The sequence below is a fragment of the Pseudopipra pipra genome, chromosome 3, assembly GCF_036250125.1.
Source record: "Pseudopipra pipra isolate bDixPip1 chromosome 3, bDixPip1.hap1, whole genome shotgun sequence".
In the NCBI taxonomy this organism is placed as follows: Eukaryota; Metazoa; Chordata; class Aves; order Passeriformes; family Pipridae; genus Pseudopipra; species Pseudopipra pipra.
Window position 1 is genome coordinate 48,276,999 of NC_087551.1, and position 144,179 is coordinate 48,421,177.

The following is a 144,179-nucleotide window of genomic DNA, read 5'->3' on the forward strand; positions in this document are numbered from 1 at the left end:
TCCTCCAAAGCAATTTCACATTTCAAGTAGTTTAGGAACACTCAGATTTCATCTCTTTGTTTTCACACTCTTCTGCTATACTGAGGGAATATGATGAAGGTTGGTTTGCATTGAGTCAAACTCAGACAGCTGAGACAGGGATTTTTGCTGCCTCAGTAGATTTCCCCGTTTGCTGTCCTACCTATTTCTAAGAAAATGTTCTCAATGAGAGATGATATTGAGGCAATTTTTTTGCTTGGCTTTTCCGTGCTGATTTTGTGATCATTTATAACCATGCCAGATGTGTGGACTGGTAGTGTGTTTTCCCACCTTCATTTAGTATGAATTGCCACCTCAGGAGCACATCACTGATATCTGGTCCCATCACATAACTGACTTTCTGAATCTTTGTCTCTTCCTGGAGCAGAGTTGGGACTCTTGCAGTGCCCACTGCTTGGACAGTCCCAGTCCAAATGCATGTTTTAATGGATGTCACAACACAAATGCAGAAGATAAATTAAATTAAATTATCAAATGGGTCACTGCGTACTCTTTCCAATATTAGCTTTAATGCTGAATGTGGTGTGTGAAAACATGAAACAACCCCAGAGAGCAGAAACTGAAAGCTCCCTGCAGATGTACACTAATCAAAAAGCCAAATCTAAGATGCAGCTTTGCACATCCTTCTCTCTCAACTTCTGTTACAAGAATAATAATTTAAATAATAAGAGAAAGGCCTGTGGTTTCACCTGATAAACTTCATCCTTTGTCCCAGGCATTTAAAGTGGTCACAGTTTGCTTTATAGAGGGATATTCTAACAGATATTATGAAAGAGACGTTTTCCTATTCTGTTGTTTTCCCACAGAAAAGCCATTGCAAATGGGGAATAAAAAACCTGATACTTTGCACAAATAGGTGAAGAAATAAATTTAAGGGAAAGAGCTTCCTGGAGTCAAAGGGCCACAGGGCTGCTTGGCTATTCATAGATCTTCTGTTCACCCATGTGCAGAATCATCAGCTCTATCCTTGAGGGTGGCTAAAAGTGTTTACAAGCCATTTTGGTACTAGGGAACACAGTACTCTCACAGAGAAGAGGTCAGATCCCAGCATGAAAATCCTTGATAGCATACTGTGATTAAAGTAAGTATCCATATTAAAATGTACATAATTCCAAATTGTTATACATGTCAACAAATTATAGACACCCTGCTGATAATGTCTCTCTAGTATCCCTGTAACAAAATGTAATTTGTAATTTGAAAGAGCACTGTCATTTCCAATCTGATCTCATCCAAGTTTTCTTTTCATATCCAAAACATAAAACGAGAAGAATTTAAATCTGGAAAAGCTGAGAGTGTTTTGTTTTGTGTGCTTTCTTTGTCTTTGCTTTAGACACCTGAATCATAATTGCTTTGCAAATGGAGCTTTTTGCATCATTAAAATAAGTGCGACCCATAATTTAGTAAGCTAAACTGCTGTTTCTAATGTGAATGCCACAAAAAAATGAGAGGTGCTGATGAATATTCAAAGGTTCGGATGAGCTAGGCAAAACAGCAATCCTAGCAGTAAAGAACTTGACTGCTGTATCTTTGCATCCTGTAATTACAACCCTTCCCAAGGATCTTTGCACGGAAAGGACTGATGTCTGCATACTGGCTTCTTCTTTTGGGGAAGAGGCTGATGGAATTGGAGAATGTTTGCCCCACAGTCTATGGGGAAGGCTGAGCCAGGCATCTGCAGAGCAATCAATGGCAAACTTCATGCTGCAATGGCCTTACTATTTCTTTACTCAGGTCGCCTTGTTCGAGGCAAGCTTATGTATCTCCGTACTATACTGTGGTCTATTATAGAATCATCATTGAATAACAGCATAGTCTGGCTTGGAGGGGACCCAAAAGGATCACTGATTGAGTCCAGCTCCGGGCCCTGCACATGGCAGCCCCAAGAATTCCACCATTGTTCCTGAGAGCATTGTCCAAACGCTTCTTGAAAGGCTTTTTGAATTCTGGCAGGTTTGGTGCTGTGATGACATCCCTGAGGAGCCTCTTCCAATGCCCAACCACCCTCTGGGTGAAAAACTTTTCCCTAACCTCCCCTGACAGTTTCATGTCTTTCCTTTGGGTCTTATAGCTGATTACCAGAGAGAAGAGATCAGTGCCTGCCCCTCTGCTTCCCTTCGAGATGAAGCTGTAGACCACTATGAGTTCTTCCCTTAGTCTCCTCTTCTCTAGGCTAAACAAACCAAGGTATATGTAGATGTTCCCCAGGAAATATAATTTCCTGACCTAGGAGAACAAAAATGAAAGCCAGACTAAACCCCTTTTTTTTTGAAATTTGCTCCCTGGTTATATTTAGTTCTGCATTAGCTTTTCAAAAAGTCAGCTGAAGCTTCAATTACACCCCATCACCCACTCTGAAGAAAAGAAACCAAATCAGAATCTTAAACTATCATTTGAAATTTCTGCCTTCTTTAAGGGTTTGGCAGTACTAGGTCTTGCTTGTGAAATGTAACAGTCTCCCAGTCTAGTACATTCACTTGTTACTACCTTCTCCTCCAGGACTGTGGAAGGTTTAAAATGATCAGGGAAGTCCAATCAATATCAGGATTTTTTTGTTATTTTTCCAGTGTTAATTTCCTGTTCTCCTTTCAAGTGAAAAAGTACCTGGACAAAGCACAGTGCATGATTGGCCTGGTGTGCCTTACCACATTATTGCAAAATACAATCAGACCAGAAGCTATTCAGTGTGGATTAATACCAACCAAAAGTAAGTTTACTGTGGAGAGCATCCAACAGAAATTTCTATTTTCTCTGTACAATTTTATATGGAATTAAAATCATACTCATCAGCACTTTTATAAATGTTTTTCACTGACATTGCAACTGATGTTTTCTCTAACAATTTAAGCAGCTTGATCAATTACCAAGCACAATAAGGTCCCCGTAATTCCATCTGTGTTATAAGAAGGAAGGTGTTTTACTGAGGTTTGGAAATTCCTGTTTACCACAGCCATCTGTTCAACACAGCCCTCCCAACTTTTGGAGCCACAGTTGTTCATTTTCTTCTTCCCTGGCAGGATGCCTGGCCATAACTGAGGTTCTTTTCCTTGTTTCACTGTTGGTGCATGTGAGGACTGACACTGCCTGTATAGATTTGTGAAAAATCAAAGTTTGGAAAGGAATGAAAGGAGAGTGAGGCTTTGTCTAAGGCTGCAGTTCAGTTTGTGCCTGTGCATCCCTCCTGCCCCAAGCAGGTGACACACAAGGAGGCTTCCCTGCCTGGTTCATCCTCGGCAGTGTATTCTCTGCAGATCATCCCTTTAGGGTGGGCACTAGTGCGTTGCTTGTGGTGAACAAGAATTTCAGACCTGATATTGTAATGCAGGCAAAGCTCAGCACGTATCTGCTTTGCAAGGTCTGGAGACACAGTAGCCAACTTTGAATTCTGACTGGTGATTGAGTGCTCTAAAATGGAGTGAGCAGAATATACATTCCCACTGTGGAACACTGGCCCTCTTGTTATTTTTCCAGTTGAGGCACCTCTTTTGCATCAGCTCTGGCTCTCACACATCTATCCAGCATTCCTGAGGTCTTCTAGGCATTTGCACTTGCGCTCTAGTTTCTAACACTCTGTGCAAGGTCTAGTCAGCCTCACCTGACAGTTCTTTACAATGTTTGCAAAATCGACATACATGTGGTCACCACAGAGCTGTTCTGTACTTGACAGCAAAGAAAACAACTCTCAGATAAAGGGGTTTACCTCATCCAAGTCACAAGCCACACTGATCTCAGCATGCTTTGCCTTCTCCCAGGTAAAAAGTGATGTCAAAGGGTGAATGATACTATTGAGGTTCAGAATTTTCTTCGCTTACTTTGAATCTTTATCACACAGGCAACTCTTATACCAGTGACATAGTTTTAAGGATATGTTGTGGGAGGACAGATGGTGGTATTAAGTGAGGCCTCTAGGTAGTCTTAATTGTCTTCTGGACACTCTGTCAAGAGATTCCTGTCTTATTTCTGGGTCAGATCCCCAAAGTTGGATGATATGAACACCCTCTATTTCTCCCTTGTGCAAGAAACCCTTGTTCCCCTCCAGCAATATTCCTGTGTAATTCCTCTGCCAGGTGCTGTTGCCGCAGCTAAGGCCAAGCTCAAACCTGTATTTAAATTAAGCTGTGACTTTAAGACCTGACCCAGCATTTATAGCCTCACTGTATACAATCCCAGAGTGCTCTTTCTGGCATTAAGTTTCCATAAGAGCTAAATCCTAGCATGAAAGGACTTTGCAATGTAGAAGAGAAAGCATGGACAGACCTAGTAAAATGAAGTACTGGTCTTAATGAATAACAGCTTAAACAAACTTTCAGAGTAACTCTGAGACCACAGGCTCCATATACTGTACTGAATGTGTAGAAATCCACATCAAATGCCACCACACCACCTCCTAAAGCCACATCCACTGCAATTCTTGTGTGTAGTTTTGTGCTAATTAGTAACACAGTTGCCCTACTGTCTCTTCCAGACCTTGGGGAAAACTGGCTCATCTTTGTGGTTTGGATAAAACAGCAAGGAGGAGAAAATGTAGTAACTGGGATATGACTACTAAATCCTTGAGTGGTTTCTTGTTTTCTGGTATTATGTATATAAGTATGAACTCAAGCTTTTGATCAGTAGTTGTAAGCCAGAAGAATGGGAAAATGTTCAGAGATGGCAGAATCAGAGAATCATTTAGGTTGGAAAAGACATCTGCCTTCTTGTCAATTAGACCATGGCACTGAGTGCAATGTCGAGCTGTTTATTGAACACCTTCAGGGACGGTGCCTCCACCACCTCCATGGGCAGTTCATTCCAGTGTTTAACAACTCTTTCCATGAAGAAATTCCTCCTGATATCCAGTCTGAACCTACCCTGATGCAGCATGAGGATACATCCTCTTATCCCATTGCTAGTTGCTTGGGGGAAGAGACCAATCCTCATCTCACTACAACTTTCTTTCAAGTAGTTGTAGAAAGTGATAAGATCTCCCCTGAGCCTATTTTTCTCCAGGCTAAACATCTCCACTCCTGCAGCTGCTTTGTATAGGACTTACCCTCCAGACCCTTCCCCAGTTCCTTTGCCCTTCTCTGCACCCGCTTCAGCACCTCAATGTCTTTCATGAAGTGGGGGACAAAGAACTGAACACAGCACTTGAGGTGTGGCCTCACCAGTGCGGAGTACAGGGAGACATTCACTTCTCTGGTCCTGCTGGCCGCAGTATTCTTGATACAGGCCAAGGTATCTTTGGTTTTCTTGGCTACCTGGGCACAAATGTTACAAGAGCTGTCCAAAAGCAATGCAGAGATTGTCATGATTAGGTGTGGTTGTATGCAACCCAGGACTGAACAGAAACCCTCACTACTAACATAATCACCTTCTCATGAAGTGATTTTTCAGCTGCTCCTGGAGATGCTTTCCCCCTCTGTGGCATCACAGCCCTCTGTACTTTGGTCAGTTTTTCAGACAACAATTCTCATATGAAAATTAGATGTATTTTTGATCCATAAATATGAATCTTGAGAGGCATGGAGCAAACAAACAAGAATACATCATAAACATGGGAGTGTATGAGTTCAGACAGCATGGAAGCAGTCAAAGACCAGTGCAAACCAGATCTGACTCCTGGTCTGGCCTAGGGAGCTGTGCTGGATTCAGCACTTGGCATTCAAAGTGCTGTATGTCTTCAAACTAAGATACTGGACAGGGGGCCGCAAGTGCAGGTCAGATCAGTCTTGCTACAAGCTACTTCAAAACCACCATGTATTGCTATGGCCCTGTGCCCCATGCCAACATCCTGTTACCCCACAAAACTGGATTCTCCATAAAATGAAATAGGAAAGGGTTAAAAGGAGATGCATCATTTTTTGTGTCCTTCCCATTCCCATTGCTGTCCTGTCTTGATCTAAAGCTTGTCTAAACAAGGGAGCCTGCAGATCACTCTCATTTACCTGCTAGTAGACTCTCAGGCTATTCTGCAAGCTTGTACAGACACACCATAGCTCTGTATTCTCTGTCCTCAACCATGTTGCTCATTTTTTTTAACCTTGTAGAGTTTACAAGCCTGTAGCTTTGGATCTGAAGTGATGAGGAATAAGCCCTGTGTGTCTTTAGGACAGGTACTGAACTCTATTCTCTTGAACCTCTGAAAGTCAGAGGCAAAGTCTGACCCTCCTCCCTAGGTGCTTTGCTTTGTTCCCCTTTCTGCCCTGTAAAGGTGGAGGACGAGGTGGGGAGCAGCACAGAATTATGTTGTGTCTGTAAAACTGGGCTAGAGATGGCCACCTGATTCCCAGCATGCAAGGGGGCAGGATTTATCTTCCCCATTTGGAGGCAGATCCAGAGCAGAGGGTTTGTCCCTCCATTGGGCAGGGAGGGACATTTGTTGTCCCGGGTACCAGGCCACTCTGTGCTCACTGTCTGACCAAAATCCCAAGCCCTGTGCTTCAGACATAGTCAGGAGTTGTTTTTTTGATTCCCTTATTTTCTTTTTAATCCAAATACCCCAAGGTTAGCGAAGTATCGGCTTACAAAGCATACAGGGGCTGCTGCTGTAAAAATAGCTGGATGGTGCCAAATCCCTGCAGGGCTGTTGTCAAAATGTTTGATGCGACACACGAAGTGTCCCAGCAGACCAGACTGCATATTCCCTTGGGTCCAGACGGGCTGTGCCAAGCTCTGTCCTGTGCCATGCCATGCCCTGGGGAGGGATGCTGTCCCTCCTGCTGTCCTTCCTGGCATCCCTGTGCCCCTCCCCCCATTCCACCCCACAAGGCCTGTGCTATTTCCCAATCCAGACTGAAGTCCAACATGTCTGCTGTTAAGGGATGCCTATCCTTACTTTGTCCATTAGCAACTTACTATCTCTGCCATCACTGTTAAGGCATTGCTGTCACGTACCATGCCACATGCTCTGTACATCCTAGTGACCTCCTGCCCTTGCAGAAATGGATCTAAAACACCTGTGGAATCAATATGAGTGTCAGGGAATTTTGAGCCTTCTTTGAGTCTTGCATGTTTCTTGCAGTTTTTTATTGACTTACATTATGTCTCATCCAGCCACACTATCTCACCATTAACAGGCAACTCTGCTGCCTCTCTCTGGATGTTTCTGCTTGGTGTTATACATCTCTGGCAGTCTACCAGTCTCTGTATAACTGGTCTACTCTGGCCTCAAATCGGGAGGCCTGGAGACACACCATCTATAACGCAGCTGTCTCCTTTGAGAACACACGCAGGATCACTCTCGAGGAGAAAAGACAACGCAGAAAGAACCATGTCTTGCAGAATATACCGCCTAAGGAGTCTTTCTGCTGTGCCTTTTGCAATCGGATATGTCTATCTTGTATTGGCCTCGTAAGTCACCAGCGTGCTTGTAACAAACGTGGATAGAGCCTTCCTAAATCTTTGTTTGCGAAGCCTAGCCATGATAATTCTGTGGCAAAGAAGTGGCAGGAGCCACAGGGGCAATGTTTCCCAGAGAAAAAAAAGGTCTTTTGCCCTGTAGAATAAGTGCTAGTCCAAAATAACTCAGTAAGACAGACATCTATCAATCAATTCATGGACAAAAGTTCATACAGCTGCACCAGCTTCAGCACATTAGGCCCGTTTACCATGGATGAAGAAAATCAGTCCCCATGACAAACTGATCTGTGGCCCAAGGTGGATCTGGCTTTCAGACTGCCCATACGCACAGCATATAGCACATAGAGGGTCAGGTATCCCAGGAATAGATCCCAAACTGCCAGCAAGTTGAGCAAGATATCTTCCAAAGACAATACTTTAAATGTTCCATTTCCAAATCTAGACAGCCTCCTACCAGTGAGTACTGTAATAACTCCCAGATATTCCAGATCTTTTCTGTATGGGGGACCTTCGCTTTGAAAGAATGAAAAATCAAAAAAGCAAGAACAAGTGTTCTTACATGACAGACTTACCAAATAGGATGAAAAGACAGAAGCAAACGAATAAACAAAGAGTATAAACAGAGACAAATACACAGATGAAACAGGAGATCAGGGCCAAATGACAAGATCAAAGAAGAAACTCAAATATTTGTGCAAACAAAGAAAAGCATAGTAAAGAACGTCTGAGCAATAAGAAATTGAGAAAAAGAACATTTTGAAAAGCTATCAAACATACAAAATACCTCTTGATGCATCTTAGGTCTATGTATGTAACAACTATAGGTGGTGATCAGAAGCAGTGTATTCACTGCAGGAACAGTGTATTCACTGTTTTATGCAACAACATGCTAGTCCTTCCCCTGTAGAGCTTGTTTCTAAGGATCTGAAGTAGTCTGTTTGGACAGTTGCTTCTCAGTGGCCACATGGAGAGAATGTGAAAGTGCATGGCATTATTTCTACTTACCACCAGCAGCAACATGCAACTGCATGGCTTTATTTCCATTGTCCAGATGGAGGGATGGAAGCCAGGTTTGTGCTCTATCTCAGTGCATCAGGCTATATAGTTAAGGCAGACCAGTTACACTGGGCATCTCAAGGAGCAATGTGTCCAGCTGTCCTCCCATCTTCTATCTTGTGTAAGATGATACAGTTGGGTGAGGCTTCAGGGCAACTTCAGTGTGAGACAAATTTATGACAGCAGGTTTGAATGCATGCTGTGCTTCTGGCTTCCCATCACATCCTCCTGGAAGTTGAATATTTATGGGGTAAACAGTCCTATGATTTGAAAGAAAGAGATGATGAACTACAAAACTGCTGATTGCCATAAGGACCCATCCTCTTTTAGTGGACTTGAGTTTCTCCCATTTACTCACAGAAATAGGCTTTCTGGAATGGAAATGACAGCAGTCCAAGATTTCACTTGTTTGATGAAATGGCACTAAACACCTTGGAGCCAGTAGCTCTTGATGAGATTCATTCTGTCATTATTGTCCTTTCCAGCTCAGAAGGGTCAGGTATTGAGATAAAGATTGGGTGGGATTTTCTTAAATGTTTATGCTTGCTTTCCGAGTCACAAAACTTTACAAACTTGACATGCTATTCCCTAAACTTTTTCCTTTTTCTTTTTCCTTTTCCTTTTCCTTTTCCTTTTTCTTTTTCTTTTTCTTTTTCTTTTTCTTTTTCTTTTTCTTTTTCTTTTTCTTTTTCTTTTTCTTTTTCTTTTTCTTTTTCTTTTTCTTTTTCTTTTTCTTTTTCTTTTTCTTTTTCTTTTTCTTTTTCTTTTTCTTTTTCTTTTTCTTTTTCTTTTTCTTTTTCTTTTTCTTTTTCTTTTTCTTTTTCTTTTTCTCTTTCTCTTTCTTTTTCTTTTTTTCTTTTTCTTTTAGTTTTTCTTTTTCTTTTTCTTTTAGTTTTTTTTTCTTTCTCTTTTTTTCTTTTCTCTCTTTTTTTTTTTTTCCTAGTGGCAGTAAAATATTCCTTTGACTGATAGCAGAACTCAGAATCCTTCAAGATTCAGGCCATAAATTCCCTGTGGCAGCCAAAACCACTGAGCAAGGGAGCACATCTTCGAAGGATTTAGGGGAGAGCGGTTCTGGGAACTCAGATGTGGGATGTCTGGAAGGTGCTGGGAATATGATGCAACTCAGCTTAGGGCTTTCAAGATGTCATGAATTATGCTTAAGAGGAGGCAAGCTGGAGAATCATTGATTGTGATAGGCAGGTGGATAAAAGCAGTCTGAGATGCAATCCTAAAGCTAAGAAATCCTGTCCTAAGATCAGTTCAGAAAGTCTTTCATATCATTAAAGTCCATCAGGTGGCTACTTTCCTCCAAGAACCAAGAACATTTCCATGGCAGTTCCACATGGTTCTGCAGGCCGCCAGACCATTCCTTGCCAATTTTCTCTGAAATTATATAGTGTCAGGCAGTGTGAACAGAGAGCAGAGAGCAGAGAAGCCCCCATCTCTATACTGAGTGAACAGGTAGGTCATGTCTGAAAGGAACAGGATGCAACACCTGTCTTTTAAGAGCAGTTGACATAGAAGCAAAATGGATCAAAACAGGACTGTTGAAGACCATAAGTACCTCTATCTGTCGCTGCTGACACACAGCTGCTGGAAGGAAGACAAGGTCATATGGCTTTAGGACAAAACCTCACTCACACATACCTTCTGCATGGAGTGGGAGGCCACTCAGGTGGTGGCTGTGGGTCCTTTTGGGGCTGGCCTTTGTGGGAGCAACCAGCACCAGCCTGGCCACCAGAGCCATGCCATGGGCAAACCCTACCTCTAGCCATCCCCATATCTAGTGACGGAGCTGGCACTGTGCAAAGTTCTCACACCTCTGTATGGCCCAGTGCATTGGGAATAGTTGGGATATTTGGAATATTTGTACACTATGGCATCCCAAGGATTTTCTTCCTAACATTTGAAATGGCATTTTCTTTTGAAAGATTTGGTAAGTTATTTGAGAAACATTTGGAAACATTTTTAAAAGGTCAGAATGAAAATAAACATTTGGAAAATAGAGAATCCACTCAGTCTGAAATGTTCATTTCCTTTGGATATGCCACACATAATTTTTTATTTTCTTACAGGGCTTCAACATTTCTTCTTTTCTGGTCAGAAAAGAATGTCAGATCCTGAGAATCTCTGTGGGGCTGGAGGAACCTTTCCCACTTGGCCCTTCTGTGCACACATCATTCATATGAGGAACAGGCTCTTGGACCATAAAACAGTTGAACAATTTGCTTCCAAAAGGAAACCACCACCACAGTAGAAAAAGATGCTGTGAACAAAAGTTATTGTTTAATGTGATAAAGAAAATCAGTGTTGAGAACACCTTCCATTGTATCCCATTTCCTACAGCATGACTATTTCAAAAAAAAGACTCTACTCTCTCTCTCTTCCACAGGCTTGACCTAAAGCTTATCTTTCTCCCACTTATGTGTCACTTGAATTCTATCAATTTTACACTCCCTGCAGTTTCTCTGACTTTGCTTGTCAGGACCATGGGGCAGGGATACATTTGTTAGCCACTTTCCAAAGCACAGTGGGCTACTGCTTCCTGATGCAGGCACTATACTAGTACAGACAATAAACAAAGAGGAACATGCCAAGCCACACAAGAGTTAAAATTTTGAAGTTTTCTTTCTGTTTTTCTCATTGCAGTTTTTATGTAGTCATTTAGAATTCAGTATATTTCACCCTTACTGCTCACTAAATACTCTCAGATCCGCAGAGATGTAGAGCTGCCGAACACGTTCAAAGCAAGGAGAAATTGATTGCCAAACAGATGCACATTATTACTAATTTCTTGTTTTTCATCATTCCTCTCCAGTCAAGAAAAAAGATCAAATAATTGAACTCTGAAACTGGTGACAAACCTTATGGCATTTGGATTCTGAAATAAAAGAGAAAGCCTGTGTCTGCAATCATCTAGCAATTTGTCCTTCAGCCTTAATGTTTGTTGTCCTTGGCATTATTTTTAAGACATCTCAATTTCAAAAGTTATCCTCTGACAAGTGGGGATTTCTAAGGTATTGGCGGTGTCCTCTCTCTGACCCTGTGAAGGCAACAGTTTGAGATGGTTGGGATGTCTCTGGGTTTCACTTACCAGGCCATCAATAAGTACTGACATACTTACCCTACATTTATTTTCACTGTGCATCTGATATACTAAAAGTGATAAAGCCACGACAAATGCTTTGCTCCTACTATAGTGCAGGTTTCAAAATTCCCAGTGATGCTCCCTGTGTGTTAGTGGTGCTGCCAGGAAGAACTTTGGCTTCTCAGATGCCACGTGGTTCACCTTCATTTGCTTGCCTAAATATAGGTGTCTAAGGATAGGCATCCTTTGGAGCTGGCAGGTACAACGTCAGACCTATGGGTGACTCATGATAACTTTCCACAGTCATGTCTAGGGACCACACAAGATATGCTACTGCATCCTCAGGGAACTGAATCCACCTCTAGAAAGCATCCAGGCACCTACACTCAGGTGTTTGCCTAAAGCTACATCCTTCCCCCACTTCAGGATGAGCTGAGTCTTTCCATAAAACCTGTCGATTTCTCTTCTTTGACTGTACAGCTGGGCAGGTGTCAGCATCTGTGCTGCAGGTGCTGAAGACACCCTGCCTAGCAGAATGCTGTGACCACCATCACTACATCAAGTGAACATTGAGAGATTCTTCATGTTTGTGTGAAAAAATCCTTTGGAAGCACTGACTTCTTTCCAATGAAAAGTTTTAGCCATTTAAGGTGGGGAGAACAGAGGGAAATGGTTTTATTTGTTCTAAAATACATACCAGGTTGACAGATTTCTTCAACGCTGACTACAGATTTCTTTAACACTGACTAGCATGCATTTCTTTCCCATTTCAGTTTTGAAGTCAACTAAAAATTTTGTGACTGCACGTTCATTCCTCACAGTGATGCTAAAGGCAAGCAGTGCTCCACGATGAAACCTTGTCCAGCCAAAAATGATGGAAAATCTACTATGAACTTCAGTAAGGGCAAGATTTTACCCCTAATTTTTGTGGTCAAAGGATATCCATGGGCTTTAGTTCTCCAACATATGATCCTTAGCTGGAGTAGATCAGGCACAACAGGGAGAATTCAGACAAATCACTCTGAGATCTTAAAATGGGGCAGAAATACCCTCAAATGTCATGCACTTGCACAGGGATGCTACAAGGGGATTTGAAAATAGTAGAGAGATGAAAAGCTGCAGGATGCTGTCAGGAGTAGAAATGGTTCTGGAGGAGGTCAGAGGAGGGCAAGATAAGACATTTCTCTGAATGCATGAAAGTGCAGCTTGAAACTTGGTAAAAGTTCAGGGCTGTGCTGCCTTTATCCAAACCAGATTTCCTAGCTTCACTCTCTGTGGGCAGGATTATTTTTCAGCTGTTATTTCTTAGCTTTCCTGTTGCTGTATGCAATTGTTTCAAGGAATGTTCAGCTATCTTCATAACTCTGTGATTAATAACCAAGGTGGATTTTAGAGGAGGCCATGACATTGTCTGCACCAACAAGCAGTGTAGCACAGTTGGAACAGGACTGTGGAATGGGTCAATGCTAAGGACCCACCTCACACTCCTCAGCACTGTGGGGTTTTCAGCCCAGCTCCAGCCTGGTTCAGGTGCCTGTGAGGAGGCAGCACAGGCTACAAGCACTCCTCGGGACCACTCTCACCCTGGTTTCATCTGTCAGCTCAGTTTGACCTCCCTGAGGCCAGTCTGCAGTATAAATCTTTGCAGGTCATGCATGGGGAAGGCAGATACATCAAAAACATGCTCCTTGCACACTCATGCAACTGAATGCTGGTGTCAGCACAGCCCCAGTGTAGAGGCAGTAGAATAATTCCCCTCTGCCCTCATTACAGCAGATGAAATCATGGTGCTCCTTGCTATAGCAATTCTGTTCAGGAAGAGACAGTGTAGCAGCAGAAGGGAGATGAGTCTGCAAAGCTGGACGTGACTGCTTAGACATTAGGATGTTAGACATTAAGACATTAACTATAGGCAGCTCCAACTATTTTTCCTACAAGCCACAGAACACCATGCTGATCCAACCCATCCAGAGCACCTGGGAGTACAGAAATGAGTGTGTAGGAAGTGGTTAACAATTAGTGAAACACTAACTAGCACATGGTTAAGAAAGGGAGAGGGGGAAGGCTCCTTTCCAGACACTCTCCTCAATCCGTGTTAACACGCTGGGCTAAAATGCAACAGCTCAGCTTGCACTCAGGTGCTGACAGCTACCTGTTGGGATGTGAGTAACCCCTGCTGGGCTGCCTGCAGTTCATCCAGTCTGTAAAAACATAAATCACTTAATCTCTACTCTGAGCTTGAAGGGAGTCAGTAGTTCAGACTCATTTTAATTGCAACTTATATGACTATTCCTGGTTGGAGGAGCAGGCATCAAAAAGGGAAAGAACTAAAACCCTGTCCTCTCTGTGATCACTGACCCATCTCTAGTCCTTTAGGGATGACAGATGCAGTCAGTTCAGTGGAACACAGAGCTGTTCTGCAAGAACACAGTGCTGCCCAGATGCAGCACTGTCAGCTCTCAGGGACAAATTTGCCATCTTTGAGGGCAATTCTTGCAGTGCTTGGTGTTCTGCTTGCTCTCTAACTTCTGAAATCAAGGTAGCAGAACTGTAACAGAGGTATTCTATTTCTTGAGCCCAGCTTTTGCAATCTCACAGAAAACCTAATGAGAGCAAAATGCTCCAACTCAAGAATGGAAATAAAGAGAACTCTAAATTTGCAATTTAAAAAATGCTTAATCGGTATGACTATTGTTGGGATGAGTACTGTTGCACTCGGTGATTTTGTGGAAGTTGCAATATTTAAACAGCACACTCTAAGGCTAAGGCCTAGCTAAGCTCTTCTCTCTTTCCAATCTCTCTTCTAAATTATCATCTCCAATGTGCTTGTTGTCTCCTTGTCCAGGAATGGAGTCTCATTCCCTGACAAGAGTTCAAAATACTCATCTTGAATGACACAAAACCTTTCCCTGGCTCTGTAAGGACATAGCTCCTGTGTTTAAGTGGGAAATTTCTTGAATATAAGTATTTCATGATTTGATCCTGCAAAGGCCCATGAGTCAATAAATCATTGAATATGCTGAGTTGGAAGGAATCCATCAAGATCATCCAGTCCAACTCCTGGCCCTGCGTAGGACACCCCAAGAATCACACCATGGGCCTGAGAGCCTTGTCCAAATGCTTCTTGAGCTCAGACAGGATTGGTGCTGTGACCACTTCCCTAGGGAGACTGTTTCAGTCCCCAACCACTCCATGGGTGAAAAACCTTTTTTTGATATCTAACGTAAACCTCCCCTGATTCAGCTTCAAGCTGAAGTTTTCTCAAGTCCTGTCACTGGTCACCAGAGAGGGAAGAGATCAGTACTTGTCCATCTCCTTCCCCTCATGAGGATGTTGAAGATCACAATGAAGTCTCCCCCCAGCCTCCTATTCTCCAGATTGAGCAAACCAAGTGATCTCAGCCACTCCTTAAAAGGCTTCCCGTCCAGACCCTTCACCATCCTTGTAGCCCTCCTTTGGATGCTCTCTAGGAGCTTAATATCTTTCTTATACTGTGGCACCCAAAACGGCACACAATATTTCAGGTGAGGCGGCTCCAGTGCAGAGCAGAGTGGGAACAATCCCCTCCCTCAACTTGCTGATGATGCTTTGCCTGATGCCCCCCCGGACACTTTTGGCCCTCCTGGCTGCCAGGGCACTGCTGACTCATATTCAACTTGCCATCGACCAGGACCCCCAGGTCCCTTTCCACAGTGCTGCTCTCCAGCCTCCTGTTCCCTAGTCTATACATACAACAAGGGTTGCCCCATCCCAGGTGCAGAATCTGGCATTTACCCTTGTTAAACATCATATAGTTGGTGATTGTCCATCTCTCTAATTTGTGAAGGTCTCTCTGCAGGGCCTCTCTGCCCTCAAAGGGGGAGTCAACAGCTCCTACCAGTTTAGAGCCGTCAGCAAACTTACTTAGTATCCCTTCAAGCCTTGCATCCAAGTAGTTAATGAAGATGTTGAAGAGAACTGGGCAGAGGATGGAGCCCTGCAGAACCCCACTAGTGACTGGATGCCAGACCGATGTCACCCCATTTACTATAATTCTTTGGACCTGATCTGTGAGGCAGTTCTCACCCACCGTGTAACATGGGTTACACATTTTGTCCAGAAGACTACTCTGAGAGACAGTATCAGAAGCTTTGCTGAAGTCCTAAAAGAGTGTATCTGCTGGCTTTGCTTGATGAATTAGGTGGGTTACCCTGTAGTAGAAAGAAATCAAGTTCGACAAGCAGGACTTTCCTCTCATGAAGTCATGCTGGCTGTGACCAATGACTGCGTTGTCCTCCAGGTGTTGTTCAATACCTCCCAGAATAATCTTTTCCATGATTTTACCGGTCACTGAAGTGAGACTTACTGGCCTGTAGTTTCTGGGGTCCTCCTTCCTGCCCTCCTTGAAAATCGGGACAACATTCATCAGCTTCCAGTCAGTTGGGGCCTCTCTTGATTCCCAAGATAGCTAAAAAATCACCTGTGAAAGCTGTTCATGTCCGTAAGTGTTTCCGAAGTGGGTTCCCAAAAAGGATCTTTTTAGTGATGATCAGCAAAATCCTAATGGTTAGGGGTCCAGTGCAGAGATTTGGATGCTTGTTATACTTATGTAAACCTTCTGGATCGATGAGGTTGGCTAAAAATATAAGTAGTAAGAAAGTGGAAAGAATTGTAACACTTCTACTATTAGTCAGACCCCCGAAGAGCAAAGAGCATCATGGGGAAGAAAAAAACACTGGAAATGAAATTAACCAAACTTTGCTGAAATGGCAATAAAAGCTTGTTGCAGATGGAAAGAATATGATACATTACCAGAAATGGCCAACCTTTCCAGGTCCATTCCAGTCTGCGGCTTTGTAACTCGAATCTTCTTGTTTTCTGAAATGCAGCCTGGTACTGCTCCAGGCCCCTGATCAAAGTAATGCCAGCGTCAGTGTCCTGCTGGCTGGTGGTATCAGTCCTCCCAGGCCTCCAGGATGCTGTAGGCAGCTGACCTTGGGCCCATGCATGTGTTTCACCATGACCATAAGTGTAAAGTATGTGAAGAAAAAATGACAGATCTAAACAGGAGGCTCAGCTTGATGAAGGAATACCCATATTTTCCTTTGGCTCTCACTAACTTCATAAAGCCAGCATTTCACTGCATCTCTGACTTTCTTTATCAGTTTTGAGTCTTGCAGTGACTGGAGCTGGATACAGCTCCATTATAAGCAGGGGCTCTGTACAGTCATGCAGCTTGGCACATGACCCACTTGCGAGGGAGCATGGGAGCCCCACAAGGCAGAGCTTTTCAGGAACCTTCAGGGGTGGTGCAGGTCCATTAACTCCCAGAAAACTCATGGCTAATGTTTTGTGCATTAGTCTCGCGGATGTAGGAAAATGCTGGCCAGGGAGGAGGTGCCTGCCCAGCAAGGTCTTGGTGTATGGCTGGGACCTGGATTTAGCTGTGTGGATCAGATAAACAGCAGTTTCCTCTACTTTCATCCCTTGAAGTTTTAGTAGTTGTCAGTTTAAAAATTAATTGGATTTTGTGGTTCAATGTATTTTACCTATTTTTGTTTTATTTTGTTTCTGCATTCCCCTATTGCCCTCCTCCTCAGCTCAGGCTGAGGCTGAAAGCTATTTACTCTGGTCCAAATTCTGCTCTCAGGTCCACCAGGATAAAATCAGTGACTAGTTTAAGCATGAGCAAAATCAGGACTGTTCTCTTGCCCTTTCTGTGCAAATGCAGCAGAGAAGGCCAGCAGATTCCTGGGATGCATGAGCAGGAGCACAACCAGCAGATCATGGGAAATGATTGCTCCTTCTACTCAGCACTCAATAGACCATATGCACAATACTGTGTCAATTTTTTGTCCCAGTACTATGAACACATCAATAAACTGGAGAAATTTCAGCGGAGGGCCACCAGTACAGTCAGGGCTAAAGCACTTGCCTTGTGAGGAGAGGCTGAGGGCACTGGGTCTGCTCAGCCTGCAGAAGAGAGTTTCAGTGAGACCTGAGAGCAGCCCATTGTGCCTGTGGGGAGGCACCCTCCGTCAGGGATGAAGCCAAGCTCTTCACAGTGGCGTGGACTGGGAGGATAAGAGGCAATAGACATAAGCTGAAATAAAAGAGGTTCAGTTTGGATAAAGGAGAAGCTCTTTTATCCTGAGGAGAGTCTGGGACACAAACAGGATGCCCAGAGATGCTGTCCAAAGCAGGCTGAGCAGGGAGTGCATTCCACCAGTGGACCAGCAAGCCAACATATGCTGAAAGACGGGCATATTGCTAAAGGCTTGGACACAGGTGGGGTCCTTCACTCCACTCTGTACACTGAAGCAATGCCTATCTCAGGTCCAGCAGCCTTTATTAGCACTGCTTTTGTTATTACTATTGTTTGAGGGGTTGTTCTGAATTAGGCTTGACAGCTAATTAATTATCATAAAAACCCAGTTGCTTCCACTGTTCCTCTAATGATCTGGGTAAATAAGCAAGCACTATCCAGCTCTGTGTCTATACCAGTATCATGTCTGTGCAACTTCACTTAAGCTTCAATGGAAGGGGAAAATAAGGACCCATGAGCCATTTGCATTTGATCATGTGTCCGCAGTTGACATATGGCACATACATACAACACATAGATGAGTGGTTTTGCTTCTCCTTTTGCAGACATTTTTCATCTGACACTTTCATGATACTTAACTGCTCTCTCCCATGGGAGCAAAATTTCCTCACACAGACCTGAGCGAAGAGTAGCACAAGCTCTGGGCCAGCAAATATTTACAGCATAAGTAGAAGGTTGGCGTTGCCTTTGTTAAATAATAGTTTATTTCCCTATTAACTTAATGTAATTACATAGCAGAAAATACTTTATAGACTTAGCTCTCAAAATTAGCCTGGTCCATAGGATGCTGGGAAGCAGGGATAGGATTGATCACTAGGGGAGCAACTACAGCAGAGTCTTCTGGTTTAATTTGTGAAGCAGGATGTGGGTGATCAAGTTGGCCAGGGAACAGCTATTACCTGTGACATCATTCTTATGATCCCCAGCCATCTGACTCCCCTCCATGCCCATGCTATTACATTACTGGACATCATTAAGGGACCCGGCCTGCCAGAGTGCTTGGGCTTATTTGACTCTCAGCAAGGAATATGTTCCTCACCCCTGCTCTGAAGAAAACATCAAAAGTGTTCATATAGCTCAGCATTTCCTCATCAGAAGCTGCTGAATTCAGACCATGTCTTTGGTGTAGTGAGACTTTAAATAGAGATGGGTATGTTGGGGCTCTCTTAGTGGTTGCTACACTCCAAAAAGTTCTAAAGGGTTTGTTATAGCACCTCACAGTGCCAAACAGGGTATTGAACGTGGATCTGCCTTTCAATGGCATTCTAGTTTCAGCATTGTATTTATAAAGTGGAAAATGAACTACAGTTGTAGAAACTGCTTACTACAGTGAACCTATCTGTTACTTCCAGGAGGCAAGGGAGTCCTGGACCTGGAATAGGATGTCTCAATCACAAAGGAAAGTGATCTGGCTCAAAATGCACAGGGTTAGAGATGCCCCATACCACTCTGTTGTACTGGCAGCACAGAGCAGACACAAACTCACCCTGGCCAGGCATGGTCTGGATGTAACATGTAGGTACCCACCTCAGAATGTTCTGGCTCTGCTAGGGCTTTGCACTTTCCACTCTCGGCCCATTTTCCTACTTCATATATTCGAGAGGACTGTTGAAAACATGGGTAAGGGATCAGTGTTCTGGCAGTGGCATTAGCAGGAGCTGTATATTTTGGAATGCCTTTTCAGCACAGGCTAAACAGTGAAACCACTGAAACCCCAAACCAAGCTTATGACTCTTCTTTTCTTGAGGGATTTTTGTTCCTGTCCCCAATATCCTGGAAATGGCAAGGCTTAGGAATGTAACATTTTTTTTTCAGTTTCAGATATTAAGAACCTTTGCAGTGTTCTTTACAAAAAATATTCTGACACTTCACTGCTTTGAAGGCTTTATTGGTGGAGGAGAAAGAGCAAATATTGGCATACGAATAATGTGTGGATTACAAAAAGAATAAATATAAATTGGGTTAAGTATTTTTCTTATCTCCAGCTCACTGCACTTTCCAGCTCAACCGAAATTTTAGCCGGCTCAGATGTTTCCTCAGAGACCCATAAAAGCTCTACAGCCTAAAGAAAGCCCCACAAAATAACTAAAACCTCCCACTGTGAAGTTCTGCCTCCCTCCCACTCAGCAATTAACTCTTCTTCCTCCCACTTACATAGAAGTCGGCTTCTCACACAATGGATGCCAAGTTTTCTGCTATTTTTTTTTTCACATCAACCTCAAGAGAAGGTCAAGAGATTTGTAACCATCCTGTCCTTGGACTGTCCTGGGTTCTTCTCATCTCCAGATCTCTCCTGGGACAGCTGCAGTCTGCTATGGGCCTCTATCAATTTTATTGGCCATCAAAGGACTCTCAAATCTCCTTGATTTCAACCACTTCTCCTATGGAAACATGTCCTACCCATACTTTATGTCTTCATCTCTCTAACCTCTATGCTACTAACTTACTTAGAAAGAAACACTTTGGATACTGAAAGCCAAGTTCTGGTGAAGGTCTTGGCACTTGGCGACTCTTTTACTTTGTGCCAGGCACATAGAGAGGTTACAGTAAAACAGAGCCCATTGCTCTCAGGTGACTCCCACATCTCCCTGTGACACAACCCCAGCATTGTCCTAGCTCACATCCCTCCTTCTTTGTTGATGGTAGACCTGCAAAAGGTCTCTTTTAACACCTACATTCACCTTTTTAATTTGTTTTTTGCCCCTTTTATTTTCTGGAGGATGAGAAATCACTTCTCTACCCTCATTTCCTTTTCCTGCAGCTCTAGATTATAGTTACTTACTGTCTGAGCATGTTTGCTCAGAAACTCTGGAATCACGGTGCACTTTGTTTTAAAGACCATTTGTAAGAGGGAAATATCAAATGTTGGTAAGTGTACCAACATTTATTATATGGAGTTCCCTGTAGCTAGCTCATATGAAGTATTCATTGTACAACATTGCAAAAAGCATCTGACTGACTGACTGTTTACAGAAACAGTAAAGTCTGTTCTGTAGCAGGCTCCCAGCCCCTCAACAGCTGGCTAGCTTCTGCTAGTTTCATAGGGACAAACTGGATAAGCAAATACATGTGTCTGAATGAGGCCTATTTAAGCTCCACAGAAAAGCTGAAAGCTCTGCAAGACAAGTCTAAGCAAGCAAGACATGCTTAGATGTGGATGTACAATTCCCTGAGATGCTTTCTGGAATTCAAGAGGAAGTTAAGCTATCCATGTCAACACAGCCAACAACTGGACCATCTGTGGGTATTCTCACAGAGAATTTAAGAGATTAAGATCCCCATTTCCTACCTAAGTGCAAGAACTGCAATTCATCTGAGGTTTAACTGTCTTTGTCAAGCCACTTCTGCATGTTCTGGCATTTATTATATCCCATCAGATCTACTCAGATCTTGAAGGAGAACCACTTTCCAGTTCAACATCATAAAACACAAAACAACATTACAGTAGACAAACAAACATTTCTCATAAAATAGGGAAACACAGCAACAATTTGCATGTAGAGAAAGCCACATTTGCTGTGCAACTAGAACAGACACCTAAAATCACTCAGGAATGGGGGAAATGGCAAACAGGCCCTTATGTGGGACTGTTCACTATTTCTAAAATATTAATTTCTCTACAGTCACTTCCAGCCTTAAAGTAATGAGCCTCTTAGGTGAAGCACAACAGAGACATCTCTGCTGACCCACCATGTGAATTCGTGGTCACAGCTGCTCTGCCCTCCTGCGTGAGGGCAGAAACTGCAATGTGAGCCCAATCATAAGCATTTAGTTTATTGCATCTGTAAACAGTTAGTTGTCCAGTTCTATATACCAATTGAAATTCAACATCACTAGATGTTTTTCTGCAGAGGCTGAAAACTGAAGCGAAACCATAACTTGTCCCTAATCCAGTGCAGAGGCAACTACTGTTCATTAATGCCTTTTTTTTAATAAGAAATCTGTTTTCAGAAGGCAGATATTGTATTTTCAAGAAGTGGTTTTCTACTGCAATCTAAGGAAGGAGGTGGGGATTAATCAGCTTATTTGAAGCTTCCAGCTCCAGACTGTTTCCTTGCAGCTGTTGGCAGCTGGCTAACCCACATTCTGGGTACCCAAATGATGGAGGAACTTGCATTTCCAGCTCTTGAGACACTGAAAAAGGACTACAGACCCATGTGTGTGAAATATGTGGATTCTGTACCAAAGTGCCTTTTTGTAGAGTTTTTTTATGCTCAGTGACAAACAAAAGCTAGTGGAAAAGATGCAAGATTGAAAATAAGACCCCATACTGAGGGGCTTTTCCTATAACTGGGCTTCCTAAACAATAAACAAGTATTCCTGGAGCAGTGGAACTTGGAGAAACCCATGGCCAGATTTTTACCCACGCCGAGAGATCCACAAGATATCTGAGTCCAGTCCTGTGAAGCATCAGGAGTTGAGGGGGATTCCAAAAGGTCCCTTTCATACTTCTGTAATCGCATAAAACAATATTAAGACAGGGATAATATTTATCAGGGGATATTCTCGTAGAGGAAAACCCTCAGCGATGGGTCCATTGACAATTGCAATCTTCTTTTGTTATTCTTTGGCAGGGTGAGATTCAAAAGGACCAAAGCAGCATTCATTTGGTGTACTGCTATTGAATGAAATGCTAGGTGTTGAACCTAAGACCACCTCAGGTTTAGTTGCATGCAAGGGAAAAACAAGGGAGACATGGCAAAGTCAGTAAAACTCCAAAGGGCTGCTCACTATCATGCTGGTTCTTGCCTTTTTTTTTCTGTTTGGAAAACAAATGAATTATGTTTCATGTGGCTGGCAGCAGCTGAGAGACTAGAAAAGTGAACGCATATTGTGCAAAGGCACGCTCTCCCTCCATAATAATGGAGCCAACAAATAGAGCTTTGAATGGAGAAAGACAAGTTAGGCAATGTCACTTGTTTTACACAACAGCTATAAAAATCTCAACGTTCTATATGCTGCAGAAATTAACTCACACCACAATATTTTTACCTCCCAACTGACACATTACACGATTATTTCAAGAAAATGTTTTTCACAAGCCTGAAGGTCTTCTTTGGAGCTGTGACCCCTCAGATGAACAGAATGTTTGTAAAAATGAAAAGCTGCATGACAAGAATGGGAAACTGCAGTTGGGCACCAAGATGAAGATGACAGGACACTCGTCAGCATGGAGAAACTAGACACCTGTCTTCAGCATCTTGCTTTTGCTCATGAGAGAGCAAAGATCCATGAACTACGCATGTTTCCATTAGCAAACTATGGTTGAACCCTTTTTGCAAAGGAAGTCAAGGCCTGAGAATCCTAGAAGTCTGAAGGATCACAAGAAGTGCATCACATTTTGATCACAAGCTGTTTGGAGTAACTGGTAGTACCAAGGGACATTCGGCCTCTTCAGACTGCCACATAAGGTGGACCAGTGAAATATTTCCAAATAATTTCAGAATTTTCCAAGTTCTTGCAAATTATATGCAGGTTTCACATGCACTAAGTCAGTTTTCCACTGTTGATATTTAGTGCATCTTTCCCTTGTCAAAGGAGGATGTTTTTCCTCCTGCTGCTGAGATTCTAAAGCAGGTCCAATAACCTTGCAGTGTGCAGAAGTGTGGTGCAGTAGAGCTTAAGCATGACAGGAAGCCCTCACTCTGTCCTGGGAGAAAAACTCAGTCTCGATCAAAATGTATAAGCATTGGAACTCTTCCAATACCTACTTAATCCACTTGTTAGAAGCATTAGCATATTGCTAAAACTCACTAATAATTTGCTATATGTTTTTCATCTGTTATATCCTTCAGTGCCATACATTTTTCTCCTCAGATGCAACTCAAACAATCCTTATAAAGCTTTTTGTCTCTATTTCTTATATGATGGCTCTTAAAAGCAATCCTGTTTTCAGTACAGGTTTCTCAAATGTGACGTAATATACTGATTGATATATACAATATTATAAAAATGTGACGTGATATATGGATTGATATACACAATATTATAATGTACTCCATAATATGCACAAGAATTCACTAATGAAAAATTCACTGTATGAATAAATGGCATTTCAGTTACTCTAAGCAACATGTTTTTTTCTTGTTTCTGGACCTTTGAGCTTTTAAAGAAAAACAGCCCAAGCAGATTTCTCAGCACACGATTCCAGAATAATTTTCAAAAGAAAATTTCAAAAGGAAGAAACCAAAGCAGACTTTTCTTTGCAACAAAGGATCTCAAAGCATATTTCTAGTAGGGGAGCTGAAAATCCAGAAAAATATTATAACCTTAAAGTGTAAAATAAGAGCTACAGCAGCAGCAAAGGTAACGGGAAATGGCCAGTCAGCTCTGACCTAACCTAAAACATTCCTGTGCAAAAAGCCAGCAGTAAATCTGGGAATCACCAGCCTTCCTATCAGAGGAAGATTCCCATCACCTTGAAAGTCATGCCATGTTTGTCAGCAAGACCAGTTTTGAGCCTTTGCAGACTGAGGACTAGCAGAGTACCTGGCAGGAGAGCAAATGGGCTGCAGCACAATCGTGGCCACTCTGTGCAGGAGCCCAGGGCAATGCAGTACAGTGGACGAGCCTATCAGTGTGCGGTTTTGCAAGGTAAACATTCAGAGCCGGACAGTGCCCAAAAATGAACAGCAGAGGTAATAATAGCAGTACTTGAAATTAATGGATGAGTCCTCATTCTGGTTAGTTACTTCTCTGTTTTGTTTAGGTTCCACTGGCTAAAGCTGGTGTGGACAATATTATTCATTTTGTAGGTCTTGTTTTTTCTCACATTCAAGGAAAGGAAATGATAATATACTCACAGCTTGGAACTGTTTTCTCTTGTTTATTCACTGCTGATTAGCAGTATAAACTAAACAGAACCTCAGCTGACTTCTATTTACATTCTCTGCTGTTTCAGTAGAGAACATAGTGTATCTGCTCTGGGCAGCCTCTCCTCTGTATGCTCTTGCCTTTAGGTAGTTTTGTCTATATGGGTCACCATGTCACACAGGTTTGGCCTCTAACCCTGCCCTTCCCTGAGGGATAGGACTCCCAGCACCTGCCCAAGGACGTCAGCGGGATGAGGGGTGCAGATCTGCAGATGGCCTTTGCCTTTCTCAAGGCTGTCCCAACCAAAAGGCAGGGCAGCTAAAACACTCTGAGGAGCCATTTCAAGCTCCTTCCCTCTTCTCCACAGTTGATCTTTGAACACTGATATTACAATGCTGGCCAAAATGATCGTCAATCCAGTGTGATGGCACATGTAGTCTGGGAGAAGGAGGTGACTCACTAGTGACTGAGTCCCACTCATGAGCTTGCCACAAGCAAGAGCTGCCATGCCAGAATTCCTGCTCAGTAGGGACACACATGGGCAGCACAAGAAGGGCTCACATAGGAGAAGTTTTGCAGCCAGGCAGGACAGGGACCAGCATAAAAACAGAGATGCTGGTCAGCTGGACGATGATGCTACTGACCAGGGAGAAGGGGGAAATGCTGCTATTGGGTTTTTGTGAGGGACTTAAAGTTGTGGCATTCACATCTGCTATGTTTATGCAGGAGAGAAATGCGTGTGCAAGGCAGGTTAAACATCTGTTTGAAGACATTGAGTGGGACAATACAGATCATGCACATGGGTGCCAGGGAGGAACACCAACCTCTGAGTGATACACAGTGAAATATTTTTGGATATACCTTAGACCGTACATTCAAGACATAGCCAGTGCTTCACTCAGCTCCAAGAAAAAATATCCAATTACCAAAGGAAGAAGGTCAATGAAAGGGAAAAACAGAGGTTAATGGTGGAGAATCAACAAAAGCTCATGGGTATTTTATTAGCAGTTTAAATAAACACAGCCCACATTTTTAATGAAGAGGATCTGCAGCTCACATAGCAAAGACTGTCAGAAGGATGAAGTGTGGAAAGCAATAGGGCAGGCAGAAACACTATTGCTATTACATTTGAGTTTGAAAACCTCCTGGAAATAGTCTGTAATGCTTTTACTCCTATTGCAAGATAAACTGGTTCTTGTTGCCCACAGTACTCTAGGGGAAATCACAATTTTAGGAGAAGTATCTCCCGTGAAAGCCCAGCAGGAGCACATTGTGTATTCGCATCTGTTTCTAATTATAACCTTCCAAAGCTTTAGACAGAACAGCTTGCAAGTTTTGCCTTGTGAGGGACGGACTTCTTAGAGATTCTCTCTAAGACCTGAAATTGGATTTTGCTGCTCCTGAACCAAAACTGTGCTCTCATTAAAAGAATTTTCACACAGTGTGTGTGAAATGATGAGTGCACATAGAATAGAATCAAAGTATCATAGAATATACTGAGTTGGAAGGGACCCATCAGGATTGAGTCCAAGTCCTGGTCCTATGCAGGACACCCCAAGAATCACACCATGTGCCTGAGAGTGTTGTCCAAATGCTTCTTGAACTCAGGCTTGGTGCTGTGACACTTCCCTGGGGAGCCTGTTCCAGTTCTCAATCACCCTCCAGGTGAAAAACTTCTTCCATGTATCTAACCTAAATCTCCACTCCTGCCACTCATCCCCTGCAGCAGAGACCTGCTACAAGACCTGGCCAAACAATATCTCCTGCCATCTAGAGGCTTTCTGCATAACCATGAGGGAGGGTATCACCCACATTCACATGTGACCTGATCCTCAGGCTCAGCTGAGAGCTTCCACAACTCCCATCTGGAAAGCACATGCAGAACTACTCACAATGAGAAACCAAGGTCAGAAATTCTTCATGGGAGTCTAGGAGACTACATGTCTTCCCTTCTCTTGCCTTCAGAGCCTCCCTCACTTCCTCGCAAATGATCACGTTTTATTTGGGACCCAGCTTGCAACTTCCATTTAGAAAAGAAAGAGGCTTTTTTTTTTTTTTATAATTGAAGATTTTTCTTTCCAAAAAGGTCATCCTCCCCCTTTACTCAGTATTCCACACCTGGAGTCCACTGTGTTCAGTTCTGCGCTCTCCAGTACAAGAGATATGGACATAATGGAGAGAGTCTAATGAAGTGCCATGAAGGCAATGAAGGAACAGGAGCACTTCTGGCATGATGAAAGGCTGAGAGACCTGAGACTTTTCAGACTGGAGGAGAGAACACTCAATGGAATCATACCCCTGATGCAGGGAGTAATGAATATGGAGCCAGGCTCTTCTCAGTGGTGTCCAGTGACAGACAGAAGTCAGTGGGCACAAACTTAAATACAGGAAAACCCATTTAAACCAAAGAAAAATATTCTTTTATTGTGGAATGATGGTTAAACACTAACCCAGGTTGCCGAGAGAAACTGTGGAGTTTCCATCATCAGAGATTTTTAAAATGCAAGAGGACAAGGTCTTGCTGTACCTGACCCTGCTTTCAGCAGAAGCAATCTGACTAGATGATCCTCAGTGGTCCCTTCCTGCCTCAGTCATTCTGTGAGTCTATGACCATTTTTGTCCAATAAATAAATCCACTGTGGAAAATGCTGGAGATTGCACTTTGTTTTTGTAAAATTTTGGTTCTGTTTTTGTCTGGCTGTATAACGCAGTAGTTGGTATCATTCATAGACTTGTACACTTCTTCAGGTTAGAGGGAACCTTTGGAAGTCAGGACCAAGACACTTCTCAAAGCAAGGCCAACATCAAAGCTAGATCAGGTTACTCATGGTCCTCTCCAGGCCAGTTATGAGCACCCTCAGTGATGGAGTTTTCCCTGCCTCTCTAGGCAGTCCCTGTACTCGATCAGCTCGATGCTATAAACATTTTCTTAATACTTCCTTGGAATTACTCATGTTGCAGTAATTGTGTCCATTGCCCTTCAACCTTTCACTGTGTGTATCTCTCAGAAAAGTGTGGGTTCGTCTTTACAATCCCATTAGGCCACTGAAGATATCAACTAGATCCATCACTGCCAGCCAAGCCTTCCTTCCCCAAGGCTGAACAAACCCAGTGCTTGCCCTTTCCTTGTATGTCCTGTGTACCAGTACCCTAACCATTGTGGTCACCCTCTTGTTGATCCACTCGTTTGCCTCGTACAGGAGGGCAGGTGGTACTCCATGTATAGGCTCACCTGTGCTAAAGAGAGAAGTGCCTCACTGAGCCCACTGACTGTGTCATTGCTAATGCAGCTTGGCCTGTTGGTGAGCTTCATTGTCACAAGTATGTGCTTCCTTGGCATGTGCCATGTGGAGGTTCCCCAGCTCTTTTTCTGCTGATCAGGTCATGTTTGGAGTTGGGTGACACTGGCACTGAGGAGTTATGGCAACTGCTGGCACCTGAGGACCTGGTCCCTGTGAATTTTCTTGACACTGTGAGTACTGCACTCAGCTACAATCCTTGTGGTGTTCTCCTTCAGGTGCTACTTCTCACCAGGGTCATACTTTTCACTGACTGTTGTGCTGCAGTTGGCAGAGTCCTGTGGGAGTGCTTCCTGCTTTATGGGACACACAAGCATGACGAGAAAAGGAGCAGCAGTACAAGACATGGCTTTGTTTTCAAATGTTACCAGCTGAGGGCCCTCAGGCAGGCTGGCAGGGCTCCATGGGTGGGACTTTTTCAACATTCATGGATGCCAGTTTTGCCTTAGGAAGCAGAGCTGGGGTGCTGCAGCACTGACCTTATTCCCTTCTGCATTTACCTTATTCTCTTCTGCCAGAGGAAGACAGCTCTTCACATGAATAACATCTATCTGCCTGGTGAGAAAATAGGATATGGGTTTTGTGGAGAGAAAACTGTAGGGAGGAACCACAAGCATCATTTCACATTGTTCAGAGGGTTGGGTTACCTCCCACGAAGGCCTTCTATTATCTTTCCAAGTGACACCCAGTGCCTCCTTCATCACCAAAGAGCTCTTCTGTTCACATGCCGGGTCCACATGCTGGGCTTTGGCTGCCCCCAAGAACCCTTGGTATCTGTCACATGTTGGCAATTGTTCCTGATGCCTTTGAGGCAGAAATCCCAATTCTCACAAAAATATGGTACAGTGATCAGAGATTAGCATCTGGAGTTGACCAGGGCCAGACAATGCTTTGAGCAGCTTCTTTGCTTGTCTTTTCCTCCCCACCCCTTCCTCCGTTGTGTTTTTCTCCTTTTTTTTTTAAACTCTGTACAATTCCCCACCAGGCAGGGCCCTGGCATCCCTCCACCCTTGAGAGACTTGGATCAGAGGCAATGCAGGCCAAGCTGTATGAATTTTCTCTCTGTGGGGATCCTCCCTCTCCTCCATCCTGTTCCCTCAAGAATCATTTCGACAAGAAAGCAGGGGTAGTGCAACACCCCTCAGAGCCTCTGAAGGGACATGGCATTCTCTAAGCTGGCGCCAAGAGGTTGAAGACCAGATGTAGATGTGGCTTTGCCAGTAAGAGGGGCATGGGAGGAGAGCTGACAGAGGAAAAGACCCATCCCTCTCCCATTAGCACCATCTGAAGCTGTACAACATTCCCTGATACACAGGGCAGTCACAAAGCTGTACAGCTATTTCAATTGAGATGAGATTTACCTCCAAGCGGGTGTGCTGCTTCTCCTATGGTGGCAGAGCAGGACCAGTGTGTCATGGGGACAGCAGGGAAGTAGGGAAGGAAAGGGGAGGGCAGCTCACAGCTCAGGACACTGACAGGGCCTTGGAGAGAGGATGGCCTTCCTGACCCATACGGTCTTTAGACACCTCTGTAATCCCACTACCTCTTAGGTGAACATTGACCAAGACAAGTACCATCTCTTCAAGAAACTAGCTAGTATCACAATAATATGTTTACCCTACACATGGGGCAAAGGATGCAAATGTGTCAATCAGATCACCTCATATTGCACAGAGAATTTACCTAGACCTCAAAGTGAAGGGAACAGACTGCATCCCATTGCACTTCATGTGTTTCCCTGCTGTGCCCCACTGCTGACTCTGCCCCGGCTGGTTTAGTCCCATAGAAGATTTACACCGGAAGGGAAGAGTGCCCTTCCATCCCTGCCCCAGCACCCTCCAGTTCCTCCCCCCCATGAGGCTGCAGAAAAACAACTATCTCAGCTCTTCACCCATAATGACATACCTGAATGGGACTGTCCCACCCCAAGAGTATTTCCAGAAGGGAATGAAGGAGCCGTGTCTTTGCAGATGAACGAAACAAAATCTACTTACGGTCTCTGAAGGTGAAATGCAGCTCTTTTGCAAAGCTGCTCTCTGGACAGTCACTCCAGCCTGTATTGCTGCAAGGACCAACATGTGGGACTTTTCACTTTCCTTTGCTGAACTGCATCAGTTTCCTGACATCTCATTTCTCAAGTGCATAAAAGTCCCTCTGATTAGCAGCTCTGCCCTCTAGCACATAAACCACTCCCCAGCCTCAATTTAGTATCATCAGCAAGCTTGCTGATGGTGCACTCCACCTATTCACTCCATCCTATTGTCCAGGTCATTAGACTGTACTGGATCCAGCACTGGGGGCCCCGGCAGTGGCACTTGCAACCAGCGGTCATTTGGACTTTGCACTTTGAGCCTCAAAACGCAGCCAATTTCATATCCACCCTAAAGTCTAACTATCCAAGCCATATTCCACCAATTTCGCTACAGACAGTGGGAGACCATGCCAAGCACCTTACACAAGCCAAAGTCTATGACATTCACTGTTCTCCCCTCTGCACAGAGGCACTCATCTCAACAAAGAATATGATCAGGCAGGTCAGGCATGATTTTCCATTGGTAACTCCATGATAACTGCTAACCATCTTCAAAACGGAACAACACATTCACATGCTTCCAGTCCCTTAGAAAATGTTGACACTTACTCCTCTGCCAAGGAGGACTTTTCAAAAGCTAACAATTTGTCACTTTGTCAGATTACATGACACAGATGACCAGAAAGGATGAAACAGAAGTGGAACCATGTATCATAGGTTTATTAGGGAAAAAAGTTATACTTCAAGACCATATATTTTGCACTGTACTGAAGAAAAAGTATGTGAGAATAATTAAAATGCTAAAACCCAAATCACCATAAAAAAGAGAATGCTCTTTTAATCACTTTAGTACCTTTTTTGTCCCCATACAATTTAAAATAACTACAGGAAGAAACTCAAAAGCTGTTAGAACTACACTACATCTAAGCTGGAACAAGAGTGAGAGATGAACCAGAGAATGGATCAGTCCCCCAGGTATACCTTTTATTCATGTCAGCTTTTGCTTTATGGTTTGGTTGGAAGAAATTTCAGTAGTATTGCAAAGGAAGTGTATCCCAATTGTCCTTAGGCTGGACCATAGTCAAATGAGCTTCCTGCTAGTTGACTCCTGTGTTGGTGACTTGGGCTTCTTTTTGGAGGGCAAATAAGTTAAAAGCAGTTTCTAATTTGCAACTTACTCATCCTATGCCTCTGCACAGTAATGTGAAAGATACTGACAAGGAATAAATAACATACAAAATAAGATGAGAATGGATTGAAGAAAAGTTGCACTACAACTTTTAAATAGCAAAGGATAGAAAGTTTAACTGATGCTGATAAACTGCTGTGTATGTGTTTTTCCTGGACTAACAGTGCCACTCTAACATGGATAGAGGGGTAGATTCCCATTGAATGTCCAGTCCAAAGGCTGCCAAGGAAGTGAGACACACGTCTTTGATCAGTAATTCAAATGTTACATCAACAGTACTCACAAGAAGAATATAGCTCTTTCCTTGGTTAATATATTGTGCATAGCAATATCTCAAAGAATTAACAGCACCTTTTACATAAAAATTCCAAACATATTTATCTAGTGAACAAGAAAATCTCAGCATCTCTAAACAGTACTTTTGCAGATGTACAGTACTGTATTTATATAGATATAGATACACATATATCTCACAGTGAATTTACACTGTGAATGACCTGGTGATTAGTCCAGCAGTGGGTGAACCCACAGGGTAAGTCTTCAGGAGAATAAATTGCCTTTGGTGGGTGGCCAGTTACATGGCATGATTGCATAGGGGAGCCCCGCTGGGAGGAAAGGACAGTTTAGCATCCCATTAAGCAAGCACAGCATGCTTAGGTCGTTCCCGTAAGATATAAGAAACTTTCAAATTTTCATGGCTAATACAGTTCTGGTTTTCACAGGCTGCACATATTGCAAACTTCTCTCTGTGCCTTAAAGACACAGAAGGAAGGTAGGACACCAAACTTATATCCTATCCCTGCTTCCAAGCAGAAGTCAAGCAGCACCACAGATACAGGCTGGTAAAGGATGTTCATGTTTGGCTTCACGAGGGTTTCTTGAGCAGCTGGTTTTCACTGGTTTGCCTCATTTACCTTTCTTTTTTTTTTTTTCTTTTCCAAATCAGTTGCTCACAGTCCTCTGGTAGAAATAATTTGAAAAGCATGGTCTGCCTAAGACAGGAAAACAGACTGCTACCATTTTCCTGGGATGGGCACGCCACACTCATACCAGCCCACATAGTAGTAGGGTGTTGTGTATCCAATGCGTCCAAATGATACAGGTTCCTGGCGGTACTGGCGGTAGTACCCTGTCAGAAGAAAAACACCAATTTGTATTCCACAACAAAGAAACAGTAATTTAACAAGAGTAACAGATGCAGTGAGAGTCAATCTCACAACTCAAATGAAAACTTAAAAATGGTCTGATAGGCAATTATGTCAAAAGGGTATTGGCTAGCCCCGGTATTTGGTCTAGATCTTTCTTGAATGATCTAATTCTGGTCCTTCATATCTCTTGCAGCTTCGACTGGTTTTACTGTTCAAAATCTCTTTAACTATTGTGTAATGCTATGGCCTGCCAAAGAGCTTCTGCCTTTAACCCCAAAAGGTGGGCATATTTCAGTTGTGTTTATGAAGTTTCTAAGTCAGTTTAAATACATAAAGGACTCTGGGGCAAAAAAATACCATCAAATCATATTATCTCACAGGGCTTCAGGAAGTGTCAGCTTTTCAAAAAACAAAAAGGTATCATTTCATGCAGTAAATATTGAGTTAAGCCCTCCCTTCCCCTTTTTCTTCATCTGCAGAAAGAATGTGACTGCTTAAAGCATTAGAAGAGGTGCAGCATTCTTGTTCACATAGCTCGTGCATTGGAACATCTGAAATATTCATGGCTTGTGCCAATAATATAACTTTTGCGTGCTCTCTATCTCTGTCTCCTAGACCTAGTTATACACATCTGGATTAATCATCCTTCTTCTGAACTGAGAAATACACTACTTCCCAGTGATATATTATATCAGTGACTTTTTCAGTTTCTTCCTGGTAACGCCACCATCAAAAGAATATCAACAAATAATTTAACATAGAAACCATTAATGCTAACTGAATAACTTAAACCAACAGACTTACTGAAAAGATTAGCTGACTTTCATGATTGGTGACACAAGTTGTCACCTTCCTGGCTACATGAGCTGAGCAGTTTACTCAGAGGAACTCCTTCAAGGTAAGAATTTTCACTCAGAGAGAGTTATCTACCAGGCCAGAATAAAACTACTGACCTTAAGTCACTAGACATACTCATTTGTGCTTCGCATTGAGCGAACTGGTTAGAAACCATTCACAAAAGCCATATTTGCAAAGATGTTGCTGGTTCTTCCTGGCACATGGAAGAGTTTTTGTACCTCAATTCAATGAGGTAGGTCTTATCATTAAGAGAAACATTTCACGGACCTATACGATTGTTTCCTTCTGTCTTTGCATTTTGTTCCTGTAAAGTATTTGCCTTACACGCCCCTCTCTTTCTGTCTGTCTCTCTTTCTCCACCCTCAAGCTGTCTGGGACTTTTATAACCTGTTTTCACCTACTGCATCAGCTGGACTATTCAAGAGAGCTGCCAGCAGCTGTGAACAGCGCTCCACTCTGTGCTCTGTTCCTTACCCCTTAATCCTACAGATGGGATGACTGGCACCTGGCCAGCATCCCACTCCCCCATTGCTGTACCTCGGATGGTGGGCAGGGCTTCAATGTACGACTGAGGTCCTGTTCTTCCATCCAGGTGTGAATCCACAAATTGGCAGTGGTCCTCGCCCCTTCCCCAGCTATCCCCAATGCTGTAGAAGGTGTCTGAAGGGTGATACAGACAGATTACTTAACTCAGCAATACTTTTGTTTGGGATGCTCTTTGTCACCAGGAAAATAGACATGGAAGAAAGCAGGAGGAATGTTAGAGTGAAAAACACAGTATTACCAATAAGCAAACAGTGGCTGGAAAGAGAGAGAATGCTACCTTCAGAGTATTGAAGAAGAAATTATGGAAAATAAATGGATTACAGCTCCATAAGGAGTAGACCCTCTTTTGCAAGTCCATGGGCCCTGCACCATAGGTGATGGGTGGAGAGAATTTCAACTATACTAGTCATTTGAATATATCATGTGAAAGTAAATACACCCATATAAGCATTAGCATTAATTCTTCTCAAGAGAAGGACTCCCACAGAGCCGTCATGCAATTCTTTCACATATAAAATGAAGAAAGTGAGAAGACAGAGATGGCAAGTAATCATATATCAAGAAATTAATCTTGGTGCCTACCTTTCAGATCATCACTGAGGTAAATTTTATACCTTAAGGAGTTGCAAAGAACCACTCCTACAAACTTGCGGTACCAAGTTCGTTTCACATACTGCTTGCCAGTGCAGTCTGAGTAGGTGGGGTCATATTTAAAAGTGAATGGGATCCAGATAGGCTCACCGCCTTGGGGAAAATAATAAATTCCACATTAGAGACAGACTTCAGCATTTCAATCTGAGTTTTGCTGAGGTTAACATTTAATAATATGTTTTACAAGACACACTGCAGCAGATTAATGCATAACTTTTCTATATCCAGAAATACTACTTCAAGAACAAATACTGTTAAAAAAAGAGAAGAGAGGGACTTGATTAAATCCCTTCTAGGCAGTAGACAACTGTTAAATTGATTAAAAAACATGATTTCATGTACTGAACCACAGCTTTAAGTAAACAGTCTCATTCATTTTAATAAGAATTCTTCTTTTCCTAGTATTACAGTTTCTTTCCTCAACATGGCCTGATCTCAGGTCTGACAGTGACTTGCATTTTAAGACTAAGTACAAAACTTAACCCTATTACTGAAGAAGAGATGTTAAGAATTCTGTGGTAACAGCCTGAGATGTGATTCTTGCTATCTGGTTAAAAAGATCATATCACAAATGTACTTTTCTGTTTTGTTTCTCAAATTACATCAAAATAGATGAGTTTTCAACAACAAACAAGCGAGATCTTTCCTGGGGAACTCTGTTCAGAGCACTGCTGCAGAGGAGAATGCTTAATTGTATTGCAAAAGACTAAATATTCCTTCTGCCTTACCTAAATGTTTGTTTTATACTAGACAAGACAATATAATTTATTTTGAAATTGCTGTTGTAGTAATGTATACAGAATGATACAAAAAGTTTCCAATGTGATAATTGGTGTTTTTGTCTCTAGCTACAGCACAAAGCCCTGATTTTACTGTGCTATTTTGAGGTGGTTTACAAATGAGATTGAAAGTTTTTTTCTGTTAGTCATTCTTCCTCCCTCTCACTAGGCACATAGTCCAAATCCTGCAAACACTATCATGTGATCAGCAATCCTTAAAACTCCACTGGTGTGAATAGAAACGTTAACTGTACCGATTTTACTCAGCCACACAGTGAAGAGATTACAGGATTTTAGCCACAGATTTATCTTTAAAATAAAACAGTAAACTATTTCTTGAATGCAATTTTGTTGCTGTGAATAATATGCTTTTGTCCATCACTTTTGCCTACCTCCAAAAATCCTGAAGGATAAACTTAGTAAGAGCTGCACTGGATGTTCAGAATCTCTTAATTTCCACAAGTTCCCAGAGCTCTGCCATCTCTTTTTGGTCTGTCTTTACTACTGCGGCCACACAAAGTATTTTCTCTTTGTCCAGTTGGAGAAGAAACTACAAGTGCAAAAGCCATCACCTTCCAAAGCCTCCATTCTTTGAACAGACCAACAAAGTAATGGATAGCAAAAAAGCTGAAGGTGTCTGGAAAGGTCACCACTCTCAGAGGCCTCTCACACTGACTGCCAGAGACATAGCGTGCTCTGCAATACCTGTGCATCATCAGAGACTTCTGAGAGGACACAGAAAAAAAAAACCCAAGTAAAATAAAACAGAGAAGGAAGGGAAATGATGGATGCTATTTTCATAAACACTGTAGCAAAAAAGCCCCAGAACCAAGCATTTTAATTGCTTAGGAAAGCTCACAGAGTATAGTGTATAATAACTCTGAGGGTTTCTTTTCCTGCATCTCTTCTGAGAGCATGTACTGCCTGGGGTTACCCTACCAATGTTCACATCAGCAAGGTTAGTCCCCAGCACCAGGAAATCAGATCTTCTGATTAGAGGCTGAACTAGCTTCCTGCAAATTTGGAAACAGCTCAACAACCTGGAAAGCTCATCAGCTTTGTAGCATATCATTTGGGTCAGTAGCAAATCCGAGTTTTTTAGCATTTATAAGGGCATGATGATTTGTATAGATGAGCATAAGAACTAGAGAGACAAAAACCTGATGCTGCTATTCAAGCTATGCTTAGGCAACTGAAGGACACAGATACAGAAGCAATAGAGCTTAATGCTTAATACTAAGCAATTTAAGCCTTTGTACCAGGCAGAAAGATGGTCTAAAATCAAATGCTTATTCGAACATAGCTTTACAAGATTTCTTTTCAGAAGACAGAATAAGAGGTCCTAAGACAAAAAATGTTTTGTGAATTAGTCCCATGAATTACTACCTGCTTAAAACTGTAACTAAAACTGCATGTTTAAATGTTTCTAACTTCTATATTCTAACTGTTTTGCACAAATTTTATGCACTTAATGAAAGAAACAACAGAGTAAGACTTACCAGGTGGTCTGACAATGAGAAGAGGATTGTCTAGAAGAATAAAACAAATAAAAAATTTAGTATTTTTTTTCCAAATCTGGTTTTATAATATGAAACATACAGTCACTCAAGAGGATGACAGTACAGCACACATAACTACATTATGAATGTGGGACTTACATTGTCTTTTCAATTTGCAGACCTAACGTGTGTTTGTTATTCTGCTGTTTCCTCAGTTAATGAAATTTGCCACAGGATTGTTTATTTATTTTGATACTGTAAAAACTCTATTGAGATTAGTATCAAAGTCCAAAGCCAGCTTTGAAACATTTCCTCTTCTCAGAAGGTCCTCAGAGCAGGAAGACATTTTCACTGTACACTTCTGAACTAATACTGGGCCTGTCCTCCAACAGGAAATATAACCTAACTCTTGCATGCAAACCTCAATCTCAGACATCCATCGTGTTCAGCACAGTTCTTCAGTGCTATTCATAAATATGTGAAATTTATAATTTTAATCCTTTTTATCATAGTGGCAGAAATTTTTGAGGAGCTCCCTGGGCAGTGCAATGTGCAGTGTCCACTCCCTCAGGAGCTTCTTGCTTGAAATACTCTTTAAATAAAGAAAGATGGAGTAAGGATAACAAAATAACATGATCTAATGCATTAGCTTCTCTGTATTCATTACACTGCAGTTTCTATCATCTCTTACTGTACACAAAATACCCAAAGAAAAAGCATGGTCGTTGTCTACTAATGGGGAAGAAAAATTCTAGGAAGTTTTAAAAGTTTGATAAAAGAGAACAATGGGTTTCTGCTCTCTTCAATGTGTTACTAGGGGTGAGATTGAACATTTTCAATAAGCTGCTTGATCCTATGATGGCATTCTTTATTGAATATTCCCATCAGCTCAAACCTTATGGTTGCATTAGAAGAGGACTCTGAGTTAGCAATTACTTTCTCTTATGACCTATTCCATCACTGTAACTATACCACCTGGCTTTGTGTATAGCAACTCTTTTTGTACTTATGCCACCTTATGGAGAGCCACCTTTGGCTACATGACAAACAAAAGATCAGTGCTGCAAACAAAACTTTAAATTTGGTGTACTTAACATGTTAAAGCTCATTGATTTTGGATGGGAAAACTAGGCATTCAGACCCATAGACTGGTAGCCAGCTAATCAGGAAAACAATCTGCAAGATACAGCACAGAATCAAAGAATCATAGAATCATTTAGGTTTGAAAAGACCTTTAAGGATCACTGAGTCCAACTGTTAACTCAGCAGTTCCAAGTACTCCACTAAACCATATCCCTAAGTGCCATATCTACATGTCTTTTAAATACCTCCAGGGATGGGAATTTCACCACTTCCCTGGGCAGCCTGTTCTAGGTTCCAGCCTGTTGACAGCCCTTCTCTGGACATGCTTCAGCACCTCAAAGTCTTCCTTGCAGTGAGGGGCCCAGAACTGGACACAGCACTTGAGGTGCAGCCTCACCAGTGCCGAATAGGGGGGCACAATCACCTCCCTGGTCCTGCTGGCCACACTATTGCTGATACAAGCCAGGATGCCTTTGACCTTCTTGGCCACCCAGGCAATATTAAATATTATGCTTGGATTTATACTTGAGCTTCTTACTCCTTTAATGAAAATCTGAACATGTTACCCAGGACCATTTTCTTATCTTGCATTTTTGTCTCCCTTCTGTGATGACTTACTTGCACAGTTCTTAGAAAGGCTTCTGAAGTGAGCACTACAGAGTGAAGTCAAATGAGCAAAGGCAGAGACTGCAGAAGCCCCATGTCATTAAAAGGGCAAAATTTGCAAGAAACAACAGACCTTTCACTGAAGTAAAGACTGAAAAATTTGTCCTTTATTATTTAGTGAAGTCATTGGCCTCTGGCTTGATGGAAGTAGAAGAAGAAGAAATGGGCAAAAATAGCTCATTTAACATACTATTTTTAGAAGAGGGTGTTGCTCTTGAATGTACTATTAGCCCTGTGAAAGAGCAGCATGCCTAGTCAAAAAAAAAGAGCAGAGAATTTTGTCTGTCCGATGGAACTGTTGTCTTCTATATTTCTTCCACAGACAACTGCTTCCAACTGTTTAGCTGTCGACAATTAGAAAACTACTTTACTAAATGCTGGTCAATCTATCAAAGATATTAAGCTTCCTATTGCTTCTGTATTGTTGAACATTACTATTTTTGTGTATTTGAAATTCAGCCTCCTGTTCATCCAGAGTTCACTTTATTGTCATTTACATTTTAATAGTGGCATTAGGAGTGCATATTATTTTCCTGGCTTAACTGAAAACAAATAATTAAAGTAAAAAAAAATTCAAAGCAGCAAGATCAGGATAATCACCATTATTAGAATGCTGGTTTCAGTCATTGCCTTGCTACATCTCTTATTAAAAATTCAATTTTGAGATGAAAATAAAAAGCAAACCATACCAGATTCTGTGATAAATGAGACAGAAGAGCTAACAGGTCCATAACCAAAGGGATTCTTTGCCTGGACTTTAAAATAATACCTGAAACAAAAAGAGAAGGGAAATAAGATGAAAACAGATCCCAGTGCAATGGCTAAATTATAAGTAATTTAAAACAGAGTAAGAATCAAAACAGCAGAACAGCACCAAGTGTCCTTTTCATTAAATGGAGTTGGATACTGAGCCAGGGTATGAGCTGGCTGTTACAGACAAATGTCTTCTTTTTGCAATTGCTCCCATGCATATTTTTGGATCATTTATTTATATATCATCCCCCTTCCAAAAACCACATACAACTATATCCACTTTCTATGAAACAATTGGTAGCAAAAGACTAAAAGAAAAAGTTGCAAGGAAATCAAATTCTGATCTCAGGAATAGTTTTAAACCAGAGCAACTCCTAGAAAAGCAGTGACGTAAACTGCAAACTGAAACTGGATCAGATTTATATGCGATCAGAAACTAAGCTTTTGACCTTTGTCTCAAAGGTCCAGCAGCATTAAGATCACAATACTTGAGTAATACAAGGCAGCATCACATGTTGCCTTATTGATTCTCCCAAAGTTTTTAAATCACATGCTTAAGTCAAAGCACATGACTCACCACTAGAACTCCATTCTTTGCTCGACAGAAGCAAAATTATCCTCACCCTTAGAGAAGAATATGTGTAAGCACATTTTAGTTCATTTCCAAATACAATGATTTTTAGTTGATGCCTGCCCTGTCATTTTTTCCCCAGATTAATGTTTTCTTCTTTTCCTTTTATATTTGTACCAGTCCAGCAGAAACCAGTTAGAATGAAAGATTACTGTAAAAATTTCCAGCACAGCATTTTTTAAATTCCTGAGTTTAGGTTTTCCTTTCTTTCCCCCTTGCTCAAGTTCATTCTTGTAAAGAAATTAATAAAACATAAAAAATTACTGTGCCTCTGTAATATCCACATCTCATTCGGATCTTAATTTAAACTCTCACCCAAAAGCAGACATCTTCAAAAGATCTATATATGACCCACATAACAGGTCAAGTGATTACCTGCATGGATGGTTGCCACCAATGGCTGGATTACCTTACATGAAGATATCCCGAGTGGCTGGCCTGATGTACCTCAGTTTGGGAAAGGGAGCCTGCTTCATTAAATATATCAGGCTGCTCTTGGTGGGGAAGCTCTCCCCATCCTGCACAAAAAACTGCCAGTGCTGGTTCTCTTGCATTGGCCACACTGGGCTGAGACATGATGCTTATACTTTACAGTCTCCCATGCATTAGGAAGATCCAATACAATTCTGTTGCAAGAACTTTGCTGGTTTTAGTCTGCCACTCAATTTTTACGATGTGCACTTTCCTGTACCATCAGTTGTATCTTAGCCACAGAACAGAGCCTGGAGGTCACTCCTGAAAGGGCCCTCTCTGGCCTAAGCACCAGCTAAACACATAGGAAATTATTCATAACAATAAACCGGAGGTGACATGGTTGAACCAGCCCTTTGGCAAAGGTGACTGCCTTTTTTTCACAGAATCACAGAATCAACGAGGTTGGAAAAGACCTCTGAGATCATCGAGTCCAACTCATGACCTAACACCACCCTGTCAACTAGACCATGACACTGAGTGCCACATCCAGTCTCTTCTTGAATACCTCCATGGACGGTGACTCCACCACCACCCTGGGCAGCCCATTCCAATGTCTGATCACTCTCTCTGTAAAAAATTTCTTCCTAATATCCAACCTAAACCTCCCCTGGCACAGCTTAAGCCCGTGGCCTCTTGTCCTACTGCTGGTTGCCTGGGAAAAGAGACTGACCCCCATCTCACTCCAGCCTCCTTTCAGGTAGTTGTAGAGAGTGATGAGGTCTCCCCTGAGCCTCCAGGCTAAACAGCCCCAGCTCCCTCAGCCTCTCTTAATAGGGCCTGTGTTCCACTCCCTTCACCAGCCTCACTTTCCTCTGGACACTCTTCAGCACGTCAGTGCCCTTCCTAAACTGAGGGGCCCAGAACTGGACACAGTACTCAAGGTGCGGCCTAACTAGTGCTGAGTACAGGGGCAGAATCACTGCCCTGGTCCTGCTGGCCACACTATTCCTGATATCAAGTAAGGTGAACTGCTTTGTCTCAAAATCAAACTGATCTTTATGAAAAGGCTGAAAAGATGTGCAAGTAACACCCTTCTGTCTTCATCAGAAGGGTGGTAGTCACATGAACACTGAGTTTTGCCATGAAGTAAGATGGTTATCTCCAGGATATGGGCCAAAACATTTTCTTGTTTACTCCTTAAAAATTACAAGTGGCTTGTCTAGGTGAAATCAATGCAGGAATTGAAATATTCTCGACTTCATCCATGGCATCAGATTTACCTTGCACCTATGTCAGACCTGGAGCACATGCATGGTCAGACTCTCTGTGGGACAATTTCCCATGTCTGCATGGGGGACGTGTCCCCTGTCCCTACTGTGTCCTGCAGCTGATACCAGAAAACTACTCCATTTCTGCTTTCTTCAGACAGTTCTGCCTTTAATGAATGACTATATGATGTTCACAAACAACTCAGAGCTTTCTTTAAAAGAGAACGCATGATGAGGTAAAAAGAAAACAAAATAATTTAGCAGAATAAATAGCAGAATTTAGCAGTTAAATAGCAAAATTTAGTAAGGCTGTGCTTTTTGCTCATGCCTAGCACAATCCTCTTGCTGGCAGAAAAATTTCCCCCTGGTTTTAACTACTGACCTTGCTTTTTGTATAAAAGAGTGTTTAGCATGGCTGGGGAAAGAGGACAGGGAAGGCAAAAAACCTTCCATGTGCTCCCCCACTTCTGGACACCTGAGCAGAGCATGGCAGCCTGAGCTCTGCTTTAATCCAACATTGCCAGTGTTCTCATGGGGCACCTGCACCCATCCATACCTCCTTCACCCACTAGCACTTTTTCCACCCGGACTGGGACAGGAGTGAGCAGCACAAGCAAGACCACGGGAACGGGACACAGCACAGTGATTCCTCATGCTGGCTCACGAAACAGCCACAACACAGCACCAAGCTTAACTGACTTAACTCAGTACCTGCTCTAAATACTTCAGAAGAGCAGGAGAAAAATGTTTTCCAGCTTACACCTCTTCCATGATGCTTCAAAACATAGTGGAAACATCTATATGTATGTCTGATGTCCCACTGCTTCCAAAGTAGTATAATTACATACCACTTTTGCAACGCGGTGGCACCTTCTGAGCAACCCTTTCAATGCACTTAATTTATGTGTATTAATGGCAGCTTCAAACCATTCCCATCAGATATATGAGTGTGATGATCCACCTCTGAAACTGGAGAGAGAGCAGCCCAAGAACCTTGTGCTCCTATTTAAGTAGAGAAAAACATGCAGTTTTGTATCCAATGTGTAATGCAGGAACTGATTACCTATGGAGTCGGGACAACTGTGCATTCAGCTGTCCTGTTACATACAGAGAAGCCCATCTGGGACACAGAATTGTTCAAGCTCCTGCCTGACTGTCTAAAAAAAAATCGGCAATGAAGTTATGAGTACATTTTTCTTCACAAATTGGAAAATTGGTTTCTAAGCCTTTATATACACAAGAAGCCTCTAGTCGTGCCAGAAAGAGAGCCAGGTCTCATGACTTACTGACCTGTGATTTAGACATAGACATTGCTATGATTGCTGTATTAAGAACATTAATAAAATAATGCAGTCAGGATACATTTCTTTCTCAGACATGACAAATAATAAAGAAATTGCCAAAGCCTTTCTAGGTCCAGGAATCTGACATTTGCATTAGTCAGAATCCTTCAGCTGATGACTTTGCCAGGAAATCTCAAATCAGTATAACTCCACTGCTTTTCATCACATAAATACACGAACAAAATTTATAATATATAATTTGATTGAGCTTTGTTTACACTTTGCTTAGGCAGAACTGCAATTAATTGTTACCAATAGGCACAGAAGAATCACAACTGCCACAGACGGAGTACCATTTGTTGTTCATTTTCAAAACAGACCAGAAAAAAGCTTTTCCTCCTAAGAGTAAAGTTCCTTTGAGATTTTATTTACCAGTTCTACTGATATGTCAAGAAAGGACACAGTAATCTGTAACAGGGTAATGAATTTGTAATATTTTTATTCATTTAGACTATATGATTAATTGTTCACCAAACCTGTCACTTGGAGCAAAATTATTTTATGACTTAATTCAAGATGTCTCCCTTCTTTGGGAATTAAACAGTTGGCACTCACAGAACAAAGTGAGATAATCACTTAGCATGATAATTAGAGAAGCAGCTTTTAAAAAAAAAATTAGTTAGGTGTAAATTCCTTTTTCCAGAGGCATGCCTGCATGGATCGCCAGCCCTGCACTCCATCCAGCGGCAGGCTGAGATGCCAGCCAGGGATGTCAGCCAGCCATGGTGTGCACAGTGGCACTGTCCACACATGCTGCAGGTGGCAGGGCAGGAGCCATAGCACCATGACCATGTGCCAGCCACGAGGATGGTGGAATGGCTGCTGCTGGACCTCCAGCAGTGCTGGGTGATAGCCAGGGTGGATGCACAGAGGGTATGCAGGCAGAGCAGGTGGCTTCTACCTGCGTGAGGGAAACTGGTATGCCCAACCCAGTGACTGGGAGGGACAGACGTGCTGCTACCCAGGAAGGGTAGGGGACAAGCCAATGTGACAGCACCCCATAGATCCACTGTCCAGCAGGAGCAGTAGATGAGGGGAAAAAGAGGCTGGGAGGGAATGAGGAAGGACAGCTTTCTCCCCATGGCAGAGGCTAAAATCCTCCTCCTACAACTGCACCATCCCTTTCAGATGAAAGACACTTAAATCAGCTGCCTGCAGGTTCACAGGATAGTGCAAAGTGTCTCCCTACATAAAAAATGGCCCAGCATTACATCTCTCATGAATAGTTACAACAAATATTATAATAAGACAGTAGAGTCGAGGTGGAACAGGACCTTCCAACACAGCAGGTGTGAGGCATGTATGTGCCACACAGGTCTACCACTTGCACAGGACAAGGGTTTCATTGACATCTTAGCTCTTCTGTGCTGCCCTGGTGGCACACAGCAGCCAGCTGTGGTTGATGATGCTTGTTGGTTGATGAAGCTTGTGGCTTTGCTTTAACAGAGATACAGAAAGGAAACAGAAATTTCTGGTGCGTCTGGACAGAAGATCCAGGCTCTGTTTGCAGTTGTGAGCCCTGAGTAAATGCTTGAGAACCTCCTATGTACAACACCGGAACTGGTAGCAGGCACTATGGGATCAAAGTGTTCCCAGATGAAACACAACCCAAGCGGACAGGGAAAAAGATTTCATGAGACATGGAGATATGGTGGTAAAAGACAGTGTTTTAAATCATGACACTCCCATCAGGCAGTGACACAGGTTTCCTGAAAAAAGGCAGGAAAAAGTCTAAACATGCTCAAGAAGGAGACTGAAATGTTCATGGCAGGGATTATAATGTTTGTGACTGTGGATTTAGTGGTTGAGCAGATGCTGTCCAGCCCTTTGCACCATCTTCTGTGACAGCTGAGAATTAAGGTTAGGGAAGAGACATTGTCAAAACTGCTGTTTTAAAGATTTATTAAGGTTTAAAGTAATTTTAGTGTTTACAATCACACATCACAAGGAAGCAGCTCCTGTGCCCACTGAAGCTGACCAGAGTTTCACTAATGGAAAAACTTCCACTTCTCAAATGGGGTCAGACCAGTCCTCAGAAGAAAACTTATGACACGGATTAAACAGAGATTTCCGTTTTGTTTGTAAAACCTAAACACCAGGCAGATGTTTTCCAGGATAGGGTGACAGCTTCAAATCTTCTCTGGGGCTGACTTCAGCCAAGATGCCAACTTGTTTCTCATACGCTGCACATGCCACAAAATTGCACCACCCATAGGCCCTTGTGGGACGCCCAGCAGCCAATAGCATCTTACAGTAAATCTGACTGAATCTGAGATTTCTCACAAAATACACTAACAATGCAAACACAAAATTTTTAGACTAACCTCAGCTTTCATCCCATATTTTCTTAATTAGGCATGGGGTCTTTTTGCAGTGGTTAGGGAGTTATTTTTAAGATAGAAAGTATTCAATCAATTCAGTCTGTGGATTTGGAGAATGTAAATGAGATTGGCTGATACACACAATTTCTCTGTCATAAAGATCCCTCCTTCTCCACCACAGATCCCACATGAAGCCTTTATTGCCTTTCAAGAGCATGTAACAGGGACCAATGGATTATACCATTTTCAGGAAGGTGCTGGGGAAACAATATGCCTAAATAAATAGCACTTGCTTGAACCTCCCTACACTGAAACAGAACCTTAATATTCAACAGGACAGTCAATACGTTCATGGAGATGCATGAACATATAACCTTGCAGTTCCTATAAAACTCCATTCAAATACAGAAAAATTGTGAACTTCTGAAGCCTGGAGTTAATGTACATCTCATCAAATGAGTCACAGGTTGGCAGCTCAACTCCCACCAATTCCTCTACATTGAGCGTTGCCAGGAGAGAAGCTGCAGAACTCCTGTGAGCTTTCGCTGCAACCACTCCTTCTGGTGACCTGGAGCCCTTTAAGTGTTGGGTATGAGAAGCAGAGAGTTATCTCTGGCCTTCAACACTGTCCTTGGGGCATCAGGAGAGGGAGATTTGACTGAGAGTCTGAAGAGGTGAGGAACTGCAGCTGGAAAGGGGGAAATGGCACAGAAGCAAGAGATGGAGGGTCCACCAGGAGAAGCTGGGGTGTCAAAGCAATGCCTCCCTGGCCTACATGGGGGACAAGGTGAGAGTGGAGGAGTGTATACTGATGAAGGGGAAAAGGGCTGGGGATATAGAGGAGTCTGGGATGTGGAGGGAGGAACTAGCAGCAAGAGGAGAGTCGTTTAGGGAAAGGGTGTCTTCAAGTCACAAGGACATGGATGTACAAAGGCAGGAACTGCAACTGCTTCCACCACTACCTAGGAACAGTGTTTAGGAGATCTCAAACCTCTTCCATCTTGTTATAACAGGTGAAAACCACAGATAAACTGTGTCCAATACCACCTTCCATACGTTTGTAGCTACAATGTTTTGTAATGAGAGCACTAGCAGATGTAGAGCATATAACTGAAGCTCTCTACTGTGAAATAATTTTGCCTTAACACACCATGAATGACCCTAAAAGGCTTTCATTAAGCTCTAGATTATTAATCTTCAGAATAAGTGGTCTTTTTTTATCTCTTGGATATGTAAGAATAGGCCTCATGAAGCATATGACTTACAGTATGATAGACAAAACAGGAAAGGATAAGAGGGCACAGTTTTTCCTGAATTTCAGACTCAGAATTTGAAAAAAAAGTCTGAAAGACACCAAGCATCTCTCAAAAGAAGTAATTTTAATGCAGTCCCTTTGTGGCCATTTACTTCCCACCCAATTCCCATGAATTATTCCAATATCAGGCAAAGCATGAGTTCTTGTTCTGCCATTTCATTGAGATTTTTTTGCAAGATGCAGACCTAAATCTCCTGCCAAACTGACTTCTGATCAATCACCACAGCCTCACTATATACCACCAAGCCTTCTCTTCCACCACAACCCATGTGAACAAAAAGTGAAAACAGACCAGTGGGCTGCACTTCCTCACCAGTCCTCAGGTATCAAATCTTGACCACCCCAGTATGTGGGAAAGGCCACATCACATCACATCAAGATCATTTAGTATACTCTTTAGTATACATCATTTAGTATACTCTTCCCCCCCCAACATTTGATTCAGTTATGCAAAAGACTATAAAATGTATTTTAAAATAAGATTTTCTCTGTTACTGATATGTGGTTTTATACACACAAATACATATCCATGTACACACAGTCATCTGCTCCAGGGTTAATACGGTAAAGACATCATGTAAGTAGTTGTGCAGTTTATAGAGCAATTTGCTGTCAAACAGACTGATTAAAATCTAAATCACATGTAAATATTTATACTAAGACCAAGAAAAACAACTGACAATTCTCAAAATTCATTTCACTTCCTTAATAGAGCTGAAAAGGAGTGGGTCAAATCCTTACCGTGTGTTGGGCTTCAGGTTCTCAATCGGCAAATGAGTAGACCCTGCAGTCCTGGTTGACCACTTATTTTTTAAAAAATCATCATAGGATGCACTGTATACCAGATAGCCTGTAAACAGGAAAGACAAATAGTCGTGAGGATTCTAAATAAATTTTAAGTAAATGATATCTCTAGGTGTTATGGTGAATTCTATGGGTTAAAAGGAGTAGAAACATCTTTGAATATGGAAGTGATTCAATGCCTAACTCTTCTGGAAAACTCTAGGCTGTAAGAATTTCCTGTCATTAGCTAATGATGTAGCATTACATCAGAGGATGGCATCCAGGTGTGAATTCTGATTTAAAACACAATGAAGGCAAAAAGATGACAGAGGCAATCCATTCACTGCTTTAAGTGATACATGGACTGTGCAGAGACTAATATAGTTAGAAATACCAGAGGATTTTTTGGGGGAAAAAACTGAAGTTATACAAACTGTGCTCATTAAGCTACTGTCTCAACAGTCTTGAATAATGAAATACTGTGGGAAAGATACCACACAGCCCGTTCAAGTGCCATCTTCTCCCTTCCCAGTCATTATTGCTGCTTCAGTTCTGCCAGTTCTCTGCTATGATGTCAGCTGCAGAGCTGGGCGAGGATCCTCCAAAACTGGATGTTGGCACCAAAGCAGTGGCCTTTTGAAATGCTCACTTCAAATCTTTTGGGTCCACTGACAAACAGGATTAATTTCTAAAATATTTTGGTTATTTACTCTAGTGTTTTTCTAGCAACTTTTGAGATTCATTCTTGAAGTCCATTGGGATTTTCTCTGGCTCTCAGAAGGTCTAGAGACATTAAAGGAGATTTAATTTAATACATTTGTTTAATACATTCCCCATCTCTGAACTTTGTCAGACTGATATTTCAGCAAAATTCCAGCAAAACAAGCTAAGCATAGCCTGGGCCACAGATTCCAAGATAATTGACTTTTATACATTATTTTCCTAAAAAAAAAAAAAAAGCAGACTAGAAGATCAGCATGCCAGAAGCCCCTCTACAGGCAGACCATTCCTGCAGCCACACTCAGGACCCAGGCACGACCCAGACTGGGTTGTCTGCTTGAAACGGACTGAAGCTGAGTGTGAAAGATGCTCCAAAGGCAGGCTGTGGAGGTGCCTGTGGTGGAGCTGAGGCCATTACCTGGAGGAAGAAGTGCTCAGCTGAGCAAAGCACTATCAGAGCTACCATGCAGGTAGGATGTGATGCCTTTGGAACCACTGTCACAAAATCAGTGCCAAAATCAAGATATCTGGACCAACATGGGCTGGTCAGTCCGGCACTGAGGGTTGATGGAGAGACCCTTCTCTTCACGAAGTAGCTCACCTCCCTCAGAAAATTGCAGAGCAGTGAAACATCAGTCATGAGACATCGGCTCAGTTTAAAAACTGTCATTTAAGAAAACCTTTCCCCAACAGTAGGACAAGAGGGCACGGTCTTAAGCTGTGCCAGAGGAAGTTTAGGTGGGATATCAGGAAGAAATTTTTTACAGAGAGAGTAATCAGACATTGGAATGGGCTGCCCAGGGAGGTGGTGGATTCACCATCTCTGGAGGTTTTTAAGATGAGACTGGATGTGGCACTTAGTGCCACAGTTTAGTAAACACGGTGGTGTTGGATCAAGGGTTGGACCTGATGATCTCGGAGGTCTTTTCCAACATGGTCGGTTCTATAATTCTCCATTACACCACTAGGAGAGTAACCTTGGGAGAGTACCTGTTACCATGTCTCCTCGAGCAGGTTTAGCCCAGTCCACAATGACAAAGGAATGACAGCCTTCAACTGCCACAACAGTGATGTTGTGAGGGGCTTTCAGAGGATGCTGATCTTTCTCTCTGAAGTCATTAGGGATGATTTCATCAAGGCTGTCCACTTGGAAGTGCTCCAGGGCCTCTGTCAAGGAACATGGGGCTGCTGGATCTTTACTGAGATAGGTCACATAAGGAGCTGGAAAAGACAAGGAAGGGTGGCATTTAGTTAACAGTTTTAAGGTACCATAGAGTAGCACACAGGCTGTCAATTTCTTGAAAAGAAGAGAGTCAAGTTTTGTGATGCATTTTAAAATTCCTCCCCTTCCAGCCCAGAGACTGCTGCCAAAAAAGCATGGCTCAAAGTCAATTTGATTGATGAGCAGGGGGAATGGGATGCCAATATTCAGGTCTACCCCACACTCACAATTGTACAAAATTATGCAAAGACAGAAGGATTGTCTTTGCTAGAAGAAGCAGAAGAGAGCAGTCTCACTGCAGGACTCTTTACACGCTATCTCCAGCTGCTCTGGAAGGTAGGATGAAAATTTCACCCGAACTCTGCTTTTCCACATATGGGAACAGACAGGGCCTTTGATCATCTAAGACTTTACAGGTGGGTTGGTTCTTACACAAACAATTTGAAGCTGGAGTGAAACAACAAAGGCAGTATGAAGACTAATTCCAAGGTGAAGTCCAAACAGTTTAAATGTATTGTTGTTGTGGTCCCCTGGGTACTAAGGGACCAGGAGTCATGAGTCTCTGTCTTCCAGGCACATGCTCCCAACCTGTAACTTCTATTTTTAAAAGCTTTATTCTGACTGGAATTGCACTTCAGTTCAGGAAAAGATTAAATCATCTTTTTATTGCCTTGAAAGTCACCGTAACATTCAAAGTAAGGACTATAAAACTTACTTTGGAAATGTTTATTCAGTTGCAATAATACAATTCATTGAAATGGTAATATTATTTCCCTAGTGCCTTGAAATGTTCATAAACCAACGTTTCTTGGTTTATCTTATTGGATTTCATGCCCTAAAGGAATTTTTTCCAGATCTTGCAATGAAGTTAAATTTAGCCAAACGAATCAAGAAGCACTGTCAGTGAGAGAGAGGAATAGAAACATCATGAAATTGTTTGCATGGGGAAACTGAAGATGCACTGGAAAAAGTCTTGGCATATATAAAAACAAATTTTTACTGCAGCAGCAGAGTTCCACTCTAAGCTGCGTGAAGCTTGTGGATATAGGAAGGGAAGGCAATGCATGGATTAAAGATGATTCTCCATCCCCTGAACTCCCATCTGAAATGCCAGGTGAGTCAGCAGCTGATCTGACCTCAGTTCAAGTTCCAGAGGTATGTAAAGGGCTGGAGGGGGTGTCACCAGTCTAGGGTGTAGGTTGGAATGCAGTGCCTTACAATCTCCAAATCCCTCTGTTCTGGCCCCCAGCTGCTTCTCTGACACAGGAGAGCAGCTCAGAAGTCAGTCCTGCAACAACAACCTACACACTGGAATAGCTCGTGTACACAGGAGACAGCCTCATGGCTCATGTAATGTATCGAGGGTTCCTTCACCAAATTCCTTCTACGCAGCAAACATACAAATAACAAAATCAAATTCATCTCTATTGGATCTATTTTTTGGAAAGTTCACATTCAAAATGCCCTTCATTACTTGACTTTGAAGCACACCTTTGACATACGTGCTTGTGCAAGGTGGATGAAATCACTGGGGTTGCATGGGTCAGTGGAAAAGAATTAAGTCCCCCAGAGGAAAACTCACACCTACATGGAGACTTGCACTGTTTGAACTACTGGTGTGAAGTTTGATGCAGTTAAGCTAAACAAAGAGCTGGAATAGACACTCTTGCTCTCTTACTGACTTCATCTAGATTGAATATGATGCAAATCACAAAGCAGAGCATTCACACTGAAAGAGTACAAAGAGGTTTGAACAAAAGTGGTCCCCACACGTAGACATCCAAGCATAGAAGCAAGGAACAAGGTACTGCTTTTTGGGCTTCTGAAGTGGCAGTCCTTAAAAGGACCACACGCAAGTCTGATGGATGTGTTTGCACAATGGTCTCAGCTTAAGGGCTGACCTTGCTAGAACAAGAATTCTTTGCAGTACAAGTAGTAAGCTACATAAACCAAAGGGCATCCTTACCAGTGAACCGCTTCTTTCCAGCAATATCATATTCTGACACAGGGCCAGTGCCAACAACACTAGTCTCCGGATAGACAACTTCCAATTCTGTTGTCGTAGAAGCAGTGGTGGTGGTTACAGTGGTGGTGGTTGGTGGCAAAGTGCTCTCAAAAAACTCGTAGTCTTCAGAGGAAACATAAAATGAAAATGTTAGCATACTTCATCTTATTTTGGCTTAAGTATGAGAAAGGAAACAGTTCTGTCACCAGCCACAGTCTCAAAAGAGTGCAACATACACTGCTCTAGCTGCTGCACACTCCTTACGGGCCTCCAAGTGGAGGTTGGTCGCACCTCAGCCTTGCAATGGCTTCTATCAAACTAATGGATGGAGCATGAAGTCTTTGCCTTCGAACAATAGTGTTGTTGCTGATTTAGACCTCACTCACAAATTTAAATAGAATGGCAGCAAACAAATGTATTCATACAACATCCTGAATGAGCATCTGCTACCTCCCTTCACAACCCCCAAGAGAAGACAGCATAGTAACTGAATCCCTGGCCAAAACCCTCAGATGCCAAATGAAGGAGATAAGGGGGTGAAAAAATGGCTCTTTAAGAAAACTCTTAACTCTGTATTGTTATTTTAAACCACTACAGGTGGTTCATACTGCTCTGAAACCCTCCTGCAACTTGAGACATGGAGTCTGGTACTTGTCATTTGTGGTCCCACTTAGGGCCATTAAGGAAGGCTAACTGGCCCACATGAATCCTGATATTCAGTTCCATTAAATTCAGTGCTCTTTAAAAAGCTACTGTGCTACCTGATTGACACACAAAATGAAGGGAAAGTAGCATCTGGCATCCTTGCCATGACCTCATGCAGGCTGGGGGACTTGGCTCATGGCTTTGAGTATTTTGTGCTAAACTGCTAAAGCATATGTTTTCTGCAGGTGACCTGTACCTAAGAGGAAGCCTGGCAAAAGACCTGTGCACTGAGGATATTCTGCATTCATGGGGATGTAAGGAACATGCGATGTAGGTCTTGTGCAGTTTTTAATTCTTTCTCTCTTCCTCATATTCTAAATGTCGGTCTCAGTATGAAGTGATCAGAATTAAAAGCTCAAACGTCTATGATATCTTCCGCTCAGCTGCTGCACTCCCTTTTTAAGTGCTTTTCTGTTGTTGGTTTGACTTAAGATTCGGCACTACAACCACAAAGAAAAAAACTTTCATTATTCTAGAGCCATAAATACTATTAAAAGAGCTTTTTGTTTAAGTGAGGTCTGTACTTACATGCGGGTAGAAGCACAAATCTGAGGACTAAAAGGGATAGAACATTAGATAGCACTGGTGACAGAAAGTGAATGCTATTTCCAGTAATTGAGAATTTGCATTCCCTGTGCAAACTTATAATTAAATGCTGGCACTTGAGGCTTCATCTTCAGCTGAGTTTTGTGTGTCCTGGATTATAATATCAAGATGGCATGAGTATAACTGCAAAAATATTTCCTTCTTCTTCTTTCATCTAACTTCAAATCTCTTTGATTGAAATTCTACATGAATTTAGCAGATTAATTATTTTATATGTAGGTGATCTTATTCAGTATGAGCATATTTAATTGTCTAAATACAGACTACACATTAAAAAAAAAAGACAAAACAATATTCATAGTGCTGTAGAGTGCTAAAATCTCACTAAGGTATTTCAAGTTTCCAGGGCTCAGATACTATTTGGATTTTCAATTTCAGAAGAGTTCATTGACTTTGACTGGGCTAGAGTTATAAGTTGTACCAGAGGAAGTGAATTCAGGATTGAAGCAGTGTCTGTATGACCCAGCTCTGAATATAATTTATTTCCTCAACAGGTTCCTGTTAGATTGCAGGACCGATAGAAAAGGACTTTCATGTCCAGAAACAGGTGTCTTTTCACCCTTTCTCTTCACATGTGATGCAGGACTCTTCCAGCTCACCACCCCTTGCTTAAGCTCCCAATCACCAATCTGCCCCCTTGAACCCAATTCCAGAGAAAGAAGACAGAAAAACCCCCAGCCCCAAACATGCCACTTGCAATAGACTTTTACAGTCTATTTACAGTTAAACAGTACCATCATCATATATCACATATGCCTCTGGAGTTGCTGTCATATCTGAATCCAGTCCCGAGAATGTATCTACTGAAGGAGAAAGAAAAAAACGCTTTAAGAATTCAATAAAATACTTCTGGAATAAAGTTTAATATAAAAATATTTAGCCGGTTAATTTGTGAAGAAATAAGATAACTGCCTAGTTTCCAAATAACACAGTGACAGTCTGCTCTGCATATTTAGAATAACAGATGAGCAGCTAAATGCAGTAGCCAGGAGTTTTGCTGGGGGAAAATCGGTTCAAGGCTACTACTCAAAATCAAGAGTAATGCACCTGCCAGGAGCTCTGCCCCAGGCCGCAGTGGCTCTGGACCAAAGGTAGGCTGCCAACAACTATGTAACAGTCATGTCAGGATTTGAAAATATTTTATAGTCTCAAGAACAGCAAATGTGAAAACATTATATAACAAGAAAACAACCAAGCAATTAAAATACTTCTGTCTAAATATTTTTGTGGAGGTATAAAAAACAAACAACCCACAGGGCCGTGACATTTACAGACTGTGTCAATGCTTGCAATTAATGAAGCCCAAAAGAAATGAATGTGTAGAATGAAGTACTTGGTGCTGGATTTTCTGGGGTTTTACTTCGCACTAGCTCTAGTCTGATCCTGCGGAATGAAGGCCCATTACAGGTTGGGCCACATACATATAATCCTGAAGCACAGCTTCTGCTTTAGTTTAATCCAACAGCAATTCAGTTTGTGCACACAAAGATTGCTCCATGATGCAAATGAAAGCATAGCATCAATAACACACTCCTAATCCACCCCAAAAATAATGCAAATGCACAAAAAGACTTCTCAGACGCCTATTCCTTCATATTATCTCAGTATCTCTTCAGGTCATAAATCCAGCACCAGTACCTCATCTGTTGAATCCTGGAGGCCTTCCTGCACACTCTGAGAGACACATTTCTCCACATATTATTCAGGGAAGTCAAAGAATACACAAAGCTCAGAATAGTCATAAAAAGCCACGCAAACAAAGCAAAAGCACTGTGGTGGAACCCACTGCAGGCACCATCAGAAGTCTTCAATGAAATGCTGGGAGTGGCCAGTGTGTGAACAAAGACAAGTGAGAGACAGCTTTGACCTCAGGACACTTCACATAAATTGGTAATGTAACACTCAATATGAAAGTAATAGTGTTATTTTCACCAAACCAGTAATACACACAGTGAAAAATTTCAACTGCCAATGTTAAGTATTTCACAAATATAATCTGAATTACACATTTTCATTTTGCAGGTTTTTTTTTTTGTTTAGAATAAACAATAATTGTATAAGACTGGTTTTTTTCTCCTACAATAATTTTCTTTTAAATCTGTAGTGTGATTTCAATGCCAAAATAAGCTTTGAAAACACAGGAAATGGGTTAATCCTTATCAGACTTTCATATATCAGAAACTGACATTTTCTTATGGTAGACTTCTGCAGCCACTCTTCAGATGATCTCCTTGGAAGTCACTTGACTTCTCTGAGGGTAGTCAGTCACAAAGTAGTTCTGCAGATCTCATCACAATTGACCAGCATCAACCAACAGCTATAATGTATGTGCTCAGCTTTGTCTGACTAAATCCAAGTAAACAAGAGGATCAGATATGCAGAAATTTGAAATCTTTCATGGGCAGATTTCAGCTCATTCACACATATTAGCTAGTCAGTCTTTCACCTACCTACAATCCAGCAAAGCCAAATTTGATTTTCTATTTTTGTACTCAACTTCACTGTCTGTGCTTGTTTAGCATTAGCTGTGCAATGGTGACGATAGGAGTACTTCCCAAAAGACCTCTCATTTTATTATTTTCTGTACATACACCAGCTGCAGTTCTGCAGCTTGCTCCATCACCCTTCACTGAAGCTCTTGAGTGAACTCTGCCTGTAACAAACGAGGCTAAGTCTTCCTATGCCACTTGTCATAGCCTTTTGACATCTATAAGGACAGCAGACTGTGCATCCACCCCTTGATTTTATCACATGTAGCATGTGGTAAAGTTTCCATCAGTTTTTTTCTTTGTGAGTTTATGAATAAAGTTTAGCTGATTGATTTCACTGGCAAATCGTGCTTGTGTGGCCAAACTCCTCCCTGAAGTTAGAGACTGCTGAATCTAGTGAAACATTGACAATAAATTCTGCTGGGTTGAGCAGAAGAGTAAGAGAGTAAGAGCATTTGCCAAAGCTCGAATAGAATATTTGGCGGTGGGTTTTGGCACTTGCAGCCCCTGGCTGTTTGTGAGTAAAGCACTTAGCAACAAATATCAAGCTTTGGCAGAAAGAGTATTTCACTAAATGATCTGGAATAATTTCTAGACTCAGATTAAAGGGAAAGACAAGATAAAAACATAATTTGGAAACGGTCAAGTAAAAACTGCAATAATTGTTTTGATAATTCAAGTAGTAGTTGTTTATCGCTCCTGAAATATACACTTCACTTGTTAAACAAAAACAGCCATCATTAAATAAATACGACAACAATGATTTCTTTTCAAGCAAGTTCCTCTGTGGAACAGACAGGTTGTTTTGCTATGTTTATCAAATCTTGGGGCAGGTCACTAGGATTAAAAAAAAACTAAAAAGATTAGGCTCTTCGGAGAAGCTTTCAAAATTGCCAGGTAAAGACTAATACTGCTCCAACTATATACCAGGCGAGAAGCAGAAATCCAGTACCATCTTGTCCTTTTAGTCTTCCACTGTGAGGCATTTGCAGACATACTGTCAAAATGCCAGGCAGTTTATAAGTGACTTAAGGGCCATTCTCACTGAACACACAGCCTGAGTAAAAACTTAGTTTTTATTCATGCCTCTACAAAGTTCAAGGATTCAGCAAGCTCATCTGGCAGAAGGCAAAAAACCCAAGCAGAATGTTTTTAAATGTTCATAAAATCACATGAAAGTTCCCCAGACCACAGCCCACAATTCTGCTAAAAGTAATACTGCAAAGCTTTTTGTTGTTCAGCTTCTGGAGCCTACATTCAGCTTAACTCCAGCCATAATGCACGAATTCTTACTGTTCTTATAATTTGTATTCTCAGAAGAGGTCCTCCAGGTAACAGCGCAGACCAAAGAGAGGAAACATTACATGATATAATCAATATTTAAGATAAGCAAAAGGAGCTGGGGTGTGGGAGGGACTCTACCAAAAATCAAGGCTCCCTTTAGGCAAATATGAAATTATGAGAGTGACCATATATAATAATATTTGTAACACTTTTGTAAATACAATTAAGAACTATGAAAGCACCAAAGGGAAGAGCAAAAATCTTCACAGAAATATGTAACAATGATGGTCATTTTTATATACATACATCTGTGTGCTTACACATACATGCGTGTGTGCACATGCAAGTAGACTTCTGTAAATACATACTGTCAAATATGGGGCTAATGCTTACATAAATATTAACACCATAACTCATTGTAATTCCACAGGCACAAGGCATTGACATCTCTGACTCGTTACCCAGGGCAGCTGGTAAGGGAATTTTGTTTTCTGCTTCTGAGATCCTCTCCAAAGATTCCATCCTTAGACCCACTCTGAGTTGCTGAAACCACATCTTTCCATATTGCTGCACTCTTCAAAGTGATCATTCAGCTTCCTAGGCCATGGTTACAGGACCTACTTGTAAATCTACTTTGGCTTAAGAGATACAGGTATATGGGGGAAAGGTAAAGGGAGCTCACTACACATTACAACTGGCTACTGCCGTCGGCAGATGCCTGATGGTCAACATGCTATTTAAATTATGGCTGTGCTGCTGCTTCTGCCCATTAGTAGACTGAGTTGGGGATTACCTACAAACGGGAAGGGTAAGGGTATGAGGCTCCCTGATCTGGTTTTGCAAAATAAGCATCTAACTGGTTTGCAGTGCAACATTCAGGTGGAGAAATCATAAACCATAGTGGGGAACAGGCTAACACCCAAAGACTAGTGCATTTATATGTGTTTACTCTGGATTTCAGTTTGGCACCACATCCTAAGCTTGTATAACTGCAACAGGGAAAAAGTGACATGCACTGACACTGGTTTGTATTTTCATATTCTAAAGAAATTAGTGTACAACTCTCTGTCTTATCTGTGCAGAGCCAAGGTTGACTTTCACCAGCTTCATTTGTGCTGCGCTGCATTCCTGCTAGACAATCTTTATCTCCAAGGGCTGGCAAGAGAACAAGAATCTCATTTTGCAAATGCTGGTTCCACCACAGCTCAAAAGAGAGACTTTTCAGAATTCATTGTGATAAATGAACACAAAATAGACAAAATGTATGGTGCCTCCAGGTCCTTCCCTGGCCTGAAATGGACTGAGAAAACCTCATATGTGACTGCTTTGTCCACAAAACTACTGTCTACATTTGTGTTCCTGTGAGTGAATACACGCATTAGGAGTGGATCTAATACAAGGTAAGAAATCTGCTGAAAACAACATATTTCCACAGAAAAATTCAGCTTTAGGGAAAGTTGGAATTTTCCAATGAAAAAACATTTAACACCCAAACCCTTCTTTATATCCTCTAATCTCAGCTCCTACGTTATCAAATGGACCAAAGTCTTCAGAGGCAGATTCTTTCCCGTTTTACATCTGTGTAACTCCGCTGTACAAATAGCACAGACAAGGAAATTGAAACAGCACAAAAGGAAATTACCTTCTGCATTGCACTCTGGCAGGCCATTGAACCCCAACAGCAAGTTGCCTTCATCATCATACTGTCCATAGGTGCCTGGAGGACAGGTTGGGATTGGTTTCTCAGTGGGTGGGTCAGTGGTGGTTGGTTCAGGAGTGGTGGTGGTTGTTGTAGCAACAGTTGTAGTGGTTGTAGTAGTTGTTGTGGTAGTTGTCGTAGGTATTGTTGTAGTAGTAGTTGAGGGAGTGGTTGTTTTCTTAACCATTTCAAGACCAATCAGAGGCTTTCCTCCAAGGCTTATTATTGGTTTATCTTGTGCACTCGCTACAGGTTTACTGAATCTGCCATGTCCAAACAAAGGTAACCCATCAGGACTCACCATTGGGGCCCCGTTTTCATCTAGGAGAAAAGAACAAAGCTGAAAAATCTCATCATTAATCCATTTCGGTCTTATAGCAGGGTGTTTTATCACAGTAGATACCACAAGAGTACTGACAGTGTGAATACAGCTTCCTCCAAGTAAACTGACAGAGAAGAAGGGTGTTATCTAGGAAACAGCCATGGCTAAGGAAGCTGGAAAATGGTTCAGAAGAACCTCAGGTAAACCACAGTGGTGTTCACTTTTTTTCCGCTGTTTGATAAACACTCTAGGGAGGTTTCACTTCAAATCACAATGTGCAGACAGTGAATTTAATCTAAGTCACTCTCATAACTGTTGATGAAAGGTATAATGAATCCATATTCTGCTCCCTAATGTCAAACGTGCAAGGAAAAACTGGGATGAGCTGGTGAGATGCTGTCACTGCAGATAAACTTGTGTGCCAGATTCTGGATACTGCAAATATTCATGATAAGCAGTTTAAGAATAGCCACTGAATTTGTATTCAAGAGATCTATACAGATGGACTGACATGCAAAGAGCAGTGTTTTCAGAGATCACACACAGGGTGTGTGGTCAGTTTCAGAGGAAAAAATGAACTAAACACATACATATGGCTGGTACAGTGCTAGCAGTGGGAAATAATTATTTTTATATATACAAAGATATAAACAATCATCAATCCTTATTCTGGCTAAGTTCTGCATTTCTTTATAATGCTGATACAAGTAAGATGGACTCGAGAGATTCTTTCTGCCTCATACTCTGAAACCCCACAGAATGCCTCAAAGCCTTCCCAGGTCCTCCAATGTGCTGACTGTGTGATGGAGATCTGAGTACAAGCAACTGCAAATGGCTTGCATGAGACTTGAAGCAGTCAACAGTTTAAAGACTTGTACTATGGGTACAAAAACTGTAAATGTTTTTTCTGTAAGAAGGAAGTTGTAACTTACCAACAATCGTACGTCCATCTCCTCCTAATTTCACTCGGAGAGGGTTGCCTTGGGAATCTTGGAGGTATTTTCCTTCACCATTTAACACTAGCCCTCGGTCAAGATCTACAATCTAAAAGCAATAGATGGACTCAATTTTAGCTAGCACAAGAGGAGGTGAAATGAAATGTCACAGCAACAGAAATCCTGGGGAAATTTATACACTAAGTGTGATGTTCAGGAATAGCTACAACACACAGGGCCTTTTGAGGGCCTAATTGATAGCAATCACTGAAAAATCACGGCTGAAGAAAGCAAATCCCCAGAAAATCTCTGGGCTTCAGAGCTGCACAATCATATTCATATCATCTAATGTAGCTCTCATGTGCAAAAGAGCAATTCCCTTGATTTTCTTGGGCTGCATGACTCCTAAGGTGGATTCCTGTAATACTTATTTCAGTACGACCCTGAATCCTTTTGAAGATGGGATTTAAAAGTATGTCTACTAACCAAAGAAAATGGAAAAATTAAACTAGTAAATTTATATTGAAATGGAAGTGAAAACAAAGTAGCTCAGGTTTTAATTTGGTCAGCAGACTGAAGAAAAGCCTCTGTCTCATAAAACAAATGTGTCTGAGAGATTGGATTGAATTCAAGAGCTAGCTGCAGTTAAAATCCAGTCCATGTTGCTATTTCAACCCAAAAGAGCTTAATTGTATGCTATTTTAACCTGAGGTAACAGATGCTGAGCCACAAAACACAAAAATGCAAAAGGTGTTAAGTGCTGAAAGGAAAATGGGAAGAGGACATGACAAACAGTTCCAGGCTGGCAAGCCAGACTTACATCTGGTGTTGAGGAAAAGACTGCAGCAGGAAGGACATCAGATCATGAGCTCAGTCTCTGAAGCCCTCTAGGCCCTAGATTTGGCATAGATCCTCTTGCTTTACAAGGTGTTTGCCCTGCTTGCAGCAATGCCTTCCTCTCAAGAAGCATAGAGAGATGCCCCATGGCCACTCAAGGACCTTTCTTGCCCACTTTCTGGAGTCTATTTAAAGGGCTTTGGGTATGTTTTTCACAATGCCTCCTCTTGAATGTGACAAAGCTGATGCATTTTTATGTTCCTCTATGCAAACGGTGAGATTGAAGTGGCCATAAAATAAATGTCTTTATGTGTCATGCCGTGTGTGAGCAGCTCTGCTAACGCCAGGGAGGCTGACCACAGTCTCCTACTGCTCAGCATGTGGGCTAACATGCAGGAAGCACCACTTTCTTCCCTGCTGTCCTTGGTTATAAATTCATTGGAAAGGATTTTAAAAGACAAGGTCTGGGCATGTAGGCAGCTCGTGGGACTTTCCTATCAATGGCATCTGAGTTCTTCTGCAAATATCTCTGGAAAGAGGTATTTGAATGTCTGTAAGAATGGCAAAATACTTATAAGATATCTACATATGTGCATTTAAAGCATCGTGACACTTATGGAGTAACTTTAAATTTCAATACTCTTGCTCACAAGCTTCCACCTGAGGCACGAGTCTGGGAGAAGCATTGCTGAACACATCTTTCACAGTAGTTATCCTGGACAGTCCTCACTCACACTGCACAGCAGACAAGCCCTGAGTCACTGGGGAGTGTAAGTCCCACTGACTTCAAAGAAAAAACGTTTCACTAAATCAGTAAATTTATGGGAGTAATGTTATAGTTGAAAATTTGAGCCATTATGCTTTAAATCAGACATTTAAAATGTTAATATAACAAAATCCAGAATCTGTCATTAGATTTCAGTGGAACACTGGAAACTAGACCAGTAAGTATAATTTCACTTTACAGCTTCATTGACTGATGGCACTGTTCACCTGTCTTTTCTTAATGAAAATGTAAATACTATAAAAGGCCAAAGCATCTTGAATTTGGAGAGGTCACCCTACCCACTTTGTTCCTTGAGGGCCATTGATTACTTTCTGTCCACTTGGTTTTCCACTATTACCAGGGATTATTTTTCCATTTCCATTTTTCGTTGTAAGATTTGGTCTGCCATTGTAACCTGAAACATAGAAGAAAACACACTACTCTGAAGAAAGCTGTGCCACTTACAAACCGCATTTTAAATTGCAAGTAAAGGCATTTTCTGACTGACCTGAACATAAACGAGAGCAGAAAGAGCCCTCACCACACTCTGCACACCAGGCACTCCATTTCTGCTTGGAGCAACTGTTGTGACACCGTCAGATCCCTGTAGCTGACACAAGCATCTGGAATTATTTCTTCTTAAAGAGTTTAAACACCCATGGTTTGTTTCTACCATGTTTATTTGGTCTCTTTATTCCCTCTTTTCTTTTTTTTTTTAAGAAAGCAGGTCAATATTTCTCAATGACACTACAGTCATTAAAATGTTTGCGATATTTGTAAATATTTGAAGTGGGATGAGGGAAGAAATCATTATTAAATGCAAACACTTGTTCAATCCTATCCTTATACTATATCCTGTAGCGACAAGCTGAAAGGAGAGGGGATGGCAATTTTCTCTACACCTATTTTTTTAACCTGTAAAAGGAAGGACTCTCCTCTAGCTGAAAAACCACTGCTAAACAGAAGCACACTCAGGTCAGAGGTGGAGAAGCAGTGGCACTGAGCTGCAGGTCTCCCAGCTCTGAAACAGCACCAATTTTCACAGCCTAGCTCAGAGACTTGCCTCCAGAAAAATACAATGAAAATACATACATATATTGACTGGAAAAAGATGTATTAACAAATATATTAACTGAACACTTGTTGGCTATAACTCCGCAACTGCATTGCTAGTAGTAAGCTTATACAACCTCCAAATAGAAATGTGTTATTTTTTCGTGCTGTACATTTTATCTTCCTCAGCATTATTTCAGGTCTACTTCCATGTTAAAGCTCTTTAAGCTGGTGAACCTCTACACAATACTGAGTCTGATTAAAGCATATCACATACAATAGCCCAGCTGCATGGTCCTCATTGTGTAACAGTGAGGCCACATTGAACAAGACGTTGTTACTAAAACACTCAGGTCACTCAATATTACTTTAGATGTCTAAACATGGGAGGAAGAAAAACTATTTCTACTTAGCAAAGTCACTGAAACTGTCTGGGATTCTCCATATGTGACATGAGGAATCAACAGGTGACACACCTTGATGTGTAGCGAACCCTCTGTTCTACTACCCTGGGTCATCAGATATTCTGCCAGAAAGCAAGTCCCTAATTTGGGGTAAATCACAGTCATAAAGGTGTTAGATGGCCTGACTGTGATGTGCAGAGTCCTCAACAGATATGGGCAACCCTGAGCTGTCATTTAGAAAAATGAGGAAAGTGGTTTAAAAATTAATTAAAGAAAACATAGAATGCCAGGACATCATGAGGAAACACCTCACTGCATAGACATGGGCAAGGTAGTACTACAGAACTACAGAACAGGCCTTTTAGCAATCCCCATCATGAAGAACTATGCACCTGAGGGGTTGTCATTCTCTGAGTACAAATGTTCTTTCCATAAGCATTCAGTGAATTCATTGTTCAATAAGGAACACAGCCCTTTTTCCAATTTAGTACCTAACTCTGTCATCTCCTCTGTGGATCATGGGATCCTGTGCAGATCAGACCACAGGACAAAAGGTCTGGGGCACCGCATTACACCAATCAGACAATGTCCTCAAGAACTGAGCTCCCTGAGAACCATCAAAATAAAAAGCAATATGTTATACTAAATAACTGAACCTGCATTCTGATGGAGGAGTTTTCAGCTAACTGCTGACCTTAGGAAAAACACAATTAGTGAGACTAGTACAACAAAGACAAGATACCTGGTCTATAAGGAGGTCTGACAACTTGCCGTTGGGAAGGGTTCCGTAGCCTGGAGTTCAGTAGTCGCTGACGAGGAGATAAAGTGGAAGAAGAAACTGTTGGAGAAACAGTGTGTGTGGTGGTAGTTCCAGGAGAATGCGGCCAGACAAAGCTTGGTTTAGATGGGGTATGCTTGTTAGAGGACTGAGTAATATGTGACGCTATGGCAGAGCTTCCTGGTGATTCAGGAGAAGCTGCTTTTAATGTTGAAGCTTTTTCCATCTCTTCCTCTTCAGAACTTACTTTGTGAGGTAGAAGAGTGTCCATAGATTTTCTTTTATTGCTAGTAGTGTCATCGTATGTGTTTTTGTTACCTCTAGAAACAGCAGGGGACCGTTTTGCTGCCAAAGATGTGGGTTTCTCTTCCACTTCTTTCTGATCATATTCACTGTAATAATCACTCTCTTCATTAGAAACTGACTGATGAGATTTAGATGAAGAAGATGAAGGAACTTTTTGAGGAAGTTCAGTGTTGGATATTTTTGAGGGCAATAGACCATACTTTTTCTCTGTTTGGGATGCTGTTCTCATAGCAACCCTTGAGCGAGTAGGTGATGAAGGACGAGCTTGTCTCGAAGTGGATGACAACCTTGGATTATACTGGTTGTCTTTTGCTGTATCACTGGCAGAACTGGAGTCTGGCTGAATATGCTTTGGTTTGTAAGAAGGTACCTGAGAACCTGGCTGCTGCTGCTTTGATTGAGATGAACTTGAACTTCCCTGAGAGAAAGATGAAGGTAATTCCCTAGAAGAGGACACCTCTTTAGGAAACACAGAGTGGCTGCTTGCTCTGTCACTGCCCTCTGCTACATCCTCATCATCATCTTCCTGCAACTCTTCATTACTCTGGGAATAGATGTGAGATGGGAGGCGCCGGCCCCTTGAATGCAGTAACGAAGGACTGGTTTGTGCCCTCTGTGAAGACTCTGAGTGGGAGGTCTTCTCCACTGGAAGATGAGAGGAGAATATCTTTCTAGACAATGACACACTTGGTTTTGATCGAACAAGAGTTTCTTTTACCTCTCGACTGTCCTGTTCTTCAGGCTTGTGTTTGGAAAGAGAAGACTGCAAAAGAGAATGCTTTTCTGGAGCAGCTGTTCGACTTTGCTGTTCTTCTGAGTCAAAGTGGGGTGATTTTTCACCATGTGTCTCTCTGAGATGAGAATCAGAATCAACCTGAGGATTTCTTCTCTTTGAATAGCTTGCTGAAGAAGACTGTCTGGAAGAGGGTAGAGAAGGAAATAAGGGATTTTGATCTTGTGAGTCCTCCCTATGATTCTTATCAACATCTTTTCCATTGGATTTGGAATGGGTAGAGGAGTGAGAGTGAGTTGAAGTGCGATCAGAAATAGCAGATCTAGATGAGACTGCCACTGCAGCCAATTTTGAATCCTTCCGCATGCGAGAACTGGAGCCTGAGGATAGCTTTATTTGCTGTGACCTGGAACTGGGTTGTCCTGCTCTGTCCTCTGCTTCTTCACTGTCAAACTCGTTATGGCTATCACGAGTGTGGGAACTTGCTGATTTGGACAGACCTAGAGAGCCAGACCCACTGCGACGACCTAAGACAACCTCATGAGAGACAGTAGATTGCCGACTCGGTGGCAAAGCCAGGCGATTAGGCTCTGAAGTTTTAGAAGACAGTTTCACCAGCATGGGGTCTGGCTTCTCTTCCTCATTACCCACAAGATCATTATTTTTGGCAGGCAGAGGATGGGAAGAGGTTTTAGAAGGCACATTATTGTTGCTTTGCCTCTGTTGCTTTGTTTTGTTATCTGTGTATTTGGGAACAGATGAGGCAGAAGAATGTTGTGCTGAGGATGGCAACACCGCTGGTGGCTCACGTTTCTCTGTGCTCGTCTGGCGTGACACTTCTGATGCGTGGGTTCGAACAGAGGTCCTCCCTGAGGAAAGGACAGGGTGAACTGGACGACCAGGGGACAAGGGTCTAACATTCCGCCTCTGGTCCTGCAATTTTGGTGGTGATGTTGGAGCTTCTTGGGAAGAATCGTGATCATCTGTCACCTCAGTGGACTGGAGATCAGGTTCTGGCTCTCCTGTCTTTCTAGAAGGTAACTGAGATTTACTCAAGACCCCTCGAGTCAAGATTTTATTCTTATATTCAGAAAGAAGATTCTTTTTATCACTAACATTAGGTGAATGAACAGACAATTGCTTAGAAGAAGGTGATGGCTGGGCTTTTGAAGAAACAGAAGAAGACTGAGAAGATGAGCCAGCATTCCCAGTTTTTTTAGCCTCTGAATTATCTTGAATATTTGTCTTTTGCTGAGCAACTGAATCCTCATGAGCATCTAGGGGAGGAAAAAAAGTGTTTATTCACAATAGAAGATGCACAAAAAACTGACCAAGAGAAGAAACCACTCAGGAAGCAAGAACAAAACAACTTACGAGAATATGAGACAACAACTGTTTCTGTATTAACCAGGTTGTGCAGTACAGCTAAGTTAAATTCTGGATTATAGAAAGGTACCTATACAGAATTATTGTATCTTGGGTAAAACTTCTTTCAGTGAAACCAAATCTTCAGCAGAGTTTAGTCATGTTGATGGCATGGTGCTGCATTATCCCATTGGGGGATGCAGCCCCAATGGGGCTGTAGACCCCATTTTTAGTTAACCCAGAAAATGTTCTGAGTAAAACACTCTAACTGACTTTCGAGACTTTCAAGCAGGAGTTCTCAGGAATAGGGCAGCCAAAGACCCAAAGCATTGCAAAGACCCAAAGCCTTTGGATAGCAAGAGTACATACTGTTACCATGCAGGAAATGGAATATGGCATGCATTTATTTAAGATGTTAAAATGTTTATAAGATGTCCTTTTAACTGTTGCAGAGTGACAAACACTTATTTGGACAATATAGTAATAAAAAGAACTAATAGAAACAGTATTAAGGAAGTAAAATCCCACAAGTTAGATAGAGTGTAGAGGAGTTAAGTCAGTAAGAATTAATACAGCCGGGACCAAGGCAAGAATGGGTGAACACGCAACTGGTTCCTGGCTTGGTGCTCACCTGCTGGGATGGCGACACTGAAGGCTTTAGACTGAGGACCTGGTCCCCTCCTGTTTGCTGCACGAATTTTGAAAATATAGCGCTCCCCAGCCTGAAGACCATCTATTATGGCTGATGTTGTAGCTCCAGAGTAGGTGATGGACTTTGCTCCAAATGGCTTGAGAGCCGGGGCGTATGAAAGAATGTATTCTGAAATGATTTGGCAGACGGTTGGAAGGAGGAAACTGAAAACAGTCCTGTTTCCAGCGGACAGACTGTATGGGTAGGATGAATTAGAACGTGCATTACTAAAATTAATACACTAGCAATGCACGCCGAGTCAACAGCTGGAGTATAAAGACATGAGAGAGAGATATATACATATATATGTAGGTAAGTTGAACATTTGTTCATCTTAATAGACAAACCCAAATCACATCAATGACCTAATCACTGAGACAATATGTGAGCTATACCTTTGTAAAAATACATAAGCAACAATGCCCTTCGGGGTGAACTGTCATCAAGAGGAGCTGGATGACATCCGTGCGCACTTCCAGAGAAGGTGTGGGGGACATGAGAAAATTATAGCAACAACTCCTGCGCTGTTTGGTGTGCTGCACCAGGAGACCTTGTTTTTTGGTTTTGGACAAAAGTGCTCTAAATCAGAAATAGCAGAGGAAATCTATGAAGAGAAAATGCACTGGAGGCAAAAAACATGTATGAACACTGCCGTGAAAATATGCACTGTCCTACTACTTGTGGAAATCCAGTCTGAAAGACTGTGCGAACGCTAGGTAGTACAGATCGCTATGATCAGAACACCTGTTTTGTTATGGCTCACTGACTATGAGCACATTGTATACTTCCCAAAAAATAGAGAAATTTTGATCTTACTGACTAGTTACTAAGGTATTTGCAATGAATAACACATGATCCAGAGAATATTCTTCTAAAACATAACTCGCTCACAATGTGGACAACACACAACTGCATTGCTAATGGTAGCTATATTCACCACCAAATAAGAATGTTGAAATTTTTTTCTTTTCCACAGAAATTATTTGGAAGAAGAATAAAACTGTGTATTCACATAACTATCACTCAAAACATCAGTATTAAAATCAGATTACATCATTCATTGCTATTAATTACTTTCTGATCCTAATTTCCAACACAGTCTTGACACAGCTATAATTGCACTCTATTGTAAGACCCTAGTCATGCAAAAGTAGTTCTTCCAGTCCACTGTGGTGAAATTCTACCAGTTCCAAAGGCCATATACTCATTTCTCAGCAGTGCTGGAGCCTGAGGGACATCCCCATGAAAACACTGAAAAACTTACTTTAATCTTGGAAACAATATTACTGCAGTCAAATATAAATATTTCCAGTAGAGTCTTTGCTTAAAGGAGTTTTAGCTGTTACCTACAGGTAAAAGTCATGCCTGGATGATTGAGGTTCTTATTCAGAAAAGATACTTCTACCAGAAAATGACATCACTGTGGATTTATTTGCCAAATGGGAGCAATATCGTATCTGTACAACAAAGTCAAAATCCGATATACCGTGCTTAACTATAGCAAGGGCCAAACACCATGGCAGAGAGAGCAAAGCAAGGTTTTGTTGCTACTTAAGAAACTCGCCCTGCTCTCACCTTTGTTTCGGATTACTGTGATACCTGTGCCCTTTCTTAGCTTTCTGTATTAAAAGAAATTTCACCCCTATATGAATAATTGTGGGCATGAAAAGGAATCTTCCCATTATACCCCAAAAAACTGCAGGTAAGATCTCAGACATCTGCAGGCTTCATTTTCTTTTCAAATCCTCTGTAAGATGTATTGGACATAACCAGGGTTTTGATAATAAATTTCAAGGGTTGCCAGCTTGAAACACAAAAACTTCACACAAAAAACACCAACAACACATGAGCAATCACAGTACCATGAGGAAAAAACTCTGGAACATAATGGCATCTTTAAAAAGAAGAAACGTATTTTTTCTGAAAATGAGCCCATATTCCTTGTGTTAAGAAATAAGCCAGGCATAGTTCATCAAAATAAAGAAAAAAAATTCATCAGTATTTTATATGCAAATACATTTAATGCTCTCAGTTGAAAAATAAATCAATGTATTAGAAGACATGGTAAGCTTTGAATCTTTTTTCTTTTCTTCTAGGATACAGGTGTTACTTTAATTGCAGAGACACTTGTGTAGCTTCTGATAACTCTCAGATAGCTACTGAAGGACATTTTCTCCCACAATTTTAATATGTGGCATAAATATATAAGGACAGGGTTGAAAACCAAAAGACTTAAAAGACAAAAATTCCTGATTACTACGTGCCATCAAAATGACCATGAAGTGCTAATTCAGTGATTTTATTTAGCCAGTAAAAATATCTTGTCATTTATTTAGTTTAAAAATTGGGCCTTTCCTGTAACACTTCATACTCAAGAAAAACCACAATGTATTAAACATATACAAGCATTCAGCCCTTGAATATTATGTATCTTTAAAATTATTGTCTTGAATGAATCATCTAATGATTAGCAGACAAAAATGCACAAAGGCCTACAGACTGCTCAAAATTAGGAGCAGATCTCAAATTTGAGATAATGTCCCTGCATGACCCTACTTTAATAAATAATAATTCTTGGACATTATTGCAGGTCCATTGAAGTAACTGGCAAGACTTCTACTGACTTCAAAAAGGAATGAATTCCATCACCGCCTTGGAAAACACATGGAGTAGGTCTTATATGCAGACACAGTATATTTCCCTCCAGGCCAATGGTTTTTAAATCCTGAGATGCTACGGTGCTGATAAGGCACCTCCAAAAACTTGTGCAATTTGAGAACACAATCCTGTCAACCACTGAAGAACAGGAGAGGCCAAAAAATCAGCCTGTTCATGTTCAGAGGGAAACAGGAAAAAAAATCCCAGAAAGCTTTTTTTGTAATACTATGCAAAAACATAACCACTGACAAATTATCATTATGACTATGTACAATAATGCTGCAGTACACAAAATTTATGCACGATATCTGCTGAAAATACAATTTGTGCTTGCTTCTAAAGCTGAGGCTTTCCTTCCATGATAAACTAGAAATAAATCACAACATAAGCCCACACACTTTCTTGGCAACTACCCAACTTTTCCTTCTTCACCTAATTCTTACAAATCCTTCCAGAAACTTCCTTCTTGAGTTCCATTTCAACTTGTTTATTAATGGAAGAAGAGGTAAAATGTGTGTGCATGATACCCCAGAAAGCTCTCTGACATCCCAGGCACAATGGGAGGTCACAGAGTAACAATGGCTTCTCAGTGGTGCTGTGGAGACTCAGGGCTAGAAGCATGAAAATCTTACTTGGGTATAAGCCATTAACAAGTGAAAAAATCCTGGCACATCAAATGTTCCAGCTTACTGTGAGGCAGCAGTCTGGCTTTGAGAAGATCAGCTCCTTGAGGGAGTTAGAAACCAATACTGATAACTCACCTTTGACTTTTCCTTCACTCTCTGGGAGAGCATCCCAGGATGCTGCTACAGAGGTTGGTTTCCCCTTTAGTGGCCAAACATCCAAATTTTCAGGTGCACTGGTAGGAGCTGTGAAACAGCCAAACGCAGAAGAGGCAATTAAGAAAGGTAAATGAACACAGCACACATCGTTTGCTCCATCTTCCATAGCAGAGATTACTATATGGCCATTTCAAAGATAAATGTGAAGCACACACATGACTCAGGCCCATGCATGCCTCTGTTTACATCTCTCTCTCAGACTACCTTAGTGAAATTTTATTCCATATTTTTAGGAACAGGATGTCTGCACAAGACTGCTACTGTGGCTTAGCTGGAATGACACGGTAATTTGGTTGTTAGGGACCACTTCCCTGTACCAAAGGGGCCTGACAGCTTCTCCGTGGTGGACAGAGGATTTAAATTTGCTGCCCACAGAGTGGGACGGAAGACATGTTGCTCTTCCCACTGAAGGGGCTCATCCAGCTTCAGGGGTGCAAAGTGCTGACTCATTCCACAGAAATACCCCCTGTTCTTGTCATACCGCAAGAGCAGTCTGGTGTGCTCTCCAGGGCACTACTGCAGGGATTCAGGCAGCAGCACTGAGGTTTTTCCCATATTCCCAACCCTCTGCTGCCCCTGGCAACCACTTATTCTGACTTTCCCTCAAGTCAGCCCTATTCCACAGCTCAAATCCTAAGACCTGTATTACCCCACAGACCTTTTGAATACATACCCGCCTCTGGGGTCCGCTGGTAAACAGACACACTCCATTTGCCTTCCTTTTCTCCTTCCAAGATTTGAATGGCAAACTCGTACATAGTGTCTGGCACTAGATTTTCCACCAGTGCCCGGCGGTTGGACACCTGCTTGTAATCCCACCTTGCCGATTCCCCCTTTTCCCGATAGCGAACATTATATTGCCTGGGATCAGAAACACAGGAAAATAAAAATTCACCTGTGGAAACCTAGCATTAGCAGAACCACAGAGGGATGGCAATGCTTTGCCCTCAGCTAGTCCGCTGGGGCTTACTGAGGAACCTACCAAATTGCAAAAAATAAAGTACCACCACCACGAAAACCCAACATCTTTTAAATAAAAACATCTGTCTTCTTCTAACGGAGTGTGATCCCTTCCACCCCAAAGGACGGACCACTCTTTCAAGACTCTTACTCAAAATACCCTCTTCCCCCAGGAGAAGTCACAGAGGGCTCCACACCACCATCTCACGGCCGTGAGCACGGCTGGATGGCTGGGAGCCCTTTGCTCCCAGAGCAGCACCGGCTTGGTTCCCACATGTCTGCCTAGACAGCTGCTTCCACAAGGAAACAGAGAATATCTGAAATTATCAGTTTTCCTGCTGTGACCCTCAAGGTATTTCCACACCAGGTTGCACAGCTCTTTGGCGTTCCCAAGCTGAGCAACACAATCCAGTGCTTTCAGACCTTTGGCAGTTTCCAGCCCATTTCCCTGTTTGTTGTGGTCTCCATCTACTGTGGGATGCTGCTGTGAGTCAAGCTCTCTCACCCACAGGAGCCCCTGACCTGCTCAGCCTCAGCGGCATGGGCCTTCTGGAAGGTTAGAGGATGCAGGGTGCCATGATGGGTGTCTTTCCCATTGCAGTCATGTTTCCTTCTTCCACAGTATGAGTGTCTCAAAGCTGTAGTCTGTTTTGCCAATCCAACTCAAGACCTCACCTCTGTGGGCTGTGCCCTGTCCCCCACTTCTTCTTTCCCCATGGACACGCGGGGATTTGCTGACCATGGTGACATACCAGCATTTGAACTGCAAAATACCCACAGCTGGGGCTGGCAACATTTCAGCACTTACTCAGATTTCTAAATACTAACAGTGCTGGGAGGCAAGCTAAATTATTCTCATAGCCAGCAGTAATTAAATAAATGCAAAAGCATTCAGTAGTGTGTTAGCAGCAGTTCCCCTTCAGTATTCATTTAAAAAACACAGGGCTAACTACCTATTTGCTGCAACCTTCTGTTTTTCATACAGTGGGTCTGTCCAAGCAACGAGCACAGACTGAGAGGACATAACTCGAACAGTTATGTCGTGTGCCACCTCCACCTCTTCCTCCTCTGAAATGGCAAAACAGAATAGCATATCAATAACAACATTAGATTTCTCATAAAAATCAGTAAATGTCTTCAACTGACATTATAATACTCACACAGCACAGCTGAATTACAAGTACAAGTAGGAGTGGGAAACCAAGTAGATTGATTACTGATGGTATCCCACGGAAACATCATTTCTTTTGTTAGTTGTCTGCCTAAAAGACCAGAGTACTAATATATTCTACAGTCTTTCAATATTCTATCGGCGCCCAAACTATCACTTACAGCAAAAGTTTTATTAACATACTGATATTCATCATCTCTGGCAAACTCACTGCCAGAGCTGCCTGGAGAGCAGAAATTTTGACTTATGAAAAATTTCGAGATTTTAAAATTTGGTTTCATTTTGAAGAGCAATAAAACCTTCTCCAAAAAATTCTTCACAAGGGAGAATTCCTGCATCTTTTATGATTCAAACAGGTTGTTTGAATTCAACATTTAATTTTTTATGGTATACAAGGCAAAAAAAAAAAGTGAATTAAAAAATCATTACTTTATCAATCCTGCTTGAATTAAAGAAGCAATTGGAGACATCCATAAAGCTCTGTAGCACACAGAGAAAAACCTAGCAGCTCCAGCACCAAAAGACTTGCAGTCTAAAAATCACAAAGTTATCTCTTTGTATCCAATTGTCTTCATTCATGGACAGCAGATGTGAAAGAAACATACCTGTGACTTTTCTTTTAGTTAAAGATGACCTATAGACAGGTTGGCTCCGTCCCTGAGAGCTCCTTGATGGCAGCGAAACCACATGAACTGACTCAGAGGCTGTACATGCAGGGGAAAAACAGAGGCTTTCCTGTCACCCTTTTCGTTGAAAAGAAATAATGGATTTTAGAGTGGTTCCACCACATGCAAGGAGAATCTGGGATATGGCTCTTCTCTCCACCCTTTCCCTTTGCTGTTAATGAGTAACTAACACTCATGTCTCTTTAACACAGCATCAAGTTCTTCTACAATTTCTACCCTATTCTTTAGGTAATACCCTACTCTCTGTTAAAAACACATTACAGAATACAATCGTAGGGAGCATTTTCATTGATAGAAAGAAAGCTGTTTGATGGCTAGAACAACATGTGATCTGTGACTACCTAGCAGCCACAGAAGACTACAGAAGTGTGCTAGCTAAACTGGGTGCTATCAGGGAATTCTAACTCACCTAGTTTTCTTGCTTCCTGGTTTTGTCGCTCTTGCGGCACTGGAGCATAGCTCATCCTTCGGCTGCTCTCTCCATACCCACGGGGATAACCTTGGGATCTGCTGCGTGGACCTCTGAAGCCTGCTCCATAAGGTGGCTTCCACCGAAAAGGTAACTTGCTATCTGGAGACTGGGCACGCACTCTCAGAGGTCTGCTTGGCATGTCCTTCTCTTTAAAAAATAAGCAAACACACACACGAACCCCACTATAGTTATTATGAAGCACACGACACGTATAGCAGTCCATGCATGTCTGTCACAAGCACATCTATTAACATCAGAATAAAGAGCATAATTTTATAGCTTTTTATTTTCTTCTATACAACTAAATTTCAGTAACAGCAAGTTTCCAAGCTGGATATACAATACTCAGTGTCTTTTGCCAGGCCCTTCAGACAGACTCCTGCAAGACACCAAAAGTGAAAACATACCGTAACACAAGGACTCCTTCCAAAAATTTGGGATGTCTTGTAGCTTTCCTGTTTAATCTTTTCCTTTTCCTTTTTTTTAATCCCCTTTCCCTAGTTCAAGCACACCAGTAACTTATTTTTTTGGCAAACGCTAAAGTGTAAAATGAAGCACAGAACTGTTTCACTATTTTTAAACTTTCTTTTAGAAAGTAATCCACATTAAAAGCAGGTTCCTTTCCCCTAAACGCATCACTAATGGTTCTGTTCCCCAACAGACTAATATTTAAAGGTCTGTTCTGCATGTGCTTCAACTCCTGACTTCCCAAACTCTCAATATAGGATCCTTTGAGCATCCAGCACTTTAACAGGTACCTTATGCAAGTCAGGTGTTGTTTTTACATTTGCTGGCAAGTTGGCAGCATTCTTTTAAGTGACACTGATGCAAGGATTACTCAAGAATCCAGTTTGGTTCTCTGAACAGCATCTCCAGTCTTCACAGCATTCTCCATTGCATATGACCTGCACTATGTTACTGTGCAGGCTGAAAGCAGATCTGATAGCAGGAAGAAAAGGGCTGACAGCACCACCCAAGACTGAGATCTTTCATATTTGGAGCTATTTTTGCCTCTTATCTTTTACATTTTGCACTCACAGCAGGTTTTTCTGTCTTTTCTAGCAATGCTGTTCCACTAAGTACAGAGGTTACACACTGTATTCACACCCCATCACTCACTGGTTATGTCAACCATTGATAACACAGCAACGTCAAGAGAATAAGGCACTGGGGCAGAGACTGGCACCCGCCAGAGACATGGACAGACAAAGAAAGACAATGCACCAAAGAACCTGTTCAGGAGCTCATATTTATTCATTACATCACTTAAACATTTTACTTTAAGTATGTATTGATGGCTGCATGTCCCTATATATGCCAGAAGTAGGTATTTTTCCAATATTTCTGCTCAGTAACACCTTCTATAACCAAAATGCTCACTGATCTTGATCTGTTGACAAGTTTGCATCTTCTTAGACACTTCTAACACACATTCTTCTATTAAATTACCATTTGGAAAGAATCATAGCAACTCTCAGAGCTTTTTGCAGAGCTTCTCTTGAAACCCTGTGAGAAATACAAGGTTTCAGTGTTGATGAGGTGTGTAACATATGCAGGGAACCGCACAGTTGCAGGGAACTCTGCTTTTCTACTGAAATACTGGGCAGCAGCTCAGCATGGTAAACCATACCTTTTTGTTTTACCTACAAAGACATTGGATCATCAGTTTAAACACATGGACAGACTTCAGCAGCTCGTCTCTTTTGGTAGTGCTCCTCACCATCTCAGCAAAATGAAGCAGCTATACAAGCAGATTAATCAGCCAATTAAGCTGATTTTACAGACCTTTTTTTGTTGCCAGAGCAGGGTATATTAGCTGGATCACAGCAGTGGAACTGGTCCCAGGTGTTTAACAAATAATAAATGCCTTTTGTTTGACAATAAATATAGTTGCTTTCATGAGGGTCTCTGACTACTTTCCAAGGAACATTCTCAGTCATGTACTCTATTAAAAGAAAACACCTGCTCCTAAGTGGTTTCTTGTTTTGGCTTTCCTGAGTAGTTGCACAACACGGATTTCAAAAGCCCGTGAGTCAGTGATTATACAGTCACAGATCCTTCATTCACAGTACCACCACGGAGAACTGAAAGAGGGCAAAATCCAAGTTGGAATGGACATGTAGACATCTCTTCTCAACCTCCTGTTCAAAGACAAACTATCTCCAACACTGTGTGAGGCCAGACCTGGCTTTCTCTAGCTCGGTCTTCAAAATCTCTCAGGACGAATATGGCACAGCCTCCCTGTGGACCTGCTCCAGTGCTGCACCACCTGCCTATGGTGAAAGTTTTTATCATAGAATTGTTTAGGCTGAAAAACCTGTTTAGGTTAGTTCAACCTGTAATCCAGCACTGCCAAGTCCACCATTAAACCATGTTCCTAAGTGCCATATCTACATGTCTTTTAAATACCTCTGGGGGTGGTAACTCACACATTTCCCTAGGCAGTCTGTTCCACTGCTTGCCCACCCTCTCAGTGAAAAAAATTTCCTAGTATCCGATTTAAGCCTCCCCTGGCACAACTTGAGACCATTTCCTCTTGTCCTGTCACTTGCCACTTGGGAGAAGAGTCCGACCCCCACCTTGCTATAGTCTCCTTTCAGGTAGTTGCAGAAAGCAATAAGGTCTCCCCTTCTCCAGGCTAAACCATCCCACCACCCTCAGCTGCTCCTCACAAGACTTGGGCTCCAGACCCTTCACCATCTCTGTTGCTCTCCTCTTCCAGCACCTCAATGTCTTTCTTGTAGTGAGGGGGCCGAAACTGTATACAGTATTTGATGTGTGGCCTCACAAGTGCCAAGTACAGGGGCTGCCCCCTTCCCTGGTCCTGCTGGCCACACTACTTTTGATACATTTCCCTAATGTCCAACCCAAACCTCCCAAACTGCTACTTGCAGCTGCTGCCCAGCATTAGAATAATACACGGGCCCTGACACCCAGAAGAAGTGGCTCTCTTGCATCCTCCTGTTAAGTAGTGGCTGCTGAGGCATGCTGCTCTGTCCTCCTGTTTGTCAGATTACCTGCCCCACTCCCATCATCCTCTCGTTGTAGCCCATGTGCCATAGGCAGCCACCACCTCCACAGATCTCAACATCTCTCCTGAGTGTGCCAGCCTTGGCCAGAGGGAAGGAACATATCCTCTCGACCCGCCACACTTTCCCAGGTGCCTGTAGTTTTTGCTAGGCTACAGTGCAAGCACACCATGTTGGTTTCCTCTCAGCAGCCCCATAGGCTCACTGGCCCAGGGTAGCTGGAAGGAACACTGCAGCCCATCAGCTCTGCTTCCCCAGTGAAAGCTTCAGCTTTCATCTGGAACTAAAATATAGAGTTGTAAGGGACAAAGGTACAAAAGGAATCAGTCCAGCCAGGGAGCCATATGGAAAGCAGTCAATCTAAAACAAATGTGGTTTTAGGCAAAGGGAAGTTTATCGGCTCTAAAGCTGAATGCAGGGGATCAGCTGAGATTTTAAAACCAGGGCTTTCCAAGGCTTCCATTACTTTCCTCGTGGTAGCACCACACTCTACTGCTCATTTCTGTTCCCATTTCACTAGTTAGTTCCAGTTTCTGTTTATCTTTCCTTGTCACAGTTTGACCAGCAGGAATCTGAAGGCATCCAGAACGGAACTATCAGAAATGGTTTAAATGGCTTTGCTGATAACTGCTGATCCATCAAAACCAGCATTTTTGTGTGAAGTCTGTGTCAGACTTCACAAGAAAGGGATTTCTCATTAAAAATTAAGAGCTGCCACAAGACCTCGCCACAGCCATCAGTCTGGTCTGGGATAAGGGCCTGAAAGTCAGAACCTTCAGGCACACAGAGGAAGAAGATGCAGCTGGGCTCACACCTCCTCCTATGAGCATCTGCTGGGCTTCTGTCCTGCCAGGCTTAGCCATGCCAAAAAGACAGTGCTTCCCAGTCAGGACATTTCCCACTCCTTAAGTTCCCCACAGGACATAAAGTCACTGTCTTCTGCAGTCACAGCCCTCGCACATCAGCATTCTCTTGCCCTGGTCTCCTGCTCTTGTCTTGGCTCCGGGAAAGAGTCTGGATTTCCACAAAGAGGATAACCCTGGGACTGTAGAGACTAAGGAACAAAAAAAGCTCACTAAAGAGTGAGCTAAAGACCAGAGTTTGGTCCTCCTGGCCAGGCTCATTCATCTTCAAAAAAACCCAAACCAAACCAACAACAATAACAACAACAAAAAAAACCCCACCCACATACAGAGAATTGTCCTAAACAAGCTACACTCATCAAGGAAGGGATGGGAAGGGGAAGAAATAAATCCCATGCATCATTTAAGTCATTCAATTTCCAAAGTAGCCCCTTCCTGTGAGGATACTGAACTCACCAGGAACAACAGCCTTGAACAGTCTTTAAAGAATTAGAAGAGGCTGCCACCACAGGTCAAGCACTATGAGGACACATCCCATCACCTTCCTGCATCACTAGGATACCATTCACTGTACATCTAGGTGCTGGATGTGAACCTGGAGATGGCATGATCTGAACCCGCTCAAAAGACTATGCAGTGGATTTTTGTCACACTGGGTTAAAGAAAGCAAAACCTCTTGAAAAATCAAAGCATCATTTCAATCCTAGACCAAGGGAGACAAGAACAGGTCCAAGAAAAGGAAAAGCAAAATGTCATTTTACCATAACTGACAGATGGGGGAAAGAAAAATCCCATCTTTCTCATTCAGCAATCCACAGAGGAGCGGATGTTCTCCTCACCTTTACATACTCTCACTGTTAACTATTGCCATACAGCTATCTGCAAGCCACATCAGCAGAAAAGAAGAAAGAGGACAGATATAATATCACAGGAAAATACTTGCTTTCCACCCAAAAATTAATGCACTGTGTCACTTTGGCAAAGCCTTACAGGATTTTTTTTTTAAGTTGATGGTTTGATGCAAGTTCTGTTGAGAAAATGTGAACAATTCTACCAGCTTCAATGAGGATTGGACTGGGGCCATCCCAAGAAGTGTTCACTCTGCAGAGATATTTCCTGCAGTCAGTGAGCCAGCTCAAACAGTGCTGATGTGGCCCTCTGAACTGAGATGTGCTAACTGCTCTAATTCCACAAGACCCTGGACTCAATAATTTACTTCAGACCTGCCATGGCACAGAGCAGAGCACTAGCTCTAGTGGGGATCTTAACTAATATGTATAAATGCCTAAGTATATGACCAGAGAAAGTAGGACAGAAATGAGACAACAAATACACCATCAGGCTTACTGCATCAGTAGGTCCCCTAGCATTTTAAAACACACTGTTAGCCTTGTCCTTATGTGGGCTGATCAACTTTTTTAATGCCTCTAATTTATACTCTCAGTATTGTATCTCCACCTGGAAATAAGCTAATCAGTTAAAGCAGTGGAAGTGACATAAATACTTTGTTTCTTGTAGGAAAAAAAAAATCGATCGGCACATTTTCACACACTTCTGCTTGGTGCAGAAACTGGAGACTGGAACGCTTTAGTTCCTGCAAAGCACAATGGAATGTGCGCCATAATTCATCAGGCTCCAGTCAGGAGTTTTGGGCAGAGGATCAGTATCCAACGGTAATGTCTGATTCAAGGAAACCAATTCATTATACATCTGTAGAGGAGTCACCTGGCATCCGGAGGACATTCTTTAAATTGACAGCGTCAACAGAAATTTCCAGTGCTCCCTTTGAAGAATCCTCTGAATGCTAAGCACAGTGGACCAGGGCATTTTCCAAACTCAGCAATGCATTTCTGCACAATTAATACACGCATTACGACTTAAGAACAACCAACAGTGAGTTACTGAAGGCTTCACGTTCTCCCACTGATGCCCATGCACAGGTTTGCTTCTGCACTTCAACCTTTGAAGGGAGCCCTCTAAGGCTGTAGCTCAGCCTCTCTAGCACACCCACTGACTTTGGATACCTCATGTCTGGGCTTCTCCAGTGACCAAACTACTGCAGTGGCAAAAGCCCCCAGAAACACCAAAAGGGCTGTCAGAGCCCACTGCAGCCATGGCCCTGGTCTGCAAACACCCATTCAGTGTGTTGTGGAGCACCTGCCTCCTCAGAGAGTTGGAAAAAAGGCGGTATCGGACTGACAACAGCTTTGGGGGCTCCTTGTGGAGACAGAGCACGTGAAAACAGCTGGCAAAGGTATGGGGTTGCCCTGACCATTTCTGACCACCCCCAGGCTGAGCTGGGTGACTAAGAAGCACTTCTGCTATGAGAGCAGGAGGATAAAGGAGTCGTAACAAGTGTAATTCAAAACACTTTCCCATTCAGATCCCCTTCTCCTATCCTGACCCTGGACATTACCTCCATTCATTCCATACATGGCAGAGCAATCATGTTCAAAGTCATAACTAGTCTGTGTCCTCCTCTGCAAGTATCATGTCTCCATTATCAAACACATGCCCTAAACCAAGATGTTTTTCTAACAGCTCAACATCATTAAGCTTGGAGGGCAGCTCGTGGCTTGACCAGGGGTTTTACAAGGCAGAACACCCATGAGCAGTACGGGTCTGTGGGATGCCACAGCATCTGTACCAACAACAGCTTCATCCCTGCCTTTCCTGACACATCCAAATTGATATATGTACATACTTTTACTATGATAGTATCTGGTAGCAAAAAGCATTCCAAATACTATTCCAGACCATGAAAAAGAGTCTGGTAGCTGGTCCATAAATCATAACAACAATTTAACATTTACCCTCAACTGACTTTTTGCTTAACTTACCAACCATATGAACAGCCTTCCATGAGCTCTGCTCCAGAAAAAGTGTGTATTGCTCCCTCTAATGCAGGCAGAGGATTCAGCATTCCCAGTTCCTCTGGGGCATACTCCAGCACTGCCACAGGGACAAAACTGCAACTTTAATCTGGACTTTATTGATTTTCTATTGTTTAAGGCTTTTTAACACTAAAATTTGTGAAAAATGATATATATATATATAATAATAAAGATATTTTAGTAATACACATGCACATGGAGCCTTCACAACGAGAAAAAGACAAAAAACCCCAATAGTCCAGAAGAATTAAGAAAGTGATTTGTGAGTTCTCCTGGCTGCACAGCTCGGTCCTTGGGGCTCCTTGTTGCCACCCACATAACATGCATGGTCCAGGCTGCAAAACACATGGTTTACATCAAGCCACTGTTTTAGTTCCTGGAGAACTACAGCCCACTGCTCAGCTCAGCAGCTACTTCTGGGAGAGTAAAACATGAAACCCATTCCAGTAGCAGGCCTCTTGAAAGCTTCCAAGCATAAGGCAGTGAGATGTATATGGATGGATATAGCACAGACTGTAAAATCAGGTATGGTATGTAAGGCTATAACCCCTCTAAAATAAAATCTTCAGTTGCTAAGAGAAAAGGAAGCAACGTTTAATGAAGAATGTACTTTGTATGTCATAAAAACTTCAACTACTCCCCACTCCCTAATAAGCAAAAAAATGGAAAAAGTTGAACATCTGGCAGACCCAGTTCAGAAGTGTTTTTAAAACCAGCTACTCCAAAAGCAGCATTGGAAAAGTCCTTTTAGATCTGCTACTCAAACTATCCCTTTGTCTAGATACGTCTCCACCTGGCTGTCTAATACTAACTCACATTGATATTACTCTGTTTCTCTTTGGGATTCTCTTTGATGCATCTTTCAAGGTCCTGATAGTATTAGCTTGCTTACATTTGAAGTATTTGAAGTTCTTCATCTGGTGGAAATAATTTTGTTTTTGGGGGATTGTTCTCTTTGACATGGCTCAACTGTATCAGCCAGAGGTACTGTGAAAACGACTGACAACATAATGATTTTTCTTTCTATGCAGGACAGAGCCACAATTCTGACTCCAGCTGTTCCTTCAGAGTCCAGAAAACAGAGGACAAGAGCACAGCTGGATTAGGTAGTATCATCAGCAGAATAAGACTTACAGCCTTTAGGTTTTTCGTAACAAATAAAAGTCAAATCTATAATATTTGAGTAAGTTTCAAGTGTATATACAGGTAGCCTCTTAATCTTCGTTTACTGACTTCAAGCCTAACCTTTTCCAAGCTTAAAAATGGAAGGGTGTAAGGAGGGACTCGACCTCTGTGGTACTTCAATTTGACCCAAAGCTTCCTGGCTTCAGTGGGAAACTTGACTTTATCATGCCTGTCACTGGAAATTTGGTTTGCAAGAATGGGAACTTACTGATTTTACAGAAAATCAAGTTTATAGTAAAGCTCATCTATTTCTTTTACATCAACAAAGAGGCATGGTGTGAGGTGTCAATGGACCTAATAAAGCCACTGATTCCAAACAATTCTGTGCATATGCCTTCAACCCCTCATCCTCAGGATAGAGGGGATATTAGTGCTTTTCCCCTGCTGACACTGTACTACCTCACAGGACTCCTGGTTGTCTCAGCTGGTAGCTCCTGTGACACTCAGACTCTTCCTAGTGCACAAGAAACCCACATTTCTTGGCTTCAGTGGATATTCAATTGCAGAAATAGCACAAATATCAACTTACAACATCTTAAGCCCTGTTTCAGAGATAAATCAGAGCCTAAGGGTGCTTTAAGTTGTGCCCTCTGAATTTAATCTGACCGCAATCACAAACACAACAAAAATACAGGATAAAGTTAAAACCGAGATTGTTTTCCTCTACATAATCCTTGTACAGACTGCTCTCTAGCTTTAGTCAGAAGTTCAGTAAGTGGAAAGAAACCTGCCTGAGAAAATCAGAACATGAATCCACAGCAAGTAGCTCATGCCATGGCAAGACACTGTATGGAATACAACACACCCCTTCAAAGAATGTGTCTTTCCACACTGAGTTCATGACTGTAGCCATCACATCCTTTTCACCTCCAATTTGCTCTTGCATCCATATTCATGTTCTTTTTTTACTCTAAATTGAGGTAACTTTTGTCTTTCTGACAGTCTAAGATGAAGCACATATATTACCTCAAAACCACGTCAGGAAAGTAAAGAGCAAACATAGCATTGCCACAAAGCTAAGAGTCCTACAATTTTGGTTAGTCTCCTCTTTAAAGTAAGGGACACCTGACTCATACTGCTTTTTTATGTATATTTTTGCTGTCAAAACAGGTACGGAAAATACACTGTCCATTGAAGAGAAGAGGTGGACAGAACAGAAGAGAAACCTACCACATAGTTCTGAATATTTGAAAGTCACATTTTCCCTGGGACATCCCTGACTTCCACCTGCATGCATGTGCCATCCTCACACTCTCCTCACAGCCACCACTACAAAGCCTGGGGCCTTTAACAGCATTGGCCCTGGATGCACTCTTTAATCAATGTCAAATCAGCTTGTTGGTGTCACAAGAGGTAACACTCTCCCTACCGTAGAGAACTACGCTTTAAGCCCAGTTCACATTGCTTTCTCTAAGTGCAGGAGAAAGCAGGAGAAGAAATATCCCCTGAGAGATTCACAGGGCAGCAGGATCCCCCTGAGCAACTCCCTGGCTCTTCAGGGCAGACCTAAGGGCACCCATGCATCCATGAGTCACAGGTGCCCAGGGCAAACTCATGGGTTTCAACAGGCCCTTTCACTGCAAGGTCCTGGAAAGCAAGGCTCCCCTTTGCTCTCCACTACCCCAGTCTGCTTGTCCCTCAAACATTTTGAAGACTGTCAGGGGTGTGGAGATACTGTAAGTGCCCCTTGGAACCCAGGCAGGATTTTGGCTGCACGAGCCATATGGATTTTGGCTGCACAAGCCACATGAGCAGCAACAGTTTCATTCTCCTCTTAAAACTTGGCAATTTTATCTACAACAACAGCAGTCATGAAGATAATACAAAGCTTGCACCAGGATGGATATTATCCCTCTCATAAAGTACACCGACTTCCACACTGCGAGTAGACACTTCTGAGATATAATGTGTTTCTATATAATGTGTTTCTAATATACATGTGTTTCTACAAGAAAGAATTGACCCCTGGTACAAATACACATGGTAAAATCCACCATGGCAATAGGAAGAAATTACATCAGCTGCTAGCACTGCTCCATTTAACTGAAATTTCTGATGGTTTCATGAAAACGTGGAATAAGACAAAATATTTGCTCAGACTGACTTAATCTCAGTGGCTCGCTCATATACTGAGAAGCTGCCACTGAGGAAATGTTTTCTTTAGAGATTTCCACAAGAGGCATGATATGCAGAGCTTTTTTTAAGTTGAACATGAAACTAATACTTCTCCACCCACAGCTGATGTCCACACAGGTACAGCTAGGTGGGAAGAATGACCCAGCTGTACAGGATTACAGGCCTACAAATGTCCTTCTCTCCAGCACTGACACCAGCATGGAACTTGCACAATGCCACTCTGCCCAGACTGGACATGGATCCTGGTTCTGCAGCCTACCTACATTTATTCTCACCTCCATGCAGGCTTGCAGATGAGTCAGCTTATTCCCTCCTAGCTGAACTTCAAAGGATGCCCACAGGTGAAGTAGTAAAAAAAGAGTGAGTATTGTTTCTAGGCTGTCATGCATCCCCTCCACCATTGCTCCCCCCACCACAGCCTGAGTAAGCTTTGAAGTGGGTTGGCAGGGGACACAAGACAGAGCCAGAGCATGCGCTTCTGTGAGCCAACCTCTGTCCTGCTTCCCACAGGTATGGCCATAGGTCTCCAGTAAGGAAAACACACCTACTAAAATTACTGCTCGTTAGGAGGCTAACTAAACTGTGGCGGCATCTTTATTCTGCGCACCTGGATTACTTCTTGTGAACCTAAATCTTCACTCCATTGCTCGCCTTTTACATCAGTGGAATCTTATGAAAGTCAGTGGCATGTTACAGAAGCAGTCAAGTGAAGAGCGAGGTCCTGCTCACTCAAACGCTGAAGAAAATGTTGTGTATCATTTTCCTGATGGGAGATATGGTCTAAGCCTATGGAAAGTCACAGCAGGCAGCATAGTTCTCTTTCTGCACTAGCTTTCACTCTAACCTCACCGCACAGTGGTTACTCACATCCATAAGGCACAAAGCTTCACATGCTTAGTTCATATTATTCACTTTATATGAGAATTTTATTTTTAAGTAAATACTCCTATTCAAACACCCAATTTCCATCCAAACTTCTCTCAACTATTGGCTGCTGGACCTTCATCCTCAAAGCTGGAGAGAAATGATAGCTTACTCTGTATTGGTTTGTGATGGGTTGTGGGAGGAAACTGACAACTCTCAGACACCTTCACCTTTACATCCCTGCTCTGAAAAACCTGTCTTGGGTGCTTTAACAGTCAGCAAATGGATTACATCAGTCATTTGTGGACACAGCAACAAGTGATAACCAAGCCACAACTAGTAAAAAACTCACGGCTTCAACTGTTATTTAGATACCTAGGATTTTGAAAATTCAAAAAAAATGGTGATTTTCCCACACACAGACACCCAAGCAAAAAAAAAAAAAGGGGGGGGGAAAGATGATCAGTAAGGTATTTCTGAAATGAAGATTGGGTTTGAATTCAGAGTGTTGGGAGTCTGGATGTTGTGGTTCTCCTTTTAGTTCATTGTTTTATGCATATCACAGACTTCATCAAAATCATCCTCAAGCATCATACTTGCCTGAGGGGAGGTTGGTTAACACGTCTTTTTAAAACCAGCTCAATATATCTAAATTTTCTCCCTTAGCTGGTAAAGTAGCACAGATTTTTTAATCTACTGGAGATTCACATGTTTATGTAAAGTCTTTCCATTCCATCTCTAGTTGAAGTGCACGTTCAAATTTCCACTAGAAACTGCCAAAAATGCCTCAGACGCACAAAGTCAGAGAGCAGGAATTCAGGCTTCATCGTGAATTGAAGGGAAAAAAAAGTTAAAACACTTAATTTTTATTTCACATTGCAAATCTTTCATAAATCAGAAAAGTTAGTTTCCCAAGGTAAAGGTTTGCTGAGAACAAAACACAGGCTCAATATTAACCTCTGCTCTTTCATTATTAACTCTCAAAGATTAAGTTTCTTCACAGAGATGTACATTGGAAAATGTACATCCTAAAATAACAGTGTCTTTGTTTCTTCCTCTCCATGGAAAATGCAAATAAAACCACTAAGATGTTATTTATCTACCTATAATATAAAACTGTTCACAATTCATGTCTTGAAATAATACTAGTCCTGATTCTTCCAAATAACTTTATTCCACATTATTTATTGTAAAATATCTTTCAAAAAGTATATACGTAGCTTTGTACCCTAAAAGGGAAGCTGGTGGCACACACTCCAAGGCTCCTGAAGTGCAAAACTCATACATACTAGGTAAAGTGCATGCTAAGGAAATGGCCAGAATAGTACTATTGCTATTCTTAGGAGCTCTGCATTAGGTTGGGCTCAGATAGGCACAGATCTTCATTACTGATAAATGACTTTCTTTTTTCATTTCGCTTCCAAAAAGTAACCTTCTGCAGCCTTATTCAGAGCAATGTCTTCATGCAAAGCCCTGGGCTGTTTTACACATTATAGACAGTTCTTTCATAGCTGAGCAGACATGACTGAGACACATGGCAGCAGCCACTTGAATTCACCACACTGCAGTTTGTCGACTACTAGCTGAGATAGTTGGCAAAGATTTTACCCAATTAGTACCCTTGAAAAGCATCTGAACATAAGCACTCACACTGAAGATGCACTCACAGCTCTGCAGGTTTGTAAAAGAGAATCTATGTCATCTTCCTTGGTTTAGCCCAGGGATATCTAGAACTGAAAATACACATATCTACAAAGCAACTGATGTTTTGGTCTCCAATGCTGAGGTGCAAAACTTGTGGCTTCTCCCCACACAGCACAGAATATCCCTGATCAGTGGGATATACAGCAAGAAGAACCTCTGGGGAAGAAAATCAACTCTTCATGTTAACAAAGCCTCCGCAAAAATCAGGAGAGCAAGTCTCAGGAAGGACTTCCAGAATCTTTAACATGCCACAGCTAGCAGACTGCTAGAGCCATACATTACCAATGTACATGGACTCCTATTTTATGTTATTCATGTATCACTGTTTGAACACCCAAAGTGGGAGATTTGGAAGGAGGGATGGAGTGAAAAGGTGTACTCTCTCTGACTGCTGCCAAGTGACCCTCTGACACTAAGCTGGTGCTGGTGCAGTTCAGAGGAGTGAAGCTTTCAAATACCAAAACATCTACCTGGCATTTCCCACTTTGCTTGTGAGCTCTGAACCACCCATCACCAACACTGCTGACCTACAATGAGGTGGTGACGAACAATAATTACCTCTCTCCTCAATCCTACAACAAGCTCTTGATGAAAACCAATCCTTAGTTCTATGGTACTAATATCTTCTACTGTCACAGAGCTTTGGCTAGATCTGCATGGCATGTAAGGAAATGCTACTCATCAGAGTTATGGGCAGCCTGGATCTAGATGTGCTGTGTGATCAGTGCTGGGGAAGCAGCCCTGCAGTGACAGCAGAGACAAATTCCTAGCTTGGATCTCTCAAACCAAGGCTGGTTACTTGGAGCAAGGCAAAGAAATTTGCACCATTTTACAAGCAGCTTAAGCAACTTGCTACCATTTTCTGGGATGGCCATCTGCTACCATGCAGTATCAAAAACATTTTGTTAAAGCCACAAAGCTTCCTGAAACACAGTGATTTCTTGCCATACGAAAGGGCCCTAAATTACTCAAAAGCTCCTACAGAACATTTCAAAGTTTCACTATTTGCTTTCTCAGTTTTTATAGGGATTGCTTGTAACTATAACAAAATTTTGAGACTTTTAAAAATATATTTATACAGCACAAGCAGCAAAAATATATATTTGGAAAAAGCCAAATAGCTCCTTTCACGTATGTCTAATTTCATGGAGGTTCCTATGTTTGGATTCATAGGGTCTGTTTCTGCCACCCTTAGTGCAATTATAAATAATACCCCCTCTCTTCAGGCATATTACCTTCTTTCAGAAACATCCATATTAACTCATCGGACTCTCTGATGCTTACCCCCACCGGACCCTGAGGTCCATCAGTTATCTGAGCTCTCACTTCATTCTCCATGAGGGTGAATCATTCCTCTCTTCCTGCTGGTGTTAGAAAAAAAATCTTGTTTTCTCTTGTATTTCCTTTTCCCTTTCCTCCATCAACATATACATGGATGGTTTCTTCCCTCCACTTCCAACTAGGAGTGTGGACACCATTCCATCCCAGACACACTCCCACTGCACCGCTGTGCAGGCAGAGCTGTGCCCACACTAGCCTGCCTGTGACTGCCCTGTGCTAGCACAACGTGGGACAGCTGCCTTGTCACCACCACAAGGAAAGACTTAAGTCAATGCAAAGCCATTTCTCTTTTAACTTTGCTAAAGAGGTGGTCTGAAATATACTTCCATACTTCCAAGGTTTCACACTCATTCCCATGTCACATCATCAGCTGAAGGTTTCCAGCCCAACCTGCATGGCATTATACCAAACATGACCAGAATTCCACAATGTCTCATACCACTCATCCCTCCCTGAGGGTAATGAGTGTTTGCAGAGGTGTCTGGCCCTCAGCAATTGGCACTTCCAAGATGCATGGCACTGGGACCTGCTAGGAGGGCAGATGAGGAGCATGTATGGTCTCAGACATCTTGTGGCAATAAACTTGCACTCAGCAACTGAAACCCAGCAGCTCTGACCTGAACAGGAAGGGCTTTCATGAAAACGTACACAGTTTGCCTGCTGAGCGGTCAGACCCCTGCCTCCCATTTAAGCATCTACTCATGCTCTTGGAGGACTGACTTGACTTACAGTAGCCACTAAGAGCGAAGAACAGGAACTCAATGCCCTAGCACAGCAATCATCACATTGCAAACAAAAAAGTACATTACTATACACATCTAACATGAAAATTTGCTTTGCTAATATTTCTGTTAAAGGTTTAGACTTTCTAAATGAGAAAGTCACACACTGTTGCTGTGCCATCTCAGAAGAGTTTTTTTTTCTGTTTAATTTCATTTTCTGTTGGCCTTTTGTCTTTGGAAAGACAGCAATATTGCATCTGTATACATTCAGCTTTGAGCAACTGACAGAAGATATCAGTCATCACTTCTTATTTGGAAAATTTTAAGTAGAAGAGAGCAGTGGCTTAGGTTGGGCAGTTCTTCAGCAAGACAGCATGGAAAACACATTCAACTAATTTTTAAAATGCCCAATGGAGCTTGGGAAAGGCGAGATGTCACTTTGCAAGTTTGTCTCAGACCTATGAACGAAACCAGGCCTTGTGATCCACAGTCCTCCTCCCCAGTAATATGACTTCAGACACTTATCAAATACATACATAAAAGATATATGTAACTTGAAATCAGCCTGAAGTCTCAGTCCAGCCAAGCCAAGTGGAGCCTTTCCATCACTCCCATTTGGTTTTAAATTGTTTATAGTACCTCTGCTTTGGGAGACCAGAAACATCAAACCAATAGCACAGCTGGGACAGAGGCTGACGCAAAGCTTAGCTGACACAGATAGTTAGGCTGCAAACACATAACCCAGAGCACTCACTCCTGCAAAGTGCAGCAAGCCTTCAGCCAAGTCACCAGATCGTTGTCAGCTTCGCACTGCTACAGCCTCTTGGTGCATGAGCTGCAGGGCCATCTGCAATGCATCTGATGCTGCAGACCACACAATTATGTCACCAAACTCGGCATGGCTTCAAAAGGTGATGAAAGGGAAAGACATGGAGGCTGTGTGAAAGTGCAGCTCAATTGCTCATGCAGGACTAGATTCTGATGTCGTTAGGTATTTCAGCAGGGCTGCCATGTGAAGCAAGACACTATCCAGCAGGAGTAACAGCATCTAAATCCAGCTCTCCATCTATCTGGCTACAGCCTGAATCCTGCAGTGCTCTCAGAGCTGCCCCAAGATCTCAGCAGCAAAGGCAAAATTAAACACTGGCTTCCCAAGGCTGAGGACACAAGGCCTGGCTATTTCTCAGGCTGCCAGAGAGGTGGTAGGGGTGAGCACTGGGTGCTGCTCCCGCACTCCTCTCCCTCGGCAGCAGGAGCATCCAGAGGCTCTGCAAGGGCTGGCCAGTCAGGTGGCAGGGCTCAGGCTGGTCACTGGGTATCATGAGCCTCCAGCCATGGCAGCACCTTTTGTCAGTTACATCTGCTGCTTTCCATTGCAAGAATTTTAAGGCAAACTCAGTAGTCATTCCCTGTTACCAACTAAACCCTTCTGTACCTTCCAAGAACGCCATTCTGAAAGAAGGGATTAAGCACTTCATAACAGAATACCAAAACAAATTATGTTGACTATTCAATTTCTCTTATTCCTGTCTTCTTTTTAAAGACCAAGAAACATCAACATTCCAGCTCCAGTAGTCCCTGCACTTTTTCCCATAAAAAGTTTCAGCCAAAGTATTGCAGTCACCAATACAGTAAACATGATGACAAATAACCATTTAAAGAGCTGCCTCTTATTTTACAGCAGATGTATATATTAAGAATGACTGACTCCTCCAGTGGAAAAATAATCAGTTTAACGCCAGACAAATACAACGGTCGGAAAGATTTGCTGGAACCAGAACTGTTGTAAGATGCCCAAGAGGACTTAATAACTATGTAATAGTGAAATAGCTGCACTGGAACAGTGAAATATGAACACACTCCACAGTCCTCAAAGAGTAATTTGCTCTGTTTAATGAAGAACTGATTTGATGACTGAGTTACTCACTAAAGAGGGGTGATTTAAAATGCACACTTCTCCAGACCACTTTTTAACATGTACATAGTTAAATCTGGATGTACCTTTTATGTTTTCTTCCAGGATGAAGAGAAGCTTGGACTGCTTTCCTTACCATGGGATTTCAGTATTTCATCTGATGTAACTAACAATTTCTCTTTGCTTAGCAAAAGCTCTCTGTTTAGAGTACACAAATTCTACATGACTTGTGTCTTTCTTCCACCTTTTCTTGCATCTCCATTGCTTGGGACTATTTGCTTTAAATATAGACCCGCCAAATGCAAGCACCTACACCAAAAAGGTGACACACATGCTGGCTGATTTCAGAGGCACTGAAGAGTGCTCAGCTCTGGTCACAGCACAGGGACATAACACAGTCAGGGTACACAACCCAACTTGGCACGCGGGAAAAGCTGCTGCATCCCACCACACAGACGTAATTTATGAAGAGCTAACAGTGGGCCAGAGGTTACAAGTTCCACAAGAGTGAGGTATAGTGACTGCTGCTTGAGAAATGTACAATTTAACCCAGAGAGATTTTAACCATCCTGAAAATGCTGTGAGCAGTACAAAACATGCTGAAGTTTAAAGATACGTTTGCAGAAACTCTGAGGCGAAGATCTTATATTACATCCCAAACATCAGTTCCAGGGAACTGGGGAGGAGGAACTGGCATCTGTAGAGTTACGTGACGCAGAAGCCACGTGCCTTAGGAGGGCAAGACATGGGACAAGAGGTCTGGAGAGACGTGAGTACCATGACCCCCTCAAGGATGAAGGAGGTGGAGGGAGCTCAGCTGCCTGCACAGGTCTTGCTGGAGACCGGAAGCACATGAGCTGTCAGTACAATCTCTGGTCTCCCCAGGCAAATGAAGAGCACTCAGTGAAGGAAACACTGTGTAAACACTGATGTTGCTCTTATTAACTCTGTTACCGGTATAGTAGTTAAGCACTTAACCATGTGGTCCACTGTGGAAAAAGTTCCTTTTCATTACAAGTTGGTCTGAAGTTTAAAGAGGAACCAGGGAAATGGGACACTTTCCGAGTGCTTGTACATTACCCAAAGGAAATAAATCCAACTATTCATTGGATGTACTGCAGGCAAATGCTGCTGGTGCCTTAAGTAAGAACAAAAGCGACAGCTGGGATCAGAGCGTCAGTAGTCCATATAGCCAGGTACACGGGCAGGGCAAAATCCTGCTGGTCTAAACGCCTCTTTGGTAAGAGGCAGGCAGTGGAGATGCAGGACTAAACCACATTGTCCCTTGAAATCCCTAGATATCCAGGGTGTGGAGGAAACCTTAGAAACATGTGTCCCAAGACTCAGAGAACAGACAGCAAAGCAAAAGATCTCAGCAGTTCTTGTTTTTTTAAAATCTTGTGCTATTTAAGCCACTGTCTTGATCTTGGCAGTGCTTATTTTGGCACTGCAGTTTGTGAACATTCAACACAGAGTGTAGGTTTTGCAGCCAACAGTGCAGCAGAATAAGCAGCAGTATAGCAAACACATATAAGAAAACATAAACGTGATTTCAAAGGCTTTATATTGGGTTGTGCATAGTGAAGGATGTTCCAGACGACCTCCCATTTCCTCAAGACACACATCACACCTCTACTGCTCTGAAAACGTAAGCCATACCACTCCTCAGGGACTATGGTGTTGGTGTGAACAGAGCCAAAATGCAAGTTCTCAACACACATGAAGCAAAATACTTGGGTTCCTCATGAGACAGACGGAAAGGATCTCCCCAGTTTCAGTATCTGCTGCTCACCTGGATTTCACTGCCTTACAACTCAGCAGTTCATCCCTGTCTCTCATGATGGGCACAGGTACCGACTGCAGAGGCGAAGCCATGTCTCTTATCTTGAGGAATAATGAAAATACTCATAGTTCCAAATGAATTAAATTTCAGCTGCATTCAAAGGAATAAAAGCAATCATGCAAGTACAGCACACCAGTGAAAACATTGCTGCTTTAGGGAACTCTAAAACAGAAAAGACACATGGCGATTTTGGGGGTAGAAAAACATAGCAGGGAGTGCTGGTAACTGCCTGAGTGATCAGTGCAGAGACTGTAAGGCTGGGAGAGCCCTCTCCAGGTTGCACGAAAGTGTGATACACCTGCAGCTTGGGGGGGAAAATAGCAGCATGGAGCTTCCCGAGAAGGTGGCACACCAATGCCCACGTCATTCCCTCCATAGAAGTGACCGCTTCACTTGTTTAGTGCATTAGTTGTCTGCAGGAGGCATAGCTAACATCTATGCTCCCTCCTCTTTCCCAGCAGAAATCTCAACGCAACAAATGGTAAATCTTCCCATGATACATGCATGCACCTAGCTATGGTTCACTTGGGCAGGAGAAAGGGAGAGTTAAGGAATACTAATTTATGAAGACAGGTAACTCAAGTAAAACAAGATAAGCAGATCCTGACACTTCAAACGTAAGGGGAGGAAAAAAGGGTTGATTTGGCTTCAGGTTTTAGCATTTTTGGGATCACATCCAGGCTGCTAAACACAGGTTCACTCTAGAGGTCCTTGGTCAGGGAAAGGTTCCAGTCATGATTATACCTGAGCTGCAGCAGTAAAAATTTAAGAGACGCAATGCCTCATGCCAGCACATCCAAATGCCACCTTAGCCACACTCCTGAGCACTTTCCCAGTGACAGAGAGAGATGAGTGACATAACTCCCAGCTAGAGAAACCATGGGATCCAGATGTGCACCAGAAACTGTGCCTAGTGGAAATATTGCTGTGCTTCATTGATGGGAAGACAACAGCACACCTGCAGCCAGAGGCAGACAACCTGAAGCAGACATAAAGTCCAAACTAAATTATCTTGAGACTTTGAAGGCACATGTGAGTGTCGTGTATGAGAAATATGTCACGTGAGCACTGAATGTGTCTGAGCTATATTAACTCATTGACAATACAGACAAAATCCCATTCCCCCTGCTAGCATGTCTTTGTCTTGCTGCATGATCTACTCAGCCCTCCTCTAATTTCTTTCTGCATAGATCAGCTTCTGAAAGCATCTTCTTAACCATATGTACAACCAAAATCAGTCCATGTGCTGTCTGAAAAGCTGGAATTACAGATTTGGACGGCACAAGAGCTTTCATACATCTGACACACCCAGAGGCTGGTACAGAGCTATACAGTTAAGACCATTACAGCACTGTCCTAAATAACTGAGAAGATACATTCCTTAGAGCTAAGTGAAGTGGAAAATTTCCTTGGAGACCCTTCTGCTTTCTCTGTTTATGTTAGACAGTCTAGACAAAGAAGGAAAATGAGACTTAGTGCTGCTGTCAAAAAGGCTCTTGCTCCGAGCATAGCCTTTTCAATGTTCCTCCCAAATTTCTCCCACTGGCCACAGGTGGTGCTTGAATATTGTTTGTCTAAGCAACACAGGTGGGTTTCTACAGGAGGACTGTTTTCTGCAGTCACTATCCATCCTTCCAGACATGGGATCTGGCAGCAAGCAACAAATCTCTCTCGGCAATACACAAATGGGATCTGCCCTCTAAGCTGGCTACTGCACAGCACCCTTCTCTTATGCTTCTTTGGCCCAAGGGACAGCCCACAGCAAGCCTGGGCACAAGCCTCACACTGATTTTCTACTGCGATAAACAGAACAGAGTCAGTAACAGCACCAGCTCAGTGCCAGATCCTTACTGAAAGAAAAATCTTTCCTTTCTCTTCGCAGACAAAAACTGAAGGGCTTTTTCACTTCACTGGAGCCCCTCTGCTGAGCCAAGGCAGCCTCCCTGTCTCCCAGACATGGCACTTGGACAAAGGCTCCTAAGTGCAGAGTGGCTTTGCGACAGGTCACCTAGACAGAGCACATGGTGGAAAGGCAGGCAGGAAGGGTCCATTTCAAACAGAGCTAGAAGATGAGAAAGCAGGGCCAGGGGCAGCAAAGGCACTCAGCAATAGCTTTTACCTCTTGAGAAAGGACTCTGGAACCCACCAGCCCTCCTGCCTGAGACTGCACTTGTTCAGGGCACAGTTTGTGTCTGGTGGCTTATAAAGTACTCTCTAGACTGGAGAAGGAAAGTGGTGCCCACTCAATGTGGCCAGCACACCACCAAGGGCAGGGAGCATACATGCAGCCCACATTCAGTCCTGTACAGCCACTCTAGGGTTAACAGTGCAGTATTCCAGCAGGTTTTGGTGTGCTCCAGAACTCCATAGCTGGGAAGCACGCAGGGCTCTGCATAACACTACGCCAAGACATTTGGGTTTGTTCAGAAATTGGCTTGTTTTTTACAGCACATTGGTGTGGGACTGCAAACAAGGAAAGACTATATGGATATTACATGCAAAATTTTCAGCAAAGTATCAGAAACCCCAATAATCACTTTAGACTTTACACAGTCAGGGAAGCAAGAGCCTGCCCGCCCTCAACAGCTAATACTTTTTCTGAGAGACCATGACATTTCCTATGGATGTTTCCCTCGCTAGCAGAACACAAACTCCCCTACTCCCTTCCTTCCTTCTCCTCTGACTTGCCTGCAGGCAGCCCCAGAGATCCAGTTTCCCCTCCATTTACCACTGCCACAGAGAAGCGCTATTATAAATCCACTTCCAAGACTGTGATCCTAGGCTTAACCTGGACGGGCACAAGAAGTTATGGGAAGAGAAACATCAGTTCCAGGTTAAGCAGATCTTTCCAGTTTGTTTAGCTGCACACTAAAACTCACCAGGAACCACGGGTGACACGAGGTCCTGGGCTCTGCTGTGCAGCCCAGAGCTGCGGGGCGGGGTGGGGAGCAGGGAATGGGAGATGCTACCGTCCTTGGCTGGCTCCCCTGCAACTACAGCACGGGGCTGTAGAAGGGACAGCCACCACATCCAGAGCCTGAAAGCAGGTGTCCCTCTATCTCCCTGGCTACTGCGACACCAGCAGATACAGTCTAGTGCTGTAATCCCTCCGTATGTCCATCTATACCGTCTTTACCCCTGCCCTGGTGCAAACCCTGTGGGCACAAGCTGAGGAGATTCGGGGTTCAGCACTGCCTGCGGTGCAAACAGTGCCGCGGGGGCTGCAGTGAACGTACTCTGCTTTCACGAGGAAACGGACGGGGCAGATAAGCCACTGCTCCCCACAACCCCACCTTCAGAGCAGCTTAAACCAGAGGCTGCGAACCCGGGGAACTGACAGCAGCGGCAGCGTCGCCCAGGCTGATAAAGGGTCCGATCCACAGGACTCTGGCGGCGGGAACGAAGAAAAGAGGGATTTCTCCTGGCTTCCAGGGGAGCTGCAGCGCTGGTCTGCCCGGTGTCATTGCCGCTAACCGCGCAACCGGGGCTCCTCCGCAGAGCCCAAACGGGACGATGGAACCAGCACGCGGTGCCAGCGGGAAAAAGGCGTCAACGGGCTAAAGGCAAGCGAGAGGCTGCCGCCCTCCGGTGCCCTCTGCCCATGGTTGTTTGCGAGCGTCCCTGCAGGCTGCAGCCCTGCGCCCAGCAGCTGCCCCGGGTGCAGCCAAGCCGGAGCGGGATAACACGCGCAGGGTCCCGGCCGGTCTCCGAGAGCCGCCAGGGTCCTGCAGCCCCTCGGTGCCGGCGCCTGCCCCGCTTTGCAACCTCCCTCCCCTCTCGGGTCTCTCTCCCCGTCTGCGGGGGGCACTGGCGGAAGGGCCCGCACAAACAGGGGGCAGCGGCAGGTGCCTCTGCCGCGGAGCAGGGGCAGGGAGGCGGCCCGGCTCGGTCGGGGTGACTCCGCGGTGCCGCCGCGGCGCCTGTCCCCGGGTCGGGTGGGGGCAGAGAGCGGCGCCGCCGGGCGTCCCAAAGCACCGGGTCTGCCGTCAGCGCAGCGCCCCGAGCAGTCCCCCGCGCCGGGCACACCTCCCCATCCCACACCGCCGGGCAGCGACACGAGTGGGACGGGCAGCTCCCGCGTACCTGTGAGGGCGGCGGGCAGCAGGGCGGCCAGGAGCAGCAGGGCGGCCCAGGGGGCGGCGGGCCCCGCCATGGGGCCGGGGGCGCGGGCGCAGGCAGCGGGAGCGGGAGCGGCGGGGCGCGGAGCTGCCGCCCGCCCGGCGAACGTCTCGGCGGGGCTGCCCCGCTGCTGCTGCGCGCCCCGCCGTCTCCTCCTCCCGGGCTGCCGGGACACTGCAGCGGGGCGGCCCCGCGGAGGCGGGCGCCGGCCCTCCGCCCCCCACGGCGCCCCGGCACGGCCGCCCCGGCCGCCGGACCTCGCAGCATCGCCCGCTTTTGGTGCGCGCACCTGGCTCCTGCAGGAAACGTCTCCCCGGGGAGATGACGAGCTCCGAGTCTGCCCTTCGGCACCTAGGGGGGTTTCAGCTGACCCACGCCTGATACACACTCTCCGTGCTCCCTTCTGTCTTGTCCCCTGTCGCGCTGCGCCCTCCCAGCTGGGGTGGGAATTCAGCCCTGCGGGGGCACAGAAATTCACATACAGTACAGAACTTTCTACACAGGGTTGTCTTTCCTGTGGAAACTAAGCAAAAAAACCCAAATAAACAAACAAAAAAAACCTAAATATGCATTACAGTTCTTGCCTGCTATGAAGGGAGAGGTAAGATACAAGAGTTTCTGCAAGTACTGGGAAAAATAAACATCATCTTTTCTGAGGAAAACAAACAAATCAAACAAGCAAAAACACAATTCAAAGAAAGGCAAATAACACAGGCAGGCTTTGCATGGGAACCTGGCGGGTGCTAGCTCTTCACCTGCTTCTGCCCATACACCTGCCCTGGCATGCTGCTGCCCAGTCCCACAGCTGAGCACGTGAGGGACATGTGCCTCCTCCAAAATCTCAGGCTACATTTCTGCTGCTGGACATACCTGCTCCCAGGACTCTGGCCCTACACGCTCCTCTGGCCCTCATGTCCAAGCTGCTCAGAGTCCCCTGCCCACAGGAGCACATAGATGGTGTCTCCACTGGTAATCAGTGGGCACACAGTATCCTTTGTGCTCTGGGTGTTACATATGTGCAAAATGAAGTGAAGACAGTGTTAACTGGTAAACTGAATGTGCATTCATATCACAACACTGTAGGCTGCATCCCCTGGTGATATTACAGTGGGGTGGTGTTGGAGGGCTCTGTGGGACACAGGAAGCCAAACCGGGCACCTGCCCATCCATACTGGGTATGGGGCAGCCCTGTGGATTTTCTTTCAAAGCAATGTGATCACTGCACCCCATAAGGGAGCCTGGGAGCAGGCTGGGACTGGAGCAGCCATGCACAAGGTAGGGACTGTAGTCCAGAACTGAAGCAGGGAGCCACACTGTGACAAGCAGAGGGAGTCCTGAGTTGTGGGGGTCTCCGGAAAACTGTCTTTCACCACTTCTGGAATATTTCTTCCTAGAACTTGACTGCTGCAGCCTGGGAGAGGCTTTTAAAAACAAAGTAGCATACCAAACAGGAGTCTCTAGATGACAGGATTTCAGAGAGTTCGAGTTAAAGCACATTCTAGAATACCCAGCAAACACTGTAATTCTGTAATACAGAGCAACACTGGTAACTTTCTCCTCATTTTGCGGTATACCCCTCATTGCTCTGAGTGGTGTCTGCTGCATAAGCATCGCTGCTTTATTATGGAGTCACTTGTATCGTCTTCAGTTCTCCCCTTCCTGAGTGGCATGCTCAAGGATGTGGCTCACAGTGCAATAGCATCAGTCATACAATGAGGTACTGAGCTTATCTAGCCTTTTGCATGGAATGCCACCTGCACCGAGTGCTGCTTTGAAAGGCCTTTTCTGGATTATGAATCAAGAACTGACTTGAATGCTGGTTAAAAACATACAACTCTCACGTGGGCTGTCAGCTGTTTCTGAGAGAGGGTACACTTCACTAGCAAAGCATGACAGCTAGAGGAAAAACACAACCAAACAACCAAACTGAGACATCTGAATATTTGGGTCGAAAGTTTTAGCAAATGAACCTGGGGAAAGGGTCTCTGTTAGAGTCAGGGATCACAGGATCATAGAAATCCAAATCCTGCCTATTATCTGCAGCAAGAACCATTCTGTGTGAGGAAGCCATTTGGGAATTGCAGTGGATGTAGTTAGTGGAACAACGTGGCTGTGCCAATACTCCCTGACAAGGAGCTTGCCCTCAGGAGCAAATGGTGCCTGGCAAGCAGGAGGCACAGCCTCAGCATGCCCCTCCAGCACCCACACATCTCCCCTCACCCCCCAGCTGGTCATGGGTGACAGAGGCAACACAAGGGACCTCCATGGGAGCTGACGTTGCTCATTCAGGCTCAAGCCCACTTGCTGCTTTTTAAGTCATAACTCTGAAAAGGGAAAATGCACTGCACTTCCCAAGTGGAGCCAAAACGGTATATAGATGAATTGGAAAGGGCAAATCTTTGAAGAGTTCACAAATCTGGAAGGGTTTTTATTTTCCTCAGTTGTTTCTTCATTGCTTCCTCTGTGCAAGTGCATCCAGGGGGGAGAGAGAATTGAGCATGCAGGGGTGCAGCCATCTGTCTGGTTGAAATTAACCACCGTGATCACCTGTATGGGCTGCGCAGCCTTGGAGGTTTTTCATTTAAAGGATAGAATTCCATCGAGAATATGGATAAGTCAGGAGACAACCAAGATGTCATGCTGCAGTGAGTACGGACTTGTTCCTAAGGCAATGTGAAATCTATTTCTTTGCAGGAAAGGCATTTTCTGTAATTAGCCCGGCTGATATTAGTGTAATGTCTAAGATTAAATTATAGCCTAAACCAAGACGAGTGATATTTGGGATTGCTGATACTTTCTCTGTTGTTTATGCTTCTTTTTCAAGTCATGTGAGGTCAGACAAATAATCACTATATGCCAGAGAATCTCTGAGCAGAGAAGATACAGCACACCAGCAGCTTGCTTTCTGGAGTTTTAGAAAACTTACTGAAGCAGGTCCTCAGCTGGCACAATCTCAAAGAGCTTCTTGCCCCAACTCCTTTCATCCTCTTTGGAGCTCTTCTAATTACACCAGCTAATGCAACAGCTTTTTGCTGTTTGGCAAGCAAGCTTACTGACTCTTGACTTCTAGAATGTTTGTCATTAACTCAAAGGAAAGATAGCTGCAGGCCGTGAGATAGAAATGACACTCCCAACAGTTTGTAGGGGCAGATTTACAAATGGAAGAGACAAGCAGACAGAGGCATATAAAGGAAAAATTTTAGTGAGCCAAATTGCCTAGATATTTATAGGCAACTTCAAGGATTCTGGTCAGAGAGTTTTGCATCTGTTTATCATTGCACCTACACAATGTGAAAGGATTATTTATATGCATAAGACTAAGCATCGATTTTACTTCCAGATGAACAGGAACAGTTTTAAGGATGTTAATCATATAATTCTTTTGAGTTGAGGTATGCACTAACTTCTGTTGAAAGCCACTAACAGAGAGAAAAGAGGCTGAAAGAGAGCCAGGAAATACCTTCCAGCCATGTAAAACTTCTACGTGCACCTGGTAGGTTGTCCTGTTGTCCTTGCAGGTTGTCCTATTTCAGTATGAGCATATGTACAGGTTGGTAGGAGCACAAATAGCTGCATCGTGTAAAGAAATGCTCAGTTTTTTTAAAAAAGAAGACAGCATAGAAGTTATACTTGTTATGGGCAAATCACTAGTAGCCAATAATTTATTTGTTGAACTTTGCCTCTTCTTCTGGTGATCTCTTGCCTGGAAACAGTTTCTTTAATTTTTTTTTAATTATTTCCATTTATATGCTTTGGTAACCCTCCCACTGAAACAAAAAGAAATAATTTCATTGTTTTAATAACAAAATGGTTATTAATAATAATGACATGTATTCTTGAAGATATTTGGGGTATTTACCAAATTCAGATTCCAAAAACAACTGCCAGAAGAAAATGAAAAGTTGTTTCAGTTAAATGAAATTACCAGATGAATGTCAATGGAATTTGAATTCTTGTGTGCCCGTCTGGTAGACTCATTTAAACAAAAGCTCAAGAAGAGGAGATTATGTCATTGAAGAAAGCCTGCACACAAACAAGGAGCAACTAAATTTTTTCAACCAGCTGTAGAGCTGGCATGCCTTGCTTCTTGAGTCATTTATATCTGAAACCATATCTTTTCCATGCTATTCCCCTTTAACAGTGCAACGTTTTGACCTTGGTTGAACTCGATGCTCTTAAAGGGTCTTTTCTAAACTAAATGATTCTATGATTCTATGACTTTTAGTCATAGACAAAGTGCCCAGCACTACTCCTATTGAGCTCCATTTTAGCTGCTCCTCCTTCCCACAAAGCCAAGGCAAGGCAGTTTGGTTTCCAGCCCTGTGGCATCAAAGGCTGGAAAGTTACAGGAGCTGTAACTTTCTCGGTGGAGCAGACACTGCTCTGCCTTCATGTGCTGTGCAAACATGTGTTGGTCCAGAGAGCAAACCCCATGAAAATGTCTGCTGAGGCAGCTGGTGAGGCCACCCAGCCAGGAGGGCCTTGGTGAAGGCTGAGCCAGCCACATGAAGCAGAGCAGCACAGGAAGAGCAGTTGGAAAGCGCAGTGGCTTCATTCAGGCCGTGCTGGGCATTGGGGGTTCATGGGGTTGCAGCCTCACAAACATATGGCACCCCAGCCTTCCACCACCAGAAGTTGGCTATATTAGTCCACTGCTTCGAAGTATCTTTCAGTGTCTCAGTTATTGCCACCATATTAGCATCTCCTTCCAAATCCTGATTCCCCATCATACTTTTCCTGTATAAGCACTAATTATCTGACATGATGAGAGTGAGTGTGTGGTGGGGTGACCCTGGCTGGATGTCAGGTGCCCACCAAAAGCCACTCTATCGCTCATCTCCTCAGCTGGACAGGGGAGAGAAAATATAACAAAAGGTTCATGGGTCAAGGTAAGGGCAGGGAGAGATTACTCACCAATTACTGTCATGAGTAAACAAACTTGACTTGGGAAAATTAAATTAATTTATTGCATAACAAATCAGAGTAGGATAATGAGAAATAAAAACAAATCTTAAAACACTTCCTCCCACCCCTCTCTTCTTTACAAGCTTGCTTTACTTGGATTTTCTCTACCTCCTCACCTGCTGCAGCACAGGGACATGGGGAATGGGGACTGTGGTCAGTTCATCACATATTATCTCTGTTGCTCCTTCCTCTTTAAGAGGAGGACTCCTCACATTCTTCCCCTGCTCCAGCGTGGGGTCTCTCCCCTGTGAGATAGTGCTCCATGAACTTCTCCAGCATGAGTCCTTCCCACAGGCTGCATGAACTGTTCCAGTGTGGGTCCCTTCCATGGAGTGCAGTCCTCCAGGAACAGACTGCTCCAGTGTGGGTCCTCACTGGGTCACAAGTCCTGCCAGCAAACATACTCCAGTGTGGGCTCCTCTCTCTCTCCAAGGGTCCACAGGTCCCGCCAGGAGCTCTACTCCAGTGCACGCTTCCCAAGGGGTCACAGCCTCCTTCAGGCATTTATCTGCTCTGATATGGGGTCCTCCATTGTCTGAAAGTGGATCTCTATTCCCACTGTGGGCTGCAGGGACATGACTCACCATGGTCTCCACCAAGGCCTGCAGGGGAATCTCTGCTCTAGCGCCCAGAGCACCTTCTCTCCCCCCTCCCTCTTCACTGACCCAGGGGTCTGCAGATCTTTTTCTCTCACATATTCTCACTCCTCTCTCCAGCTGAAGTTGCTGTTTTGCAGTTTTTTCCCCCTTCTTAAACACTTTATCCCAGAGGTACTGCCACTGTCACTGATGGGCTCAGGCTTAGACTGTGGCACATCCCTTTTGGATCTGGCTGGCATTGGTTCCACCAGATGGAGAACTTCTAGCAGCTTCTCACAGAAACCACCCCTGTAGTTCTTCCACTCCCAAAACCTTGTCATGTGCACCCAATACAGGATGGCAGTAAGAGATTTCTGCTCCTCTCCATCAAACTGCTTCAGCTTCTAGAGCAAATTATTATTTCCTTTGAGTATTTATACATGTGGACATAGCTATGTTATTCTACAATGTGATTTTGTCAGAACAGTGAGTGTAAGAATGCCATGTCATGATCCCCTATTCCTCATCTCATGGTGAGACTGAGTTGTTACAATTCAGCCATTGCTGCCTCGCCAAACACCTTTCAACACTGCAACCAGCCAGCAATAAAATAGCAGAATATAAGTGCTACTTATGAAAGTCTCTGCAAAATTTACATTTAAAGCCTGAAGAACATGTTCCCTGTGTTCCTGAACAGTGTCTCAAAACCTGAGTCCAGATTTGGGAATGACAACCTAATGAAAAGCAAGGTGGGTAAATGAAGAAAGCCCTGAAGCATGATAAACCTGGGTGCCATTGACTGCCTGAAACACACAATGCCCAGCAGTATGGGATCTCTGCCAGTGTAATGCCTGGACATCAAAGTTCACACCCCGGGAACTGTCAGGACAGAGACTAATTGACACAAACTTTGATGATGGGCACCATCAAAGCTGAAACACTGGCTGTCCTGGTTCAAGATCATTTCAACTGCTAAAGCTCGGTCAGCACAATGAAGTGTTGAATCCTGAAAGCTTTGTCATGACAAGCAGCAGTCTAATAAAAGGTGTATCAGCTTGGTCACCCTTACCATGGGTTCTTCCAAATTAAACACGATTGTGGCTGCTGCTAGAACAGGAAAAAATGATTCATCCCTCTCTACTACCTCCACAGTGGAAAAGCACTGAACTGGAAAGGCTTATAGACTGATTCTAAGCTGCGGTTGCTCTTGTGCATCCACATTGCAGCTGGTGGTAAGTTTGAGACATGGCACTGGAAAAAGCCTCAAGCAGAGAGGAGTTTGGAGGAGTTCAATTTGGAGGAGTTCGGAACTCTACACAAAACCCTGACCTATGGCATTTTTCCCCAAAATAAACCTTTTCATCACAACTCCAAGGAGTAGAGGCCATCTAAGTTGCAGAGACACCCTAAAGCACAGCCTGGCTATGTGATGGAGAGTTTAGGACTTCTAGACTTCCATTTTTACCCTCCTCTCCTTAACTCCTACAGTAGGAGCTACGAAACTCTGATAGAATTCAGGAGTGTTGAGGGCTCAGCCTGGGAGGGGCTGCTCCTCTTTGCCTGATGACACCATGGCCAGCAGCTCAGAGCAGTGATTGCAGGGACACTTCCATGTTGCCGGCCCAGAGGTGGTGACTGGGATGGAGATGGGGACAGGGAGCTCTGATCCTGTGAGGAAAGGGGTCTTACTAGGCTTAGCACTCTCAGGATGGTGAGAGGATATCGTCTGCTTTGTGAATTTGAGAGCCTCAGAGGATTTATCTCCCAACTCCAATAATTGTCTGCTGGACCCATATAAACGCCACTGATTTAGAGAGTTGTCCAAGCCTGCTTTCCCTAACACTGCCCCTGCTCCTCCATGAACAGCAAGTGACAACCCATTCCCGGTAGTCATGGCTATAAACTCACGTTCCTGGAAACTCAGGAGTGAGAAGGCAACTCTGTTTTTACAGCAGTAGAGCATATTCCTTCTCTGAGGTCCTTCTGTTTAAAGAGCAGGCTATTGTTATGGTTCTCTTTGGCAAGAAAAACCTAGGATTGATCAATGACTAGGTCTTACTGTTTCCTTAATGACTGCAACTGATTTGCTCTCACAGTGTTTTTTTAGGGATATTGTTTACTCCAGCTTCAGCCCTACTCAGGACATTTGGAATTCAAATAAACTGCATTGTGTTGCATTTTCTGGCAGGCACCCAGTGCAATGAGTTTCAAACCAGTGTTTTATTTTGACAGCTACAAGGCAGAGAGGCATCTCACTAGTCAAGACTAATTCTTCCAGTTGCTACACAGCATGACCCTATGAATTTACTGTCAGTCACATCACTGAGGTCACATTAACCCTCAGTAACAGTACCCTGAAAACATGATAAAGTGAAGATGGTGATCTGCAGAGTTAGAGACTTTGAACATGTGGTATTTAATATCTGGAATTAACTGTATGTGTATCTACTGACATTTGGAAGAAGAAGAAAATATTTTCAACCTTTAGGGTAGACTTAAAATATTTGGAGTTATTTGTGGTTGCAGATCTGTGGGACAGACATGAATTTTCATTAATTTAGTAGAGAAGAAGAATAAATGAACCTTCATGAGGTCAAGAAATCTTCATAAAAAATATTCCCCCCCAAAAAATGACCTTTTTAATATATATATATATATATATTTGCAAGGCAAGGTTTCTTAAAGAGAAAAAAAATCCTGCATGATGAGCATAAAGGCAAAGTATCACTGAGACTCATTAAACACTCTGGTCCAGGCACAACACAGGCTATTTAAGGATATCTTTAAAGAGGAATCCTGGCCAAGGCCTCCTCCCTCCTGCTCGTTTTGCATACAGGAATTAGCTGGAGCCCTGCTGGTTCCTCACACACTTCAAGTAGGTCTCCTGCAGCACTGAGATGTTTGTACTTCCCCTTCCTCTTCAGAAAGAGCCCTCCTGCCAAGCAGCTCCATTGCCTAAATCTTCATGTCATCCTGGCAACTGGAAACAATACTGCCATTGCACAAGCCAATCCTCAAAACATTGAAGGATTGTGCCTAATTTCTTCATGAATGGTCTTCCTGTCACCAGGGCCATGAGGAAGGACAGATCCACGCCTTGGCCCTAGCTGCCACCCTACAAGAGCAGGCTGTTCCTGCTACTGTGCTCGGCAGCAGGCGCTGCTGATATTTGGCTCTTAAAACTTGTTGCCTGAAGATTTCCCTCAGACAGATGGCCTCAAAGTGGCACAGTGTTGCCTCGCTGATCTCCCAGGAGGCAGCTCAGCAGGAAGCATGTCGCCTGGGCACAGCTGGGGTTGCTGGATGGGGCTGGAAGATGCTACTGACACGGTCCAGCTCTGCCTGTGACCTGGGCACAAGAAGGACACTTCGCTGAACACGACACAACCATGCTGTGAGGGGCACAGCTGTGTTGCTGTTGCCTCAAAAGAAAGATTTTTCCAGCACATGACAACTCTGCATACATGAAGAACCAGTTTGGAAACAAACTATAGGGCCATCCTGGCAAAGCTCTTCTCTGGTATTTGTCATGCAGGCTATTCTATCATTCAGCTTTGCATTGATGAGTTTTTCTCTGCTTCAGAGACAAGGTACCTTTATTTGAGACACCTGGCATGGGACTGTGGATTATGAACTTTTGACATCCAGGTGCCACAAAGGGAGAGGGAACTCAATCTGTCAGAGGAAGAGCTAGTAATTGTGTGAGCACACTGTGACTGCAGAAGGCACCTCTGAGTCTCAGGGTCCTGCATTTCCTTCCCTTTCTGTTCAGAATTGCAAGCATCCTGGAGTCCAAGTAGCATTTTCAAAAGGTCTTTTCCAACTGCACCCACCTCCCTGTCCTCTCCAGCACTGTTGCTTTGCCTTCCCTTAGTTTTCCTTTGCCTAACCGTATTTCCTTTTTTTTTATTAATTTTCACCCTGATCCTCAGAGAGCATCTCGCCATTTCTTCATCCTTGTGGTTCTCTTATTCCTTCCTTTTCTTTACCACATCTTTCTTAGCAAACCAGGGAGAAAAAGTGGAAGGAGTCTGCTGGGCCTTTCTTCTCATTATTAATAATTCCAAACCTCCTTGCTCTTACTCACCCTCTTCCCACCATCACCACTTCATCCAACTCCTCTTCCTGCCCCATCCTGACATTGCTGTCTCATGATAACTCTTGGATGACCCCCCTTGGACTTTACCTTTCCCTCACAACATTACCTTCCAACATCCTCACTAACTCTCACCTCCACAATGGTGCCCATTTCCTGGCATTTTCTTCCATTGATTTGCCCTGCAGCTGTGGTCTATGTTTCATAGCCACATGGATCTTGCTTTGGCCATGAACTACTCCCTTGTTGGTCTGTTTGACTGCGATGTTGATGCCTGCTTTAACACTGCTCTCTCTGTTTGAATGGTCAATACCAGCTTCCTCTAAGTCCCTTTGGCCCTTTTCCTGGATATCATCTTTCACTTACTCTCTCCTCTGGATATGACAGTTTCTATGTCTCAGCTTTCTTTATCTTCCTCACCCTCTCTAAAATCTGTCATTTCTTCTTCACATCATTTCACAGCCCTCCTCCTTTTCAGTTATCTTTGCTCTTGCACCCACTCCCTTTGGAGCGTTACTCCCAATCATTTTCTTAACTCTCTGTTTTTGCCCTCTTGCTTCCTATCACCCACTGGCTCCACCTCATCAAAGGCTTCTCTTTCTGCCTTTCAGACCTTCCCTATGTGACTCTTAGCCTCTGTCATCCTTCAGCCTTTGCCTTGCTTTCTCCCACGTAGGCTTTCTGCAAGTGATAAATTGCTGGGAAGGGCTGGTGTCTGCTCAAGCCTCATCTCTTTAACGAGGTACTCAGTTCTCTTATTTCTGATCCTGTCTAAGCAGAATAGCTTCTCTTCCTTCTGTCTTTCCTTCCTCTAGCCCCATTGTGAAAAAGGTAATTGTGCCATGACCTGTCTACCTTGAGAAACTGAGACAAATTCATTGGAATTCATTAAAATTGTGGAGTGAAACTGGCTTAATAGCATCAGGCAGGTCATCTTGACTTTGAATGAGAACACCCATAAAGAAGATGGAGATAAGACTTTACTAATTCTCTTTGCATTTATTCTTCCAGGTAATCTAGATTATCTCTGCAGGCACTCACCTTTGAAAAAACCTCACCACATCGTGGTTATTTCTCTGCAGTCTCTGGTGCCTTGCTCTTGTATGTCTTCCCCTTTTCTGCCTGTAGATACTTCTTGGAAGGGTTAATCTCTTTTCTCCTGTTGTATAACACACAGAAGAACCAGACCTCCACCTCTGTTGGACTCTGGCAGTACCAGAATGAACAAGGTCTATAGCTGGTGTGCCTCAGAGTCAGGGCTAAGCTGGGTAGCAGCACCCCATCCAAGCTATACTGCAAGGGGAACAGCCATCAATTTTCTGGGAGAAAAAGAGGCTGCCTGAAGGAAAACTGCTGTTGCAAGTAGAATGCAGGATTCAGTATTTCCTCATACTTGGGATATTTGGCACAGAGGTTATGAAAATAAAAGACAATCAACTCTTTTCTGGGGAAGTGGGTACAAAGATTATTTTGATGTAAATTCTTTTCAGAAACCAATTTACCCCATGAGATTGCTGACATTTAAATGCATTTTAAGAGCTAAGAAAAATGCTTAATTTGTTCTCTGCTGCCAGACAGGAACACTGTGTTTCAAATTTGTCTCAAAAACTTCCTGAGCAAGTGGGTTTTAACTCACACTTATTTGTGGTTAACTTCTGCTAGGTGCCAATATTGCTATGAGCCTACTGATTTTTCTTCAGGATATAAAAGAAAGGAATGTTTTTAATACACATTGGTACTTATCTTCACTGTTAATAAATTGAAATAACACATAATTGAAATAGAGATAAGGCTACTGTTTTGAAATAAAATGGTCAGAAATTTATTTTTCATTTCTTTTTAATGAACACTGAATCACTCATTCAGATTTTATAGGTCAAGATTTTGGCCACCCCTCTTGGGTTTTGCTATCTTGAGCAAATGGTTTTGCACCATTCACTGAAATGGTGTAAAACTGAAAGAACTGGATCTTCACTAGTCGGTGTTGCCAGCACCTAGATGGCTAACCAAAGGAATCTGTTGTATTCAACACTGAAGTGATTTCCAATGGGTCGATTACAGCAAAATGTTTTTCTAAATGTCTCTAAGTTAGGGTGGTGGGAATTTAGCCTTAGGACAAACAGGGGCTAGGAAGACTGCCCACTAGAACTGATCCAAATAAAACATAAAGGTATCATTTCTAGCTTAATGAATCCCTCAGCTGGAAATCACTGCAGTTCAGAGGAGTACCATAGGGAACAATTGCTGTATATTTGATCTATTCTTATCCTCTTCCCTCTTTGGCCATCCCCAAAGACAGGGCAGTGATCTAGGTGAAACTTCAGTGTGTTTCCAAAAAGACATTTCTGGGGCTGTGATGTGAGCTGCCACTCTGAGAGCAGCTGCTGTGGTCAGTTTCAGCAGAAAGCTCACTTGTGGGCAAGGTGTCAACATCTCATCCCACCCACATCCTCCAGGAAAATTATCTACGTGGACTTCCACCAAAAGGTAACTGAACCCAAACTGGCCCATAAAAGCATGAAGGAGGGCTGCTCTGAATCAAACACTCCATGCATCATGCAGAGATGGCAGCTATCTTTCCTCCAAACTACAGCAGAGAAAAGCCAAGGCAGATGCTAAATTTTTAGTCAAGCACTGTTCAGTATGGGGTCTTAATCCTGAGCACACCCATAAAGCAGCTAACCAAATCTAGTCAGCTTTCAGTTCTCTACTTAAACATGACCCAGACTGGACCTAAGCAACTCGTGTATTTAAGAAGAAAGCCCGGAGAGTGCTCCTTTTCATGCAGCCCATTTTCATGCAGCATCCTGGTAACATGGGTCACTGCAGACAACCTCGTGCATCCCCGCTGCTCTGTCACAGCATCATAGAGAACTGATTCAGGTTCAATATCTGAGACACATCCCTCAGGCACTGTGGGGTTTGGGTCTATGTTATCCAAAAGCTTCCTGCTACATCAGTGGAATGATTGTGGTTGACAAATTAAGACCTCAATACAGGAGCACTCTCCACTGCAAGGCTACAGAGGTTTAGGTGCCAGAGAGAGCCTTCCCTGAGAACTTGCATGAGCCTGATTGCCAAGAGGTGCATGGAGCCCAGCATTGTGACCCACCACATAGGAATCAAGCTCACCAGCTTTTGGCCCACGGGTACACAAGTCAAGGCCAGGTTGGATGAGGCTTTGAGAAACCTGGTCTAGTGGAATGTGTCCCTGTGGTATGGGGGCTGGAACTATTTGATCTTTAGGGACCCTTCCAATCCAAACCATTCTATCATTCTATGACAGCAGTGTCTGCTGGGACTGGGGCAGAAACATGAGGTGAATGCCCATCTCTCTCCCACTCATTAGTTTCATAGTAATCACAAAAAAAGTCAATAGCATCTCCAGGGGCGCAATGATTCTTGCTTTTGGTACAAGGATTCTGGACTTTGATGTTACTTAGGTGATGATATTTTGGCTCAGTTAGATTGTGCTGATACCAGATAGGCTGGGACCACTAAGACTCCTGAGTCCGAGGTATTATGGCCTGGGGAGCTGTCATGATGGTCCAGGACTTCCTCTGCAAAACAGGGAGGAGAGAATACACATTTCAAGCCCTCAAATCCAAAGGACTTTGACTTCAGTTCTAGTTCATTGGCAATACCTTAAGCTCCACCTTCTGGTGAATGGTTAAAGCTCAGGGAGAGACAATGACAGAAGTCAAGTTAGAACTGAAAAGTTGTCAAGACAATACTATTCAAGTATAAAAATGCCGGAACTACACTAAATATTTCAGGATAAGGCACTGATCTTCAAAAAAGTTTCCACAAAACAGTTTTGAAAGGCATCACAGTGTTTTATTTCAAGTAGTTTTATTATGCTGGATTCCATTTTCTTCACTTTATATAAACTGTCATGCTATAAAATAAACTTTATGTTTCAACTATCCCTAACCAAAACAGTTTGGACTACCTTGTTACACAAAACCTTTCAGTATTTTATTTTTTCATTTCATTGAAGTGAACAAAAATACATGTTGAAATGTTAAAGTTTCTCTGAGGACAGTGGCTGCTCCTCTGGCAAGAGCCCAGAGCCTTGAAGTTTTGCGTTGCTCATGGCCAACCAATTCTTCTCTTTTCTGTGCACAGGGACAGGTGCAGACAGCAGCAGAAGTTGCTGACATGAGGTCCCTGGCTTGTCAGCAAAGTCTGCATCACTGACTTCCTCCCTTAGGTGCTGTTCAGCAAAGACATAGGTAATTGAAGCGTGGAGGCCAAAGCAGAGTGTCAGGTGTGGGCAGCAGGATGAAGTGTTCAAATGGATGGCTGAACATCTCAACCTGGACTGTTAGCCTGGGCCTCTTCTCTCCTGTGCTTCTCCTCACACCTCTTCCCACTGCCTGGTCTAGCCCGGTCTGCTGTCAGCCTCTGAACCAAGTCTTCCTCCCACCACAGCTTCCTCTTCCCAGGATGTGCCAACAGCCAAGAGGAACCAGGAGAAGGAGGAGGGCAGCCAGAGTGACTCTTCCTGCACCTTGGTCATGTAAGAAGGGCAGGGCATGGGAGAGGGAGCTCAGCACAGCCTGCCCTTGCTACTTTTCCCTTCCAAGACTGTACTGACAGGAAGTCAGTGGCTGTGGGAGCCCCTTCTCTGTGCACCAGCCTCCCTTTGCAGGTCACTCTGCTCCAGCAGTGGGGAACGGGGTTTCCAGCTGCTGTTGTCTTGAAACACACTCGGTAATGCCACTGCAACCAGTGGCAGCCCAGCTCGTCACACCTCTGTCCATGAAAACCCATCCCGCTGGTAAATGAGTTCCTGAGCAACTGGGTAATATGAAGCAGGATCTGTTTGAATAAGGAAAGACACATGGTAATGCTGTTGAACCAATAGCTCAAAGGTCACATAACCCGCTACCCAAAGAACTTAATCTTGCTATTTTAAGCAGTTTTTTCTCTCTTCTCAGTAATGGCAGTGAGCACACACAAATCAAAACCAGTACCATCATAATGACACTCTGGGTCATGGGATGACTCTATAAATAGTTGTGGAAGAGCATGAAGAAACAGGGAAAAAGCCCAAGAGTTGGCCATCTCACTCAGGCTCTAACCACTGTCAAGTCTTTTGAAAGTACCATAACAAAAAAATATTTTGAGGAATTTCAAGCTGAAAATAAGCAGACATAGGCATCACAGTGTCCTCCTCCATGTACACATAGCAACAAAGAGGAAATCACAACGGGGAGAGGCCTTCCCAGGAGATACAACATCATTACATTAAATCAACTAGTTTGAAAAGCAAGGTAAAAATGGAAGGACGAGAGCTGCTGTTGCTTCAGAGTGCTCAAGCTCTTGTGTTATCTGTGCTGCTGACTCCTATAATTTCTGAGGGTTTTTTCTGGCATGTATTTGTTTCTGGCACATCTTACAAGCCGTTGCAGTGTTCTTACATGACGGTAAGGTTTGTAGACTCTGCACATCCACAAAACATCCCTGCAATATGAAATCATATGCAAAGCAGAATCCTTTGGAAGACTGTATTTTCATAAGCCACAACTTCATAGTATCTAGAAGACAGATTTTCAAGATTAATCAGTCTTCCTTTAGTTTGAAAGTGAAATAGCTATCTGGAGTATGCCAAGACGATACTTGGAAGGAATAGCACTTGAAAACACATTATCCAACTTCTGACCCAGTCTATGTATAATACACGTATATACACACACAGATGCACACACGAAGTGACAGCTCATCATGAGACTTTTTTATCTCTGCTGTTCCTAAAAGCCCCAGAGCTCTCTGTTCCTATGCCATGAGAGAGAAAATAATAAAACATATACAGTTTTAAAGAGCAATTTGGATATGTTTTTTTGGAAGGTAGGAGAAAGGTTGGATCCAGCCACCCCATGGGACACAGGGGCTGGACCATACAGTCAGTTTTCCATTATACCATATAGACTGTCTCCATTGCCTGATGCCCAGGGCTAAAAAGGGCCTTCTCCTCATCACTCCTCTCCTTCTCATAGTGCCCCTCCCCCTCCCTGCTCCAGAAAATCCATGCCAAGGTAAAAAAATTTCCTTCCACCTAATCAGCTTGAGTCATTTCCTTGTTGATACCTTCTGACCAATTCCCAGAAACAGAATGTCTTTCCCATGTGGCATCCCACCTACCAGCAGCATGTGGGGAAGGAGATGACTCTGTAGAACTGTGCTTCCCTTACTGGAGAAGCTGGAAGATGTGGGCAAATGAATCAGGGCTGAAGGATGCTCCTGAGATCCAGGAAATGACAGAGCCCCACAGAACTGGCTTACATGCAAGCAGATGTTGCATGATGCTATAGATACTGATCCTGGTATGGAGTACAAATTGCGTTCCTACAGAGCTGACTGCTGGATTTGGAATGATCTCCAGGGGTAACACAAGCACAAAAGGCAATTAGAGCTGTACACTGTTCATCCAGCTGACTCCCCGAAAAGAAGCCAGCCCTCTGCATCCTGATTTGGGCACAAAGCTGACAGAGCACCTGGTCTTCCTCCTCTTGCAGCTGCACTCCCTGATGCTGAGAAAGTCACCAGCTGCCTGGTGCAGTGAGAAAGGAAGGTTCAGGTGGGATGCAGTGCTTCAGCAGGTGACTGTGGGCTGCAGCACATCACACCAGTGACCAAACTCACAATGTGGGTTTGACACCACCTGGAATGGGACAGACACCACAAAAGCTGCTGAGAGTTGCTGCTCCCCATCTAGACTGCATTTAAAAACTCCACTTTTGCTCCATTTTGCAAAACTCCATTTTACTGTTTACTCTAGCCACAGCAACTGCAGGGAAGAATTCAATTTTGGAAGGTCTCCAGTTTGGATTAGTATCTCAAAATACATATACATAGAACTAACTTGGAGCTGCAGCCTTCTCCAAATTATTCCACTGGGCAGTTGACACAAGCCAGTTGCTCACTGGCAGCCCAAAGCAGAGCAATTATTCATAGTCTAATAATTCATAGTCTAGCTTTGCCAAAGATTGGGTTTTTTTCTTCAGACATCATCAAAAGAAGGAAATTGAGGTATCACTACCAGGAAGAAGCGTTGAGTGGCTGCGATGTCAAGCAGTAGCAGTGCTTGTTGTGTGTGGTGTGTCACAGTGTAGCTATCTGTTTGCAGTGGAAAGGACAGACAGAAAACAGTAAGGAGGGGGAAGCAGTGGTCTGCACTGAGGCTACGCCAAGGCCAACAGCCAAATTCAGCACTGAGCTCTCACTGAGTCCTGCTGACATCAGGGATGCAGTGAATAAAAGTGAGACATGAAGGAGGTTAGGGAGAGGTCTGGAATTCATTAGTTTCCCGTTTGAGGGGAAATAGTGGCACTTTGTTCCCTGGGAATTCAGATACAATGCTGTCTTCTTTACTGCCGCAGCAACAGTCCCTTCTCTTTAATCCCCCTATGCACTAACACAGGTGGGACATGACTTATCTCTGATTAAATCCTGGCAGGTAACATAAAAACCCCTACCCTGCTAACTGAGCCATGGAATTACATGAGGATAGTCTCCAAACCAAGCAGAAAACTGAAGAAAACTAAGCTACTCCTTTGATTCATCCTACATGCCCCATGGTAGCTCAGCAGCTGGCAAATCAATCAGTAGGAATCACCAAAGGCTGGAGCAGTCGCTTGACATATGAATCCCTTCCAAATTAATACAAAGGCCTCAAGGGTCCACCACTGGCTTTCAAGTGCCTCACGTGGGTGCCTACAGTTTGGTGGGGTAAGCTGAGTGCTGGCAGGGCATGCAAGTTCAACTGGGGTGCATGTGACCTCAGAAACATCCCACAGCACCTCTCCTCCATCCTGCAGAGGCAACGGCAGCCCACAGATCCACTTTGCCTGGCAAACATCAAATGCAGCACATTCTGGTTGTGACTGGTGGCTACTGCTTTCCTAATAAAAAATCTTTGTATGTGTGGGAAGATGGCTGGGCATAAAAATTAGAGGAAACTGAGAAGCTATATTCACATCCTAAGAGAAGTTATAATGGTACTGAAATTATAGGGTAAAATGCAGCTGCTGCTCCCTGGATGGAATGCAGTTGACAGACCCACAATGATTCCCTACACAACAGTAAGCACCTGCTCAGGGGGATGGAATGGAGAGTGGAGCAGAGTGGAGGCACCATGGCCAGCTTTTGTTGAAATCCTTGCAGTGCCTCAGTGATGACAGGAAAGTGCCTCCAAGGAAAGAGGCAAAGACTCCATATACTTGACACTAAAGCAAGGATGTGCAATAGGCACTTGCTACAGAGTAACTGCTATGTCCTCAAGGTTAATTTACTGCAAGTCACCTGTTCTGGAGTCCTTATCTTCAGATAAAGTTATCTTATTGCAGGAAAAGAGCACCCCCATAGAGCAATGGCCAGGAACAGGCATTTTACTTTGCATTCACATCCTCCCTTATTTTCTTTGTGTAGACAAGGCCTGAAGTTCTCTGCTTAGGTTTGCCAAGAAAAATGCTCTGTTCCTGGTTCATGATGATAGCTTTCCTGGGAATGTCCTTTGAGAAGGGGAGGGAGAAGAGGGGGCAGGAAGATAAGCCTTCACATAAAGGCTTCCAGCTAACTGCCATAAGGGCAGCAGGGAGGATAAAAATCTCTTTCTCTAAGAATTATTAAGCACTGTCATCCCTTCACCCTGCTGTCCCTTACCGCCTCATTTCCTAGAAAACATACATCATGTCCAACAAGTAATGCCTTAATACAGTCCTTGGTTGCAAAGCACCTGGCAGGGTACAAGCCTTCATCCACAGAGATGAGAAGTAACCTGAAGGCCTGATCCAGAGAGACGCTGAGTGCTCAAACCCTCTCTGTGATTCACTGGGAATCTCCAGATAAGAGAGCAAAAGCTGCATAAGATCCAGGTCTGGATGACTAACAGACTGAATGTTCAAGTGCCCTGCTCAGCAGGCTGGTAAATCCTCACTTGCAGGTGAGCAAAGCCTCACAGGGCCAGCCTGTGGCCCTCCACTGCCCCCTCCAGCCTTGACTTTCTACCAAGACAGTCATCTTATCCTGCTGCTGAGATCCCACAGGCCTGGTTGCTTCCTGTGCCTTACTTGATGAGCATATGGTTCGTCTCTTTTCCTTAGAGCCTCATCATTAAACAAGCAGTCAAAATACTGGGAATAAAATCACAGAGGGGAGCTGCCTGCCAAAGGCCTTGCTCACTCCAGCTTCCCAGGGTCATCCCAGGACAGCTGCAGTTAACTTTGCAGTGCTCACAGATTTGTATGCAAATAGCTGATTCAGAACCCGTGTCTTAGGAGGAAAGCATTTCAACAAGCAATGAAAGCAGAATACAGCTCTTCAAACAACACGTATATGAAGGCCTGTTTGCAGCTCACTAACAAAGTCCCAAAACTCTGGAGCGGGTGTAAACCACTTTTCCAGCCTGCAGGGAAGTTTGCAGAAAACAGCTCACTAATGAAATTGCTTCACTGCACAGATGTTAAATAATGTACTGTTGTCATTCTCATAGATCAGAAAATAAAAAAAAGATGAAAGGTATTCAAATCTATAGTGCTTTGTACTCCTATACTGCTCTATTCACACATGGTGAATAAAAGGTACATGTTTGGAACCTTAGAACTATCCTGTTGAACAAAGCTAACTATTTCTGCCTTTTGGAAAGTTTTACTAAATTTTTAAGTATCCACCTATTTTTTCATAGGAACTTTGCAAGATAGCATGCAATTCTGTTAGTTATCTGTGCCTTCAGTTGGATAGCGGCATCACTTGCTGCCCTCTGGTGTAGCAAAAATAAAAAATAAAAAATCGCTTCTAATGAAAAGTAAGTCAAATATAGGAATTGAGTAAACTGTCAAGATTTCTCAATTTATAAAATAATTAGCAAACCTCATTTATGCTGCCTGTTGTAGGAGACAGCCACATTACCAAAAGAATGGTAACAAACACAATTAAAAATTAAGGTGGTCATGCACTCCTACAGTAATGTTTTCTGGATTAAGTGCAACTCATTTATAAGTAAAATAAACCATCTCAGCATGAAGCTTTGCATGCTTTTTCTGTAAGATTCAAGCTTGGTTCTTCTTCTCTTGAATCATCTATAATTAAGGCACCAGAAGCAAACTTTCCTCTTTCACCTGACATCTCGTTACTTCTCACGGTATTCATAAATCCTAGATAACATCACTTCAGTGTTTTATTTTTAGATAAACAGTCATTAAATATTATATATAATATCTTTTTTTTAAGTAAAAGTGCATATATGTTCTACTCTACAAAGAATTTACAATATTAACTAGCAGAATAAAAACAGGTGAAATTCCTTCCTACCAAATACAATACACATCCTGTTGGAGATAATCTGTATTTCTCACACTTCACATTATGTGAAATTAAACTACAGAAACTCAGGAAAATGAGCCAGATATCACAGCAGGAAGCCCATTTGAAGCCATACTCCTTGGACATAAAAAAGAACATAATGCAAATATCAAGCCAATTTATAAAACAAACAGTACCCTTCATCCTTCAGTCAGGATAGAGGTAAAAACCAGATACATCCCAATAGGGCAAGTAATTAACACTGTTCTTAAAAGGCTTTACCCTTTTGAATACTAAAATGTAAAAGAGTTCACTGCCTTCGTTGGTTTTAAAACTGCTTTGGGATCTAGGAAAAATACCAGGAACAACCTCCCAGTTCTCTTCAAGTTTATCTTGAATTTTGGGAATTACAACTTTTCTTTGTTTTTCTCTATTTCTTAAGAAAGTGTTTGTAATGTTTCATCATCATTAGTACAGACACTCTAAAATCCCAATTCAACCACACTAAAAACAGAGGTGTGTACCTAACTGGGATTCAAGCAAGTATACCCAGAACCAGCAAGTTCATTCATCACGTAACTCTGGACTTGTCCCTGAAGGCTGTTTGGCCTTTATAGTGAAGAGCTGGCCTGTAAATAGGATTAATCTTTACTTATGTGTCATATATTTGTTACTCACATTTTAAAATGCACTGAGAATATCCACGGATAGAGCTAATTGTTAGTTTATACTCAGAGAAATCTTCCTTGAAATGTTCTAATTTATGCAGGAGCAATTAAGTTGTATGGTTTCTGTTTTTCCTTCCATGTAAGCGATTCAGGACTTGTCTTCATAAAACATTGCAGCTTTCAAACCATTATAAAAGCACCTGTTATCCTCACTCCAGCTTTTCCACTTCCCGAGGCCCAGCACTAAGGCTCAAGCTCCTTTGCCACCACCCGCTGCACACACCAACTGCCTGCCAGCAGAGGAGACAACTTATGGAACCAGTCATGGGGTTCAATGAAGTCATTGATGCTTCTGTTCTTGTTTTCTCTCTGGACAGAGTAGCCCCAGTGTATGTAAGGCAAGAGAAACAGGAACAAGCAGCTTTCACCATGGAACTCTCCCATGCCACCCTTTCTCACTAAGCATGCTGCCTATTCCTATAGGAAAAGGCAAGTTTCTAAAATTTGGTAGGGGAACAGACTTTTAAGGGGAATCATAACAGGAAACTTGCTTGATTTAGATATAATTTTTGTCTGATTTTTGCAAGACTGCATTGCATACAAGTAAGTGCTTGAACTCAAGGAAAAAACTTTCAGCTGCGTTCTTTAGTATGTAAGGAAGAGATGCTCTTCAAATTACCTGCACCAGCTTGTAGGCAAACTGAAAAACAGTTTTCTACAAATCCCCCTCATTTATTGGAAACTGAAGCAGCTCCCCACAGAACTTGCAAGTAAAATTTCTTTAGGACTTCACCCATGCCCTCATCTTACTATATGCAACCAAGTTTGAAAAATGCCGCCTTTGAATTCCTCAGAAGAGGGATGTACTGACTTGAGATTATGGATTTACAAAAAAAATCATTGATAAACTTGTCTTAATAGAATCACAAAACACTGGAGTTTCCTCTCTAATGTTAATACAAATAAACAAAAAAAATCCAAAGCAAAATCACCCCACCCACAGTTACTGTGCTTCATGTCAGAAATGAGAGAACTTTATTTCTCTAAGTAACATATCTCTAAGTTTTACTCTGAGGTCTTTCCATTCATTACAACTCAAAATTTATTTTTACCGCAAGTGAATAGAAAGCCTATTTTAAGTGACAAATCAGAATCAACATCAATTCAGTATGCAGTCTGATCTAAGACTGTGTCACCTCGAGGCATTCTACTTCAAACTACTAGCAAATAACCCTCATGTTCTTATTCCCTATTAACAGTGCTGAACCCCATATTAATACCCTAGTTTGGTGTAACATAGAAAAAATTCAAACGGTATATGACTAGAAAGCATTAATATAAAAAAAGGTATCTAAGTTGGATCAGAGAGGATCAAGGTTTTTAAGAGCTTGAAAGTACAAGAAAGAGGAAGACGAGCCAAGAAAATAGGGTTTAGAGAAAAGCTATTTTGGAGTTTTAAAGCACTAGAACAACTGCCTTATGCTATACCACAAGCCACCCCACACAATAATGCTAACAACAAATCAAACTCTCTGAGTACCAACAAGCTTCTTCTCTCACTCCTCAAAACAACAGAGTTCTGTAAGCAAGCATCAATCGACCTGGCCGGGAAAATGCTATCTATGAAGTATCCGAGTCTTGCACCTCGGATGAGTGTATTGAAACGCTTAACACCGAGCAACAGCATTCCTTTTGGAACAAAAAAGCTCTTACTAGCAGATTATCAAACAGAACATTAGAAATGCCCAGCAGGCTTTATTGTTGTCCATTTGAAAAAATCCGAAGGACTGTACAGTCAGAGGAGCCGGCGCTGTCCAGAAGCAAGCATTTTACAAGCCTTCTCCCCCGTCAGTGCTTCGCGGGAACCACAGGCGAGGGCGGCGGCGGGACAGGAGGATGGAGGAGGAGGCCTAGGACTCGTCGGGCTTGTCGGCGGGCGGCCCGCAGGGCTGCAGCATCTTCTCCATCAGGTTGAAGCGGACGCGCGCCTTGCTCTCGTTCTCGGCGATGGCGAAGTAGTTGAGCAGGTCGAAGTGGCCCATGTAGGAGCAGTACGAGTCCCGGTGCTGGTTCACCAGCCACTCCCACTTGGTGGTGTCGGCGTGCCCCGTGCCGATGTACTTGGACTGCAGGTGCTCGAGCTGGCTGTGGATAGTGTAGCGGTCCGTCATGGTGCGGCGGAGCGAGGGACGGCGAGCGGGACGGCGAGCGGGATGGCGAGCGGGACGGCGAGCGGGACGGCGAGCGGAGGTGACGCACCCCGGCAGAGGGATCTGTTCCGGCGGGCGCAACAGCGCTCTCTCGGCTCTTCCTGCCGCAGGGCCCGATGGGAGCGCGCCGGAAAAGGCCTCCCGGGAGCTGTAGTTCCTCTCCGCCCCGCCCTGGGGGCTGGAGGGCTGCGGGGCGGGCCCTGGCGTGGTTAAATATTGATGTTGCAATAAAATAATTTACTGCCGCTTCAATCACTTCAGTCGGCTACTCCAGTAATTACAACCCCAGGCCGGCATCTGCAACACATCGTTATTGTAAGGCTCGTACTTGAGGATTAAGGACTAGCTCCGGATCTCGTATTCTTGACGCGGGTGCAAGGCTGCACCTCGAGTTAAGCCAGGTCCTTAGCTAAGCGTCAGCCTAAAGCCTTGAGCCTCCAGTTAATTTGTAAAGCAGAGATACGGCTTTGATATTGCTCAATTCACCTGAGAATCAAGGGGCGTGCACTATCGAATCTGGCCACAAAACACCCAGATAATGGATCATGGGGAACGACATCAGAAAATCTGTGTTTGCCTGGAGATGTCAGAAAACAGAAAAGCGAAGCCCCGAGGCTCACGCTTCAGGGCACAGTTTATCACAGCTCCTGACGCTGTCTCTGTATAAACTGCATCTCTTTCTAAACAAGGGACGTGGGAAGTCTGGCTCTGGAGAAGGAAAAGGATACCAGAAAAACTGCCAGCACGAGCAACCCAACACTCCTTTTCATTAGCCCTTTGCTTGGTTAGAGGGCAACACAGCACTTTCTGTGGTAGAGAAGTGGCACAAGAAGTCAACATAGAGAAAATCTGAAGAGGTGCACAGCATTTGCGGGTCCTTCCAAGACAAGAAGCTTGGTAAGGTTACTTCTGCTACGTGCTGCTGAAGCAAAGTACTGTATGTCCCATCCCTGTTCCTTTGGAAGGTGGAGAGCTCTGAGTCACTCTTCCCTAGGCAGGCTGTGAAGCTGAGCCAAAATTGAACATTAATGTTGGAAAGGATTTTTTGACAGTGCAGGTGGTATTTTATGTGAATGTTAAACTCCCAAGCAGGTAGTATTTTATGTGAATGTTAAACTCCCAAGCAGATATAAACCCCACAGGAATTATAAATTGCATTGCCTATCTTCTTTGGGGAAAGTTGCGCTTGAAATAAATTTTATCACTCACCAAATAAGTAGTCTCTCTTTTCCAGCTCTATTCAAGAGCTTACATAATGTTAAATTTAAAATGCATGTAATGATTTGTGCTTTCATATGATAGTAGTGTTTTTAATTACTTGTTTTAAAATAAGAAAGACACATTGCAAGAAATTTTCCAATAGAACACTGAGCTATTTCTTCCTGTCCTTGTAAATGCCCTGTAGTCAAAAGAAACCCATAGAAATGTTCTGTGAAAACCCAGATGATTCTAAGCCCCTTGTTTAAAAGCAAGCTTCCTATAAAACCAAGGCCACAGAAAGCAATGCAAAAACAATCTTCTGAAGTGTCCTTACCCTTTAATGCAAGAACTAAATGAGGACTGCAATTTTTTATTATTATTACTTTTACAAGGGTCTATTGAGTCATTTCTGCCAAGGCTTATTTAGCAGAAAGCAGATTACACAGCTGGATACAGGAATTGCAGTCTGTGGTTGCTTTCAGAGAGACCAAGAGAGGAAAAACAAACAAAGAAAACTCTTTAGGAGTTTCTATTTATGATGGTATACAGAAAGACAAAGAAAGACATATTCTCAACATGGGAAAGCTTTCATTTTTTTTTAAATGCCATCTTTATATAAAGAGTGGGATGGCGTGAAGAATGCTAACTTTTAATAGTGCCAACACAGTGACACATAGGGCTGCTCTTAGAGCTGTTTTGAAGTTATCCTCTTGGAAACTCTAATCCAGATGTGTTCATTAAAATAATCAGTCTTTGGAATAGAAAAGATTCCCAGAAGCTTATCCATCCTTTGTAGCTGTTGCAGAAGTTTCTAATAGTAATAGGTTCATTAAACCAAACAAATATTAGAATTCTAGTTAAAATAAACAAACAAACAAAGCCCCAAAGCCAACAACAACAAACAAACAAAAAAAACCCTACCAAATCTGAAACGGAAGTGTAAACTTGAAGTTTTCAGCAAGTTTTTTAGTGGGCCAGATTAAAACACTGCATTCAGGCATCCAGTGCTCTGGGAAAATATACACCAAAATTTCATTCTGTATTGGCTTTTATCAAAAACCCTCTGAGAGTACCAGACAAGTTTATCAACACAAGGAAGAAAAAATAGGTAGCAAAATTACCAGCCAACAGGCAAGTAACAACTATTTACAAGTCACTACCTAACTTCAACTTTCATTCAGAAAATACAAGTTTCATCTGCTAGCTTTGAAGAATAACATCCAATTATATTTCCTTTCTCTTCATTTTTTCTTCTACAGAAAAATAAAATCTGTTGTTGGGCCTTGTTTTTCATGTTAGGTCCATGGAAAATGGATGCCCGCACTTGGGGCACTTTCACCTCAGGTTTAGGAATACTAAATGGGTGGGGAAAAGGAGAAAGAAAGTGTGTAAGTATGCAGGTGTGCACATATGTAGATATATAGAGAGAATTATTGCTCTGTGGTAATATGCTTGTGCGATTAGGATTCCTGAATAATTTAACATTTTGGGATATTTCAAGGTTTTTGCACTGAATACCATTAAATGTAATTATCAGAATATACAACAACCGATGCTTACTTATGGAAATCACATAATTGTGTTGATTTTAGTACTGAAATTATCTATTTGGAGAGAAACCCCGAATCTTTTCAAGCCAAGTTTCAAGTGGTGGAAGACACTGGGAGGATGTAATGAGCTGCGGAGGCCACTGGATGTCAGCGTTGGACCTGCATAAATTTTTCCATGAAACTGGAGTACCTGATTGCTCCTCCAAAATGTAGAGAAAGAGGGTAGAGGGGGCCGCGAGACCAAAAAAGACAATGACAGTGGCTGCCTACTGCAAGATATAACCGAATTTTTTAATTCTCTACTGACTCTTTGGGTAGAAGCGTGAAGACATAAATACCCCACAAACAAGGGAACGTGACAATCGTAATTGGCTGCTTCTGAGACAGAGGAAACACAGTCCTTGCAAGATTGTAAAGTTTTAAACTTATGTCCACTACTAGAAATTGTCTTTCATTATTGCTTTGATTTTATAGTGCATAAATACTCAAACATCTGAAAGCTTCTTTTAGGGTTACACAGCTGATTCTTTGCGAAAACTATCAGATTGGAAGAACATGGAATAAAAAATAGGGAAAGAAACAATACAGTGTATCATGCCACTGAAGGCATACACTTCATGCTGCTCTGTATCAATGTAGTTAATCATATTATCTTAAATCAGACTGCAACTGGAGAAATTCATTGCTGAAAAATTGTCTTGTCCTGAGGTTCAGGACAAGCATCATTTAGGATTGATGACATGCTCAGGCTTTGATACGTTAGGGTGTATTGAACTTTGTGACAGGTTTTATTGAGTAATTTTCATCTTGTGGGAAATAACATGTTGGGTTGAAAATCAACTCTTTTTAATGTCAATGTCAACATTTTTAGGATATTTGTGTTTTGGTTTTGTTGCACCATATGCCACCAGGGTTATGCACTGAACTTTATTAAAAATCCCTAAACAATTTCTAAAATAATGTATTCTATAATACACTACTGTTGCATGGTGGCAGAAGGAAAATGTAATGGTCCTGATCAGGTTAATTGACCCTGTATTAGACCCTTCTCTACCAAACTGAATAGACCTGTGACCTGTGCTAACAGTGCTTTGCCTTAGGGATCACAAAGATTCTGCCTCGTAGCTTCACATTCCATTGGTTGCTTGCAAATATTACTGTGATGTGCTACTCCTTCTGTATAGGTCTGAAAAACAGCTGGGTGCCTTAGGCGTGCAGCACAATTTAATTAGCTGAATTTAGATGCCATTGAGAATTTCCTAGCAAAGTGTAGGAGCATCCTAAAAGTAGAGACACAGTAGGGGTCACTAGCTCAGCACTTACAGATGAGACTATGAAATAATGTGGTGATCTGAGAGGAATGTGATGTGGAGGGAGAAGATGGAGCACCTCTGCCAAGAGCGCAGTGGAGGTCTGGGAAAGGCTGCTTTCACTTGCTCTTTAGAGGGAAGTTCTTTATTCCAAAGACTTCACTTTGAAAATAAAAGCCCCTCTACTAATGTGATTAGTTACCTCTTGAGGCTAAAAATAGAGGCAATAATAGTCTTCCAGGTGAATTAAAATTGCTTTTGTCCATATACGTTTTTGTAATGGAAAAGGTTTATTCTTGTAATGCATTTTGAAATAAAATGAAGTAATAATAGTAAACACAACAAAACTAGGGAGGACTACAGGACTATCCAAGATGCAGCTGTATTCTGCCCATTTTCTTTGGGTGTCTTTCCTTCATTTGCCTCAGATAAATTCCCACAGCTAATACAGCTATTAATTGTGTTCAATAAGGTATACAAAAGTAGCAATTATGAAAGATCCCTCTTTAAATAGGCCCTAGAGAAGATATCAGAAATGTACACAAACTTAAATTAGAAGAAGTTGATTTGGCCATTGAGTAGCTCTGTGTATCATATTACTGTGTTCTTTCCATGTGTCAGGAAGAGAAAGGACAGAGGAAGCGACTTTCCTTTTTTTAACTCTGACTCTGGAAGCTGCTTAAGGCAGCCGTTTCTTTTTTTTATCTGCCACGTAAGTATTGTGTTTTAAAAGTACTGATTTCTACAGAATAGTACTTAAAAATGTTCTGTAACCAGGCTTTTCTCCCTCCAGCTTCCCCACTACACACACATGCACAAGTATTCATCATTTCACCTCCTTCTCTCCAGTAAGCATACAGGACATTGGTGTCATCACCCCCATCTAGACAAAAAAATCTATCATCTATATTCTGCACAAGGTCAACCCATCTGTTAGCGCACAGCAAGTCAGTTCATAGAAGTAAAAAATAATAGCAGAAGCATGGAGCCACTGATATCAGTGAATCATCAACTCACCTATTTGATGTGTGTTGTACTAACTCGTGTTATGAAATTTCAGACTGTGGATTGCTCATGGAGCAAACAGCAAAGGAGAGAGGGGGTAGCAGTGGATATTTAGGATATTAGTATAATTACAGATGGAAGAATATAATCGTTCCTTCCATGCATCTCTAGGAAAAGGCATACCAGTTAACCATAGAATTACCAAATCATAGAATCACAGAATGGTTTGGGTTGGAAGGGACCTTAAAGATCATCTCGTTCCAGCACTGCTTCTGTGGGCAGGAACACTTTCCACTGGACCAGTTACAAACCCCCTGCTGTGGGGTGGACACGTTCAACTAGACCAGGTTGCTTAGAGCCCCATCCAACATGGCCTGGAACACTTCCAGGGGTGGGGCATCCACAGCTTCTCTGGGAAACCTGTTCCAGTGCCTCACCACTGCTATACTAAAGACTTTTTAAGCTCAAAAGTAAGTCAATCCTCCTTCAGCTTAAGGCCATTCACCCTTGTCCTATCGCTACATGCCCTGCTAAAAAGTTCCTCTCCAGCCATTTTATAAGCCCCCTTTCAGTACTGGAAGGCTGCTATAAGGCTTCTATATTTACCACTTGTTTCTCTACCTGGGTTGGGAATTTCCTCATTTGAAATAAGAAATGTACACGAGCCTCTTGCATTTACTGTAAGAGTAAAGCTCTCACTAATAAGGTGATGCAATTACTTTCAGCTTTATCTAAGTATTGCTGTTTATTACTTTTAAGGCAGATAGAATGTAATTTTTCACAGCACCAAGCACCATAGAAAAATTATTATATTCAAATCACAGCTCGTGGTAACTCAAGATAAATGACTTCTTGATGGCTGTTTTCATGTTGGTGATGTCTTATTAAGCTGAAAATTGCTTAATTGACCAGATCCTCAAAATAATAAAGTAAACCCAGAGTGTTGAGACTTGGCAAGGAATAAGCCACTGGAAGCAAGGTATTTATAGTCAGTAATGGGCAATATTAGTAATGTATGGTGATAACCATCCCATCTATGCATTTTGGAATGTGATTTGATATCTTGAAAGAGAATTGTTGGTTTTGGAAAGCAAACTTATGCAAGGAGTACATCAGAAAGATGTTATCTCTTTAAGATTTTTGTATTTCTCCCCACCTCCTCAGAATTATGCAGACCGAGAAACTTTGAAAACAACCAAAAGCCAAAAAACTACTGGACAAAAAAGTCGACTGACTCTGGAAATTTTTAAGTGAGCTTTTAAGTAGGTGATTTTTTTGCTGTTGTTTGTAAGTAAGAGGGTACTTAGTTTTAGAAAATTAAAGCTGAAATATTCACATATTCAATTGATTGCAGGGAAAGAGGCTTTAAGAAATGCACCAGTCATTGTGAAAACTGTTGGCACTGGGGCCATAATGTAGAGCCCCAACAGGATGTGCGTAGATCGCGTAAATTATGGATGAGGCATCTCTCAGAATAGTTGTGAAGAACAGATGATTTGGTATTCACGTGCAGCTGTGTGTTGAAACACATTTTTGACATTTTGGAAAAGCCTTCAGTATGGAGCAAAAACATTTGCAAACCATAACTCTCCATTCCCTTTTTCCTATCTTTTTCAGCCTCATGTAACCTAACAAGTTCCTCTTGGCTAAGGTGTTCTCCTACAGTTTTTGTACTGCAGTTCACTCAATGGGGCCTCATTCACAGCCTCATGGTGGGATGGTTATAATACTAACTATCATGGCTATTTGTGATGTTCACCTCTGGACATGGGCATAAAGACACCTGGTTTTGAATAGGACTAGTGGGATATATTTCTTACAGTCAGAGAGAGAGAAGTGCAGTCTATCAGGTGACTTCTTCACTTTCAGTTCTAAATGCAGTCTTGAAGTTCTGTCAGCAGACTTAAGAACTTGGACGTAGGTTAGGTATTTTTAGTGCTAAGACTATTGGCAGCAGCTCTTCATACTTGGCACCTCAAAAGGACCAAGCCTGAAGGGTAAGGAAAGCTTATTGTTGGTGCCAGCAAAAAGTCGGCATTCAAGGAACAGGCCTGGGCAAAGATTACCATGCCAATGTGTGCATGAGTCTGTAACTGCCTGTAACTGTCACGATATCTCCACCCTTGTCACACTCAAACACATAGGAAATTATTTGCAAGACTAGAAAGAAAAGTCAAAGACAATTAATTCATTCTCAACTACATTGCAATTACAGCAAGTTGCCAGATGATTTTTATTAGTAAGGGATGAACACACAACAGTAACAACAGAAAACAGTATCAGAAAAAAAAAATCTAGTCTCTTTTAGTTAAAGGTCCATGAACATTAGTCAGTGTAATCCCATGACAGTTTTTGTCTCCCTCGTTTAATTAATTCCTTGTGTGAGGGTGAGCTGAAGATTATTCTCCTATAAAATGTATTTACTCTCTTTCACATAGGTAACTGCACTGAGAATAAAGGCTCTACAATCTTTTCTGTACCGTGGCTGCCTACTGAATTTATCACTGTGAAAAGGTGACTGACTCAGCTGCTGAACTGATTTGTCTTGTCAGTGGAGAACAGACTTGTATAGCTGCTGAGTCACAAACTGGCTTGCATAATTGGAAGGGTAAGACAAGCTTGTTGAGTGACTCAGTTTTCAATTTGATACTCATCTCATTCCCAAATGCACATGCACCTGTATTTTGAGACAGCAGGGATAATTAATTACAGTTTGAATCATTTCAATGGTACCTATGGAATGTCTCCTTCTGAAACATTCTGCTGTTCAGTTCTCTCTCCTGTAACCCCTGGGGATCTGGCCAAGTGTTTCTTCCCTCACGCAGGGGAAAAAAAAATCTGTGTTTTCCATCACTACTAAAACCAGTCACCCTTACTATTCTAACAGATCCCCCCATGGAGCTTAAATCAAAAGCACAGTATCAATACTTTTCACCATTTTTAAGGGACTAATATTGCCCTATTTAAAGGACTTATCTATAAGCTATTTTCAATGGTAAGTTAGGCTTAGGAAAGAAGGTGGATCTTTTATATATGTGTAGACTTTCAGAAGGATGGCATAGAAATCATGAGCCAAAATCTTGCTTCAGGTGTAGGCATATTATTTTGACTGCTGTTTGTGGAAGAAAAAGTTGGCCTTTTAGCTCAGAAGACTTGATGCTCAAGAGGAATTAGAGAAAACTTTGCATTGAGAGTTGTTTGTCTGATGCTCTATCAGCCAAAGAAACAGAGGCATGTAACTGTGCTTTAAGAAGATGCTAGCCATAACTCTGGAGAAAAAAACTAGCTTGAAGACAGTCATCTACTTTATGGATGTCATTGTTTCCTTTATAAAACATATTAGGAAGTGCAATAGTCATTCTTCTGAGCGCTGTATAGTATCCTACAAGCATTAGCTCTTTACAGCTGTACTAAGAAAGGAAAACACTGTCCTAGCCAAACAGAGCAGGATGTTGACACAAGTAGCAATGAGATCCCTTGCCAGAAGCCCCACGCTCACCTTGTGGCAGAGCAGGCTCCTTGCTGGTACTTCACTGTGCCCATCACCCAGCTCTGCCTCCAGCTCTCCATGAAGGTTTTTCACTGACTCAGCCCAGCACATCACCTCTAGGTGAGACTTGTTTATGACTGTAATGGTTTGATTTGGGTAAATTAGCCCTTTGGAAAATTTTAGTGTAGGTTAAGTTTCTGTTTCCTCCTACGTCCTTGAGCAGAGTCTGAACTGAGCCCACATTCACATTGACACATTTCTTGGCCTTCTCACACTGCATGCCTAGGAGCTTCTCTGAGAGCTACATTTTGATTTGTACGCAGAGACAGTCATATCTTTAACTCCAACGAGTTCTACTACTTCTGCAACAAATCTGAAAATTTCTACTGTCTTACCCAAACCAAAATGAAATTCTGTTTGCCCAGGATGAGCTGGGGGGAGGGGAAGGTGACTCCAAATTCACTTCCTTGTACCAATATGCTCCATACAAACAACATGTTCATTGGCCTTGATTATATCTTTTCAGCTGTTTGAATGCAACTTTCATCTCAGAAATCCCACAGCTATTGGTTATTAGGGAGCTGTCTGAAGACAAAGGTCACCTTCAACCTCTTTTTTACAGTTTTCTCCTGAATGTTATTAATGGCTTGTGAAAGAACACCCTTTGGGCTGACAGACCTTTGGTAGTAGTTTTTTTTCAAAGAATGATACTCTAATGAGGGTACACTAGTGCAAAGTATTTCTTACAGCTGTGTGGTACTACTGAGTTTGAATTACTCTGCCTGTATCTGGGTGTGAACCCCTACTTCCCCAAGGTTTTGGGCATCAGAGTTGGGATTTTTGGATCAGCTCATTAGGAAGACGGGACAATAACAAGTCTGGTTGTGATTTGTAGTTGTGTACATATCTGAGTTCTAGGGGCTAGTTTGGGCTTGTCTGTAGGATCTGGGAAGCATTTCATTAAAAATAAATGTTTTAACTGCCAAAGGCAGCTGCCAGAGCATTTGTATAATTAATTTCATTTGCTTTCTGGTTCTTGGCTTAAGGGCATTGGCTAAAGGATACACGTGGTCTATTCACTCACCTGGACAATGATCCTTATCACTGAATCTCAGAATGGTTTAGGTTGGAAAGGACCTTAAAGATCATCCAGTTACAAACCCCCTGCCATGGATAGGGACACCTTCTACTACACCAGGTTGCTCACAGCCACATCTAACTGGGCCTTGAACACTTCCAGGGATGGGGCATCCACAACTTCTCTGGGCAACCTGTTCCAGTGCCTCACAACCCTCATGGTAAAGAATTTCTTCCTAATATCTAATCTAAGCCTACACTCTTTCATCTTAAAGCCATTCCCCCTTGTCCTATCACTACATGTCCTTATAAAAAGTTTAATTCTCCTCTACACTAGTAGCAAAATATCCCACTGCCTATCCTCCATGTAATCCTTCCTGTAGTTTTTAATATTGGGCCTGTCTCATTTGATGCCACATTCCAACTTGCATTAACTTTATTGAAAGCTGAATTTGGTAATTAATTTTAAGTGTTATAGACTTGTAAAATAGCGCACAGTTACTGTCATCTATATAGCATTCATGCCTAAGAAATTATTTAAGGGAGAAATTATTTAAGTAGAAAGATGGCTGTAGAGAGTCATAAGCCTTAGAGAAACAAAATATCTGTAAGAAAAAAAGCAGAGACATGAAAAGACATGTAGTTTTTTCATGAAAAGAGAGAACTAGCACTCAGGGGATTTGGATGCAACTTCTAGTTAGATCAAGACTTGCTGTACACCTCTAGGCATTTTGACACTTTCTGTGATTTCTTTCCCATCTATAATACATGGGTAGCAATACACATAGCAGTATTTTAAAGTAATTGCTTGCAAATTGGTTTAGAGAGCCTGAAGTGGAACATGGTTTATAAATGTAATGCAATATTGTTATGGTTGTCACATAAAAACCTAGCTTAGTCCATCAATTTAATTGTCACCAAAGTTACATGGGTCTAAAAGTATGGCAGGGTTTCCGATATTATTTGGAAAATCATCTTGCAAGTGAAATTTTGTCCTTCAACAACTGGCAAGTCTATTTCTTTTCATCCTCAGGGAATAGGATTCTGAAGATTTCCATATAGTACGAGTTTGAAGACTGATGGGCGTATTACCAGGTGCATAAGAGAATTTGGAGAGTGCTTGTTTTCATGTAATCAATCTATCTTATCACTTGTAATATACTGCAAACACTTGTTAAACTGTTAAAGTGCCCGCTATAATTCTTTGACCAAGTCACAAAGAGTGCGGATACACCTTAGCACCTACTAATCCTATATCAGCTTGGCAAACTTCCCTGTCAGGCCACCAGCTGGTGCCAGGCAAGCGTGTTTTCTGTCTTGTGCTGACAGACAAAGTGTGGGTAGATTGCTCTACTCAGACACCTGAATGAAGACAGAGTTGTTTTCAAAGACAGCTACAAATGGTTGAACTGCAGATATGTATCATTAGAAATAACAAATCTCTGGAAAATAAACTCAGTAGATCAGTAGCCAAGATTAAAATGAAATGTAGGTGTGTTGCTGTGAGAATGCTGACTATGAAGAGCTGGCTTTGCTGTAGCAGATAATGAGCCTACCTTAGACACTGTTCATGCAGTAACAGGCACTGGATGGTGAGTCTGGCTACTCTTGCACTGTGGTATGTAGGATGCGGGACTTAAGGGCTTTCTATTTAGAGGCATCTTTCAGCACCATCTTTGAGGCCTCTACAGCTGTTGATTTTGGACCACATTAGAATCATAGATTAGAAATACCTCAGGGAGTTATTTTCTCCAATATCCTCTCAAAGCAGAGTCAACATTGATTACTGACCAGGTATCTCTGCACTTTGTCCAGCTGGGTCTTGAAAAACTCCAAGAATAGAGAGATTCCACAACTTCTTCAGGCAATCTCCTGTTCCAGTGCTTCATTGCTCTCATAATGGGGATTTTTCCTTGATGTCCTGTTGGAACCTGTCCTATCCCAATTTATGAGCATTGTTTCATATTCTCCAGCCATACACTTGGGCTGTATCAGTAATTTCCTCTTCAGTACATTAAGGCTGCTGTTAGGTCCCCTAAATCTTGTCTTCTGTGGCCTAAACAAGGCTGGTTCCTTCAGCCTCTTCTTACACTCCAACCCTCTGACCATCTTGGTGACTCCTGCTGGATTCACTCAAGTTCATCTACATCCTCATCACACTGGGAATCCCCAAACTGTTACTTTCTTACAAAAAGAAAGGAAAGGGAGCAAGAACTCTTCCTATGCCTCTAACGTACCTCTAGGCCGTGTAGCTCTACAACAATATGGGGGGTTACTTATCTGCTTGCTCTTTATCAAGAGTAAGCAAAGTGTAAGGCAGCAGAGAGAACATTACTAATGTTTCCAAACGTCATATGCATACATTCTCACTGACCAGAGTAGCCCCAGAGATAGACTGTGACTTTGAATTGTCTCTAACTCATAAGGGGCTAAATCCTATGTGGAGAATCTGGTCAGAGAGAGAGAGAGAGAGGAATAGAGCCATATAGGTAACAGAATAAACTTAAGAAAACTGTATATTCCAAGATGGCTTGAGATAGAAATACAGATCTGTCATCTATCTCAGTGTGTCTTTTACCTACCCCCCTGCTTCTCCTTTCCATGTTTGCTGTAGGGTTTAAAGGACTGCACAGCATCAATTGAGTGGATGACCTGACCCCTTTGAGGAATGAAGGGGGAGAAAAAAAATCTCTGTAAAGAAGGATTATCTTAGATGTAATTAATTTAACTGTCACTAAAGCTCCAGATATGGCAAGATTTCAAACATCACTTTGAAAATTTTCTTGCCATGTCATATAATAGATATATTTTTCATCACAAATTGATGTGTCTATCTCCTGTCATCTTCAGGTAGTGATCATGTGAAATTTGATATGCAGGTATTCAGTGTTATTTAGAGTTAAATGTAGACTCATTTTCTAGATGTATTCTGTGTACTGATTATTGGTGAACTTTTAACCAATTTGCTGTTGGATACTTCAGTGTATTAATTTTGCTTATCTATTATTGAATTATTTTGTAAAGTTGTACTTCCTTTTAAATTCACACCAAACTGGTACTCACAAAAATTGTATATGCTGTGGTGTTGACATGAAATGTGAACAGTATTTTAAATTATTATTTATGTAGGATCTTCTCTTGCATCATGAAATGTTAGTTGGGTTTTCTTTAATTTATCATGTTGCAAAAATTTATTCTGTAAGATGGAAACAGTGTTTAACAATCTTCCTATCAATGCATGTGTAACACTGCCAGTGTTGGCTACCAGGTCTGCAGTAAAACTAGTGGTTCAAAGCCATGTAGCATAAGGGTGTGTAGCACTGTTTTCTGTGCTTGTTCCCTGTCTATGTACTATTTCTTGGGGGAAACTGCCTACTGGCCTTGGCCAAGAAGCAAGGCTTATGTTGTTAGGCATGGTAGGAATGCATATAGATGACAGATATTTCCCGAAACAATTTGCTATCAGTAAAAAAAGTATGAATTAACTTCTCAGGATTAAAGGTACAGCTACCAGATTTACCTTACAATATTTTTAGTATGATATTAACAATAGATCTGTAATCTCTTGAAAATCTCACTATATCATTGTAACTGTTTATTAGCTTAATAAGAAACACACACTTGGCTTGAATTTTGAAGAACTGATTTACCCCATCTGAAGCTGTAGTCTTATGTTTTAGTGTATTTTAATATTTTGTATTTCTATAAATATTTAAATACACTTTGACACACGTTAATAAGATTGAGGCTAAAAGAAAGTTCAGGAAATCATCTAATCCATTCCCTCACCTCAATTTAAAATCAGCTATACCTGAATTATTCCTAGTAGATATTTATCCAGCTTAAAACAGAGGCACAGCCAGGATAGGTTGCATCACTGAAGCTGAGAGTACAAGGAAGAAATAAGAACTGAGTATGTATGCACAGTGCAGTCCTCCTCATCTGCCATAGTAACACATAACCTACACAGAGATGCAACTTGTAAGATGAATATATATATATATATAGATAGTATTATATATAAAAAACACATTTTCAGACCAAATAATTCTCTAGATTGACAAATTGGAATAGAGGCTGTGTGCTCTGGTTTTGGTTCACCTGCTGGGACTTCCCCATCAGTTTGCTCACTCAGTTATGAACTGAGCAAATGTAAAGGCCAGCATCTGATGCTTACAGAGATCCAGAAGTTAAGGGTTCTGTGTAACAGTGCCAGTACCCAGCTCCATCCTGATGGATGCACATTAAATTAATTGGAAGCTGATAGTTGCTTCTCATGAAAAGATGATTGTACCCCTTGCTGATGATTGTACCCATTGCTGTCTGAGCACAGTGAGCCAGGCAAAGCTGGAAGCACCTGGGACTCACACAGGACTCCAGCAGATTTGGGCAGGTTTGATCTCTCTGTGGCCAACCACCCAGGCAGCTGAATCCATCAAAAGCTAGTAGCTTTAAAAAATAGTGAAGGTATTCAGCTGCCCTTCTGCCTTACCCACTTTCATGTAGAGATGCTTCATGTACTGAAATACTCCCCAGTAAATGTGGGCTTCTGTGGCATTACTGTACAGCTGTTCAGTGCCCCCAGTACTTCCTGTCTTTGCATTTCTTAACTATGAAGCTTGAAGTGTGGCTGGAAACAGCTGCCTCTTAGAATCCTGCTATACTTGCCACAGCCAACAGGCAGGTTTCAAAAATAAAATATAAGCCTTCACTTTTCTCAGAAAGTTCTGCAAGGTGTTTGACAAATACCCCTCTACTTTGACATGTACCATTAATTTTTATTTTGGGTGGGGTTTTTTTCCTACCTAAAACACTGCCCTGTACCATGCAAACATTAGCAGTAAGTTTGTTTCATTCTATGGAAGTCTATCATGCTGTTCCTGTGTCCAGTACAACTTGCCTAGATACCATCCACCTTGCCATTCACAGAGGCAGCAATTGGTCATGACTGGGCTGTGAAATCCATTGCTTCCTGGCTGTGTATTCCCGAATGATTCTTCACTCACCGTCAGCTAAACGAAAAGCTTTTCTTTTTCTTCTTAGATCTGTAACACATCAATAACATGCTAGCCTTGGGAAGGTCTACCACAAGGCATTTGATCTAGCCACAAAACCACCTGAAAGGTTTCCACTTGTGCAGCATGCCTTTGGAGGAAGGTAATCCACATGGTACAGGAACACTCGGTGCAGTTTGGGCAGGCTCCCCATCGCTTTATGGATGTTATATTGCTTGTTGAAAAGCACTGGCATCATGAATAAGGTGATCCATCAACATGGCTATGGAATATTTATGTTCATGCAATTCTAGGATGGAATTGTTGTATTTCATCAAAACTTGGTGGGTTTTAGAAAACAACACCTTTTCTCTGAATGACTAATTTGAAAAGGATCTCCAAAAAGCAATGGAAATGTTCTCGTTTTCCAATGCCTCTCTTTATGAAGGTCTATTTATTCTTTACCTCACTCTTCTAACGCATCTAAGGCTTTTATTCTGGGAAAAAAACCCCTTTTTATTACCCCCCAGGTACTTCTCTCTTCACACCTAATATACAGCTTAGTCATTTTCTGCTCAGAGAGTAGTGCTGAGGCAAAAACAAGGCATGTACTTTTTGACAATATGAACTTGCCCCTAGAATCTGCTGTTACTTGTCCTATATCCAAATCTGAGCATCTGCTATGTATCTTCCTTGCCTGACTCCTGATTGTCATAAAGATGCCCTTGTCTCTGCTTTATCAGGTTGCAAAGTGCTCCCTATAGTGCAGAAGTTAACTAATCCTAATCTATGGGCATGCAAATGTGCAGAAGAGACACCTCATTCCTGTCTGATAGCAGGAGTTAGAATACTCACCTTTACCAAAGTATAGGAATAGAATTAGGTAATACTTCTCATTAGGACTGCTGATGTGACAGGATCCTTGTCATGTTATACACATGGGCTGTGCTCTTGCATTCAAAGCTGTGACAGCAGGCAGAGAAATCCAGTGGCTTACCTGATAATGAACCAAGCTTTCAGCTCCCGGAAATCAGTATTGTTCCACTGGCTCCAGCTAAGTATGCTTGTTTACATCTATCAGGTAGATGTAATTTTGAACTTGTTAATTTGTTGGTTACTAGCTTAATAAAACATGCTGGCACCTGCCATTATCTCTAGAGTCAACAGAAGTCCCAGGGCTATTTCCTGTACATCCAATCTGGCATTTAATACAGCTATAACTAGATTTGCAGCTCTGTAAGAACTCATGTACAGATAATGAACCTTCAGAGAGCTATACATGGGTGCCAAGTTGTGGTTCACAAGGAATTCAGGGGCATTACACCCAGGGCTGGCTTCACATGCCTTTCAGGCATAATTGGAGAAGAATGTTAAATCCTTTCCTAAATAAGCAAGAGAGAGGGCCCTGGCACAGGGCATCCTCTGACTCCACAGCAATTAGATCTGTATAGCTTTCAGCACTCCATCCCTTTCTAACAGTCTTCTTCCTTGCTAATGAAAGAGAGAAAAGGAAAGCAAAAACACCTGTGGGGCTCGATACTTACAGCACTGTTATCCCCTGTAAATCCAAGTGTCTCTGCAGGCTTCAACAGAGAATTAAGGTGGATTTTACCAGCTGTGGAGACATTTGGCTTTTGAATTCTTTTCATCAGTCTATTCCTCATGTAACCAAGAAGGATCTCTTTACATCAGCACCATTTAGTTATGAAGCTGTTCTGTAACATGAGTAGCTTTTGTGAGAGGCTACAAGAAAATGTGAAAATGTGAAAAGTAAGAACTGGAGTGTTTGATGGACCTTACTCAAGCTGGAAGTACCACAGCTGGAATCTCAGTTTCTCTGGTTAATCAATATAGTGGAAGAATTTCCTATCATCAACCTTTGGTGTCTCCCTTCACTCACCTTGGCAATTGATAAATCATGTACTGTCAGAATGACTTACTGATTCATGAGGTTAAAAGGAAAAAAGTTATTTGTCCAGGACCATGAATCATTACTTTCATTGAATCAATGTGAGCTAGATTACATTAGACCTGATTCTAGCTTAGAAGAGGCTCATTTGTACTGCACATGCAGAAAAGCATACATGAGTTTTATGTGTCTGAGAACTGGTCCTGGGATACAGAACTGAACTGGTAGCAATTTGCTCTATTTTCAGCTAAAAGTTTCACAAATGTCAATTATTATAGATTGACACTTCTATAACACCATACTTGAAATTAGTACGGATGTTATGGGTACAAACTGTTTTGAATAGATGGGTAAACTCCAGACAAACAGGGGCCTATATGTCACCTGTACATAAGGCACCTGTTGAAACTGCTCTTTCCGAAAATTGATATTCCCCAGAACTCCCGGATGCCCTGAGATGTTGGTAGGTGGTGGCAAAGAGAAATCTACATGTCCACATAATTGCTAATTTCTTGGTCTTTGGAAAGAACTCAGCCAGTCTGTTCCATTACTCTCCTGGCTTCCAGTGTCATTAGAAGCATCAGGCACCAGAGCAGAGAGATGATGGGTCTCCCACATGCAGACAGTCCCTCTGCTCTGTGTATTGGCCTTGAAATACTACACATCCTCAAGGTATTTTAACATACATGAGACTCCAATTTGTTTATATATTACTTTTCACTACACATTTATGAGCACTGAAAGTAATTATGCCTTTCCTCTTTCTAGAGAATGAGGAAACTGGAAGCAGAATGTGGCTCATTCAAAATAATCACTCAAGACCTTGGTCAGGATTAGAAGTCTTTAAGGAAAAAACCCAAGGGCTCTTCAGGACAAAAAAAAAAAAAAAAAAGAGAGGCTTACTGTCTCCAGATGTATTGTGCACTTACATTGCCCTAACTCCTTTAAAAAAATTATTGGCATCTGTGCAAATGAGTTCTGCCTTTATCTATGTAAATTGAGCATTTCCTTCCACTGGCAAATGACAAATTTTCATTAAATGTGTATCTTATATAAGAGATAGCACAAAGTAAAAAAGTTATTACGTTATTTTCTTGGCTTTGTATGTAATGCTGCTTGGGATTCATGGGAGGGTAAAATGACGAGACGGAAAAAATCTATTAATTTTTTGGGGGAAAATCAGTTCTCTCTGTCTAATCATTTTCATTATCAATCTGCACTGTTCATCTTATTTCAGAAGTGATTGAAATGAGCATAATAATCCAAAATAAGTGTCTTTTGTACGTATGATGACATGATAATCTTTTCATATGACTCATCTGGTTTTGTTTCTCATAACACCATGCAAATGGGTGACCTTGGTAGGATCTAGCAACACAATATGCTCAAGCGCTTCAGGATCCTTGTTTGTCAGTGGTGAATTTTTTTTAGTCACCTATTTGTGTAGCTTAATTAGCAAGCTGTCTCTGAGAGTTTTCAACCTTCTTTAACCTCTTCTAATCTAGGTGGCAAAATTTATAGAAATAATAGTTTTCTCTCACCCTCCATTCCTTTCTTAGAGGATTAATATTTTAACAATATTGCTACCTTGCCTTCTACTCAGCTACTGAAATTTTAACTGAAGTGTCTCCCAAAGCAGAGGAGACTTGACTGTCATCTATTTGGTATTTCAAATCCTCCTCACAAATTATAGGGAAGATACCAGATGTTTCTAGATGAGCATTTTGCTCATTTTTGATCAACAGACACATCAATCAATGCACCCAATAGCTTTGCCTGTGCTGCAACAACAGCAGATTAATTTGTAATTCTTGTTCCATGCCATACAAAGCAGTCTGTATCTGTGATTACCCGTGACATCACATTAACACTCAGCTTTATTTTCAGCTCTGCTTGCATTAACAACCTTGAAGGCCCATTTGCTCTCTGTGGTCCAGTGGCAAAGAGAAAACCAACTGCCCACACACTGGGGATGCTGTAGCTGGGCTCACCAAGCAGAAGCTCAGAAAAGAAGAGAAAACCTACTCATAATTCAGTGCCTTCATGTAGTTTTAGGGGACCAACGATACCCAACCATAAATTTCTCTCCAGCATTAAGGTCTAAGGGAAAAATGCCAGCAAAGTTCTCCACATGGAAGAACGCTGTAGTGCAGTCTTGGATTTTTCAAGGGGAAAGAGCCTTTCTGTCAGATATATTTTTAGCTAACTGTTAACCATAAAACCTCTAGCATTTACCTATCGCTCAATTTTTTCCTGACGCAACAGCATAGAAAATAAGGAGGGAGGAAGCTTCCTGTGTCTCTGCAACTGTCTCCATCATGACAGATTTGGTCTTGGTCATGCAGGGGTTGACACAATACATGAGAAATTTTTGAGCCTTATAACTGATGACAGCTCAGGAAAGCAACATTGCTCTTTCAGCTACATCTTTGCACCAACAGAAAAGTAACTTCTATCTTTTAAAATTTCCAGATTCAAATTGTCTTTAATTTCTGTGGTGAAAGGGTGAAGAAAATGCTTGTCCAAGATGTTCAAAAATCTCTAAAACTTCCCACCTCAGAGAGACTTGAACAACCTCTGTAACCACTTGTGTGGCTTATTTATGTGTATTATTAGTGTGTATCACGCATTGTAACACCAAAGTTTTGTCAGTTTTTTTTCAGTTAGAATGATGGGGAAGGTGTTTTGTTTGGGTTTGTTTTTTTTATTTTCCCCCAGGAATAGTCAAATTTATCGGAGTTGAAGCCAACATCCAAAAAACGGGCTAAATTTGACCCGTACCCTGTAGCACGGTGAAAAGAGCACAGCTTCTCATCCCACACTAAGCAGCAGTAATTTGAATTACATTCGTAGAAGTTCTTTTTCCGTCCCATTTCATCATGCGCGGCTCAAGCCGGCAGGACAGGGCAGACAGCCAGGGGGACACGGGACGATGAGGGGACGCGGCTGGGGGGACGCGCCCCTTCCCCGCTCACGGCGGCGCCTGATCCTAGCTGTTCCCTCGCCCCCTCGGATTTCACTCTTTGCCGGCCCCGCGTCTCACCGCACCCCCAATCCCATCCCCAAGCCCTCGCAGCCCGGCGGTCGGAAAGCACCCGCTTCCCGGCGAGGAGGCGACGGCAAGAAAGGGCAGGGGACGTTCTCGGGGACGACGGCAAAGAAACGGGCCACCTCAGCCCACCCACGCTTCCCAGCACCCGCGGGCGCGGACTTTCCCCGCGCTGGGAACTGAGCGAGCCGAGCACGGCCCCGCGAGGCCGGGCAGGAGGAGGGAGGGGGCGGCGCAGGGGCGGCACAGGGGCAGCGCGCCCGCCCCGCCACACGGCCCGGACCGACGGACCGACGGGGCGGGGCCCGCCATGCAAATCACCCCTCCGGCAGCCAATGGGCGGGCGAGCCGGGCGGCGGGGGCGGGGCGCTCCGGGGGATGAGCGCTCGGCCCGACGGCGCGGGCGCGGCGGCCGCATCGGCCTCGCGTGGGAGCGGCGCGCGCGGAGAGACGCGTGACGGAAGCGGCCGGTCCTGCCCGGCGGTGAGTACCTGCCGGGGCGGGGGGGGGCGAGACAGCGCTCTTCTGTCTCGGAGGGGGCCGGACCCACTTTGGCTTCTTCAGCCCGGGCACCTCGCCGTCGGCGGCGGGGAGCCGCTGTGGGCTCCCGGGACGGGAGCACAGCCGTATCCTCGAGCTCTGCTCATCATCAGCTGGGGTTCCCGGACGCCGACCCGCCCGGAGCTGCTACCGGACGGAGGGCAGTGCTGGGCCGTGCCGGAGCCCGGGATCCGGCGGGGGCGGTCAGGCTACTCCTTCACCTGCTGTCGGGGCGAGCTCCGGTGCTCGGCAGCCAGCCCAGCCGGCGGGGCGGGGGGCCGCGGGGCGAGCGGAGCGCTTTGCACCTCGGTTTTGCATAAGAATAGACGAAACTGCCCCGTTTTGGTCGAGAGGGGAAGTCTGAAGCCCGAAGGCAGAAGGGACGGCAGGAGGTGCGGACCGGGGCTTTTGGGTCCAGTGGTGCCTTATGCTAACTCTGTTCCTCATAGAGGGCAAAAGGGATGGCTGGGTTTTCACAAGATGAGGGAAAACTAGAGGCGCTTTCCAATATGAGTCTTCTCATCCAGTCCCAACGGTGTCTGCATTTCCAGCTGCCTTGTTTGTCCATCTTAACAGGAATTAAGATTTCGTTCATAGTGCTCATACGTGGTTATGAATAACTCCAGAGCAGGTTTTATAGAATATTTGGTCTATAGGCAAAATATAATAGTTTTTTCTTCTTTCTCGGGCATCATCATGGCCAGATCTGGAATTGTGTGCAAAAGTTAGAGTTCTTTGATTGCTTCCTATGAACCAATATTCATTTCCTTTCCTACCAAGAAGAATTAGCACTCGTGTATGTCTGAGATAACTACATGTCACTGTGATACCAAGAAAGGAAATGACTAGAGTAACAACTCTGGCCTGAAACGGACGTTTGCACTTCTTGTTCCTGTTCTTTAGATGGTATTTTAGGAGCCGTTTTTTAAGCTGTCAGGGATCAAAACAGCAACATATGACTGTTTAGGGGAATACAATTTGAAAGATGCTGCTTTCTTAACAGTCATGATACTCACTATTTAAATAGTGGTGAGACTACAAGATGAGCATAACTTTTTTTTAAAATTCAAAACAGACAAACAGGATAAAGATCAGCCTTCTTAAGAAAAGATGGCTCAGGTCCCCAACTCCTCTGTTGGACTTTTTTTCACCTTTTTTTTCACTGATTGCCTTGTATGACCACTGCTCTGAAATTCAGTCATATGGTATCTGGTGTTTTGGCTGAGACTAAAATTGCAAGTTAACTCTTGTTGTCAAAAGATATCTCCATGAAGAAACTAAGCATGGTACAGAAGACCTTTTGAGACATTAAAATGGGTAAAATGTGATAACAGTATCTTCTGGACACTGCAGATAAACCTTATGCCATGGAACACAAATGCATATTCTATCAGTCCTGGAGAATTTGGGTGCTGTGGGCTTAGGCTCCACATCTGACACTTTCCACTATACTATAACAGTAACCAAGATCTGCTCCAGAAGGAGAAATGGTAGTTGCCACTGCTGGGTGAAAAGAGTCACCCAAATTGCTCCCCAGCATGGGCAGCACTGTGCGAACACGTACACACGATGAGACTGGGAGCAAGGGCACTGAACAAATCATGGGAATGCGGGGTCATGGGGAGACTGTAAGACATTACCTAATCCATGTGGTGCATTGTAGGTGTGCACCTAAACCAGGCCTGAGAGGGACTTCTGTACCCTCTCTCTGTCCTTTAAGGAAAAGGATCCCACAGTGCTTCCACAGAGAAATGATCCAATTTTCATCTAGTCACAGCCAGTTCAACATAGGTCTCAGGTATGAAACAAACTGATTACTTAGTGTGTTTCCAATGTCAACACAGGGATCAAACTGATCATTTCTTTTTTCATAGAAAAGTCCTTTTGTGTATTGGAGTGCTGTGTCTCTCTCCCTAGTCTTCTGCATAAAATGAGCATAATTACTTCAACTCCTCTTCCTCCAGGGCTATATTTTCTAAACCATTTGGAGACAATGCCAAATATGCTCCCTTTGACTTTCCTAGTGTGATAACTGGTGCAGGATATACTATTCCAGCTGGGGCTTTATCTATGCCAAGCAGAGTAAAACCAGTCCTTCCCATGCCATTTCTCATATAAGACATGGGGGTTTGTTTTTTTTTTTTTACAATGGCATTATATTGTGAGCTTGTTTTGTAGCTTGCAGTCTGCTATAACTCCACTAATGCTTCTGTGCTACAAAACTAGGTGTTCCCTACTTTCTGAGTGAATAATTTTATCTAAATGTACCAGGCTCGTCTCTATTGAATTTCCTTATAGATTTTTGTAAATTCTTCTCTTATTTGTCAAGATCACCTTAAATGCTCATAATTTCTCCTCCCCTCCACCGCCAAATGCTTGCTTCCTCTCCCTTCCAGTTCAGTGCCACCTGGAGACTGTACAAGCTTGCGTTTGGTTACATTTTCCAAGTTGCTAGTGGAAAATATGGATAACCTCTGAGTATAACAGAAACACATCATAATGCTGAAATATTCAAAACCAATTCTGATGATGAAAAGACAACTGCTGTGTTAAGTATGAAGGTGCTGGACCAGATACAGTGTCTACTATCTCTTATCTGGCCCATCAATTTTCTTTTACTCTGGTCATCTCTCTAGGCAGGGAGGGCAAAGCATGGTGCAGAAACTACTGAGGCAATGTTAATTTGATCCAACAAACTCATCTCAACACCAAATGCGGGGTTACCGCTTTTTGCAGTTTTGCAGAGAGGCCATTTTTTGTTACATCTGCATTTTGGGTTGCTCCCCAAGATGTGGCCCCCACGTGAGCCATCTCTGGTGAGGAACATCATTCCCAAGGAGCAGCAGCACCACTCCTGCCTAGGACTAGCTCCTGGGAACCCCCTCTTGGGGACCGGGGAGGCTCCATATGAGAGGAGCAACGCAGTTCAGTTTCAATATCTTCTTTGATAGATTTTACTGATTGTGTCGAGTGTCTGGATATCTTATCTAGCCTATCACACAGTGTTAGGCACTTCTCATCTAGACCATATTTATGTAGTTTATCAGAGAGAGAATGATGTCACATATCTTGACTTCAAAAGGCTTATCACGTGTGCAGCTTTTGCTCTGTCTGCTATGACAGCTAACCTGCCAAGATTATTTTTGACAAACTCATGTTCACAAAAGACAAGAAATTACTGCACACTCCAGCCTTTCCTGCTATGCCTTTTCTCTGTTCTGTGTTTGTGGTAGTGACGACTCACTTGTTTTTGAAAGCAAGAATAAGGTTTGCTTGAGCTTCGGATATGTCCAATCAGGAACAGATTCTCTAAGTACCACTGGCTAGCGTGTCCCTAATTACACCTATATCTTGTCTCAACTTCACTGGTACTTTGAATGGGCCTGTAAAAACTTATGGACTGCTAAGTAGTGTAACTTCCATAAAGCCTGCCAGCACCTGACACATCCTGGGGCTGAGGGTGTGGGTATGCATGTGTGGCTGTGAGGGTTATTTCCTGGCTTAAACTATTTTGGTGCAGGTACAGTTGTGTAGATTTTGCAGTAGGATCCCAAACTGAGCCTCATGTGTACTGGTCCACACGAACAAATACCAAGAAAACACCCTGTATTTAACCTTAAAGGGATTTTTTTAAATTAAAGAGTAATTGATCTCAGATTATAATGCTTTATTACAAGCTTTAAATATATGTGTTTTTTAAAAAATAATGCTATGTGCTAATTTAAAAGTGTTGGTAGAACGTGTTGCTTCTGACTGATGATCACATGCAGCCTTGTATTTCTACTCACATGCCAACATAATGTCTTAGTCACTTATAAATACCACTGTGTGGTAGCAATAGTAGTTATATAAATGTGGTATGTACGTAGCTATTTCACTGAGCCAATGTGTTTCAGGGAAGCCGAAGTGATTAATTAGATAATGTATATACTCACGGCACTGTAGTGCCAGCACTGCCTATGAGTGGTTGTCTAATTTCCTTGAGCAGTGACTCGTAATGATGGTGAGCTGTAGTCATTGCCAAGAAATGCATGGATGGCTGTCTCACCATTTAGGTGAGTGGTATGCTTCTGTCTTAACTATTTGCCGAGCCTGTGGACATACAGTTCATGCCCCCTTGTCTCCATCCAGGACAATTTTACCTGAAGACCTTAGTGTGGCTTGTGGTAGGAAGGGCACACTGCAGTAGTCAGCCTATGGCATGTACTGGAAAGCACTGAATAGACAGCCATGGTGGGATTGTTTTCCCTCTCTTGGGTAAAATACAATCCCACACATGTTCATCTACTCTTTGTAATGTTGCTGTGGTTTTAGCAAGCTGTGCACATTAAAGCCAATTGGAGTCAGCTCATGGGTCTCGAGGATTCCAAGGATTCAGCAAGTTTTCAATATCTGCAGTGGATAACTATCTATCCTGTTTCTGGGATCCTCAAGAAAATTAAGTGGCCAAATTTGGATGTGCATTACCTTTCTGCTTTGAACTTCCATTTATATACAGAAGCATGAGGACTTCTGAAGAGAGTTCTTGACTTTGGGAGAGGCTTCAAACAATGCATATGAAGACTTTACAATTTTCAATGGGCCATGTAGTGAAGGTGGAGACACTTTTTTTGTCTACCACCCTGATACAGCTGCCCCACCCCAACCAACACCAAATCTAGTTACAATTGCTCATTTATATGACTTGTGAGAAAAATGTCAAGAGGAGATACTGAGAATCCATTTTATCATCTATCCAGCATTGAAAATTCGTCAGTGGGGATCCACAGCTCTCCAGTGAAAATTTAGACAACCTAGTAATTAGTAGCAGTCAACCTATGTACAACAAGCTGTCCTCTCCAATGCAGGAATAATGTTTACTATCACGGCTACTGAGCAGTATCAAGTTAAAACTTCAGATTTTTTTTGTCAATCTCATCATTAATATGTGAAAAATGCAATACATATTATAGTACATGTGATGCATGCCATCAACTTTCCCTAGTTTTGATACTAATGTCTGTGAAACCTTATAACCAATCAACAGAAAACACCAAGATGGTTAACCTTATTGAATACATCTGGGAAGTATGAGATGCACCCTAGATCCTAGAGTTTATAATATGCTGTCATACAAAAGTTGAGAGTTCCTTTATGTTGAAGAGATTGAATGCTGGTAAAGAAACTGAGATAAGTCAAAGAAGCGCCTCCAAAGCTATCAGTATTCAAACAATTATTGCCTCATTACTTTGAGTTAGAAGCAACAAACTATCTGAAGTTTAATTTTTGCCCCCTAAGCCTTTCCTAGCCTTTATGTTAGGAAAGGTACCACTTGAGACTTGGAGATTCTGCCAACTGTGAAATAGCCTGCAAAGAATGGAGCCATCCCTACTTCTCTGAATATATCAGCTTGTAATAAAAAAATGTATCCTGATACAAACAGAGAAGTTGACACTTTGTGCAAGCTTTTGGGAAAAAATAATGTCCTGAAACATTTGCAACTGCATACATTTCTCACTGGGGTGATGGCAAGTATAAAGGAGGTGTTCTGCTGTATGTAGGCTTTGACAACCATGTGAGCTGGGCAGTGTCTAATAGTCTTCAGATACACTTGCATCTTCTTGCTGGATTTCTGTAGCTTTATAACTGCTGTTCAGTGTTAACCAATGGATGTTCAGTCCTGGATACATTTTGTCTGTTTTTAAACATTGCCCAATCCAAGAAACTCCAGAGAGGCTAACTTCCCTTCAGTAAGGCCATAAAAAATTTTGAAATGCTGATCTCTGTCATAGTTGCTAATACACAGATGTGATCTTGAAACAACTCCAGAAGGCAAACTGTCCTAATCATTAGATTGTGATTTTTGGTGTTTCTTCAAGTTCTTTTAGAGGAGAAGTGAGAAAAAAAAGAGCGATTTAAAAAATTCA

At 42.8% G+C, this 144,179-nt stretch overlaps 2 protein-coding genes and 1 long non-coding RNA gene across 9 annotated transcripts; all 3 read right to left on the reverse strand.

Annotated features, from left to right (window-relative positions):
- Positions 1 to 30,455: 30,455 nt before the first annotated feature.
- On the reverse strand, positions 30,456 to 95,454 carry FNDC1 (fibronectin type III domain containing 1). 7 transcript variants are annotated; one of them, XM_064649016.1, is made up of 20 exons: positions 95,292 to 95,454; positions 72,650 to 72,859; positions 72,160 to 72,258; positions 71,337 to 71,451; positions 70,097 to 70,284; positions 69,343 to 69,450; positions 65,864 to 66,052; positions 62,793 to 65,144; positions 60,893 to 61,008; positions 58,988 to 59,099; positions 57,677 to 58,054; positions 52,996 to 53,064; positions 50,912 to 51,073; positions 48,714 to 48,944; positions 46,962 to 47,070; positions 38,865 to 38,944; positions 36,427 to 36,456; positions 34,080 to 34,241; positions 33,489 to 33,611; positions 30,456 to 32,074 (listed from the first exon to the last, which is right to left on the reverse strand). In XM_064649016.1, the coding sequence occupies exons 1-20, from the start codon at positions 95,359 to 95,361 to the stop codon at positions 31,959 to 31,961; spliced, it is 5,019 nt and encodes a 1,672-aa protein (XP_064505086.1). In that variant the 5' UTR covers positions 95,362 to 95,454; the 3' UTR covers positions 30,456 to 31,958. The 7 variants fall into 7 exon arrangements, with proteins under 7 accessions (XP_064505086.1, XP_064505085.1, XP_064505084.1 ...); XM_064649015.1 differs by lacking the exon at positions 95,292 to 95,454 and adding an exon at positions 94,088 to 94,678 and having other exon boundaries at positions 52,996 to 53,061; XM_064649014.1 differs by lacking the exon at positions 95,292 to 95,454 and adding an exon at positions 94,088 to 94,678.
- Positions 95,455 to 108,799: 13,345 nt separating this feature from the next.
- On the reverse strand, positions 108,800 to 113,135 carry LOC135411466 (uncharacterized). The gene is made up of 2 exons (XR_010429167.1): positions 113,062 to 113,135; positions 108,800 to 109,790 (listed from the first exon to the last, which is right to left on the reverse strand). It is a non-coding gene; the product is annotated as an uncharacterized LOC135411466 (long non-coding RNA).
- Positions 113,136 to 116,951: 3,816 nt separating this feature from the next.
- SF3B5 (splicing factor 3b subunit 5) lies at positions 116,952 to 118,331 on the reverse strand. Its single transcript, XM_064649022.1, has one exon. It carries the CDS (start codon positions 118,108 to 118,110, stop codon positions 117,850 to 117,852), a length of 261 nt encoding a protein of 86 aa, XP_064505092.1. The 5' UTR covers positions 118,111 to 118,331; the 3' UTR covers positions 116,952 to 117,849.
- Positions 118,332 to 144,179: the final 25,848 nt, after the last annotated feature.

Excerpts from the sequence above, each read along its gene's own strand:
- FNDC1 (XM_064649014.1), bottom strand. The coding sequence starts at position 94,238 with ATGTGGTGGCTGTCCCTTCTACAGCCCCGTGCTGTAGTTGCAGGGGAG. Across the intron at positions 59,100-60,892 it reads GCCCTCAAGGAACAAAGTGG|ATTGTAGATCTTGACCGAGG; the intron begins GTAGGGTGACCT and ends TATTGCTTTTAG. Across the intron at positions 48,945-50,911 it reads TGGAAAGAAGCGGTTCACTG|CTCCTTATGTGACCTATCTC; the intron begins GTAAGGATGCCC and ends TGTCTTTTCCAG.
- SF3B5 (XM_064649022.1), bottom strand. The coding sequence starts at position 118,110 with ATGACGGACCGCTACACTATCCACAGCCAGCTCGAGCACCTGCAGTCC.